Source organism: Chiroxiphia lanceolata, chromosome 2 (genome assembly GCF_009829145.1).
Source record: "Chiroxiphia lanceolata isolate bChiLan1 chromosome 2, bChiLan1.pri, whole genome shotgun sequence".
NCBI classification, from domain to species: Eukaryota; Metazoa; Chordata; class Aves; order Passeriformes; family Pipridae; genus Chiroxiphia; species Chiroxiphia lanceolata.
The window spans coordinates 15,325,319-15,469,497 of NC_045638.1; the positions used below are offsets into that span (position 1 = coordinate 15,325,319).

A 144,179-nucleotide genomic window follows, 5' to 3' on the forward strand; every position below is an offset into this window, starting at 1 on the left:
GCTTCTTCCTCCAGCTAAAAAGTCAAGCTGAACTACCTTTTCCTGAACTTGTGTTGGGTTTTGTATTTCTTTTGCTTTTGCTCTGACAAGTATAAAGCATGCAGACCAGCCGCTGCCCAGGTACTATTTTGTATATTGCTCATACAAGTGGTTAACCCATGAGAGAGAAGCAGTAGGACAAATCAGTAGATGTGTTAGGAACCAACGGATGAAACAAATACATAACTTATTTCAGGGCTTCATCTGAGACATTACCCTTAAAAAACATGGGCTTTACTCTGTTTTCTAAGGCAAAATTACACAATGCATAAGGCAAGAAGAACTTTCCTTCCATGAGTTCTTCACTCTTATTGTATTTCATATGCACAATCAGCTAATGCACACGATATCAAACACAGAAACAGCTCCAGTTCCTTTGTGTTCCTCCAGCCTTTAAGTGTAGACACTCAGTTAGTTTGAACACACCCATATGAAGACATGACATTCAACCCAGTTATTACAATTTTTAAAACATCACTAAACACAGAACAGTATTATGGTAGACAAAGTACTAATGCTTATGATTTTGAACACCTTAAAAACCACCTATCAATCAATAAGGCTGAGTTCCTAATTCTTGCAATGTTGTTTACTTATTGTTTCTATAATTTTTTATTTTCCAGAGATTGTTTCTTTAGCTGAGATCTCCTTCAGCTTGTTTGACAAGCTCAGTAACTGCCAGTAGTAACAGTGAAGAAAGACTTACTCAAGCTTTCTCTGGGCCAGACCCCGAGGTATCTATCTAAAGTTTATTTGGCTCTCTGTCAGACAAAATTTCCATGAGATTTTAATGGTCTTTGCCTTTCAAAAGCCATGAGTATAAGCCAATTTATAGGATGCAGAGCAGTTTATGTGAAGAGTTCACCAAACTATACACAAAATTAAAAAGCAAGACTAAGCATGAACTTTTTAGATGCCACTGTGGAATGTAAGATGAAGTCCTTCACAGTTTTGTTTATGACAGAGCCCCTGAAGCATGGAAATTTTGGTTCTCTAAGTTAAAGTTCTTCACCAGTCCATGAGCAAAAGGAACTATTCATTAATCTTCATTAATTATTACAGGCTGAAAAAGAAATACTTGGATGTTTTCACAGAAACTGAGTATATTAGTGTAGCACATTTAAACCAGAGATATAAGTACCTCAGCTAGTAGTGTACATTTTCCTCATCCTGCATACATACTATCCTGAATCTAGGATTCCTACAGCAGATTTAAATTAGACTACCATAGTCGGTAGCATTAGAGCCAGCATCTGATTCTGAGTATAGAGACAATATCTTTTAAATGTGTGGTATTATATTAGAAAGCTCTTTTGACAGTTCCTAAGAATGCTATGCAGCAGTCCTTTATGACTGGATGAACTGTGCCATTTTAAAATAAAAGTTTAAAAGCTAGGAGTTTGCTCCTGTAGGTACTTATTTGAATTATGCCTATGGTTTCAATGGGAAAATAATTCTATTCTTTGTTTTACTGTGCTAGTACATTGCAGAATCACAGTCACAGAATATTCAGAGTTGGAAGGGATTACCTTCCCATGTACCTCATATTTAAATTAAATGTTGCCATTAGTTTTCAGCTTGTTTATAAGAAAATAAATTCTAAAATTGAAATTAATCTCTGGAGCGAGAGTTATAAAAGAGTGGTTTCATGAATGGGAAAACATGCTTAACCAACCTGATATCCTTCCATGATGGCATGGCTGACCAGGTAGATGAGGGAAGAAGAGGGGGTGTTCTCTGCCTTGACTTCTACTGTGATGGTGACAAAGTACTGGAATGTCTCCTTCTCTGGAGATATTTGAAACCTGCCTGGGTGCAATCCTGTGGAGCCAGCTCTAGGCAAACCTGCTTTAGCAGAAGGGTTGGAACAAGTAACCCCACTGTGGTCCCTTCCAACCCCAACCATTCTGTGGTTCTGTGAGTATTGTTAATGTTGCTGTGACACCAATTTCGAGAATTCCTTGATTTTTTCCTACTGAAATACACACACATGATTAGAAGTGTGACAAATAAAAAAATGATTCATTGAGTCCATGAGAATTTAGAAATATGCCAGCATGTTTTTCTCCTGCATCCTAACAAAAGGGTGAAAAAACAGCAAGGAGTAGCTTCCAACCTACACTCTAGACAGAGGACCTAAAAGCAAACAAGCTAAAGGCAAAAAATGTGATTAGATCTGATATCAAATAACTTATAAGGCTTATAGAAAAATAAATTGAAACTAAGGCAATGCTAGTTAAACATCCTGAGGAAAACCACGCAACTGAAACAATCTGTATATTTTTGCTTATTCTTATTTCATGTCTATGCTCTTCCTTGCTTTGACTATTTAGAGCCATTCATTGCATTCCAATATATCTTATCTTTTGATTATGGACTCAAGTCCATTTTGCTTAGGCGAGTCAGTAGCAGCCAAAACTTTAAATCCCTGAAAGATGCAAAGTGGTCAAAAAAGCTAGAGCCCCTCTCATCTTCTGCCAGCAGAAGATCTGGCCCCTGGATACTTAAACACAGAAGGAAAGCCAAAAAAAAGTATGCTGTCAGGAAAAGCCTCCGTTTGCTGCTATTTTGCCATTCCAAACTAAACTGCAAGTTTTATTTTTTTCAAAGTGTACATAAAATACATCATGTAGACATCAAAAAAAATATTCTTTGTGGGCGAGAGCAATTCTTGCAGGTACATGGAAAACAAAAGATAATAAAATGGATACAAGAGGGTCCATCTGCACACTGATTTTCAACAAGACTTTTTCATTTCAGGTTGCAGAGACATTATGGGGCAGGACAGGAAGGAAAACCAAAAGCATCTGAACAGTGGATCTGCAGCCAAACCATCACTTGCTGACACCGCTACGTCAGCTGCTCAGGTTGAGGTGAAGGTAACAACTCAACCATCCCAGACAACCAACTAGGCCAACACTGTGGCCTAGTATAGAGGACAAAAACTATTCAGTAAGACAACCCTGCAAAAATCTTATATATTCCTTTAGACAACATCTCTATGATAACAAAGTGCAAAGTTATTTTAGACTCTACATTTCCTTTTTCCTTCAAGAATAGGAGTACCTGTACCTGCCACAAAGGAGATGGATATTTAAAGACTCGTGGCCAAAATAGATGAAATAAGCATAACTACTTACTTTAGACCTAACAAGTGAGTCAGCAGTCAGATTCTATTTCCCTTGCTGAAGTCAGAAAACAAATTAGGCTGACAGCATTCCTCTAATGGTGATGACATCACTGAGAGCAGAGTTATTTTCAGTCTCTACAGCACCAGTAAAGGAGAAGCATAAAAGAGAGAAAGGGAAGCTTAACTTTTTACTCACGCCTACTCGTAATATACTTCCTTTGCACCCACTACCTCAAATTAGGTATTTTTTGTTATTGTCATTCTCTGTTTAAAAGTATATATGCATTTTTCGGAGGCTTGTAACGGAATAAAACTTTTTCTTTCTTTCTTTCTTTCGTTAGAGAGCACCAATATATAATGTTTACAGCAATTTTAGCCTTGTATGAAGTAGGAACGAGTCCTCCAAATAGTTTAGAATTGCACCTAAATAAAACAGGGAAGACTTTAAACAATTTACCAAAATGCTCAAAAGCGACCTTATATGAAGTCTATCAGTCTTCAGATGCCCAACCTGTGAGTCCCACAAGACAGTATAGAATGTGGCTCCACATCTGCAAAAATACCTCTCTCTCTCAAGTAACTGCACCGCTTACTTTTAAAGGGGAGGCGGAAAAGCTTCTGCTTTTTGACAGTACAAACACTGTGCTTTGAAGAGTTTTCTAACTTGGGAAAAAAACTTCCTGGGACAGCAGCTGAGAGACACTGTTAAGGTGGATAGAAGAAGACTCGAGGGGATTTGTGGAAGAGCAGGGCTTTCTTCATGAGAAGCCTGAAGCACAGAGTGACATAAAAAATGCATGAGTCTGAGAAGCAGTAGAAAAGGAGATGCGTAAGTATACAGGCCAATGAACAAAGGAGGAAAGGAGAAAACTGAAATGAGCCAAGACAGAGTTCTGCCAAGCCACGAAGCTGAATCTGACTATGAAGCAGAAAGAAGTGTGGAAATGTCGAGAGAGATGGGAGCAGCCTGGCTTTGTTGGTGAGTGATGAGACAAGAGGTGATGAGACCTTTGCAGCCACGGGACTGCAACTCCTGGCAGTGGCAACAGACAGGAAGGAAATACTGAGTTGCAAATACACAGTTCCTGAAGGTACATGATTTAATGAGAAGCTGATCACTTGACAAGGAGGATTAGAGAGTTTGGTTTCTTGTACGGCAAGCGGGAATTTATTAAGAGAAAGGGTTTAGGTGTGAAAAGGGGAAGCAAAGTTTTGGATGCATGGCATAAAATATAGAGATAATTAAAAATAATGAAGAACAGGCAGGAAAGAGGAATTGGGGTGAGGAAATAGATGAACATGAGGTGGATGGACACCTCAGATCCACTCAATGTATTGCAGGGAGAGCAGGCAATCTTCTGCCAACTGTCAGCTTCAAGCTGCATGAGAAGGATAAATAATACCTTGAAAGAAACACAAGAATGAAGTTAAGAGAACCAGGTCTGTCTTAGAAGATAAAATGGAGAAGAAGAAATGTACAAAGAATTAAGAGGACCGAAAAAGGCAGTCAGAGCTGGCTAGAAGGAAATTAGTGACAGATTTCCTGCTTGTCTCTGAGGAAAAATAAACCCAGTGTGGAATGTAATCCTACAAACAAGAGCATTGATGTGTCACTAACGCAAAAGGTGTTTCTGTAGACTAAGGTGTACAAATTTTGTCATACAGATGAGTGGTGCTTTAAGGAGATAATAAAGCATCTCTTTGTCCTGAGAAACTATCAAACAAAAAAAATCTGTGGCAATGAAATTAATAATTAAGGCATCCTTGCAACAGACTGATTCAGCACTCTCTGGAGATGGCCATCTTATTGCCATTTACACTCTCCCTCAACCAATGTCATTAATAATGGTTCTAGAGAGCAAAAAGGAATGAGACACTGGAATACTGCAGGAACACCATCAACACTGATCAAAGCCCTCATCGCAGCTTTTGTTCAACTAGGGCAACTGGCTCATTTGTGTGCAGCAGAGGAGCATTCACTCTGGTGAAGCAGGCAAAATAGCGTCATTCCTTTCTGAAAATTGTGATTTTTAAAATAGCATCTTTGAAGTCAGACAAAGTTTCAGCTTTGCTGAAAGGGAATCAGTAGAGGAGGAATATAATACTGACAACTCGTTTAATCCTTTCTACTGTCTGTGGTGACGTAATACCTAAGACTCTATTAACTCATGAGCTGAAAATTTGCTTCTTACTGCAGTTAGCTGAAGCCATTGGAAATTTTATCTGGTTGTAATGGATTTCATGAGATAATGAATGATTGTTTGTTTCATTAATCTTGTAACAAGTGACTTTAAAAAAGAAAATACTGCCAGATTTCTATAAATGTTTAGAGTATCTCCATGGCTTATCACTGTTAACACCACAGCATTTACAATTCCTGTGATTCACTAAATATTGACACAAAAATTCTTATACAGGACTAACTGGCTATTCACTTCCAAGACACAACTGCTCCTTATATGCTCTTTAAAACTGTTCTGCTCTTTTTCCTCTTCCTTGTTTAAAGAGTCATCTATTCTCAGCATCCTCCTTCCGTTTCATCCTACATGTTACATTACCTTCCTTTGCACTTACTGGAGAAGGACCAACAAGCCAAAAATCTTCCACAATCTCTCCTCCTCCGCTTACAGCATCTTGCCCGATCTAGTAATAGGTCAAGTCCATATCCCTTCTTAGCTTAAGCACACCACAGCCCAGAACGTCTGACAGCTCAAATAGCACAGACTTTACAGTTTCTGACTCACCTGTTGCATACATACCATTTTGCAACACCAAAGTTCTAAATAAGGGACCACATCTTAACACAGCCTTCAGCTGCTCTGCAATACTGGATAAATGTTGCTGCTTCCTCATCCTGCTACTCCTTTTGGGAAGGTTGTGACTCTGGAGCAAGGCCGTGAGGATGTCTTTGCTCCACCAAATAGGACAAAGCGGGTCAACACAGCCAGGACAGAGAGAGGTACTCATGAGGGGACTGGGCTTGTTTCATCTAACATGTTTCTCTTCACTGCTTCCAGATAATGAGCTGTCTTCCATCAGGTTCGTGCTTCCCTTCAGTAAGCGCTGACTTTGGGTGATAGAAATGTGCACTCACTGTGGAACTGTGTCATCGCACGGTGCTGAAATGATTGCTGGGGATCTAAAACATCTGTATTTAGAGTAGGCACCTTTTCACCAGTAAATCACCCATGGGACACAAAGAAGGGTGCCATGCTTTGGAGTTTGCTAACCCCTAGCTAATATTGAGTGCTGAAGAAACACTTCAGAGTAAGTCAATCATCAGCGAAGTTCCTTTTTCACACATCAACAACACATAGGATTGTGAATCCATCACATAACTGAATTACAGAGGGGGCTAGAGCTCATGCCAGGAATTCCCCTGCTGCACTGGAACAGCAGACATCATATGGGAAGCTGGGGAAAACACTACCTACATACAGCCTGTTGCACAACGAGCATAATTACAATCCATACTGATTTACATTTGATAATGTAACAAGTTTTATTGATCACTGGAGAACATTTTTTGAACATAATCACAAACCTGGACCCCTCCCGAATGCCACTGCTTTGTTCTCTACAGGAAAAAAGGAAAGGCACAAATGTGGTGAACTGTCTTGAGATTTCAAGCTAATAGAGATAGCAAACTGTATTTTTAGGATAGTAGGTATTTTGGAAAATATCAGCAGATTGCTGGGAACAAGCATCAGCTCAGTTGTCAACCAGGATAAAGGACAGCTGTTAGCTCAGTCAGGAGAATCTCCTTCAGTATAATTAAGGATCAGTAAAGAGAAAGTGAAGCTTTCTAGATTTAAAAGGGATTCTTGGCTACAAGATGCTGGATAATCTATAAAAGGTAGGGAAGAGTAAGATTGTTAGAGTGGATGATTTGGTAGGTAATTTTCAATGAGATCAAGGGATGAGTGAGGACATTAAAACTATTTAATTGTGAGGGCATAAAATCAGGAAATTTAGGTACTAAGGTTAAATCCCAGAAAAAGTGAGATAAACTAGGCTTTGCTTGTCAGTAGGCTCTTTAAATTAGACCTAATTTGATAACAATAATAAAAAGGTATGTGACCCTAAACTCCTAGGTCTGGGGGAGGTAGGGTATTATATAAAGCTATGACCTCCTCTAGACCTGGTATGTTTTATAGCAGTGATTTGTGAAGCTGACAAGTTTTTTATTGCTATATTATCATGTATAATATAATATATTCTACCTCTATCACCTTTATATCTTTTTTCTCTCCCCCTTTTTTTTTTGTAAATAGCTATCTTTTGTCGTATTTAACCCAGGAGAACCCCAACCCTTGATGACTGACCCTTGCTCATATTCTACCATTTCCTTTCTGTCACAAAATACCACAATCTGAAATTCTAATCTGCCTCTCAATGTTCCACTGTAATGGGGTGACAACTTGTATTCAGTATTTGATAGCAGGTTTCCATGTAAGATTTCAAAGCTCAGCAAAAGGCTTCTCATATTCTGTGATGAACAGGGTAAGCTCTGTCATTCAGAAGATAAATCTGAGCTATCTGTATGTACAGAAACACTAAAATGAGAACATATGTTGGAGACAGGTATGCTGTAATGAGACCGTATTTTATTGAACTCCAGATTTCCACTCACGATGTAGAAACCACAGGCACAATTATTTCCTGCTAGTATACTGACCACAGATAAAACTCAGAGAAGTAGTACCATCAAACCTGATGCATTATGCTTTACCCTTTCAGTGCAATTTTATGTAAATACACATACATCCAGAAAATCCAGTTTTAAGTTGCGAGTCAGACACTGTATCTCTAATTTATATAGGATTTAGAAGGTTTTTTATTGTCATTATCACATCTTCTACCACACTTGCAGGATTAGAACTTCAAAGAAGAGCCTGCCAGAGGAAAATGCCGGAAATGTTTGCATTCCTGTACGATTCCATCATCCCGGGGCCTGTAATGGTGAAAGCACCCTCCAGCAGATGTTGTTTGAAAGGTCAGGTTAAGTCTTAACACACGCTAGACATTCATTTCAGTTCTTCCCTTTTTAATTATTGATTATAACTCTCTCTAACCCTGGTTCGTACAGCAAATCCTTCTGGTGTCTCTGCTATGACAACTCGCACCAGCTGGAAGCTTCTTGCAGCACTTTGACTCTCCTGCCCTGGTCTTTGCCAGCTTTCCAAACATCAATGAAACCATCCTTTCAATACCCTGATGAGGTTAAGGAGATGCTCTTTATACTTGCAACTAAAGCACAGAGCAACCAGTTCTAATTAGCACTTAGGCTTCCTTAGTTTATTTTGGCAGGATGTATTTACACTTCTCCAATCACAGCCTCTTCACACTATTGAAAACGTTGTGAAGAAAGACTAAGTCTCCGTAGTTGAATCTCATCTATAAAAAGTGACTGACTAAATTACACAATTGTCCTTTGTGATCTGCTAGGAATTGAATCCAGGTGTCTTGAGAGTAAGAGACTCTCTTTTTCGCTACACAAATAAATGGTATTGATTTTTTTAACTTCTTGGAGGTTTTCCCATGTAAATTTGGACAGTACTTCTGTTTATTTTCCTCTGCATTAAATTCAAATTATATACCTCAGTACTATGGTTGTAATACTTGAAACAGAATTTCACGTTTCTGCACTGCATTTACTATTTTGTATTCTATTCAGAAGATACTGCATTATAATTTCCACCTAATACACTACCAGACCTTCTAGATGAGCGTAAGACTCTGGGTTTTGTTGCCATAGTTTCCTTTGTTTTTTCCCCCCTTTTATGTGTATTTTAAAAATGCAAGTACAAGTTCCCAAACATTATTCTGATAGCAATATTAGCAAACTAATTCTGTTTTATATGTATTATTTTTTGGGCATGACTATGGTGATTTACCAAGTTTACTGAATTAATCTTCAATTAATTCTGCATTAATTGCAAAGAGTAAGTAGGTACTACTTCAAAGCCAGGCTCTGATACCACCAACCTTAAGCAAGCTTCCCTAATTTCTGCCACTCACATATCAAGATGCCCTCTGTGGGAAAGACAGGTTAGTCCTATTAAGCTGATGTCTGCCTTGCAATCGGGTGACATTTTAGTGAGATTTGTTAGAAGCAAGAAAAGAAAAATGATGCAGCAGGTGAAGCCCACCTAATTCATATGACAGATTAATGGGATTTTATACAGCACTGTCATTTCTCTGCCAGATGCTACCCTTTTCCTAACAAAGGTGATCAAATTTTCTCATGCAATACATGTAAAACATCTGTGTGGATGCCATAACGATTGCAACCACTTATGCAAAGGTGAAATCAACCCCCAAAAGCGAGTCTGGTGACAGATAATTCTTAGTGGTGACTACAGTCAAGCAGTGATGGCTGTGCCCAGAGGGAAAGTGGGTAAAAGAAAAGGTCTGCTGCCACAGGTGAAAGCATTACCTTGCTTTGGCCTGAGACAAAAGGAACGAAAAATAGGAGCTACTGTCTTGAGGCAAAATATCTTCAGCATCTTACCTCTTGCTGGGAGGATGATCCAACTCTGAGCTTAGCAGGATTTGAAAGTCAGAATCCCCCGCAACTCCTAGAGATTAACTGATATGTTTTTCTTCCCTGTGGAGGCAATTACCAGATGATTTTCTTGCCCTGAAGTGTGTTCTTGCATAGTAGCTCCTATTAAAATCCTGATGCAGCTTTCTCCTATATAAAACTTGTGTGGTGTGATAATAATCAAACCCCTGAACAGTGAAGTGACATACTTCTATCTACACTCAGTACTTCAGTACAGAGAAGAGGTCAGATTTCTGTTGTTTGAAGCTCTCTTATATGCTAATGCATAAGATCTTTGCCCTTGTTTTATCCTGGATTTGTAGGATGCATATAGGGAAGGACAAAAGACGACCAATGCAGAAAATGTAGAGACACTAACCAAAATATGAGACCCACTCTCCTTTTAAAAGAGTTTTTATTTCAAACAAGTAATTTAGAATATGTATCTATGGCAAGAAAGAACTAGACAACTATGAAAGTAAAAGAGATGGTAATGGAGTTTTTTATTTAGAGGAAGGAAGTCGTTTATAAAGCAGGACTTGTTGAACTTTGTGAAATGCAAGTTAGGTTTGGGGTAGTTTTCCTGTTGTGACTGTCATCTTTCAGCTGCTCAGGTTCTTCTACCTAATGGCACATCTCAGATGTAAATACCTGACTCTGTAGCTGATGCAGATACAAATGGATGAGCTCTGATAAAGTCAAGCGAATTATCTCTGTGAGGGAATAGAAACTCGCATTTCCAGAGGGATATTCTTTTAACATTAACAATTCTTTTAACATCATGGATTTTCACATGAACTCAAGGATTTTTTTAGAAGTCCTGATTTGTGTGTCAACCACATAATGTACAACTGCTGTAAAAATGAGTTTTCTGCTCAACGTTCCAGCAGCCAGCCTGAGACTGAAGTGACCTGGTGCTGATCAGAGTACAAAAACTTATTGCTTGCTATTAACATTATGAATAAAGGCTGCCAAGTTCTACTAAATTATCTGTTTTAAATTGCCTTGTTCTAAATTTCATACCAATAACTGGCCAAAGTTCCACAAATTGACTGTGTTTGAAGAAAGCAGTCCTGACCTCTCTTCAACCTTTAATAGGGTTGGTTGGTGGGCGGTTTAAGAGGACAACAGAAAGCAAAAATGGTAGGGTTAGTTTTGATGTAATCTATTCCCTGGTCTAACTCACCACATGGCAGCACAAGCAATCACACCACTTCAAAAGAGAGGCTGATGCAAGGTCCAGACTTAACTGCAGTGAACAAGGAGAGGGCACAGCTGCTTTCCCTGCCAGGGGTGATGGCTTCAAGTGATCATTCAACTATGACCTTTCACTCCAGATATGGAAGTCTCTTGTAGGACCAGCTGAAGTCTGAGTCATTATGAGCAACTGCCTATCCACTCTTCTGTACCTCTTTGTAGATAGGTATTTATGCTTACCTGAATATAAAGTAGGATATCAAAAATGCTACCAAGCAGAAACAGAAGTAGCCCGTGTTCATCACAGCGGTGTGTGCATGCACACACACACATTTTTAATTACTAGCACTCTTGCCATTCCTCCCACTCAAAAAAAAAAAAAAAGGACTTCCAAATATTTAAAGAATGTTAACTTTTTTCCAAGGATGGAACAAAGCACGTGGTCTGTCAAAATCCAGAAATGCTTTGGGACAGTGCGGGCTGTCGAAAACCAAGTGGCCTTCTCAAACAGTTCTGGAAAGTTTGGCTTCTACAGCAAGAAGCCTGACACCGGTGCCCACCCACCTTCAGCTACTGGTCTAATGTTTCAAGGATTCTTCAGCATCAGCCAAGCCAGCTGATGTTGTTAAAGGATGGGTGTTTATTACAGTGCTTAACATTTTAAGAGAACCATGTAGCGCTGCATACATTGTGCGTCTCAGTATGTTTGTCAGCTGTTTGTGTACTAGCTAACAGCTGAAGGTAAAAGGTAAAATAAGGGCTGTTTTCAGAACCCGTGGGGGGTTTTTTTGACGACTTTATCTTCACGTCTCCTGGCCTGTGGAAGTATGACTTTCCCGCTTCTAGGCAACTCCTACTCACGCAGTCAAACTACTACTTAAACGGTATCGCTACAAAAACAAATTCCTACACCCTAATTCCTTTCCCTCTTTTGCCTAATTCCCTATTCTGCACTACGCCGCGTCCCACACGCCTCCCAACTCCTCCATCCGCGCTGCTGTTCGTGCAAACAAACTCCGCGTGTCTCCCACTCTCCCCTGCCCGGGGGGGTTCCCGCAGCCCCCGGTGCCGCGGCGCTGGGTGCGAAGCCCTCACGGGCGCTGGGTGCCAAGAGCCGCCTGGGCAGCGCTGCCGGGGCGCACGCGCGGGCGGCCGGCCGCCATGTCGTGAGCGGAAGCCGGCGCGAGCCGGTGAGGGCGGGCGTAGTGCGGCCCCGCCCGGCGGCGGGGAGGGCGCGGGGGAGGGACGGGCGCACCGCGGCAGCAGCAGCAATCGCCGTAGGAGCCGCCGCCGGAGCCAGCCGGGCTGTCCCCAGCGCTCACCGCCTGCCTCGCCGCCCCCGCCGGGGAGCGGGAACGCGGAGCGCGGAGGCTGCGGGAGCCGGGCGGGGAAGATGCCCCTGGCGCAGCTGCCGGACCCGTGGCAGAAGATGGCTGTGGAGAGCACGGCCGAGAGCAGCACCGAGGTACGGGGGGGTGCTGTGGGGAAAGTTGTGAGGAGGAGACGGGACTGGCGCTCCCGCCGCCGCCGCCGCCGCTGCCGCTCAGGGCACGGGCAGAGTTTCCTCCCCGCGGGTTTCGGGGCCGGTGCTGGGGGGCAGCGGCCCGGCGGGAGCACCGGGCAGGCGGCGGGGGACGAGCGCCGGCTCCTGCGCGCCGCTTCCTCCGCGGGGCACTGACTCACGGCCGGCACCGGCCGGGGCTCGGGGCGTGTTTCCCGGGACCGGGCTGCTCCCGGCGCGCTCCCTCCCCTTCCGCCCCCTTTCCCGGGAGGGAGTTAACCTGCCTCCGCGGCGGCCGCCGGCCCGGGCGCTTTTGTTCCAGTGCGGTGTCTGATTACTGTCACGGCGAGTTTCCCTTCCCGGGGCGGCTCCGCCGGCGCGGCCCGGGATGGGCAGGAGGGCCGGGCCTGCCCCCCGCCGTGTGCCCGGTGCCCCCCGCCGTGTGCCCGGTGCCCCCCGCCGTGTGCCCGGTGCCCCCCGCCGTGTGCCCGGTGCCCCCCGCCGTGTGCCCGGTGCCCCCCGCCGTGTGCCCGGTGCCCCCCGCCGTGTCCCCGCTCTCCCTGCGGCGGCCAAGGGCCGTGCCCGCCCGGTGCCGCTGCCCCCTTATCTCGACAGGATGGGGTTTGCCGGCAATTTCGCAAGCGTTTGGGAAACCGCAGGGACATTTCACACGGGTGAAGCTTTGTGCTGGGCGGCGTTGCTGGGAACATCCCCGAGGTGCCGCGCTGTGTGGGTTTCCCGCTGTCTGTAGCGGGCCGTTCGCGTGGTGCGCCTGCCCTTGTTAGGCAGGACGCGTGTCAGTTTTCCTAGGCTGGGATAATGAGAGCGGCTGGAAATTAAAAGTCACCTGCGTCCGAGGCCATAGAAGGCTTCAGTTATGTTAATTTTTCCCCTACTACTGTGTTGGTGTGGATCTCTGTAAACACTACACCTACACAGTCAGTCGTGCTTGCTCCGTGAGTTCCTAGTAGCCCACAATGCGTCTGCTAGTTTGCGACCAGACTCCTGTCTGGAAAGAAAAAGCTTCTTCTGACAGTGCAGCTTCTACCTGAATCGGCTCCAGCTGATACGCAGCCAGACTGCTTCAAGTGATGCTGATCTTGAACGGTGTGGACTCAGGCCAGCTCACAATAATTAGTCGCAAGGTTAGGACTTGTTCCTTAGTGAGAAAGAGAGACCAATGCAGAGTTTCTGCAGTATCGGTATTTGTCCTTTTGATGTTTGTCTTGTCATCCTTCTGTTTAAAGGGACTTATCTCTGGGGATCAGAAGAACTTGCAGTTCAGATCTGACAGGCAGATATGTTTTTCAAATTCTTGCCAGTTACTCTAGTTACTTTTAAATTCTTGCTAGTTATTCACTGATTTCTGAAGTGGTAATCTTGGATGATTGTTTTTAAATGGGGAGTAACTGCAATAGTACTGTGATACTTGAGGGTGAGGCAGAAGGTATTATGAGAGATCACTTAAACTAATCACTTAAAGATCTTAACTGTTGCTTTAGTCTTCCATGCTCACTGCATGCAGTTTGTGTAACTTCAGGAACAGTATATGTGCTGGATAGGTAGCAAAATAGAGTACATTATGTGTCTACGTGCATGATTATACTTTGTTACTTACTTTAGTGTATTTGAGACATGATTTCTTTTTAGACTGCTTTTATAAACCTCTTGAAACAAGTGTATTTTACCTGTTCCTAAAAAAAATAGTTAAACACATTGACATGCATCTACAGTAGTGTATCACCAAAGAATTTCTAGGACTACTAACAAAACATGAAACAGCAATGAGCTGACAGGTTTGCACTCTAAGGCCCTAGTCTAGAATAAACACTCAGTTCTTGAAAAGACCAGACTGCACCTGTAAAAGCTTCTCAGATGACACTCAAGAGGAAAAAGTTAGACTTAGAAAGGTTGCTTATCTGAAATGAGTCTTCAGGAAAAGAAGTTTTAATAAAAATAGATAAGTTGAAGTCAAATATATAAACAAACTACCGAAATACATCACTTAGATTTTTGATTTGCATGAATTGTGTTTATATGTAGCATAGCCATATCCTAATTACAGACCCTATGCTGCAAGAATGTCCTTGAGCAAAAATATTTCTTACATTCACTTGGAAACTCATTGTGATTTCAGTTATAGTTTGGTACTAATAGCTGTAACACTGAGTAAAGAGTTTCTGCTAACGTCTCAGATTTGCTGACACAGTTCTTGTAAGACTGTGTTATCCACATAGAATTACAAATTATCGAGCTTTAAAACTCAACTCAGACACTTTCCTTGTCTTAACAACTCATGGAGTTTTTAATTGGATTAATTTTTTATTTATTTCCCAGGACAGTCCTGTATTTATAGTAGTACCACCAAGGAGGTGATCTTCTGTGACGTGTGAGCAAATTTAGGAGGAGGACTGGAATACCTTTAAATTGCTTTACTTTGGAAGTGTAGTTAACCACAAACAGCTGCTGTAATTTAGGTGTGCAGAACAGCAGATCCGTAGAACGTCGTCTTTCTTAAGAAATAATGCAAACAATTTTCTTTTAGGTAAAATATGGCTTTATAGTTTTCAGGGATCATTTGCAGGACATCTGTTTCTAAAGGTATAAATAAGTCAGTGATCCACATAGCATCTCTGACAGCTTTTTCAATGTGTAAAGTTGTTACACTGTTTTTAAAATATTTTGTCTATGTAATGTGTGGTTTCGGGTTTAAAACTTCCTGTTTTAAATCACAGCACCTTTAAAGCTGTGGAATGATGCTGTCTCTTATAGACTCAGGGTCTACTCAGGATTCATAACAAGCTTAGGGGTTTTCTTTCATGGTGAGAATATGCCTGTTAGTTCAAGTCATTTGCTTTTGAGCAAATTAAGTATTGATGATTTGAGTTTGCATTTAAATGCCTGATAAGTAGCCTGATCCTTTGATCTGTATGTACTCCCAGCTATGCATATTAATGTCAGCTGGAATAGAATGAATACACTTATGGCAGCCAAATTTTGGACACCAGTATGTAGAAAGAGCTGGCCATCATAAGGAGATGCCATTTGCTAGACTTTCTTGGAAGCATTTGTGACAGCTATCTTTAGGAGTTTTAATTTGGGTACTCTAAATTGGCTGTGGAGAAAGTTCATTTTTTTCCACTGCTCTTGACAGGATTTGTGGTCACCTGTTTAGGTGTCTAAATAGATGGTATGAATCTCCCTTCACAAATTTCCTGTTTTATATTCTGTATCCACAGTTATTTGAACTTTGTGTGAGATGAGGCAGCAGCATATAATAGTCATACTGATGCTTTAAAGAAATTGATATAATTTAAATTTTGCTTTGTAATTTCATTTTGATGTCAGTGTGACATTCTCTATGTCAATATATACCTCTGGCCTGGAATCTGAAATTCGTCTGATGTCTTGCCACCTGTAGCCATGAGCCTGCGGCTGCAATTGTCTCTTCACATTCTGTACTGGTCTGTGTAATCAGTGCTGTACTTGTGTTCCACAGGAACAAAGGCTATATTTACATTTGGTATAGCCAACACAGGTAAATAGTCCAAAGCCAAAGTGGAATCACCTAAATGGACTGGTCTCTGTGGATTTTGAAGACTATCAGTTGTCTCTCCATTATAGGCAGAATTATCTGCAGCACTTGGCTATCACCTCTCCTACATACCTGCTGTCAGTACAGTGTATTCTGAAGTCTGTTTCTCACTGATTTATGGGGTGACGTTTTCTAACACGGGGTTAAAAATGGGAATTGGAAATCTCATCTAAGTAATATACACTATTCTACGAACTGCTTTGATAGATAACAGATGTTATATATATGTTAATACTTCTGAGAAAAATATCATCTGCATGAAAAGTGTTTAGGGATGTGTGTGGGTTTTCTTCAGCTTTTTCATATCCTTATTGGTACCATTTTACCTGCTCTGTGTTTTGATTAACACAATCCTACTCCATGACATAGTACTGATGTCCTGTAGCCAGCTGGGTGGGGTAGGAGCAGGCAGATGCTTTGCTCTGTTGAGTTCAGTACCTTCATGCACTATTGTGTGCATTCTGCAGCTCTTGGTTTCCTCGTGGAGGTGTTGGGTTTTGACTTTTGCTTGTTCTCTTAGTTTTCTTATGACATCGGCAGTTCTTATCTTGTTATTGTTTTGTTTGTTGTAGCGCAGGCAATATTTCTTGCCCCGGCTGGGACATCCAACACAAAATAGATGTAAGCAGACTGAAGTTTAAAGGCTTGTCTGTTGTGTTTGAATTGATTGTGATCTGTCACATTAACTGGAGTTGTTTGTCATTTGAAATGCTTGACTTAGAGTCACAATGATACATAGACTGAGGTGGGCGTTTAATTATTTCTGCACATCAAAAATATTAGCTTTGTGTTGACTGATCTTGGCAGTTGGCAGATCTACCAGCTTTGAGAACTCATTCAAGAAACTGGTTTGGGGTTGTGTTTTTTCCGCGGTGTTTGGTTGGGGGTGGTGTTTTTGTTTTTGGTTTTGGTTTTCCCCAAATACAATAGCCATATTCCAATCAGGAAACTTCTAAGTAGTTTTTCAGGCAAGAATAAAATCTTGTAATTATTTTTTTCAGTCTTGTTGACTTTCAAACGGGGAATAATTTAATCAGCAAAACTGGGTAAGTTAGAATCTCTTCAGGAAATTTTTAAGTTTAGACAAACTACTACACTTGGTGTTCTATATGCTTGCATACGTGATACTGTGCTACTTATTCTTTCCTTATTCCCTGAAATAAGATTAAATGCCTCACCCAAATAGAGAGGAGAAAAAATCCTGTGTAACAGATGGGAAAATGAGGCTCAACAGCTTAGTGACCCCACCTAGCATCATTCATGGAGTATCTTCTAGAACTGGGAGATGAACTCTGATTTCCAAGACCTACTCCAGTGACTCGACCACAAAGTTACTGAGAGCTGATTCTTATCAGTAAGAGTTACCATATGTTGTCTTTGATGCAAGGAACCGCCTGTGGTATGCTTAGTGCTCCACTTAACTCTTTTCAGAGGAAATGTGTTGCCATTTTTTTTTAATTATTAATTAATACATTTATTGAGTGGAGCCATTCAATTGTATATAAATGAGTATGTCTCTTATAAATACATTATTATCGTCTAGGTCTTTTTCCTGACACAGTTTCTACAGTTCCATTAAATTAAAATAAATGTTAAAAGAAAATTCAAATCATTTAGTTTCAAGCAATTATATATTGAATCATGCTTAGGTATATCCAGAATATGTGAAGAAATGGTATTTTATTGTGATATTAAGTGTCAAACAATACATAGCTTTGAAAAATAAATACATTTTTTCCTGCAGACTCAAAAGTAGTGATTTCAGGATGTAAGAGACCATGATGAATATTGTTTGTATTATTTCTTACATAACATATTTGCCAAAATTAGTTACTGCTAGAACTTAGACTTATATGTGAAACAATGCTTTTAACTTAACAGGGAGTCTTTCTCCTCCGGTCTTCCTGCAGTTGACTTTTGTTATATAGAAAACTCGGAAGTCCGGAATTTTAGGAAATAGTGAAGTTGTTCCATAGCTTCTTCTCTCTTCTTAGCAGAATGTATTAAATTAATAAATGATAAAATAAGCCTGAAAGAGTAATGCTTTAGTTGACTTCGGTATTAAATTTCAACCTTTGTAATCTATTCTGCAAAGAGGTTCTGAGAAACCAACTCATGTCTGAAAACCTGCGTCTGCCACATGAGGAATTGCGGCACAGCCTGGCGGTGCCCGTTGGCTGCCCCAGCTTGCAGAGGGAGGGCCTGGCACATCCTCCCCTCTGTGTGCCCCCATCCCTTTGGCAGGAGCCCAGGGCTTTCAGTGGGCCTGGGACTGCAGGAGGCAGGGAAGGTGAGAGGTGCACCTGCCTTCTCGTGCAAACACAGCCTTGGTAATAGGTGTGTGTACACTCGGTGCTGGAGTCGCTCTTAAGATAATGCGTGTGAGCAGAGAAGGAATTCTTTTATTTTTATATATGCAGCAATAAGTGAGTGATTTCTACATGTATATTTCTTCCTCTTTGGAGCAGATGAACAGAGAATAGGTGATGTGGGTTTTTTTTGTTTTGTTTTATTAAGGTTGATGAATTGACGTGTTAAGTGTAATAATTTACCACCTATCCACTCACTTGTACGGGTAGGAAACTAAGTGAGACTTTCACTTCCTTGTCTTTTTTCTTTTTCCTCTTTTCCTGAACACATGTGATTTGGAGCTGGTTTTAGGTAAGGAAGTGGTTGGCTAGGACAAAGATTTTATGATAGTATATGTGCAGCATCTTGGGTAAGTCGTGGCACTTGTGTGACTTAAGGATGAGTTAATTCAGAGAGTTAAACTCACTGGGAGCTGCAAACTTTTTTAGGTTTCTTTTTCCGACTTGACTTGGCACAGTGCTGGACATATGCCAGTGCCAAGGAAAGCATTGCAGTGCAGGAAAGGGAACTGCTTTTCTGTATTGTTAAACTATACTCTTGAGTCATATTAGATGATAAGAAGGTGGTAAAGTAGATAGGATTTACGAAATCACATAGTTAAAGTTGCCCAAGTATCCTGACTTAAGGAAGTTTGTACCTAAATGATCTGCATGCTAATGGCTTTTATCTGAGGTTGATTGTCTGTGGAGAGGCAAGTTTTCAACATCCTGTTGTTTCTTTTAATACTCAGCAAAGGAAGAAGTCAGTCACCTTAGTCAATAAAGTTCAGAATAAATTATATGGACATCATAGAACCTGAAGTAACAAAGTTTTATGTAAAAGAAATACCTGCAGTAATTTGATGTTTCATAGCATCAAAGACTCATTTTTTTTAGGTTTTTGATTCTTAAAAAAAAATTGTGTTTTAATGTTTGCATGTACTATTTCTAACAGTATATGCAAAATGTATTGAATATATGCTGTGAGAGAACAGCTAAAGAAGTCTAAGATGATAGCTCACTTCTGCTATTTACATCTAGTCAATTTTAATCAGGTCAGGATTTAGGTAAGTGCTTTGGATCTGTGTGGCTTCACAGCTCAGGAGTTAGGGCACAAGTCATTAATTCAGATCCTATTAAAGCCTTATATTTTATTTAAGCACTGGAATAGATTGTGAAAACTCCTGAAGATTTAAGAAGGGCTTAGACATAAACATCTTGTGAGCAACATTATAGAAATAGCTGATCATGCCTTGGTGCATAGAGTGGATGACCTCTTAAGGCTTTCGCAGTCTATTTTCAACTATCTTTTTGCGGACCTACAAATTTTTTCTCAGGGTAGCTCATTGCTGCTGAGAATAGCAAGTTTGAGCGTGTACAGTTTGAAAGGTTTTTACAGAATGTAGTTCCACACAGTGTCTTGTGTTGTGAACAGCAAGTTTGTTAAGAATGTTTCAGTGGGAATACTGCAGCTTTGAAACAAGCCAGAAGCATTGTTATAGCTTTACTCTGTTCAAGGACCTCACGGCTCTTGAGCTTTGTGTTGAGAGTCCCTTGAAAACACCAGAGAGTAAGTGCTCAGATCTATATATGCCCAGTGTTTAATGACTAAGTAGTAAATAACACTGGAAGTTTGTGTATTTAAATCTTACAACCGTGCTTAGAAGTTGTTGGGTAAGTCTGGAAGTTTTGGTAGCTGAAAACTAGGAGTTACCTGAGAGTAACTTCATCGCCTGTGTTACTCATTGATTGGCACGTTGAAACTTCTGGTAACAATTTTTACATGGTCTGATTCGGACGTCTTGTGTGGTTTTTTTTTTTCTTATTTGCGCACTCAAAGCATTATCGTGCACTAATAGGCAGCTATAATTCTTGATGTATCCAATTGTTAAGCCTGAGAATATAACACTTTTAAAATTATGTCTTAATTTGGTTTTATGGCTCTGCTAAAGGGCACCCACTACAAGGAAAAGTAAATAGTTACATAGTATACTGAACTCTGTTACTAGTATAAGGACTGGTTACTAATTTATATGCTCAGGACCAATATGTGTAATTAGGTAATGTTGAGTTTAATAGCTGATGAATTATTCCAAAAGCCAAAACTGGTATCATTTTCATAAGGGGTTTTAAAATAACTGACAAATATAGTTGGGTGGAAAAGTTAAAATTCTTGGCAGAAAGAATACTTAAACATCCCATAATAGTCTAGCAATAGTCTAAATGCAAAGGAGAGGCATTTTTGGGGTGGAAAAAGATACTTGGTGGTGTCTAATATCAAAGAAAGTTTGGGGACAAACATGTCCTTCAAAAAGAAATTGCTTTTTGACTGTAGAAAAGAACATAAAGTTTAGCAAGGTAAGTCCAAATTAGTGGAACTTCGATTTGCGAACAGAATGTAAGAATGGAGATACTAAACTGAATCTGAAAACGTCAAGTGGATACTATCTATAATATTATTGATGAAAATAATGGTAAAATAGGAAAAGTTAGTACCATGGGAAGCATAATTATTTGCCCACTTAATATTTCAATTAATACGGTTTAGATACCTGTAAAAAAGCACTGTGTAATTGGAGTGATGGGTGCCCGATATTATTATTAAATAGAGATATCCTGTCCCAGATTGATAAGTTCAAACTATATTTGTGATTCTAGATGGTGCATTTTATATGCAAAATTACTCATGTGGGTCCAGTACTAATTCGAAGGATAGATGGGAAAAGCATTAGGTTTATTGTGCAGGTGCCCAAGATAGTATAGTTTTGCAGGACTTTTGAGATGAATTGCATCTCTTGCAGTAAATGTTGTAATTTATTTTTTTTTAATTATGTATCCAGGTGACATTATGACTTGCAGATCAATATATAGCTGTAGTGTGTAAAGTGCAGGATATTCACTGCTTCACAGGATGTGGTGAATTGATTGTGGGTGGGATGTGGGCTACATTTTTTGATGTACTTCTTTCTTAAGAAGGATTTGGTACAATTGTGTTTTCTGAGTACCAATACCTTAACATATGCCCCTACTTCCTACCTCATGGTCCCTGCAGTGCAGGTTTTTATGGGAGCACATTACCGGTCAAGAAGTGAAACAATATGAATCTCAAAAAGCTTTCTTTAAAATGTCTTTCTGCCAGGAAAATTGAGTACTTGATTATAGCCTAAGAGTTCTGTGGGTTTAAACCTGTAATTTTTGATTGCTAGAAATGCTGATGGTTGACTTTCACATCAGAGATTCTGTCGATTCCTATGGGGGACATTCATGTACCAGCTGCCTGATGCAGATTCCCTGATGTTTGTCTGCTTTCTGCCTGGTTAGGGAACCTGTAGGATCTGTTTGTGTTCCTGTCCACATGCATTCAAGAAAACTGTTGGAACCCAACTGTGTTCTAAGTATTGATTTCTACTAATTTAGTGAGATCTAGCAACAGGTTTAAAAGCTTTGGGGAGCCAAATTTGTAGCTAACTTAACATGAAAAATGTTTCTGGAAAACAGAATAGGAAGTGGAATTGGAGTGGATTGGAAGAGCATTTCATAGGTTGCCTTTCTAAGGGATGTGCACCCTCCTTTCATTGGCATGAATTCATTTTCTGTGGACCTTTTCTGTTATTTTTCTTATACTTGTGCTGTCATCTGAAATAGGTTTTACTTTTGGAACCAGAGTACTGGAAATAGCCAGATCTTTGATTCATTCTTGCTTAGTGTCCTGCTATTGGACGAGTGCAGCTGAAAAGTAATCAGGATCTAGAGTCTCTGTCTTTTGAATTAGACTAATCTGAGAATGTGAAAGATATATTCAACCCTCTCTTATTCTGGATTCATCAGACTGTTATATCTGCTTCCAATCTGTTATGTCATCGAGACATGCCCTTGGTTGTAGTTAAATACTAGAGGGAGTCTACGCCCAGCAAAACGAAATGTGTTTCATTTGCTCACCTCTTAAGCATGCTGCTGACCTCCTCACTGCACAGTGGTTTAAATATCTCTGATAGGAACCTTTTGGCTTTGCATTTTAACTCATAAGAAAGACAGTATGCTTTGTAGACTTTCTGAATACACAGCTGCTTTCCATTTAATGGTATCATATACTGGCAAACCATAAATCATATATACATATTCTTCTTTACATGGCTCTGACTGCTCTGAGAAAAACTGGTTCTACCATCCAGTGATTCCCTTAGCATAATCATTGCTTGGGTAGACCTATTTAAAAAGATCTTGCTAATCCAGTGATCTGGCTCAGACATGATTGCATGGCACACATGCTGATTTCTTGAGTTTGTTCCTAGTTCCAATGAGTATGTTTCGAATGCATTGCTTGAATTCAACTGAAAAGTTACTGAAAGCAGTGCAGGGTTAAACAGGAAATGAGATTGTGCAAACCCGTTCATTTTGCAGAAGTTTGCTGTGGTTTTTCTGGTTGACTGTTGAAAAAGTCAGTGAGGTTCAAAATTAGAGCCTTTTTAAAAAGAGAGGTTGATCTCACCTTTTTGTCTTTGAAGGGATTGTCTCAAGTTTCTGATATGAGTTTCACTTTCAGCTAGTTTCAGTTCTCTTAAAATAGTACATGTGAAAGCTTAAAGCTTACTGTGTGGTAAATTCTTACTTAACCTGTAGTTATTGTATGTTATTATTCAGCAGAATGATTGTTGTAGCAGGAATCACTATTTCTAAAAATTTGCCTGTGCAGTCAGTTTATAGCACGTGGTTTTGATACACAAATTGCCCTATTTTAGGCCCCAAAGTTTAGCCATCAGTAGTTGTTAGAACATTATGGACTCCTCCTTTCCAGCTGAAGTCAATTGTCTTATTTGTTCAACTGGCTTTCTTCTCAGTTTTTTTTTTCTGATTGACAAGATACTTGGGAAACTTTCTTGTAACATGAACAGACTGTAGAGATGTGTAGCTAAAATACAAATGATAATTTAAATATATGACATAGATTTGAGAAGAGGGAAAGTATGGGACTTGTGGCCTTGATGATAATGATAAATGTACAGACAATATGCTTCCCTGTTAAAAACATTATTTAAGCACTCATTTCTGTTAGTTAGCTAAACTGGTACTTTTCTGATCATCTATTTGATAATTTCAACTTTTTATGTATCTTAAGGAAAGATAGTACAATATTCACTGTCTGTACATTAGTAAAAGATGCTATAGCAAGGTGAATGTGGGCTTTTTGGAGCATCATCTTATGAAATAACCCTGAGCTGTACAACTAGAAGGTTGTACTGACTGCCCTTAACTGAGGCAGCTTTTAAAGCTTATATTCATCGCTATACTAACCTGTGAAACTGGTTTCTTGTCCTCTGTCATGGAAGGATGACTTCTAGAGTAGACTGGAGTCATGCTAGAAGTCTCTAGTATCTTCCCAAAGCCAGGAAAGATTAGAAAATAGCACTGCTACCATGTGTCAGATCTCTGCACTGGAAAGACAGTCAGAAGACCAATCATCTTCCTCTCCCCAGCCCCTAAACAAAACAAACAAAAAAACAACAGCAAAAAAAGCCGAAGAAACACCACGCTAAAGACCCTTCAATGCACCTGTGTCATATTTGAAAAATCCTTCATTCTTTTAATTTAGCTTTATCCAGCTGCATCTTCTAGCAAAAAAAAATGCTCAGGAGAAAACCTGTTAGAGAGCAGGTAATCCTCTTCTGGTACACCCAGTGTGCTTGCAATATCTGAAAATTAGAATTCATAAGTGGTTAGTATTTAATCTGTCACATATAAAAGACTCTCCTCCAGCCATATGTGAGCTAGAAGACTACGTTAATCAGAAGTCATTACAGAGGAATGCTAGGAAGATTCCAAACAAGAAGTCTGAAAAACTTAGCAGTGGGAAGGAAGGTGTAGAATGAAGCAAAGATCTCTGAATTTCCGAGCAGCTTTTATTAACTTTCTAATATCTAGAAAATATCTATCTATACGTGTATGTAACTCTTAAGTGAATTAAGTTTTGTAAAAATAGATTAATTAGACTTTGTGTTCTCTAATGCACAAATAAACTTAAATTCTGCCTCCAGTGGTAATGGAAAAGGTAACCATTTGTAACAGTTTTTCATTTCTTTCTAAAATCATACTGAATTGCTGTTAAACTTTTGGAGCAAACTAAGACTTAATGTCCCAGGTGATACCCCATACCATAACTTATGAAATAGTCCCTTTTGCTTACATCTTGCTAATACTCATGTTTGTTGTGTAAGCAAAGTCATTCATAGTCTTTCAGGGAAAAATACCTCTGAGAGATTCTCTGAGTATAATATCACTGTCAAGAAAAAGAAAGCACTTGTTGACTCACAAGGTATTTAAGACTTTTTAAAACTTTATGGCTAAATTTCAAATTCAAGAACCTATTTCTGTATGCCTTGTTAGAATGGTCCTTAGGAAAGTACAGAAAATAGTAAATGCTGGCTAATAAAACTAGCATTGCATTCATTATTTTTCTAAGGCTATACTATAGTTATAAATTTTCTTGAAGGTAAAGACTGACTTGCTAAGGTCTCGCTCTTAGAAAGAACCTGTTTATCTGTTTTTTTGTTGTGGCTTTTTACTGTTCAGTCTTCATCAGGTTTAACTGGTTTGCAGAAGTTGTAGTAATGGAAAGTAATGTCCAGCTATGTAGTAGCGAGGCTTCAAATGCTAGGTTGTTTTATATATTTCTTACTGTGACTTTATCCAGTTTGATTATTTGTAAGGATAAAGGCAAGAGTGGTATTGTATGCCAGCAATGTACAGTTTTTCATGTTTACTTTCAATTACCTGTTTTTAGACAATATTAAGAAGAAAGCACTTGATCCTGTACAGCAGCATGCTATGATAGCACATCTGCAATATATTTATTTCTGTACTTGTATTCAGCATTTCTTGTAACTTGCTGTGTCTTGTTTTTTACAGAATGGACAGCAAATTGTGGATGAACCTATGGGAGAAGATGATATCAACCCACAAACTGTGAGTAAAGCGTGCTTGTGGTAAAGATAGGTAGCACACTGTTGGGTCACACTGACATCACTTAATTTACAGGCAGTTTGCCAGTAATGTTTTGTTGTTTAGGTTTACTGGATATGGAGTGCAATCTAGGATCCTAATATTTTTGAGAGAGATTCTTTCTCTCTGACTCTTGTCTGATTTGGTATCCTACTGTTTGTTCTAAAAGCTCATACCTCATATTCCTTTCTGCCTTCAGCTTGCAATAGTCTTTCAGGGGAAGGTCAAGGGTGAGGAAGAACTGTGAAAGTGTAGTTTCCATTGCATTTGTTACTGAGAGGCATTAGTTGAAAGAATTCTTAACCTAGCCTTCTTGAAAATAGAGACTGCTACTAAAGAGAAGTTCAATGAACCTTCCTGACTGTGATAGTTTTTTTAAGTGCATTATCTCCTTGTCAAACTTGCAGTTTACAAAATTTCATAATGTGAAGATCCCACTGAGTTCAGTTTTCTTGTTGCGATGACTGTGACTTTTGTCAAACGTGAAGTTTGCCTGTAGTTCTGTGTTAGAGAGTACTAGCTGACTTAAATCTGGTGATAAATGGCCTCACCAATAAACACCGTTTTTGGAACTCCATATTTGGTTGGAGTTCAGGGTTTGTATGCTGGTATTGCATCTTGGTTCCTCCTCATAGCACCAAGGCACTGCTGTCTTTAACAAAAGGTGAAGAAACAAGGCAAGTGCTGACATGACTCTGAAGTAGTGCAGTGTTAAAGAGTAAGAAAGGAACAGTATTTGTGTGTTTAGAAGGCAACACTAGGAGAAGATCATTTGTTCTAATACAGTGTAGATTGCAGCCCTGGAAAAGACGATGGTGAGGCAGACTGTGCACCTGCAGCCCACTGGAGGATTACAGTGGAGAAGATATCCACCCTGCAGGCTGTGTAGGGGGAGCAGGGGGATGTGCCCTGAAGGAAGCTACAGCCTGTGCAGAGCCCACTCTGGAGGAGGCTACTGCCAGGAGCTGCAACCTGTGGAGAGGAGCAGGTTTTCTGGAAGTGCAGCCTGTGGGAGACTCATGCTGGAGCAGTCCATTCCTGAAGAGCTGGACTCCATGGAAAAGGACCCATGCTGGAGCAGTGCTTGAACAGCTGTAGCTCATCAGAAGGACCCATGCTGGAGCAGGAGAAAACTGCGGGAGAAGCAGCGCAGTGTTACAAACTGATAGCAATTCCCATTCCACCTGCTCTAGAGGCAGAAGGGTGGAGAATAAAGGAGCAAAGTTCAGCCTGAAAAGAAGGTGGAAAGGTGTTCTCAGGGTTTTTCTTTGTTTCTCACTATCCTACTCTAATTAGCAATGAATTAAATAAATTTTACCGAAGTTGGGACTGTTTTGCCCATGATAGTGATTGGTGAGTGATGTCCCTGTTCTTATCTCGATTCATGAGCTTTTCTTCACCTTATTTTTTCCACATGTCTTGTTGAGAAGGGGAAGTGAGAGAGTGGCTAGCTGGGTGTCTGGCAGCCAGCCAAGGTTAACCCCTCACAGCTATGAAACTTCTCTCTCAATATATGATAACTGCAGTATTACTTACAAGTGTTTTCCTGTATTGCCTTCAGACATTTCCAAACTGCTAATTCTTTTGGTGAGCAACTGATTTTAACACAGTATGACCAGCACAAAAACATTTCTCTAATACTCTTTCTGTCATGCTTGAGCAACATGGTTAAGATTGTTTTAGCTTTTTAATGCCTCAGACCAGTATTTTAAGAACATATTTTGTGTTTATTTCTAGGCTGTGCTGAGTAAAAGATTGCCAATAATGGTATAAAATAATCTAGCGTCTTTTAAACAAGAAATTACTCCAGCTGCTCAGTCACCTATAGCTGGAAGCTAACCTGTGCTGTCAGTCAGCTGATAAAATACTATTTCAGCTGGGCTGTGATATTCTGTGAGTGCTTTGTATCTGTTCTGGTGCAACATAAAAGCTTAATTTTAAAATACCACTGAAGCTCACTTAAGTTCTTCTGTTTAACTTTGCACTGAAATGAACTTAGAGTACTTACAAGGTTGCTGACAATTTATGAAATTTCTCAGCTGTAAATGAGGGCAGGCCTAGGGTGTATTAGCATATCAGGTAAGAGGACAAAATATTTTGGTGGGTGTGTAAAGGATGCAGGCTCAGAATAGAGAGTTGCCATAGTCCTGTGGAGATAGAAGAGGTGAAATCTGCATCCTGTTGCTGTGCAAACCAGATAAGAAATTTAAATAAGTATTAAAGCCTAACACAGTTCTAACTACATAAGTACACTCTCTAGTATTCTGTTTATCATAAGATAAATTTTGTTTCATTACAGCCCTGTTCTTTTGGTCAAAATTGGAGTTAATTGACATGAGAGCCTGAGTTGCATAGGTTTGATTCAAATTTGTGGTTTGTTTTAAGAAAACCAGGACCTGTAACAATATCTGTTTCTGAGGAATCCAAGATGCTGTATGATTCAAAGTCCTTCTCTTAGAAGGGGTATCATTCAGTAGTCTGGTTTTATTACAGCAAGTATACTGGTTATATCTGACTTTATAGCTTGTCAACATTTTTTATCTAATATATCTCATAAATGATCTGTGACCAGCAGGAAATAAGTGTAAGAACAGCTGGCTGAAGCTTGAGCTAATGTGAAAGCTTAAGTGAACATTACTGAAAGAGAGGAAGCTATTTAAAGCCTTCTATTTGCTACCTTTCTCACTCTTGTGCTGCCTGCCATTGCTTTCTGTATCTGTGTCCATAGAGATTGAGTAAATTAACTGAGCAAATCAATTGTTTTGAGCTGTTACAGTCATGCTACATGCTTTATTACTAGTTAAAGCTAACCAGAAACTGCAGCTAGTCCAGCAAGTAGCTTCTTATTTCGTTTGTATGTGAAGAGCATATCGTGTGTGTGCTGTTCTTTGTTATGTTCTTTATCTGAATTCAATTTAGCTGACAGGACACTTGGTACAACCTGTGTATTACCCTTGCACTCTCTTAGCTTAAGCATAATTATCAAGGACACAAAAAAATATTAGGTTCCAAGAATTTGTGAAAAGTTTTTTTTTCAACAAGGCTTTGTCAGTTGCAGAAAAGCTCAAGTGTATTTTGGTAACCTGCAGGGACTAAAGATTACTTTTTTACAGTACAGGCAGGAGTAGAACCTATTCAGGCTCAAACTTGCAATGAACCTCTCTTCAATGGAGGTAGTAGGGTAATATTATTACACTTAACTTGTTGTATGCTTTGGTAAAACTTTAAACAAAACCCCACTTTTAAATAAGCAGAATTATAGCATATGTAGAGTTAACTGGAACTAAATCATAATGCAACATATTAAAATATTCTGATCTGAGTGATTAAAAAACTAAGTCTCAGTAGCTGTCATCTTCTTACTAAAAATATATAACTAAGGTAACAGTGACTCTAATCAGTGGATAGTCAAAAGGTAGCATAAGAAAGGCTTGCAAAGAAAAGTCAGTAGTTAAAAAGGTCTTTTTCATTTATTGTTCTGTAGTAAAATTTAAATGAAACATCTATTTGCAGTCAGGAGAGATGAAAATTAAGACCTTTGTCTTGCCAATCAGTATTTTAATAGAAGAGTTTATAAGGTAAGTGTGATCTCAGAAAAGGCTTCAAGATACGTTGGAAGAATAATCTGAAGCATGTGACAATATAGTTTCTTTGCTGAAGTGCTGAATTTGATCAGTCAATTGTATGTAGTAATAATGTTGAGATTCTGTATTTCATGTGCACAAATACTGTACAATTTACTGTGAGTCTATAAAACACTGGTCAGTGTGGGGGGAGAGAAGGGATGTTGAAATAAGAGGAGGGAGATTGTTCACCAATTACAGCCATAGGCAAAACAGGCACCATCACTCAAGCAGTAATATCAAACCAGAGTAATCTGGGGTAATCTCATTTATTGTATCACCATCCATTAAAATAATGAGAGATAAAAATGTTATAATGAAGTAATTCAGAAAAAAAGCATAATCAAATTGACAAATTTTTAAACTTGAAAACATTTGACAGAGGCTTTAACTGATGTTTAGTTTCACCTCAGTTTTAAATACTACAGCATTGTACTAGTAAGAACTCTTAGTTTCAGAAACTTTGCTTGCATTTTGGCAAGTTGAAGCACTGCTTCAGGACTGCTCTAAACTTCTGTTGGATATTCCTGTTTGGATGCTCAGTAGCAATTTCCAGTTTCAAGAATAGTCATGTGTGTTAACAATTACTGTATTTCTGATGATTGTTTTTGATCATCATTACTCTTGCTGGTATAACCTTTACATTTCAATTTTCTGTGCATGTTTTGTCAATTTTTTGATGTAAATTCTTGGCTTCGTGGTAGAGGCTCTAAGACGTAGCTAGAATTTCTTAAACACTAGGGAAATGTTTGGATTCACAAATGTTCATAGCCCACTAGGTTCTGGATGTCTCATTTTTACAGATTGATACGTAACTTTAGCTGAAACAGCTGCTTGTGTAGCTCATCAGTAGTAAAACAGTGACAGCTTAATATTTTTGCAGTTTTACTGAAAGATGAGGTATACAGTCGAGTTATCCTTTCATGTTGCTTAACCATTCTTGAATGTTTAATTATTGCCTGTTTAATGGAAATCAGACCAAGGAAGCTTTTGCAATTGTTTGAAACAATAATATTACATAACTCAGTATAACATCATATTCCCTGTTATGAAGTAAATTGTAATTTCTGTTGAAGCCAGCTGATAACCTGGCCATCTAATGAGAGTGTCCACTGTGTAATGGAATGAAGGAAACAGTCTGGTTTACAAATACTAATCCTGGACTTCAAGGTGTTCCGTAATTCTTACATTCCTTTTAGTGTATTGTACTAAATATACTTAAATATATATGCATGACTATTTAATTCTATTTTACAATCAAATAACTTGATTCTTGAACAAATAAGTTTCCCCAGCAAACCATTTGTAAAACTTAAGTCCAGTTATTCCCTTCTCAATGCCCAGATTTTGCTTTGTAAAAGGCAGAATGCCTTTTTTTCTCTAATATAACGAAATTGGAAGTTCATTATCTTCCCAAGCACTGTAGTCTGCTGCAACTTGGATGAATTCTGTTAGCAGCTTAATGACATGCTTGTATCTTACCTCTAAGAATGGACTCAGAGGTCCTTGTGCAAGAAGTTACAGCATCTTTGTAAACAGTGCAGGGCATTAGGTCTGAGATGTTAACTCTTAGATATCAAACCCATATAAGGAAGGCAAGCCCTGGCATACTTTTTTCCCCCAAGATGTCATCAGGTGTTGAGGAATGGCTACAGCAAAACTTTCATTGATGTGTTCTTATGGATTTTGAGTGGCTTATTTTGCAGTCATTGTCTTAGGTGCAGGGTTCTTTCTGGAACTTGCTCAGAAAATTGAATAATTTGAGAGTAAGCAACATTCAAAGTCAAGCTGCTTAGTTGTTACGTGGAGAGAAAACAGATGGTAGCCCTGCAAAGCCTGTAAACTAACAGATGGAAGCTGCCACACCCCCTGATTAATAGAATATTGCTGCTTTGGCTATACAAACATTTATTATGAAGAAAAGTATATTATTCAGCTTCTGAAAACTCAAAAAATTAACTCTCTCTTCCTCCACTGTTGACCTTCACGAACCAAGGGCTTTTCATTCCTTATGTGTGCTCCTTCTTTGTTTTTTTCCAGATAATTGAAAGCAATCTGTCTAACAGCATAAAGACTTACTTTGCATTATTACACTTCTCAAACTGAGGGTGTAGGAAATTATCAGTCTGCCTAATGGACTCGACCTAGATTAAATGTTTCAACATTTTCTGGTTATGTGTAGAAGTGAGCATCACACCATTGTGTGCACATTTTATTCAATAAAACCCATATATTCCCACGTATTCTGTACTGCTTTGAGAGTTCCTCCGGCATGTTTCAGTTTTCTTGCTCTCTGTAGTGTCTGTGAGCCCCCATTCTCTCGAATGTCTAGATGGCAAGTCTGATGACATTTTGTCTTAATTTTTGTAAATTTAGAGCAAATTTAAATGAGGGGAAGATGAGAGATGAGCTCACTTTATATTTCTGTAGTGGAGGAGAAGGAAATGCATTGTGCTAGTGGAGTTCTACAATTCACAGAACTGTCACTGACAGGTGTAGCAAATTCCTTTTGTGTTGGAGACAGTTGTTTCGTGATAAACATATATCATACAAATCCTTATCACAGACTTCAAGGTAAAGGGAGCAACTTGCTGGAGCAATTTGTCCTTGTTATCACAGACTTCCCTGTTGGGGACTGCTGCCCTCTAACCTGTCTCCTTCTTACGCGAAGGAATATTTAAAAGGGCAAACTCTCTTCTGAGAGGTTCTCAAAATGAGTTGTGTGGCATATATCTTAATATCTTAATGTTTCTGGTTGGCTGGTAGTGCTCTTTGGGAACCGTGCAGGCTGTATTCTCCCAGAACACAAGAAATTTCTTCCACCTGCCGCAGCCCCATGTCAGTTATAGGAGAGCTATTGTTGTGAGGTAACCCCGCTGACCCCTGAGCACTGTGCTTTGTGCTGCACTGGGAGGTCACATAAAAGGTTTAGGAGGGCAGTGGTTCAGTAATTGTACAAATGTTGCGGTTGAAATGCCTGATTCCTGTCACCCTTTGCAGATATAGCGTGTCTGCAGCAGAGTACACTCATACCCTTACAGCAGAAAGATAAGAAAATGGTCATTTACCTACAGTATCTTTTCATCTTTAAGGAACATTGTAGTTAGAATAGCTCTTACCACTTACTCTCCATTTCTGCTTTTAGCCGTCCTTGCTACCAGAGTTTAATTTAGTGATTTGAAGATTCCTGTTCACTCTGCTTTTAGTGTATCTGTTCTTAGACAAGGTAGGGCAGAGAGTTTGAATGATCTTCCATTTATTTATGTAAATTTATTTTACATCTTCATAGTGTAAACAACTATATTGCTGTTAAACTGCAATTCTTGAGATATTTCAGTTTGGAATGAGGAAGTAGCTGGAAGTTTAAAACAACTGAAGAGAGGAAAGCTTCAGGTAATTTTCTGTACTATTTATGAAATAATTGAAATCCTTGCATTGCAGGAAGCTCCTTCTGCTCAAGAAGCTCTGTTTATCCCAATACAAATATTAAATAATTTTTCATTCTGTGTTAGTGCTGTCGTAGTAGAGACTGCTTCTTCCAAAAAGGCTGTAACACAGTGGACTGTGAAAAGTACATTGTCAGTGGGGACTTTTGAGCCCTCACTTGAGTCACAAAGTCCTCCTTTGTGCATTAGCAGTTCCTGAATGCCTGTGTAATCTATAATAATAATTGTGTATATTCAGTACACAACATTTAAAAGATTGTCCCTGCAGATGGAACATAAAAAAAGACCCAGAGGAGTACAAGAGAACATAAAAAGGGAACAATTTTGCTTGTGGGATCCTGATAAAGCCAGGGTCTCTATTTCATCGCTCCAGGTTTAAAGGAAAAGATAGAAACCAATAGTGTAGACAGCCAGATGTGGTATAGAGATAGAAGCAATGTGTTGTGTCAAATAAATTACTGGCTTTGTCTTCTGAAGAAGAATTGAAATATAACAAAAAATGCATTAATCCAGGTATTTGTTAGCACCCAATCAAGGGAAGCAGTTTGGAGTGTGGGTTTGTTTTAGTGTCTTGTGCAAGCAGGAGTACAGTATTTTACTGCATGTTTCCATTGATACAGTCACTACATGGAGTCACCTGGATCTGTTTATAGCTGTGTATGTGTATATGCCTTTGACTAAAGGTTGTTACTTGCCTTTGTTTATTACTTGAAAAAGTCTCCACTAATGGAGCATGTACTGTGCAATTCAGTGGTTTTAATAAATATCAAAAAAGATGAAGATATTGTCAATATTCAGAAAAATAACTTCCATACTAAATATATAGAAAGATCAAATTAAAAATTTCATCTCTAGCTGTTTGAAGTAGTTAGATTGAATTCTAGTTCTTAAAAGCATTTGAGATTTTTTTAAAAACATTGAAAGAAAGCCTAGGTACCTTTTATTACTCTGAGAAGTTTTTCACCCTCTACACAGCGCTATAATATTGGTACATAAGTCAGACATTTGAGATGGGCAATCCAGTTCAAATATTTTTGTAGTCTGCCTTGGCCTATAACATCTGTGTAGCATTTTCCATGTGCAGGATTTCAAAGGGCTAGGCACAAGGTCATTTTGGTCCTCTAACTAAACTCTAGTAAATAAAAACAGTCTTTAAGCATTCTCTGCGTTGAAGTCTAAAATGTAGTGATAGACATTAAAATATTTTGTAAAGTTAAAAATCATAAAAATACAATTATCACAGATAGGACTTAAAATACTTGTTCTGCTTAACTAGTGAAATGTTGCACAGTAGTGTGATTTCTGAAATAGATGTTGATCTCTTTTGGTTTTTTCTGGGAACCAGGAATCAGTAACATCTGCAACTGCATGTTGCTATCAGGCAATCTGCTTAACTTTCCTGTCCTGATCTCTGCAAGCATCAGGAACATGAGTACCACTGCTGCTCAGTTTTTCTTTACCACATGTGTGTGCATGTGGAAATCAACAGCTTTTCTTTTTTTTTTTCTTTTTTTTTGACCTTTTTTTCGCCCCTTCCCTCTCTTCCCAACCCCCCCTCCTCCCCCGACTGTGTCTGACTTGCCTGACAGGAAATTTTCTAATTGCCGGAACAGCTGGTCACAGCAAAAACACCAGGGTTGGTCTTCCCTGCTAGACTTGTGATCGCTCAGTCAGAAAATCTAAACATCATGGTTTCTTAGTCATGTTTAAGTTTCTGGCTCTACGTGGTCGTTCTATTCGGGTGAGCTGAGTTTCTTATTTAAGAGAATGAGGGGGAAAAAGGGAAAGTTTTACTTTAATTAAACTTCTAATTTGGGAGCAATTTTAGTCTTTCCCTACTTAGGGATCGGTGTTGTTTGCATACAAAGCCTTTTGTATTTTCTTTAAAACAAAAAAAAGGTCTGTGGTATGCTCATATTTTGTAGAAGTTTGTAAGGTACCTGCTGATAATTTAGCCTTATTGGGAAATTGTTACCTGTATGTAAATAATGTATAGGCTTATATTTCGGGGGCAGAGGGAAGTATGAATTTAGCTGTATATTTCCTCACTGAGAGTCAAATTTTATTAAAAATTTCTGTATTTTTAATAATTAGTGGTTATTTTAATAGTTGCATATTGTCATGCATTACTTTAAACTGTAAAATATGGCTATGTGGGGTAACAGTTAAAATAACTCAGGCTCATTAATATCTTAAATTTAGTTCTGAAATGGTATTAATAACAGTGACACTGTTGCTTGCATAACAGTTAGTGTTATGGTTATTTCAACTTTTAAGTGTTAATTTAGTCATAGCAAATGTTGAATTTGTATAATTTGTCTTGTTGGGCATATATTTAAACATCAAAAAGTTTGTTTTAAGTTGAGAAAAATTACTAGTGGAATACTGTATCATCCCAGGCACTGTTTCAGAACTATTTAACAATACATGTAAACATTCAACATGACAGAACATTTTATCGTTGAAAGTCAAATTACTTTTCGTGTTTCTCCTCCTGTAAGTCTGCAAATACTTTGCAATGAGATGGGGGGGAAAATACAATCCTCATGACCTGCTTGTGTAATGTCTTAACATCTTAAGAGAAGGTCTATTAACTTGTAAAAGGGATGATAATTTAACACCCATTAGTCTGTCTACTGATTTAAACTTTGCAATGTGTATTAGAAAATTAAATTGAATTTTCTTGCCATAACTGAAATGCTAGAACAAGACGTGTATGTAAAAAAAAAAAAAATAGGCTGCATTATAATCAAGTTTTTTTAATGTAAACCTTATAAATATTTATCAGCTCATAGTCCTGAATCATAGTTCTTTTCCACAGGCAACATGAAAAGTGTTCTTCAGAAATCTGATCAAAAAATAACATTGTTTTATCTACTTACAGCAGCTCAATTACATTGTCTTTAACATTGTATTGATTTTAAAAGGTTACATAGTGCAGACCAAACTAAAGGCTTTCAGCCCATATAAATTTCAGAATATATTTTGGATATTATTTCATTAAAACAGGATTTCATAGAATAGAGCTGAATATGCTCCTGAATTATTTTTCCTTTTAAATAATTTCTTTTTGTTTAACTTTGAACTAGTCTTTTAATTGCAATGATCTGAAATGTTAGTGCTTACAAAGTAGAAACAAAACTTTTATCAAGAGTTACTGGGAAATGGAAGTTCCACCCAATGAGTATTTTTTTCCAATGCTGACAAGCGCCCTTCAGTTCATGAGAAGTTTGTGGTGCTTGATCAAAAGAGAACTGCATTGCAGAGCTGCTTTTGGTGACCAACATGGAACTTCTAAAATGCTTACAGGAATTTCTCAGCTTACCTGCTAAACAACCTACTGCTCGTAGTTCCTTTGGGAAGGAAGGAGTAGTGTCCTACTTCTGTCCTGGCCTTTATATTTTCATTCTGAGGGAAGAAGGCATCTCCAGAATTACCTTCCCAGTCTGGTGAGCTGTGTTTATCCAGAGGGCCTCACCTGTCCTTGGGCTTGTTGCTCTGGAACAGGACTCATTCTGCAAACTCCTATCTTGCTTCATCCTCTAACACCAAAAGGATGGGAGGAGTTCTGTCTCGGTAACCAGGTCTGCAGTCTTCATTATGGGAGTGAGTTGGCTGTGTGGAACAAACACAGACACAGGCATCCTTCTGGATCTCAAAACTGTTGCAGTAGAAAGCTAGAAATCAAAAATAGTAGAAAGTTAGAGAGTAAGAAATAAATACATAAATGCAGCAGGTTTTTTCCCTGAAACTAAATATTTGCAAATTTAGTTTGCTTTTAGGAAATCCTGTTTTCTGTCAGGTAAAACAATAGTTGCTGTCTGCAGCAAGTGATTTGATGTCAGTCAAAATTGTAAGTTTTTCCATCTTTTAAAAAGATGCAAATACATAAATTGTGGAAGCCTATATTTGTAACTTCAAATGTCCATGTTACTTAGGAGTTCTGCTCTACTGTTGCTTTTCTTTGGTAGTAGTGTAAAACAGACAGCATACACAGAATATCCTTAAGTCAGCTTGACTTAATTTTGTGCATGATAGTACTTTGATTTTTGGTGTATTAGAATAATTGCTACTTCAAAAGCAGAATTTTTAATTTTTAGACCAATTGTTTGTGTATGAGCACACAAGTAATTGTTAGTTCTGTTAAGTGACTCAAATTGGATATTAGTCACAGATGTAAGGAATGGATTTTATTCTGTGAGTTAGCTCTCTAACATTGCTTACTGAAGTAATGAGAGATTGTGAAGTGCTTATTGGACAGTGAATTTTATTTTTAAGGTAGTTTTTAATTTATAGATAGGAGTATAAAAAGCATAGAATGTATAAATGTATAGAATGTGTCTGAGGTATTTAAAAATACCTAGACTAGTGCACTCCTCACATTTTTAGCTCTCATTTTTACCTTTATGAAGATTTCTGTAAGCCCTAATATAAGAGGTAAAAGTAATTGGTTTTCAGTTTGTTGGCTCTTTTTTACTTCAAAAAGCATAGCTCAAAAGGGTTTCATTTCTTCAGGTAATGCTGAAAATTCATCCTATGTTGATAACAAGTTGGGAAAGTAAAAATGCATCTAGGAGACTTCCTGACTCAAGGGAGGGGAGGAAAAGGAAATTATGTATATGAGCTGGGGAACTGTGCCAACATTGAGTCATCCTTTTAGAATCACTTGATATCCAATAAACTCACTGTCCTTACAGGACATAACTGCTTTATGTGACTTCAGCACCAAGGTTTTAATATCATAGTCAATATTTCAGGAAAGGTTTATTTGATTATATTGATCCACATTATTATGCCTGTGACAGCCAGAAAAATATTTTGCCAAATACAGCAATGTCCTGTAGAGCTCTTATCAGTACATAAAGGCTAACAAAGTAGTGAAAGGAAACCTGCAACTGTGATTGGAGCAGTGTTAAGTGAATTGCTGGGGATTCCATTTTTCTGTTTTCAGCCTTATCTTCACTTGTACTGGCTGTTCATGTGCCTCAAGAACGTGCATTTGTCTAAAGGAAGTAAAACATTTCTGAAAAAGATACTGAGAGGGGTGAAAACAAAGCTGCTACTTCCGTAACGAAAATGGAAAAATCTATGTAGCTACATAACCAATACTAACAAATGAAAAATGATACAAGTACTGTCTTTGCTGCTGTTCAACTTTCATGTGAAAAATAAGATTGCAATTAGCTCTTTATTCAATATTCTTTTTGAAAATTGTATGGTCAACAGCATAAATTGATTTTAGGGCTGTGATCTTATCTTGAGAGATGGGTAATGTCTGAGGGGGGGTATTCACCAATATGGGCAATATAGTTCTGACTTAGTTGTTGTGATTAAAACTATCAGAAACTTTTTTTTTTTGTTCTCTCATTGTGACTGTGTAGAAGTTGAAATTCCAGAACTGTGACCTTTTCTTATGGTAATTCTGGCTGTTTCTCATGTGTAAATTATTCCTATACAAAATAAATATTAAAAAAAATATTAATATGTAATTTTAAACAGAAACTTTTAATGAAAGAGTTCCCTGAAGAGTTTCTGATGGAATCCCACCAACAGTTTTTAATGTATTACTAGTATCCGTTTAGAAAGGAGTATTAAAACCACCAATATTGGCACAGTTAAGTGCTAAAGTGTGAATTAAAAAAAAAAAAAGAATCTTGCACAATCCGAGGGAGTGATTTGACTCAGGCAGTGACTCTGGAAGGAGCGACGCCACTGCCTCAGGGTTGGTCCCTGAACAGCTGCGAGTGCTGCAGGCAAGACAGGACTCTCCTGGCTGGGAGTGTGGGGCTACTGCTTTATGAGCAGCATCACTTAAGGGGCTGATGCAAGGGGCTTCCATAATAACATGAAAAATCAAGTAGTAAAAAATGAAAAATGATTCAGAGAAGACCTTACAAGACCAGGAGCTAGAAAATGAGCTTACAGTAAAAAATCTGAACAAACTCTTAGGGGGTAAATTTAAGTCATAACTGAGTCTGTAAGTAACTGTATGTCAAAGATGGTTCTGTTTTGAACCTTCTTAACTCTGTTAAGAGCAGTACAGAATTAACAGGTAAAGGTGAAACCTGGGTAATGCTGGAACCAGGATTATCAGTATTTAAGTTAATTTCTCCAGCATTTACTTAAACTGGCTGAGCTACTATAAAAGGTTTTAATTATTCATTGAGATTAAAATTTATTATTAATCTGCTTATCTAACAATTACCTCAAGTCAAAGTCTTAACTCATTTTTACAGTTTTTGGTCAGCATGTCAACAATGTTTGCTGTCCAGGAAGAACTGTTTTGAATATGGGACCCGTCCAAGGACTTGTTGCATGTATCAGATTTCCCCACCTGGTTTTGCCAAACTTGAGTATGTATAGCCACCTCTGTCCTGGTCTTCTGTGCCTCTTATTGGAAAATTGCAGTTTATTTAAAAGCCCTACTGAGAGTCAAGTTGCTTCTCAGTGCTATAAGCAAAGATATTATGTGTTTTTTCCTGTCCAGAAATTTTGTCGTAAAATTCAGAGGTTTTATTTAAAACGAGTGTGAGGGTTAATGTTTCACCCTTGTTCCTTTAATATATCCTTTATTTCATAACTTCCATCTCTATTAGATGTAACAGAGGTTGGTGTGTGGCCTTTTTCTTTCTTTAACTGTGAAACCTTCTGTTCTGATGTTACAGATTTGGTAACATCTAGTTTTGGTATTTCTTGCTATATTTCATAGAGCCAGCAAGTGTGCAGAGGGGAAGTTTTTGATCAGTACTTAGTCATCTGCCAGCTGAAGTTCACTGCACTTCTGAGGAGATTTTCACCTTCGTCTGGATTATGTACTTTTTGTGCAAGCAAAGCCTTGTTTTGCAGTCCCTTCTGTCCCTTTTAGCAATGGCACATGGGTGTTGTATGTTATCTTCAATATCCCTTTCCAGATGCAAAGGACTCAGGACAATAATTCCTCACATCTCACACAATGAGGACTTCTGGGATTTTCTCAATCCATATATGAACTTTTTTATAAAGAGAAATTTCTCAGGAATCTGTTTCTGAATTTATTATAAGCTTCCTGATGTAAAATTCAGATGTGGTGAAGGAGCCATTTATTTTGTTTAGCCTTTAGCTGCTTCAAAAAGCCTTAATCTGTAGGTGCTCATAGCATGTACTGCACATGGTTATCTTGGTCTTGATATTAGAAAAATTTACCTGCTGTATTTTGTTATTCTCTGCATAGTTAACCAAAAAGATATTTTTTTTAAACCCACACTGTTATAATCAAATAAAACCTTCCTGATCCTTTCAAACCCCAAATCTTGTTTTTCCTGCATATCTCTGTTAGAGATCTTACCCTGGGGTATCTTGCTTTTGGTTAACTTCCTGTTTCACCTATTTCAGTTTAATTTCACTGAAGCTGACAGCAGAGGCTCTGCAGTCAGTCTTTCTGTTCAGGATGGGTCCAGTTTACTTTTAGAGTCACATTCCATTTAACCAGAATGCTTTGGATGTCTTATGCAAATGTTTCCTTGTACTTTTTTTCTTATGTTTCCAGTTTTGTGTCACTTTGTCGTTACACCCGTTAAATGTCATCCCAAATGTATGTGGGACAATTTTAATGTACCATTCCATTATAATTATTATTACAATGAAACTACATTTTTTAGATGGCTGCTGTTTTTTCCCTTTGGAGTAATCTGTGCATATCATAATTTTAACTTATACTTTCAGTATATTGAAGAGTATACACTCAAATCTTTGTCACTCATCGTCATGAGCGATGAACTAACTATTCTTTTAATAACTGTTATCTAAAGTAGGCTATCATAAAGATTTAAGTGTTTTTTAAATATTGCTACTCATAGTCACATAATTTTGAATATCTAGAAAAGGAGAAATCTGTCTTCAGGGAATACCTTTCCCAAGTAAGCATTCCATGTGTGACATACCAGTTTATTCTTTGATGTCCTGTTTAAGTTAATTCACATCTAATTCTTACACATCTTTAAGGGTAAAGTCACTTTCTTGCTGAAAGTGACTCCCATTTCCCATTTCTATCCCAGTGAATTGGAATTTCTTTGTCAAGCACTTGTCATGGTGCGTGTTTGCACTTGACTTATATCTTGATTCAAGAAGCTGAGACTGAGAATTTTAGGTGGAGTGAGACTCCCGTGGTGTTTATATGTGCTAATATTCCTTATTCTGAATGGCCTTCCTCTTCCTGCTACATATAAGACACAGATCTGATCCTGTGCAGTCTGTTTAGATGATTCAGAGCTATTTCCTTGTTTATTATTTTGCCAATATGAGAGCATACATTTAAAGATTTTTTAAAATGATTTTGATCTTTAGTTGGTTGTTTCTCTATCCTTTCTATATAAAATTTGTAGACTAAAGATACTTTTTTTGAGGTGCTATTTAAATTCTAATGAGTGCTTATTGTGTTTTCTCAATTTATCAGATTTAGGTTGTGTCATAAGAGCATATCTCATATGGCACTCACAATACTTGTTTTTTTTAAGTGCCTGTCTGGCAACTCTCACAAAGTGTCTACAAATGGTTTAAGCTCAGACTCCAGAATTCTCTTACGGCCCCTACTGTCACGTTGTCTTCAGGATTTGGAAGTTAGGTATAAAAGGGTTGTGTAGTCTTTTTGCTGCTGTATTCATGCTTATTAAAAAAATCCATCTGGCATATCTAGGAATAATAAAAAGAAGTGGAAATTACAAGCCTGTGAGAACAATAGCAATGGTATTGTGGGTGATACTGGTAACTCTCCTAGTTATCAGTTCAGAGCCCAGTTTACTAATCCTAGACCAGCTTTTCAGTTGTCCCTGGAACACAGTGCTCAGAAAAAGGTCTGCAGATGACACACTGCTTGTTCTACACAGATGAGTTTATGCCACCCAGCTCTGCATGGGCCACTTCTTTACACAGAACAGTTTTAAGATTACTGAAAATCCAGAAATCTGAGGGGTGAATTGCGGAAGAGTTTATGTATAGATAAACCCACACTTTTCTCTTGCTTTTTCTAGGCTTTTTCATTACTACTGAGAAATACTTACCTAGTAAGGCTCTTCTGCTTCTACTTCCTTTAGGGATTGAAGTCCAATTTCCTTTTAGCATGTTATCTAATAGTTGTTCCTGTAATAAGATCACAGAAACAAATACAAGTATTTTATGTTGCAGCAGAGTTAGTTTAGCCTTGAATTTAAAAGTTAAGGTAAAAATAATTCACATATATTCAATTAATAGAAGCAAACTGAGTGTTTAATGTTCATTAAGTGCCTAAAATATTGATTTATTTTTTTTTTCCCCCAGCAACATGATTAGGCTATTATTTTTATAGCCTAATAATGGTTAAATATTTTTTTCACTGCTTGCCTTGAAGGTCTCTGTCCTTTCTTTTGCTGATAAGCATGTTTCCTATTCTAATTTGCTTGGTGCTGCGATATCTCTTTTTCTTTTTTTTAAGCTTTTCTCTTTCAGATTTTATTTGTCTGTGGAATATAGTCCATTCGGTGTACTTTCCTATGTGTGTATGCTTTCCTGTACATAGACATACATGGTGAGGTGCATTACTAAGAGCTTACTTATACTGAGATACTGCCCAGAACGGTTCTGACATGCAGACTACATCAGTACAGGAAATTATTTTGGAATGGTGGTGTTTTAAATTCACACTCAAACTTGTTTGTCACTCACTTCCCTTCAAGGCCAGTGTTGATTTAACACTATTACATTGTTGAGGAAACTGAGGGTAATGTTACCTTCTGTTTGTTTCCTTGCGTTCTATATTTAGTTTCACTATAATGGTAGCCAGTAGCAACCACTTTAAGTTGACTAACATGGGTTGTTGTTTTTCTTTAAACGGCTTTCTGTGACCCTTTTACTTTCTTGTGTGAAGAAGGCCTTGAGAGAGCTGTGTGTCTAGAAGAGGAAATTATGTCTTGAGACTTTCAATTAGACCTTGCGGCAGTATAATGTTTGATAAGAGGGAACTTTCCAACCTTATAAATAACAGAAATAAAATGTAGGCAGTAGGGTACAGTTGTAACTGGAAGGAAGATTCCACCATTGCAAAGGACAGATCACTGGTGAGTGAATGTCTGTACACATATGAAAGAAAGGGGAGGAGAACCCGAGTATTTCAGCACCTTATATGTCATCTCATTTATTTTGAATTCATCACATGGGACAAATGTTTTTACCATTTATCAGGGAATGATCAGAGATGGACCTTAAGCCAAATTCAGTACCAGACGGAATGGCTGCTTTCCCTTCCAGCTTCCTGTAAGATGCCATCTATCATCTGATGTAATTAGTGCAGTTGGTTGAGAAATAGAGATCTCTTTCTACAATGTGTAAGACTTGCATTCTAATTCAGGTAGATAGTGGGCACAGCGAGGGTTGATTACTTCTGCGTATAATTTGTGTTCTATAAAAGGCTTAGCTTTTGTGTTTTTAACTGCATTTGCAAAACACTGTTTAGGTTAAAATAACATACATTCAGCAGTTATGTCAGAAAAGGAAACTGCGAATTTGTGGGCAACTATTCATCATAAATCTTCCTCCCAAACATGTTTTATGGATGAGCTACTAAAGTAGGATATTGTTTGAGTTCCTTTTTGTTTAAAACAGAGTTGGTTTAGGTCTGCCTTTTATGGATGAGGAGTATCTGAACCCTGAGAAACTGCAAAGTCTGGGAATATTCTCTTAGTATCAGGAATGTGAAGTGGTGGTTTGGGGTTTGTTTTGTTTTTTAGAGGGTGCCCAAAATAACCACTGGAAAGTTGGTTGCATAATATTGCATCGTATTCAAAAATAATAATTTTGTTTGTGTATAGAGAGGAAGTTAATATATTTTCTTTTTCATTTCTTGTTCTTTTTGAGTTTTGTAATACTTTAAAGCAATATAAAATCATAGAATGGTTTGTGTTGGAAGGGACCTTAAAGATCATCTAGTGTCAATCTCCCTGCCATGGAGGACCAGGCACTTCCAGTAGATCAGGTTGCTCAAAGCCCCATCCAGCCTGGTCCTGAACACCTCCAGGGATGAAGCATCCACAACTTCCCTGGGCAATCTGTTCCAGTGCCTTACTACCCTCACAGCAAAGAATTTCTTCCTAATATCTGACCTAAATTTTCCCTCTTTCAATTCGTACCCATTACTCCTTGTCCTGTCACTACAGTTTCTGATGAAGAGCCCCTCTCTGGCTTCCCTGTAGGCCCCCTTCAGATACTGGAAGGTCGCTGTGAGGTCTCCACACAACCTTCTCTTCTCCAGGATGAACAGCCCCAACTTTCTTAGCCTGTCTTTGTAGGGGAGGTGCTCCAGTCCTCTTATCAACTTCATGGCCTTCCTCTGGACTTGTTCCCACAGTTCCGTGTTCTTGTGTCCACCTTGCTTTGCCTCCCTGAAGGAAGTAGATAACAGAAAGATTTGAGGAAGTTCTGTTTCACATGTTTTCTACTTTCCCAACATTCCCAGGGAGCAAATAGATAAAACAGTAAAGCAGAAGTGGATCAAAGTATCTGAAGTAATATGTACTTGGCAGTTTGTTTCGCTGTGCTATTCTATTCCTCCCTTGGGATTCTGTTAGATTGCAGTGGGTGGTTTCAGTAGTATGTAATCCAACTGATCACATACTAATTTAAAAGATAAAACTGCAAATGTTCACCAGCAAATTATTCCTTTGACAAGTAAAAGGAAACAATGTTTCTTTCAGATTCTGTAAAGATTCAGCCTTTAGTCAGTGATGGTAGCATTTTCTCCTGAAAGGAAAAAGAAGTTTAGGTTTATTAGATGGAATACTCAGCATGCCTGTGTGCACAAACATGCAAAATTTTGGTTGTCTTACAATGGAAACTGGCACCTAAACGTACTGGTCATCTTGGATTTGTCTTGTGTGCTAAAACTAAGCGCTTCACATTATAATATCTTTTTTCATTTCTTGATTTTAAAAGTTACCAGGATGTTCTGTGCCTGGATTTTTTATATATGTACACACTCCCACACATACATGCTCAGGGTTTCCTATGTGCTGCTTGTTTACAGCTTTGGCTGTAATCTTTTGAAAAAAAGAATCTTTTAAAAAAGAATTGTCAGTCTGGGAGAAGGATGTGTTGGAACATGCTGACATGGATGGACAGTTGCTCTGCATTTATACACAGTGCTGAAATGACCAGATGCAAAAGGATAGTTTTAGCATTAATTCATGCACATAAATTTTGCAGAATACTTGAAAAACTTATAAATCAGTGCTTCAAAAACACAGCTTTAGAATTCTGCCTCTACTAACCCATCACTGTGACTAATCAGTGCACATTTCGGTGCATACAGATGAAACAAAAGTCCGGAGTAAGGAAGATATACCCTTGGAAGCAAATCATAGAATATCCTGAGGTGGAAGGGACCCATCAGGATGATTTAAGTCCAGCTCATGGTCCTGCACAGGACAACCCCAAGATCCCACAATGTGCCTGAGAGCATTGTCCAAATACTTCCTGAACTCTGTCAGGCTTGGTGCCATGACCACTTCGCAGGGAACCCTGTTCCAGTGCCCTCTGAGTGAAGAACCCTCTGAGTGAAGTGGCCTCTTCCACCCTCTGAGTGAAGAACCTTTTCCTAATATCCAACCTAAACCTCCCCTGATACAGCTTCAGGCCGTTCCCTCGGGTCCTGTCACTAGCCAGGTTAGGGAATACTTTAACAAACTGGGTGGACACAAGTCTGTGGGCCCTGACAGGATTCACGAGTGCTGAGGGACCTGGCAGCTGCCACTGCATGGCCACTCTTGATTATTTTCTAATTATCATCATGACTGGAAGAGATGACTGAGGACTGAAGGAAAGCAAATGTCAACTCCTATCCTCAAAAAGGACAAGAAGGAGGATGCAGGGAACTACAGGTTGGTCAGTCACACCTTAATCCCCAGGAAGGTCATGGAAAAGCTTATCCTAGAAACCATTAGCCTGTACATGAAGGACAGAAAGGTAGCTGAGGTCATTCAACATGGATTCACAATGGTGAAATCATGTTCAATGAGCCTGAAGGGAGGGATTGAGGCAATGGGCAAAAACAGAAGCATGGGAGGTTCAGTCTGAACATCAGCAAACACTTTTTCACTCTGACTGAGCGCCAGCACAGACTGTCCAGGAAGGTTGTCACCATCCTTGGAGGTATTCAGAAGGTGCCTGACAACTGGTTCTCGGTGGCCCTGCTTGAGCAGGGGGGTTTAGATAAGGTGATCTCTAGAGGTCCCTTTTAATGCCAGCCAGTCTGCAATTCTGTGAAATAGGTCTAAGAGTTCCTCAGATTTATTCTATTTACTGTAACCTATAGAAGAAATAGAGAATGCACAAGAAGTTGACATTGTAGTCATAGTATATTGCTTTCTGTACGTCCACTTACAGTCCATTGCATTATGTGTGTTAATGCCTAGATAGATGTACAGATGACATTAACTTTACTTATTTTTGAACAGTTGCTGATAAATTCTGAAGTTCTTTTCTTGTGTGGCAAGGAGTGTCACTTTTCAGGGGATTTTCAAATTCAGTGCAGAAAACACCGAATTAAGTGCAGAGCACAAATTCACTGCTGCTTAGAGCTTTCTGGTGACCGGTTTCTCACAGAAGGGGAAACGCTGCAGACTGGACAGCTTTTACAAGATAGGATCTTCTTGCAAAGAAAGGCAGTTAGATTCTTTTCCACAATAGAATTTTCTCAGTGGAAGGTGGAGAATCTATTGCTGCTGGAATGGGAGTGGAGGGTGTGCTGCTTTACATGGAAATGTCTTGTCTTGCACTGTCTTATAAAGGTGCGTCACTGCAGCATAGTGGTCCTCGTTCAAGTGTTAAAAAGGAGGGCTTTCCAAAGATATCCAGTCCATTGATGCATTCTAGGTGTGCTTTAAGAGGTTTAAATTCTTAAGAAGATTGGTTTCCATTAATGGTTGTAAATCTGGAACAGAGATATGAAACAAATAATATGGACCTAACCAAAAAAGCATGAAAATTGCTGACTTGTTTTGTCTACTCTCTTATTGTTTGGAGACTGATACATCCCTGAAAGTTTAAGCCATGTTGTTACTGAACTAATGCTGCTTCTGTACTCTATTTATGCAAATAGCATTGCACAGTGGTTTTTGCCTACATTTGGAAGCGTCTAGTTCATTGAGTTCAGTGGTACTGGTATTTTTCAACATATTGTGAATTTATAAACCTAGGAAGATGCACCATTAATGTAAATTTATTCCTCTGTTCTCCTCTGTCAGGAAGAAGGAAGTATCAAAGAAATTGCAATAACTCACCATGTAAAAGAAGGACATGAAAAAGCAGACCCTTCACAGTTTGAACTTCTGAAAGTACTTGGACAAGGATCCTTTGGAAAGGTTGGTAACTGAACTGTTGTGGAGCCAGTTACTCAGGAATATGGCATTGAATTTTGGGAGTGAAATATTTAGAACAGCCACAGTCTTGCATTAAGGCAACATTGCAAGTTAAAACTGCTTTCCAAATTAGTGCTAATGAGGCACTGTAATTGTGGCAGATCTTTTTAAAGCAGTATTTTTTTTTTCTAGTTTGCATGATATGTAGATTTCAAAGTTTCGATAGAAAAATTGCCTTGATGTGGAATAATTGGGTATTCACTGTTAAAATGGAATGTCATTTTTCTGTAACTACTCTGCTGTGTTTGAGGGGGCGAGGGTTGAAAGGTTTTTTTGATAAGTATTCCTAGTTGCTAACTTGCTAATGGTAGGTCATCATTAGTACAGAAGCTATAGCAGAATTTATTTTTGTGGCAGATTGTAATTGCAAGGAACAGATTTTAGGCAGTAATGGCTGCTGAAGTAAACATGATACACCCTAGTCTTGTTCATGCTGGTGTTATCTGTCATAATTTAGTTAAGGTACAATATGCCTTCATGTTTATCTAAACATCTGTTAAAGACTCAATGTTTCTAGCATTTGGTAACTACTGTTCACACTGAGATCTCACTAGGCACACAAGGTTTATACTTTTAGTTGTCCAATCCCAACTTGAAAGCAAAACATTAACTTCATATGGACTGAATGGAATATGTAATGAAAGACAACAGAGCCTTTACATCGACTTTCAGCCCTAATTGCAATTCTGAATGTGATGTTAAGCTCTAGCATATAAAGCCAAATCCATCTTGGATATGGGACAAAATTAGAATAATATATCCAATTCTCTTTTGGTGGTAGGAAGTTACTGTTAATCACATTATTGTTCCAGTTAGGTTTGGAAATCTAGATGCTTAGAAACTATAAAATTTTGTACTCAAACTAGCAAGAATTGACTGAGAAACCTGATTCTAAAAGTTTAATTTAATCCAGAATCATAACAAAGTTTTCATTTGAAAATCTTCAGATCGGGAGAAGTAAATCATTCATGGACAAGGAAATGTAAGCTCATAAATGGTCATTTCAGCAATAATTTTTTATTGATGTTACTAAATTCAGTACTATAACAGGGGTGTGGGGAGACGAATGTGAGTTTTGAAAAAGCAAAAATAATGAACTGTCTAGATGACTCAGTTCTGCAAAAATGGCGATCTTGTCCTCAGTTGTCTTAGCCTTTATGCAAAAATTATTAATATTAAATTAATATTTAAAAATCCATAATTCCTTTGTTCTAATAATTTGTGAAGGTGTCACTGTGTCCCATTTAGTTTAAAAGGAGTAAGTCTGAGTGATTTTCAAGGTTTCTTGATGATGTTCTGGTAATCTCTGGATAGTGCAAAGGGTTGTTAACGTGAGAATTGGGTACAAAAACAGACATAAAACTGCTTTCATATAACATATTTAATTTTCTCATGTACCAAAACATGTATCTGTAATTTTTTCATAAATAACCAGATAACCTGTGGCGGGTACATTTTTTTCTTTTTCATTTCTAAATCTAAAATTTGGCTCTGCTGGAATTAATTTTGTGTTGAGGTTATTAAAGACAATCCCATTATACTGAAGAAGGAAATGAAACACACTTTAATTGTGGCTGGTTATCCTTTATTGGTAACATACAACACTCATCCAAAGCATGTAATAAAAAAATGTTTTTGTGACACAAGAGGTCAGTCTTATAATTTTATAAGTTATTTTTTAAAAGTTATTTATTATAAATTGATTCATGTAGGTTTCTGGATCAAATTTTGTTCACACGTTTATCATCATATCTGACAATTATTTTACTAGCACATTTGATGTGCCATCTTATGAATTTCAATAAGATAAAACTAGAGATTAACTTTAAAAAAGCTGAATGTTGTGTTTCAGATTTGTATGAGCTTCTGAGAGAATCCAAATTCATACTCTTTCTTTTTTTAACTCACTGAAATCAATTAAGTTAAAGCAAAATTAATTTGGCAAACTATCTTGAATGAAACTTTTAGATTACAAAATGAAGGAATAGTAGGAGAAAGTTAAAGGAATTTTTTGTTTGGATTTGCAGAATATAAAATTGTCAAATTGAGTTTCATTGAAATCATACTGACTACTTGAATTTCATAGCAAAATACATTAACCTGACTTGCTTTTATTTTCTTTTAAGAATTCTTTCTAATTTTTAATGCAGGTCTTCCTTGTCAAAAAAATCTCAGGATCAGATGCTAGACAGCTTTATGCAATGAAGGTATTGAAAAAGGCCACCTTGAAAGGTAAGCATTGTTTAGAGAGAGGGAAGGAAAAAAGAGAAGATAAATAGGGGACATTCTACCAAAACCTAATCTTAACACAGATGCTGTTCTGCAGATTGTCTTACAGCTTTCTTCTATCAAACAGCAAATAGCTGAATACACTGCTTTGTGTTGTAAACCTGGAAGGATTCAGTAACAGCAGGACTATGTTGGTGGTTTTAAGGGAAAGTAGATTCCTTTCCTTGCCCCACTGTGTTCCTCAGGTGATGGTGGTTTGATGGAGTAGTTGTGTTACATCTGCCACCTGACCTGCTCTGAGCTCTTACTTGAAACTTAATACCCTTCCATTTTTCATTTGCTGTGTTTCACCAAGGATACAGTTAATGCCTTTTGCTCTGTTTATAATTAGGTCATGATATTTAAAAGTGCATTGTATCAGCTGTTTAATTCTAAAAGTTCTAAACACGGGAGTTAAAGTCTTTTTTTTTAAACGGACATACACAGTACATTTGCCCAAAGGTTTTGGCACTTGTTCCGGATGTAGAATGTATTTTATAAAATCTTAAGTAAATCCTTTAAGCTAATTGACCAAAAATGTGTTGTAAATTGATCTGGTTTTTGGGTGGTTTTGGTCTTGAATAGTATCAGTAGCAAAATAAGTTTAAGCCTGAACAATCTCAATTCTGTCTCGGAGAATTCTATAAGAAAAAAGAAACAATGTATTTTTTTACAGTACATTAAAGTGAAAGTCATCTTTCACACTAATAACTTAACAAGAATGTTTGCTTGTTCTTTTATGCCATTATTTAGTACTTCTGTCTATTTGAAGTTCTGATTCATGACTGCACTAAAATTGCAATGATAATTTTGGGATGGTTCCAACAACTTGTAGTGCTTTTTTGCCTATGTTATTGATTATTATGTTGAATTTCAATTTTAACATACAGTTTATAGAACAGCGAAGGGAAGAAAAACTCTCATTGAATTGTGAACATCTGCTGAAATGTTGAACCTGATTTTTTTTTTTACTTAAGATCTTGTGCTGAATATCTCTCACAGATCTCATTATATATCACTTACACTTAAAAACTATTACAGAGAGTATGTTTTTGAACAGTTTCCTATATTTTGATTCCTTTGTGTTTTGTGGCACGTGTCATTCTCATTATTTACTTCCTATTTTTCTGAAATTGATTTCCACTCATTTAAGGTACATTAATATCCTCAAGAGCCTTTCATTCTCCAGCCTGTTAATAGCTCAGGACTGGTCAAAGGTCATTCAGCAGTTGCTTTTTTAAGATGTTTGAGGGCTTCTCTTCATCACCTTTTGATTGCGGTTTAACCTTATGTGTGAAAATTACAGTCCAAGCTGTGGATCTGGTTTTGCCTACAGATGGCAGAGACTGATAAATACTGAAATTGGCAGCTTGACTTTTAGTTGAAATAGGGGACTCTTTGAGGCACTAAGAATTCAAGGATGCCACAGTTCTCAACACTTTATATCTGAATTTTCAGATGCTTTTATGTGCTGTTTGGTTGTGATTCATGTTTTAGGAAGAGCAGAGTTGCAAGCAAATTAAGGTTACTATTGAAATTTTAATATGAAATTACCTGGAATTAATCCCATTTTCCATAATTGCAACATTTTTTTATATATAATACTATATTTTTAAATAATACAGTGTCTTACTTGATTTGTCTGTGGTTCTTTAGCTCTTTGAAGTCTATTTCATAAAGTTATTTTTGTATTCTAAAATTAAAGATAATGCCCTTTAAGACCACACTTAAAAGCAGTGTGCAGGATTCACAAGTCAAATTTAGAGAGAATATTTTCATGGGAATGCAACTCTATTAGCCAGAACACATAGATGTAACTGCACAGTCCAACTTTTTAATGTTCAGGGCAAATCTAAGCATAAACACAACTTTGTTTACTGCAGAGACTAGTTTATTAATACACTCTGATAGAAGGTGTCATCTTTCAGTGCCTCTTTATGATGGGGGAGAGAAACAAACAGGGCCCAATCATTGCTGGAGAGTCTGGCATCAGATGTATTAAGAAAAATCAGTACTTCCAATAGTATGCTAATGGAAACTATATTCAAACAAAGGTCAGATGTCAGGTCAAATAATGGCTGATACTAATATCTGAAAAGAGCTCAGTGCTTTACACTTTTTGTGCTTGAAATTTTTCAAGTCTGTACTTTTTCTAGCTTTCCAGAAATAAGGCTTGTTATCCATGTAACTGTTCCATAGCTTCAGACACTTGAAAGTCTTAAAACTTTTTTCTCAACTGAACCTTCCTAAAAAAAAAAAAAAAAGGATATTCTGAGTTTCAATTTTGTAATTCATATGAACCACTGAAACAGTGAAACTACCCAAATATCTTGTGACATTTTCATGACTTTAGATGTGAAGGTTAAAATCTAGATGTGGTTTACTCTGTGTTTGCTGAGCCCTTATTTCATGTCCTTCATTTTTAGGAATCTGTTTTGCAGGGAGATGGGAACTTGATAGCTTTATTAATTCATGAAAATGTATCTATATAACTTTTTCACAAGTACCTATATTATTGTTAATGCCTATTTCTGTGAAAAGATAGATAAACTTTCTAAAGACCCTTTTGCTTCTTGTCTTTTTTTTTTTTACTACCTTGTTATGTTTTAATATGTGAGAACTCTGGCTTGTTAACTGTACAGGGAGTGCTGTCAACTTAAACTTTGGACTGGACTTCATTGCTCTGGGGTGCTTCCCTCAGGAAGATGTAACATTTGTGAAAGGAGCAGTAACAAAATGTAGATTAAGGGAAAGAAAGAGAAATGCAGCATTTTAAACCACTGCAAGCAAACTTTGATAGCTCTCACCTGTCAAGAGCTCTGAATTGTGTCTCTGTCCTGGCTGATTTGAAGCTTCAGGTGTGAACGAAGCCCGGACTGGGGTGGCAGGGGAGTTGTGGAGGACACAGCTGAAGCAGGTGCTGTGCTCAGCTGACCATCCTCCCCGAGTCCGTGCGTTGCCAGCACTGTGATGTGGTGCATCTGCATGTGATGCCCTTTTGAGTTTCATCTGTTGTGGCATAGGAGCACTTCCATGTCCAGTTCTGAGCTACCATGGCGGGACAGCACAGCCAGCTCGAGCAGCAACTGCTTTGATGTCTGATATATTACTCCATGCATGTTTACTCCAAGTAAATGCTCTGAAAATCAAAAAGATTGTTGGAAGTATACACTACGTTGAATCAGCTGTACTTTTATTTTAAGTTCATAATAAAGAAAGGAAATGAAAAAAAAATTTCCCTTCCAAATTGTGTAGCTACTTAATATCCTAATAGGGCAAGTTATTTGAATGAGTTAAACCACTATAAACATCTTTATGGTAGTATAATTGTATTTATAAGTTTGTTTTGCTATAACTTTAATTTTCTGTGCTTTTCAGCATTAGAGAAAATGGCTGTGTTTTCTGTACATAGCTGTGGCAGTTTTGCTCTAATGTTTAAAAGGATAACTAAGTATGGAGCAGGCTGAAGGGTAGATATGTTTTCTCACATGCTTTTGTTAAATTTATTTGCCCAGCATCAAGTTTTGTCAGTAGCACAATTTGAGGAAGATTGAAATGCATGAAGATATTTATCAGAAAACTCTGAACTGTGGAATAAATTCTCTCTCAATTCCCTTCTGTGTAAGGTAGTACACAACTGCAGGCAGTTGTAATATTACAGGATACAATGTGAAGTATCTCAGGAAACATGGGAGAAGTACTGATTCATAGTGTAAATATTTTTTTTTGATGTTGCTCATGTTCTGTTGTAGTTCGAGATCGGGTTCGGACAAAAATGGAACGTGATATCCTAGTAGAAGTTAATCATCCTTTTATTGTCAAATTACATTATGGTGAGTTGCATGAAAATTCATTTTTATAGCATTAAAATGGGTGTTTGTCAAGATAGTACCTAATACTTACTTTGTGATTCTGAGAGTCATAGAACATTAGTGTGCTAAGTCCTGATTGTGCAAAGACTTGCTGTGTAGTAATTCTCATGCAAAGTAAACACATGGCAGACTTCATGTCGTGTTAAATCTTTATGGGACTGAGAGTCTGTAGCCCTTTGTGCTATTAAAAAGCAGTTATTAATAACTAGCAATTCTTTTCCAAAATTACCAATCTTTATTATGTCCTACTTTAAGTTATTTCTTTTAGTTGTTTTGCTTAGTCTATAGAAAACAGATGCAATGGCATTACTTCCAGTTGCATCAAAATTGATGGGAATGTGCCTTTTAATAGTATGGGCAATTGGAAAAAAATACTTATGTGGAAGATGGGAGGATATCACTACTCTTAACCTGTCATGCAGAAAGTAACGTGAAATAAATGATAGAGGAGTTTCTGGTGTGGTTTGGGTTTTCTTCAGTTCATTTTTCTTTTAGGATCCATTTTTTCCTATAGTTCAAACCTCATATCTCTCTCTCTGATCTGTCTTAAATAATGTACTTTTCACTATTTTATTCTTCTGCAAACTACACAATCTCTTAAGCTGAGTTTCTAGAGTTTTTAAAATAGGTGCATTAGTTACTAGTTTGCCCTTTTAAATCTGGCTTCTTATTTCAAAATCTGGAATTAAATGCTGACTAACCTAAGTAAAGTTTATTTTTTTAGACATTTCATTGGTGACTTGCTTTACTTTGACAAGACATAGGAGTTACTTGGTCCATGATAGAGGACCAGTTACTTAATTCATTTAAATACATTTTTTCATTAAATACATTTCTCCCCAAAGGATAAATAAGACTTCATTTTGGTAATGAAAATAAGGGTGAATTATTTGGTATGTTATTTTTCTGATTGTGGGTAAAATTAGATAATGTTTACTTTTTTAATTGATCTTTTCAGCCTTTCAAACAGAAGGGAAGCTATATCTTATTTTGGATTTTCTCAGGGGAGGAGACTTGTTTACACGTTTATCCAAAGAGGTAAAGTTTTTTAATTTGAAAAATTGTCTATTGATAAAATTTGATTATAAATTGTCTATAGACAATTAGGAGAGTTTACTTTTTTAAATTTGGTTTTCATTGAATAAAATTTTAATCTCTTTTTAACCACCTATGTTTTTTGTTTGATTGGGTTTTTTGCACAAAGCAGTTACTTTGTGAAAAGGTAATTTACATTATTTCTAAAAAAAAGGCTTAGACAAGCAGCCTTTCCGTGCTGCTTATATACCTGATAAAGTTTTCTTCTCGTATTGCTACCATGTTTAAATATAAAATTCAGAAAGAGCATGGTTTTATATAAAGTAACTGTATTCAAATTAACTGATTTATGTCTGGGTGTAATATCCAGAATTGAGTGTCAAATACGATCCTTTTCAATTTACATATGAATGCAAAATCACATTGTTTATAAATACTGAAAAAGCAAGAATTGTATCCCACTTATTTTAGTAATTTTCCAACAGTTAATGCTTTGCTTTTGTCGTGATGGTGATATCTCTGTGTAGATATGGGAAATAATAACCTTGAAGAGTTTCATTACCTCAAATTAATTTGATTATAATTCCTAAGAAATGTTAACATTTAATATATCATATTTTAAAAAGATTTTTTGGCCATCACTCATGCAAAAACTTGAAACAACATATGTGGATAGAGATATAAATATATCCAATATATATCTGATAACCTGGATTTGTAATTGTAGTTACCTTCCATTTTCCCTTGCTACGAGAGTATCTGGGACAATTGGGTGACCACTGCAAAGCTACATGTGTTGACCACATAAATTATTACATGTATTTTGGTGAAACCATCTGTTTCAAGTTGCTTCTTGCAGTTTGTTTTGCCACAGATAAGTAAAAAGTTAAAAAACTTGGATACTTTTCTCTTGAAATCCATAGTTCATTCTTGATTCCCAAGAAAGGGTGTATATTCGTTTCTTGCTGATGACTTTTTCATCTTGAGCCACTGAAATTTTATAAAACTTAATATGGTTAGATATGAAATATCACCATAGGTACCTGAATCTAAGAGAAATATTCATAAGTGATGAGTGAAACGGGTATGCTGGAGGCAATTAATGTTGTCCTCATATCAATTCATGTGATTTTAAAATAGATCAGATGAACTAAAAGTTGCTTTTTCCCTACTGACTACAAAGGGAAAAGTGATTAATTCGAAGCTAGAGGTCTACACTGCAGATGTTTGAGGTTAGGAGAGAAGAATTCTGTGCAATGCTTTTAAAGAACGTTGTGGGGGTGTATTATCCTCATGAGATCTTATTCTTTGAGCTTTTAAACGTTTCTTATAGAAATTTCCCTTCTTGAATGTGCCTGTACTAAATATTGGCTCTTTTATAGAAGTAATATCAGCAACAACCTTTTGTACCAGCTTTGGTATCGCTTTTTTCTTTATACTAAGGGGAAAATATATTATATTGTCCATTTTTAACTCTTGTTTAGAATAATTTTTATCTTTGCTCCCTATTGCCATTCTTTTTTGTAGGTCCATATGCTTTACCTAAAGATATTAGTCTAAAATTCTAACAACAAAACAAACAAAATAACTGAGTAGTAAATGAAATAGAATCAAATCATGCAGGATCTTTTTTTATTTTTATCTTTTTCTACAGTCCCAGAAAAGTTGAATTTTAATGTTTCCTCTCAGGGATCACAACAGTTGATGTAATTAGGACAACATGTTTGTTTCAATGAATGTAAACAGGGATTGGTTTATCTTCCTTACCAAAAAAGTGGGATTGCTACCTGTTACCTGTGCTCTTACATAGACTGTTTCCTTAGTTTGCCCTTTGACCTACCTTTTCTGCAGTTACATCTTAAAGTTGCATCTTGGGGCTTTTACCATCGCTGTAACTTCTTTCTAAAAGTACTTAGTATTTTCAAAACCAACATCCATAAGCTGTTCTTGTCTTTCTGACTTTGTAGACGAAATTCAGGTATTTGGACTTCTTTGTTGTCTAGAAGTGAAATGGTCAAATCCACCAAGGAGGTAGTCACGTTCTTTAAGGGCTTCCAAAATTTGTCAATCCTACTACAATTGTTCTCTGGAACAATCAGAAACAGCTAACCTCCTATTTTGCAGAAAGAATAATATATTGGCTTCAAAATTATTTTTCAAATATGTCCAAGTATTTCAAGTATGAAATATTATGGGTTATAAAATCCTAGATTTTGTGTCACCAATAAATTTGAATTTCTAGTGTCGTGTATAGAAATGAATTCAAGTATTATGAAGAGCAATTCTGAAAAACTACTGTTGTTGTTGTTTAGTGTTAGTGCTGGTGTAAGCTTTACAGATTCACATGTAAAACATATTGTGTTGCTTTTTCAGGTGATGTTCACAGAAGATGATGTTAAATTTTACTTGGCAGAATTAGCACTTGCTTTAGACCATCTACATAGTCTTGGAATAATATACCGGGACCTAAAACCAGAAAAGTAAGGCTCCTCTGTGAAAAATGCAGTGTATTGATTTCATTTCTATAGCACTTCTACCTATGCACTTTTTCTCAGCTGTTAAGCTTAAGTAATTTACTGTATAAATTGAACAGACGGAGGTGGGGGAGATTTGTGGGCTGTTTTCGCTTAAAAGGTTGGATTTCACCTGTCTCAAAGGGGAAAAAGGCTCCTTAGCTGAGGGCTCCTTGAGAGAGCTTTAAACTATGTTTGAAGGAGGATGGGAACAAAGCCAGAGATAAGCCTGGAGGTGGCACATCCCAGTTTGAAGGACAGTGTGCTACCAAGGTCCTTCCATCTGCCGTATCATTGGAGGTAGGGGATGGGGATCCATGCGGCAGCAAGGATGCAAGAATTATTGATATGTTAGAAATGTGTTATGAAAGTTAGGTTCTGATTGACCAGCTTGATATCCTTCTGTGACAAAGTGACCTGCTTAGTGGATGTGAGGGAAAGGCTGTGAATGTTGTCTACCTAAACTTCAGTAAAGCCTTGGACACCATTTCCCACAGCACTCTGCTGGAGAAACTGGCTTCCTGTGGTGTGAGTGGGTGCATTCTTCACTGGGTATAAAACTGGCTGGGTGGCTGGGCCCAGAGAGTGGTGGGGATTGGAGTTACATCCAGCTGGTGGCCGATCACAAGTGCTGTTCCCCAGGGCTCAGTGTTGGTTGGGGCCAGTCCTGTTTAACATCTTCCTTGATGACCTGGGCAAGGGGATTGAGAGCACCCTAAGCAAGTTGACAGACTTAGTTGGGTAGGAGTGTTGATCTGCTGGAGGGTAGGAAGGCTCTAACAGAGGGATCAGGACAGGCTGGCTGGATGGGCCAGGGCCAACTGTATGAGCTTCAATGAGGCCAAGTGCCAGGTCCTGCACTTGGGTCACAACAACCCTATGTGGTCACAACAACCCTATGTGATGCTCCAGGCTTGGGGAAGAGTGGCTAGAAAGCTGCCTGGTGGAAAAGCATCCTGGAAATGCTGTTTGACAGCTGGCTGAACGTGAGGTGACAGTGTTCCCAGGTGGCCAAGAAGGCCAATGGCATCCTGGCTTGTGTCAGAAATAGTGTGGCCAGCAGGACCAGGGCAGTGATTGTCCTCCTGTACTTGGCACTGGTGAGGCCACACCTCAAATCCTGTGTCTAGTTCTGGGCTCCTCACTACAAGAAAGACATTGAAGTGTTGGAGCATGTCCAGAGAAGGGCAGTGGAGCTGGTGAAGGATCTGGAGCACAAGTCTTACAAGGGGTGACTGAGGGAACTGGGGTTGTTTAGCCAGGAGAAAAAGGGGGTCTTTACAACTACCTGAAAGGAGATTGTACTGGGGGTTGGCCTCTTCTCCCAGATAAAAGGTGACTAGGGGAAATGTTGCACCAGAGGAGGTTTAGACTGGATATTAGGAAAAATTTCTTCATTGAAAGGGTTGTCAAGCACTGGGACAGGCTGCCCAGGGAAGTGGTTGAGTCACCATCCTTTGAAGTATTCAAGAAATGTGTGCATATGGTGCTTGAGGACATGATTTAATGTTGAATGTGGTGATGCTGAGTTGATGGTTGGACTTGATCTTAAAGGTCTTTTCCAACCTTAACTTTTCTGTGGTTCTAAGAGCATCTTGCTTCAGAGTGATATGCCAAGTGCTGTAGTCCATATAATTTTTTTTTTTGAGTTCTAGAAGATGTAAAGGAGAAAATTATGAAAAATGTTTAGCCCTGACTGACAAGAATGGAAAGATTCCTGCTCAAATCAGGAAATTACAGAGTTTTGGCATGGGATTGCACTTAAAAATGAACAGGGAATGAATTCTGTTTAAGCTATGGGAGTGTTCTGTTAAGTAATTCTGAAGTGAGGAAAAATAAGCTGAACATGTGGAAAATGATCTTCAGAAAGCAAAGTGAGAGAACTTCAGTTATTTTGCTAACATTAACTTCCAAGAGGAAAAGGATGAAATAGTAATTGACAGAAGACTAAATAGCTACTGCCTCAAACATGGGGGGGTTTTGTTTTTGTTTTGGTTTTTTTTAAATACTATTTGTCTATACCTAGCCTTGGGTTTAAATCTTGGGTGCATTCAATTAAAAAAAAAAAGCCAAATGTTGAAATTACTTGTAAATTATGGATAAGGGAGTAACAAGAGTAATTCTTACAGGCTGTGTCTATATTGTGGGGCTGTTTCCCACCAGGGAAACTGCAAAGAGGAAAAGGATGGAGAAGTGGACAAGTGCCTGGGTCATGTCTCATCCCCAGGATGAAGTGCAGCTTCTCACAGGAGAAGCTGGAGAAACTGTGTAGGGGATGTTACAAAATCCAATTCTTGAGCACTTTGCATGCTTGGAAATGTGATTCTATTCAGTGGTGGTTAAGGCTAGTTTGGCATCTTGAAATGTGGCCGTTCTTGTGATTTAAATGAAAACATGGAAGCACAAGGCCTGCTCCAAGTATAGGGCCTGTGGGTCCTGTCCTTTGGTACAACATGAAAATATTTATTACTTGATGTTATTTGAAATGCTCGACACCCTCTGAAATGGTAATAACAAATTGAGACCTGTTTTGTAGGCATACGAAAACATACCTTGTGTAAAAGAAACAGAACCACATCTCTAACAATTGTGATAAAGCTCCATGTGCAGCAGATGGCCAAAACTGAAAGTTCAAGATAAATGTTACTACGTATTGAATTTAACCAAATGGTTAAACAAAACTTTGATAAACTGATTCTTTCATTATCTTTGAAAAGAAAGAATTGAGAGAAAAGAAAAAGTGTAGTTTGAAAGTATCTTCTAATAACTCATTTTCATGCTTGTTCAATGCTGCTTGTCTTTGTGTGTGCTGTTCTGTTTATTCCTAAATGTCATCACTACATTGTCCAAAACAGTTAAAAGATATTTTAATTAATTTTTATATTATTTTTTGGTTTTTAGCATCCTGCTGGATGAGGAAGGACACATCAAATTGACAGGTGAATAAAGGGAAATTGCAATACCTGGATCTTTTCTGCTCATCATAAAATCTTTGCATTTTTCTTTTGGTAAACCAATATGGTGAAATAAGTAAAGTAAATAAAAAGTAAATAAGTCATTTTAACTGATAAGTAACTTAGCTGTGGAGAGAATAGTGTAATTGAAATAAATGAAATGCATAAATATTTCAATAAGATATCTGCTTAAGAAGTATATCTGATGTTATATGACCTATGATAATGTAGGGAGGAGAGGAGAATTCTGTAATTCCCATATTAGTATTTGGTTTTATATACAAATGATATAAGCATAACACTTCACATTATAGTAAAAGTATCAACCATGAGCGATTTTTTTTTTTTTTTTTTTTTAATGTATTTACAGTTGGAACTATTTTTTTCCCTTTCAGATTTTGGCTTAAGTAAGGAGTCAATTGATCATGAAAAAAAAGCCTACTCTTTTTGTGGAACAGTGGAATATATGGCACCAGAAGTTGTTAACAGACGAGGCCATACACAGAGTGCAGACTGGTGGTCTTTTGGTGTTTTAATGGTAGGTTTCTGGTAAATGTAAATAATAACAAGACTGTGCTTTGCAAGGTTTGGTGAAACAAATAAAACACTAACCTTTAAGGTGAGCTCTACATGAATTCTACAAAGGAAGTCTAAATTATATGAAATGAATAATACCACAGAGTTTGGATCGAGAACACAGACTAGGTTTCGTATCCACACCAACAATATGCCATATTTTTATCATCATTTAATTCAAATACTTTGCATTTATATATGTTTATATATTTGCATCTATAGTAGTTTGAATGTTATGGAGACCAAGAGGAATACTGAAGTATACAGAAAAAATACTGTCTATTCCAAAACAGGGAAGAAATTTAGATGCAAATTTTAAATTTGAATTTACTTTCAGGAGGAAAAAGAAGATCAGTACCTTTCTAATTAGAGCCTACAGTGTAATTAAAACTTAGTGGAATAATGACAACTGTTGTTTTCACACATCACAATAATCTAAATGACACTGAACTGACCTGGGATATAGTTGCTCAGTTGCTTATGGTGTTTCTACAAGGGTTAGTTACTATGAAGTTGCAGGGTTGGGGGAAATAATATGTATATGGAATATGAATTTGAAAAAGAATAATTAATAGATCATGTTTGGTATTTGAGGAATGCTGAAGGGCTTTTAATATTAAAATCTTTGTGTTTATTTTTGACGTAGAGATTAAATAATTGTATTTTTAAAGAAAATGGTTTTGTTTCTTACTGCTTCTGCTAAATGACTGCAACAGTGCAACTGTGTGTGCTTTATAGTACAAGAAAGACTCTTGTGTCTGAAAATAGGTCATCCTATCACTTTTTAATCATTTAGAATGCTGTTGTGATCTGAAAACTGACTATGTAAAAGTAGCACCTGAAAACTAAACTCTCTCCAGACACGCACACACACTCCTCACAACTGCACATATCAGTAAGAACACAGTCAATTAAAAGATAATTACAGTGTAGTTGCAGAATATCTGTTGTTGATAATACTAACGTAATTAAACTTCAGCTTTACTTTATAAAGCTGGAAAACATAATTTTGTGTTTATCAAGTGCATATGGCAAAATTAAAAATGGCTGAAAGATGTTAGATGTAGCTTTCACAGTCTAAGTGTGCTGCATGTTAAGCACTTTGGCTTCTACTTTGAATACAAAAATATGACCTTAAAAAAAAACAAACAAACAAAAAAAAAAAAAAAACAAAAACAAATTCTCTGAATTAGTATATGAAATACAGTGCAGTTTTCTCTAAGACATATTTTTGTTGCATTTCTAGTTTGTAATTTGCATAGACAATCTGTATGTATCCAGTTTTAAATCATTCTTAATTACTTTCTGTGTTGATCAAGACTTCAAGTGACAGTTGGTGTGGTGTAAGTACACAGTATCTAGATTGAGCAGAAATTATAGCATAGAAAGAGAGACTCTAAAGATATGTCAACAAACCATTTGGCCTCTTTTCTTGTGCTGCTAGAAACGAAGTAATATTTAAGCCATTGTTGAGAAATGTATTGCAATTTGTCCTTTAAAATGGTGACAGTTTTAAGGGATGCCATACATCTAAAAGCATTCATTTAAAGTTTTCAGAAGCATTGAGATACTGTCCTGCTGAAATAAAACATTATAACTAGGGAAGGTCAACACTGGCTTACTTTAAAGTACTATGGGCACATAATGTTGGAATATAGTATTTGAGAAGGGCAACAAAGAATACATATGCTGAGCTGTTAATACAAATGTTTATGCTTGTGACAAATTAGGAGCTTGCCAAAGAACTTTATATTTCAAAACATGCAGCACTACAAATTTACCTTTTAAAAAGTGGTTTTCTTTCAAGTGCAACTTGTGAAAGACCAGAAACAAACAAAAAAATTTTTTTCTTCCTTATACCTCGCACATCGTCCTGACAATTGTCTTAACTTTAAAGTATTAAAGTTAAAAGTAGTTTTCTTTCATGTTGGCATTATTACTAAATTTAAATTTTTTGAATATATCTTGGAAAACTATTGTTTAAGGGTATAAAATATATAGTAGTAGTGAAGAAATAGCAGTAAGAAGTTTAAAATTTATTTTAAAAAATACTTAAAGAATACTTTAAAGAATACTTTTAGTGCAACTTCATGCTCTTATTGCAGATCTGAGAATACTACAGTCACACATTATTCATTCAAGTTATCCATGTACATTTTTAATGTTTAAAAAGCTGAATGTCTGGGTCGTACCAGAAAAGAGGAATAGGATAGCTTGTGTTCAGTATGACTTAAGTTTGCATAAGCTGTTCAGAGGACTCCTTTATAATTATTTTAATTTTTATGTCTTTAACTGTATGACATGAAATTTCATTGAACTATGTTATTTTGCAGTTCTTAAAGCAAAAAAAATCATGATTTCTGCCTAGGAGTCTGGCTGCCATGACTGCTGCCAGACTGCTTTCACTAGACCTCACTTAGACCTGATATCCCTGCATTATACTGCAGCCCAACAGAAGTGCCTTTATATTTATCTATTTTTACTCAGTCACTTTCAGAACAAATCAGTATTTTAACAGTGTCTGTTGCTTATTACAAGGCACTGTAGAATGTGCATGTACATATTGTGTAGCTCTTGCGTGTTCCTTCAGGCTTTATTTCCACTGTATGCATACAGTAACCACTTTTCATCATGCATGTCTTTGTCAATCAACTAACCTTTCCCCCTTTTCAACAAAGGCTATGTACATGCCAATTTTAAAAATTTTGACCTTTTTAAAAATCTCTGCATGAGGAGAAATCATCACTAACTTTTGAAAGGGGAATCTTTTTCCCTACCCCCCACTTTGTTGAAAACTAAAAGTACAGCTGTGTAGATCAAGTCTTCCAAGAATAAACTTTTTAGGCAGAATTGAAACACAGAAAGTTATAGTCTAAATTGTTCAGGTAAAAGTATGTAAAGCAAGGTATCAATATAGGAAAATATTTTGCAGCTTTAAAAATGGCAAAGGCTGCTCAATGTTTGTAGCAATTTAAACTGTACAATGAAGTTGTTTTGCACAGACTTGATTGTTAACATGCATGAATTTTGGAAGGTTAAGATGCTAAGTAGTTTTGTCAAAAATTAGTTTTTGTCCAGGTAATGTAATTGATGAAAGTTTTACTCTATACAGTTTGAAATGCTCACTGGTACTCTACCTTTCCAAGGGAAAGACAGAAAAGAAACCATGACTATGATTCTCAAGTGAGTACACTCTTATTTATATATCTCATCAGGTATTCTACAGGGATGCCCTCCGGGCTGCAATATCTAATTTCTACTCTTCCCTCATTTTCAAAGGTACTGGTAAATCCTCACTCCCTATTCCATATTATTAATTCCCTTTGCCGCCTATCTAATTTGCTTTTCTATTCCTCCCCCATACCAGGTACAAAGAATTTCATAGCAGCTCTTTAATCTGTAATAATAACTTCAACCATATGATCTTTCCCATCTTATTTCCATAATATTTTTTAACTTTCTTATCCTTTTTGATAACCTGTGCGTTTTTTCCTTGGTGGTTTTTTTTCCTTTGTTTTAGGTTTTTGGGGCTTTTTGAGAAAGTATTTTTTCTCCTTCTTTGTCTTACCAGCTCCTCACCCTACTTCTTTATATTAATGGTGCTACCAACAGCTTGCTTCTCCAATACTTCCCCTATTTGCTAAAGTGCATCCTCCCTTCCGTGCTCTCCTATAGCTTGCCCAAGCTCCAGTTTTCCCCTTGGCTATTTTCAGTATAGATTTTGCATTAGCTGTATTGTGGAAATGGCTTTCCTTCATGCAGTTAATGTTCTTGTTTTTGCTAATGAAGGTCTGCTTTTTTTTCCCTGCTGATTCCCCACATATTCTCTAAACTAATACAACTTATGGCGTAACTGCCCTGTTTTTGGGACTGTAGCCAAACACTGTGCAAACAAGTCTGTTTCCTCATATCATAGGTTCACTTCTCTGTTTCCATCCATTTTTAACTAATACCATTTTTTTTCCATGAAAGCTTGTAAGACTATTTTAGTTTTCTTATTTGTTTTCTGCTTTATTGATTATCATTGTTCTTAGTCCTGTTACCACTTGTCTACCTGTATATCAAAGTCGACATTTCTTCTACACCAACAGCCTGTTTTGAAAAGTAAATATATGAAATTCTTTCATATTTTTTCTAAGGAATTAGTATGTGAAAACCGCTAGAAAACAAACTCATTCTTTTCCTTGCTTTTGCTTTCATAATGCATAAGTTATGTTTTTCTTTGCCCTTGCTTTTCTTCCTCATCTTATTTGCAAGTATATTTAGTGATGCTACTTTCTTCTGCTGGCTCAGCACCATGCCAGTTCAAAGCTTCATGTTGTGATTATTCAATGTTTTTAACTAAAAGGTTCTGTCTATTCACAGCAATTCTCACCACCTCCTATTTACAAGAAGCTAGTCTGAGATAATTCTACTGCACTCTCACTTGTTTCAGGAGCCATGCATTTTTTTCTATCCATGTCTCATGAGTCACATCTTTCTTTTCTTCCCTTTGCTTGCATGTGACTCCACTCTGTTCCTCAGCAGTCTTTTCACTGTTGCTATAAATATCTTCTGTATTCAGCTGCCATGTAGAATATTCTCGTTGCATCTCCCCAGTTAATTGATATTCATAGTCTTTGAGAGCACAGAGAGTGGTGGTGAATGGAATTACATTGGGCTGGTGACTGGTCACAGGTGGTGTTCCCCAGGACTGGGTTTTGGGGCCAGTCCTGTTAAACATCTTTATCAACAATCTGGACAAGGGAATCAAGGGCACCTCAGTTTGCAGGTGATCCCAAGTTGGGTGAGAGGGAATGTGGATCTGTTGGACGGTAGGAAGGCTCTACAGAGGGATCTGGACAGGCTGGATCAATGGGCCGAGGCCAATTGTGTGAGGTTCAATAAGGCCAAATGCCGGGTCCTGCACTTGGGTCACAACAACCCCATGCAACACTCTAGTCTTAGGGAAGAGTGGCTGGAAAGCTGTGCAGAGGTCAACAGCTGAACATGAGCCAGCCATGTGCCCAGGTGGCCAAGAAGGCCAATGGCATCCTGGCTTGTATTAGAAATCAGGTGGCCATCAGGACCAGGGCAGCAACTGTCCCCCTGTACTTGTCACTGGTGAGGTTTTGGGCTCCTCAGTACAATAAGGACAGTGAAGCAAGTGAATAAGAAGCAAGTCCAGAGGAGGGCAATGGAGCTGATGAAGGGTCTGGAGCACAAGCTGCAGATCCCTGCAGCTGAGGGAGCTGGGGTTGTTTAGCCTGGAGAAAAGGAGGCTCAGGGGAGACCTTATCCCTCTTTACAACTACCTAAAAGGAGTTTGTAGTGAGATGGGGGTCGGTCCCTTTTCCCAAATAAGAAATGGCAGGACGAGAGGAAATGACCTCAAGTTGTGCATGGGGAGGTTTAGACTGCATTAAAAGAAAAGTTTCTTCACAGAAGGGGTTGTCAAGCATTGAGACAGGCTGCCCAGGGAAGTGGTGCAGTCACCATCCCGTGGAGGTTTTTAAAAAGATGTGTAGGTGTGGCACTTAGGGACATGGTTTTGTGGTGGACTTGAGACTGCTGGGCTAATGCTTGGGCCTGATGGTATTAAAGGTCTTTTCCAACCTAAACCATTATAGGATGCTATGATTCTGTAATTACTTTCAGATTTCCTTTGAGCATGAATCTCTTCATTCCCTTGCCAACTTTATTTTTTCACCTTCTAGTCTTTGTAATTGTTATTAGTTTCAAATAGCTGCACAGAAAGTGTGCAGTGTGTTTTATGATGTAAAGGTATTTTACCCTCTTTTAATGTTTTCTACGCTTATGAATAGTACACACATAGAAGTATTTTGTTGTTGGTAGTATAAACAGCTGAAAAACAGAAGATATTTTAAAGTGTTTTCTGATAAGTTCACACTTGTTTTTTCTAGCTATATGTTCTCTTTTTATTTTCTGCATACTGGTATATTTTTCCTTAAATTTTTTGTAAAACTTTAAAATGGACAGGTGTGCATATGAACTGATATTTTCATAGTCTATCATTTAAGATATATTGCTTTTCTTACCTTCTGTTCCTAAAAATCCACAGAAAATGCATTCTTCTTACAATACATGGTTTTTTGGGTTCTTTATTTCTCTCAACATTATCAAGACAAGTTTTTGTTTTTTCTTGTGTGTTTTACCTAAAACTGAGAAACTCTGTAGTGTGAAGAAATCACAGGTTGCAGCAATAAAGTTCAATTTTTAAAACATATTTTCTCTTTACTGAAGAGGTATGCCTTCATAGAAAACTTTGTTGTTGTCCATCAGGAATGTCAGAAAAAAATTGCTGTCACTCATGTAGTTGCATGACATAGGAACTCTGAGGACCTGGTGATTGCCTTTTCTTCTGCTGTGTCAATGTCCAGTACAGGATTTTGTGAAAGGTGCTCCTTCACGATGGAAAAGGAGCAATGAGAGTCATAATCCCTGTAGTTTGCACAAGGGCCTCTAACTCACTCCTCTGTGGACTGCAGTACATACCAGTCCTTTGTTTCTGTTTATTGAGTCACTTCTCCAATAGATTGATTGCAATTGGTTTTGGCCTGGTTTTAGATTTTTCTAGGCAGTTGACCTTTCATGCTAAACCTCCAGGGCTGCATCCTCATGTTGGAGCTGTTTTGGATTATAACAGGACAAAGATTCCCACCCACCCCAGCACAGTCCTATCATACTTGTCTGTTCGCAGTCCTTCAGTAACATTGTAAATGTTACCATTGTGCTTTTGCAGACAGTGTGTTCCCTGCTTTCAGTGCAGCTCTGTGATGCTTGACTATGAGCAGAAATGACATCACATGAACATGCAATGGTATCACAAAATATAAAATGCATGAGTAAGAATTTAACTGCTAGTAGTGCATTCCAATCAGGAAGCATTGGATAGCCCACTACCCATTCCTCCACTCCACTGGTGGCCTTGATCTGCCTGTAGCTACTGAAGAGCCCAAAGAAGGCAAAGTTTTTCAGACTTTTCCCCTTCCCTGCCCCTGACTTTTTTAATGCTGAAAGGAATGGAAAATATTGCAAATTCTAGTTTTAAAGTAATGAAGAGTGAACCAGTGGCAACACATAGGCACTTGCTGAAGTGTCACGGAGATGGACATCTACAAATACCTCAAATACAAGGCAGATCATGTCTTCTGACTGAAACCTACACAAAGCTTGTGTCGTGGACTGTTACAGAAAAAAACAAGGTACAGGTTGAATTAGTGATGGAAAGGAGGCATTTATATCCCTCCTTACTATTATTATTGTTGTAAGAATAAGTGAGCCCTTGTAACAGTGAGAGAATGGAGACTCAGTGTTAAGGGGAGAGGAGAAAAATATGGCAAGAATTACAAAACGAAACTAAATGACAGAACTACAAAAACTTAAATCGAAAAATTGAAGACTGGCAAGCTGGAAAAATGATATTTGAAATAGACTGGGGAGGGGAGTAAAAAGAAAAAAGGAGTGATCTTTTTTAGGTTTTTTTACCTGCTGATCTTTTAAAATGTCCTACCTTAAATCAGTTGGTGCTATCTAGCTTAGGTTTCCTGTTGTTTTTCCTGTGTTCTCTTAGTATATGTCCTGTTGTGGTAATTTTCTTACTCCTTCTAAACTGTCTGTTATATGAACTATCAGAATGGTCATTTGGTAATAACTGGACCTATAAATGAATCAAAGCATATTACAAAAATTTATAAGTTTGTAAACTGTTATCCTGTAACTATTCTTCTCTATGTGTTTTGCTACCTCTTCCTCTGCTTAAGTTCCTGAGTCATTACTGAAAATATTATACTATTCAAAAAAAACAAAACCAAAACAAACCCCTGTTTACATGACATGTTTACATGACTGACAGCACTTTTGCTCTGTATCTGATGTCTGAAGGCAATTTCTCGGTAATGCTGCTTTGTTACAGATTTTTTGAATGACAAAGGAAGGGAGAATGCAGAGTTGATTCTCACCTAAATATATTTGTATACTATTAATTATTTTTACTCTATAGGGCCAAACTTGGAATGCCCCAGTTCTTGAGTCCTGAAGCACAGAGTCTTCTGCGAATGCTCTTCAAAAGAAACCCAGCAAACAGATTAGGTAAAATGTTTAGCAAAATATTTTAAATTTTATCATAATATTCATAACATCAATGATAAATTTGGGGGTTTATGTAAAATAGGCTTTAAAGTAAGAATGTAGTTTGCCTGTTTGCTCTTCTAGTGATCAGCAAGGTATTATCATTTCTGCTAGTCATACATCTAAAATTAATGCAAAAGAAATAAGAAACAATTTTGCTAGCCATTCCTTTGACCAAGGAGAAAATAGTTCACAGACATTTTTCTTCCTTATAAAAGGAGCAGGTCCAGATGGAGTAGAAGAAATTAAGAGGCATGCATTCTTTTCCAAAATAGATTGGAATGTGAGTATCTAATTAAAAATTAATTCAGTAAACTTCTTGGTTAAGTCTTTGGTGGTGTCGTATCTTTTCCATTCACTATGTGTTCCTTCTCTTCAGAAATTATACAGGAGAGAAATTCACCCCCCTTTTAAACCTGCAACTGGCAGACCTGAAGATACATTTTATTTTGACCCTGAGTTTACAGCAAAAACTCCAAAAGGTAAACAGATAAGAATGAAACTATTTACATATTCAAAATATAGAATTTGAATGGATCAGTTTTGCAGTGATCCATTCAAAATTTCATAGAAAGTTGTCTTTACAAATTTAAAGTGTTACCAAAATATCAGTATTCTCCCACAAAAACGTAATGTAGATATGCTGCTATATGTAAATATTTCAGTAAAGTACTGGTATTTGTATTAGAAAATTGTGTGATTATCAGTTGTGTTTCTAGACAGTATATGCAAAATAATTCATTAATTATTTGTATTTTCATCCTCAGAAACACTTTCTGAAAATTCCAGTCTCTGTGTAGAATAAAGCTGTAGTTTGCTCCTCAGCGTAGACATAATCTCATATCTATATTTTAAAAACTCTGCTTGTAAGTAGACAATATGTTTTTCAGATTCACCTGGTATCCCACCCAGTGCTAACGCACATCAGCTTTTTCGGGGATTTAGTTTTGTAGCTATTGCATCAGATGATGAAAGCCAAGCAATGCAGACAGTTGGAGTGCATTCAATCGTCCAGGTGAGTACATCTGCTTAAAAAAAAATTGGTAGATCAGTCAATTTAAAAAAAAATCAATGCTGTGTCTTGGTGGAGGGATTGTTTCCTTCCTCACAGAATGAAGTACCATGACAAAGTCATTATCAGCTTTTATACAAGAAAAGTAAAGATCATATTGTTTTATCCAAACAAAATCTCTGAAGGTGCAGGACCTTTTAATTACTGAGCAGCTACAGGTGTAAATAGGTTGCAACCCTTAGATGAAAACATTCTACCATCTCTACTGAATTAACTCTTTAATATCAAGCCATGATTATAAGATGGAGGGGAATAACAGATGTCTTGACTTTTTTTCCCCATTCATGAAAATGTCAGTTGACTCCTGCAATGCAGTAGTAGAAGGCACTGAAATACAATTGTGGATTATATCTGCATGTTCTGGACTGCTGTGCATCTTGGAATCCGTGACCCAGGACATGGAATCCATGTCCCTCCCAAGCCACTTTAAGTTAATTTGCTAATCTGTGCTATTTTGTGACTGATTTCAGTGTATCAGACAAGTCATTGTTACAGTACATATTCAAGCTTTCGCTTCCTTGAAGTATTAGAATGACTCCAGTACAGTCTCCCATATAATTGTGAGGTTGTCACTTCTAATAGCCTAATGCAGTTGCTATTCTTAAATATTCTGCTATTGCCAGTGCTGCTTATTTTTGCACAACAGACCTTTGGGAAGGTGCAGTTTTCTGTGAGACAAGAAAGGTGAGCCTTTTGCTAGAATGGGGAAGAGGATTGCCTTGCCTGCTTATGAGGCTGAGGTCGTTCCAAAATACATTGGAGAGCTTACAACTAGCAGGGACAAAAGCAGATGCACGTACAGGAGAGAAAACTGGAAGACCTCTGCAAAAATTGTTTTTCTACTTCGTCTTTCTGCTTTAAATAATTCTAATTACTGAGTCATGAAAAACAACTGGTAATCTAAATTGTATTGAAAACTTCCTAATGTGGGTAGGAAATAAAAAGGTGTGCTGTATGATTGGGTATTATTTGTATTATTTGTATTTTGCACTGCACAGGTATTTTGAAAATGTCTGAGAAATTAAAAAAAAAAACACAATTTATTCAGAACATGCATAGCTCTTATATTTCCTTAACATTCTCATTATGTCTAGAATAGTCTCAACATGCTTTTTTCTACATGTTACTATTTCATGTGTAATAAAAATTTTGAAAATACATGTTTATACCCTCTTTTATTCTCAAGAAGCTGTCTGATTTGATATATGCATAGAATTATTTCTGGTCCTGGTATCTTGCTAGAAGTGTCTGCAAGCTTTTCTGTGCTGCTTCTTTCCCCCATAGTTTTGTGGATGAAATTATTTCTCTTTGTGTATGGTTTCCTTCTCTTGTAAAGGTCTGTTTCTCTGATGCCTTTCCTCTGTGCCCCTCAACCGCTTCCTCACTCTATTTCCTCTTTTCTATGCTGCAGGATACCCAGATGGTTTCCTGCAAATGCTTTGCATCCTTTGCACAAACTCCTTACACTAGAACACCATTTCCTTCCCTTACAAGAGTGAACACTTGTCCTTCTTTCAGCTTTTTATTTCTGTGAAAGGATTTTTTGACTGCCACTCCATGCAATTCCATTTAATTATATTCTATTCAGTATGTCTGAATTCTCCAGCTGGCATTCATCTATCTGTTCAGATAACAGAAACAGTGATACTTCTTTACCATTGTTGTATCACTATTTTATCTCGAAGTTTTCTGGTTTTCTTTGGTTTGGAGATTCTATCTTTAACAAGTCAGTAATCAGAAAAATAACTCTGTCAGTTTCTAAAATACAGTGAGTATTATTTACGATATATCTAATTTATAATTTACCCCACACTAATTTTGAACAGAAGGTAGTGGCTCTTTAGACCACTTTGACATTGTGTAGTCAGTTATCAGTTGAAAGTTTGAAGCAAATCAATAGAAATTTTAAAAAGCTTATTTTAATAAAAAGATCAGTTACATATTAAGAATATTTATCAATTGATAATGTTATTTTGGTAGCAGTTGCACAGAAACAGCATTCAGTTTACTGATGGATATGAAGTAAAGGAAGATATCGGAGTTGGGTCTTACTCTATCTGCAAGAGATGTATTCATAAAGCTTCAAACATGGAGTATGCTGTAAAGGTAATGACTTTAATTTATTTGCCATAGAGAACATAGAGATTAAGATAATTTTTTAATATAAAAATATATTATATGCAACTGTGAACTATACTAGTCAACCAAATAGAATATATACTGGGAGATATTTATATAGAATTTCTATGGTTTTTGTTATCTATATGCTGTTTTGGGTAGGGAAAAGCAATTTTCAGTCCTTGAATCACCTATATCATTATGGCAACTGATAGGAGCTGCAGGACTGCTTCTAGGAGGAAAGGTACTGCAAAAAGCTTTCATGACCTTTTATCATTTTTTTATAAATGTAATTTAATTGATTACTTTTATTCAAACATAGTTATATATGGGTTTTTTGCTTCCAAAGTAAATTCATAAATTCTCAGGTGGGTAAGGCATTCGTAACAGTGTTAAGTCTGGTACAACTTCCAGAATAAACTTCAGCTCTTTGTTTTTGCTTCCTAGTTTTCAATAAGATTTTTAATGTTGTTATTATTATGTTATTCTATCGGGCTTTCTTAACACTTCTTTGAAGGCATTAAATTCTTAGTTGAAATCAGAAGATTTCCCAGAACTGCAATTACAAGGTTTTTTGTCTTTCTGTATAACATTGTGGGACTGAATGGTTACTATGAAAGCAGAAGTATGGATAAGCAGATTTTCTAAGTGGAAAAATAAAAGCAGTCTTTAAATCCTGTACTGTGAGACAGTTCTCTTTTTTAATTGCTGAAGAACTTACTACTTAATTATATAAAATGTGAAGCTGAATTATGTTTTGCTGTATCCTTATATGTAGATTGCCTCCTGGAGACCTTCCAGTTTCAATCTGGTAGTTAAATACTTATCTTTATTCTTGTTCTGGCCAGGAACAGATTTGATTTCTGTGCTTTCAATTTGAAGTAATTTTTTGAAATTAGAAGAAAGTACTGGTGTAACTGTTAATTCCCTCAGCTACAACACTTATTGTGAAGACTGCCTCACTTTTTCTGTTGCCTCTGTTAAGGCATTTTTTTCCTCAAGGAATCATGACAAAAGCAATAAGGTGATCAGTGTCTGATGTGTTAGGATGGGGCTGTAGCAGTAAGGGCATAAGATGAAGGGGTAGGACAGAGATGGAGAAGACGTTATAAGAAATTCTACAGTTCAGGAGAAGAAAAAAATGAAGAATACGTTCTAAGTAGGGCAAAACAATATTTTTCTTGTTTACACAGGGAGAACTTCAGAGCTGTAGTGGTTTGGATATAGCAAATCTCCAGAGATTCAAATGGACTTTCATAATGAATGCTTGTTTGAATTAACTTTGAGAAATTTTTACTTTTTCTAATCTTTTTATTCTCTTACTCTCCTGCTTTATCTTTTGCTGCACCAAATATTTGAGATTAGCATTGTGAAAATCAGTTCATTAACATAATCAAACCAATATATCATGTTAAATTAGGAACTTCCTATTTTATTAAATAATAGGTGACTGAAGACTTATCTACTCAAAAGCTTTGCATTATTTATCACAGCCAAAGGGATCAGATCACTTATTTTCCGAAATGCTTCTCAACAGAGATTTTTTTCACTTTTTCCAACATTTTTTGCTTTGCCTTGCTTTCCAATTTAACAAACTGGATTTGGGTTATAATCCATCCCCTGTACAACAATAAATATTGTTTAACTGTTTATGCCAGTAAGCACCCCAAGGTGTTACACTGTATAATATTCACAAAAAGAATTATGCTTATGTATCTATTTGCTCTTACAGATCATTGACAAGAGTAAAAGAGATCCAACAGAGGAGATTGAAATCCTACTGCGCTATGGACAGCATCCAAATATTATTACCCTAAAAGATGTACGTAGTGTTTTAGAGATGTCCTTTAGTGTATTATAATCGTGTATTGCTTTCTAATATGAGAGATGACAAACGACGTTTTAGATTTGTGTTCATGTTTTTCAGTATTTTAAAAATAAAACAATGTCCCAATGCAATTTATTCAACAGTATCCAGTTTTTTACAGACATGTTTTCTTTTAAAGATGCTCATATTTTGGTACAGCATGATCCTAAAGAGTCAAATAATTCATCCTTCATAAATGCTAGCACAAAAATAAGTCATTTGCCATTGGCTGTATTTTTAAAGGGACAAGCAAGGCTTTTTTATTGCTTAGTTAACTTTGAATCTGCTTTTGTCTACATTAATCAAAAGCAATTTTAATGTACATTATTATATAACTAAGGATTCACTGTTAGCACAGTACCCGAGGTAATTTTCATGGAGAGTAGCAAGTATTACTCAGTAGTAGACAAAATCTTTCCATATCCATGGTTGTCAGTCTTTTTTACCTAGTATCTTTGTCTGGTCTTTGTATGGAACACTATCTAGCTATTTTTTCTTTGCTATTTGCTCTGACCATAGAAATGCTTTGACCATAAAAAGCAAGGAATAGCATAAGTCAGGAGGTAGAGGTTTTTCATAGTGAACAGTAGATTCTGATGATCTAACAGAAAAGGAAAATTGTCTTTCTCTGCTTGATTATTCATTGAAGAGGATTAAAAATTAAAAAGGCATATGCTTAATGACTTTGTTAGACTGCAGGAAAATATTCTGGTTCCCCAACCAAAACCTCAAGCAAAACAGCAAACCGTTTCCTGGAAGCTGAGCTCAGCTGAAGGGCGATTGTCGGACATTTTGAAGTCATTAAAACAATAGCTCATAAATACTGGGGAGATGAGCACTAGAGAACTCTGCATGAAGTTCTTCTACTACAATCTGTCTTCACCTTATCAATATCATATAGTTTGGCCCTCTCTTGGATGAACAAAATAAGGCAGATATACAAGGGAGCCCACCACGGAACTTATCTTACTGCAGGCTGGATACCACAATTACAATCCCACTTTCTGTTCTGCTTCATGCCGTTGGACAATAAAGCAACTGTGCTAAACAGAACCTGCATCAGCAATCATGTTGCTTTTAGTGCTGCATGTTGGCTCGTGTGTTACTTTAAGTCATAATTGAGGTTATGTTATTTAAGTGGGAAGGCAAACATAAGAATGTGGGCACTTTCCTGAACTTTAGCTTTATGAATATTTTACATTGAGAACAGAGAAATCCAGGCAGCCTTGAACAGTTGCCATATATGCCGAATTATTTTACTTTGTAATTAATTTTTTATCATCATCAGTCATCTTTCAGCAGGAACTGTCTTTCATGCACAGCAACAGCAATACACAAATAGGAGACTACAAAAAAAAAAAAAAAGCCTTAAGCCCACAGAGAAAGAAAGACAGCAGACTGTAATTCTCACTCACTTCAGCTTCAGATCAGTTCCCCAAGCAGACATCATGGATGTCCAGTGTAAGGAAAGAGGTATAGGATTCATATATAATAGAAACTTGTATAATATCCAATATTGTAAGAATTTAACATTAACTTTTCATTGTCCTAAATCTGTAGGTCCATGGGGCAGATTGCTTGCATATCCCACAATACAGTGCTATTGCAACTTTCAGAGGGGACAATAAGGAGTGTTTTTCCTTCAGGTCTCAAACTCGAGCACCATGTCCTATTATAAAAATAAAACTCACTGTTGATTTGCTCAATTTTTCATTCAGTTCTGCATCAAAACTTAAATGCTTCTAATCTGAAATATCAAAATAAAACATTTCAGCGTTTAAGTGCCTGTCTGTGGAAATAATTATCCTGCAAGAAATAGTTTCTTTCTTTTCTTCTATTTCAAGAAGAAATACAGTAATACTTGAATTTAGCTTAGGATGGAAATTTTAATTCTTGTTCAGCCTTTTTATGTTATTTAATTCTGAAGGTGTTTGAATTGAAACAATGGATATTCAAAAGACCAAATTATTTCTGCAGTGCACAGTCCTCTGGGGGTTTTCCTTCTGATTGTTATCAGTGGTCTTTTTCAGTTACACAGTATATAAACAAAAGAAGAAGCTATATTGTGCTAACTCAGATGTCCTTCTTATCCAATATCCTGCCTCTGACAGAGGCCATTAGTGGATGCCTAGGAAACAGTGTAAGAACAGAGGAAGCACACAGCTTCCAACAAAACATTACCTAGAAACTTCCTGTGCCAGACCATTATATGTATGTATTTTAATGTATTAGTTACTGTGCTGTAGCAGAACTTTTGTACTGGTTTGAGTTATTTAAAGCATTGCTTGAAGAATCTTTTCCAAAGCATTTTAGAAACTTGAAACAACATATCCAGTCTCCCTGTCCAAGTGCTTATTTATGAGTTAAAAAAAACCCTCACTATATGTATGTAAAATCTTACTTCACTTTGCAAGAACCTTGTTTTCTTTCTCCATTAAATTTTATGTGCCTACATTTGTTTCTTACTATAGTTTCTTCCACCTTGCCTGGTAGAGAAGACATACCAGCTGATCTTTGGCTTGTGCCCAGAGTTAATTTAAAAAGTAGGGTCACATTTATGATCTTAGCATAATACTGTGCATCTGACAATGAAGAAAACTTCAACAGTATTTATTCAGTGCAAACAACTAAGTTGATAATACTGTTAGAGGCATGGGGGCAAGGGGAATGGTTTGTTTGGGGTGAGTTATTTGTGGGCTTTTTTTGGCAGGCAAACAGGACTAGCAGATAAAATAGTAACCAAATGCAAATTTTGCTTGAATGCCTTCTGCAGTACTGTCTGTCAAATGAAATAAGGTTATTTCCTTATGTTTTACTAGGATTACAGAAAGCATGCCTATTAAAAAAATATCCAGTTTAGTATCTAGAATTAGATAATTCTGCTTTTCAATACTGTGTAATGTTTAAAGTCTTACTACAAACACATTCAGATGATCAGTCATTTATATTCCATGGGGGAAAATTTCTGTTAAATGATAACACAGAAACTCATCGTGTCTTCTTCTCCTTAAGATCATAAGCTTGTAAAAACCTGCAGAATAATTTCTTTAACGTTCTTCCGGTGAGAAGATAAATCCTTTTAGTATAGTTAAGAGCACAAAAATTTTGAAGCTTAGAACTTTAGTAGCATATATTTCCCAGGTTGGGATGAAAACTTTTTTCCTATTTTCTGTTATTTAGCTGATGTCTATTCCCAAATTTATTTTACTACAACTTGGATAATTGTTTCTACTTAAATTGGTTCTAATTTGAAATGTTTTACTGAAGAAAATAATTGCAGCATCACCATAAAAAGATAGGTTGAAATGATAATGGGAAACGGAGCCTGTAAAAGTTTTCACCAAAGCAGGAACCACTTCTGGATGGGTGGTTTGAGCTGAGCCAAGGCCAGGTTGGATGAGGCTTTGAGCAACCTGGTGTAGTGAAAGGTATCCCTGCCCATGGCAGGGGGGTTGGAACAAAAGGATCTTTAAGGTCCACCGTTCTATGGAAGTGCAAGTGAAATGAAATGCTCAAGTATATTCCTTAAAACGTGGTTTGGTATCGCTCGGTCTGTAGCGCCCCCTGGTGATAATATAAATAATTCCCAACCACTGCTTTCCTGGAAGGTAAAAGCCATGCAAAAATTAAGCCATTTTCCAGAACTAGAAGTAAGGGCTAAAATATGCATATTTTATAAATTTTAGACTTCGATATAGGTTTTATGTGCTTTGTATGGATTCACTTCAGTGTTCATGGAGGCTATTTGAGGTAAACTTCCATTTATTTTTTCTATTTTTTTTCTGGCTCACTGTTCAGTTGGAATGATCTCTGTTCATATTTGTAATTTGGTGCAATAATTGCTGCTAGAATTAGCTCTGGTTTTGCCTTAATTAGACTAGCTTCCATTTTCTACTACTTAATTTCTCTCATGTTTAGTTTAATTTTGTTTCCGTAAAACTATTGGGGGAAAACTATATGTTAATCATCCTTTTTTGTCTTTAAGCACTTAGATGCCAGTATTTTTATGTTATTTCATTACTGTACTGCCTTTTTGTAGGAGGCTTTGTGTTCATTTCTGAAGATGAACCGTGTTTGGATAGTGTGTGGGTTGAGAAATATGGGGCAAATAATCGAAGAAAACAGCTTGTGGACACACCTGCACTATCTCTGAGTGTTTCACAGGAAGACAGCAGAGAATAAACATTTTGAAGTTTACATGTTTATGTACTTTTTGCAGGTGTATGATGATGGAAAATATGTATATGTAGTAACAGAACTGATGAAAGGAGGAGAACTGCTGGATAAAATTCTCAGGCAGAAATTTTTCTCCGAACGAGAAGCCAGTGCTGTTCTGTTCACAATAACAAAAACGGTGGAATATCTCCATGCACAAGGGGTAAGTTTTCATCTCGGACAAAATGTTTATAGTTGTTAATATTCTTCTCTTTCAGAAGCATAAAGTCATATCTTGGTTCATTCTTCTGTGTAGTAATTAAGTAATTCTTTGTAAACAATTACATTGCAGCAGGAATTCATGTTGAAATCAAAACATTCTTTATCACCTGTGTATGTGTTCAGATAACTGAGATGATGCAACTGTTTCTGTTGTTCTTCATGTAGTCTGTCAACAGTGCTGTGGAATATGCAGATAATGGCTAACAGAGAGGATATGAGAGGAAGAAAGTCCAGGAAGAAGTGCTAGGACCAGTGCTTTTGCTTACCCATAGGACCTCATATAATTTCAATCTCATCCTGTGATAGACCCTGAAAATTTATTTTCCACCTATCGCACTTGTAATTTCTTTGACTTCTTGGTTTTGAAGAACACTGTTTATGACTTGTAACTCCTGTGCCATAGGGTCAGGAAGTTGTAGTAGACTGTTAGGAGACAGAAAATTGACACTTTGGGGAAATTAGTCTGGAAACAGAGGAAGTAGTTCAAATATAGAGAAGGCCAGTGTGACAACTGCATAGCAAGAATGATAAGTTGTGTTGCATTTTTAAGCAAAGAAGAAAAAGGGAATAGAGAAAAAGCAGAAAGTACAGGTGCAAGGAAAAGTCAGGTTGCTCATACATGATGTTATTACCCAAGGAAAGATGCTTTGGAACACGTAGTACTCAAATTATTTGAAGTAACAAATAACAATTCAGCACACACTGACATTTCTGGAAGCTGTTATTCCAGAAAAGTTACGGTCAAAGTTATCTTATTCTGTGATTCATCACTTTCTGAATCACTTGTTCATGTGTGTGGTTTCATTTGAGTCTGTGTGCCCAGGACTAGAATCCTTGGCCAGCAGCATCCCTGGGAATTATGAACAAACCTTGATATATTCTGTATGGAAATACAGATAACAGAATAACAAATCATAACTTGGTTCGTTCTTGCCAAATGGGGCCAAAAGAGGCCCAGTGTCCTTGCATCAAGTAAGGGATTTTAGGAGCCTTTGTTTCTTTACTGTAGACCTCTGTAAATATTGGCATTTTAACTTCTATTAGACCACCTGCACTTTGGAATTTTGGCTTTTGGAAGTTTTCAGGTCTTAAGTACATCTCCACGTGAAAGAAGGCCACATATGTAAACAGTGAGCACTTCAGTAGTCTAATTTTTGTCTGGAAGAGTCCTTCCTGTCTTCAGTGGATTTTCCTGTTGTAACTCCTTTGGACACCAGAGGAGCTCATTTGAATATGGTATTATGTAATATCTGGTTTGACAGACTCTGAATCTGTGTGCAGTCTCCACAACCCTTCCCAGAAGGAGTTTCCTCATGGACATTCATAGTACTTTTGAACTGGAAAACTAGCTAAGTAAGGAATGAAATCCTCCTCTTCATCTCTCACCCAAAGCATTCTAAAAGCATACAGCAATTAAAGATTGGCACAATAGACATCATCATAAGGATAAACAAGAAGTACCATGTCATCTTGGAGCAGCAAAATTCTGCATGCTGGTAGATAATTGAGACTTCTAGTCAAAACAATGATGCTAAGAAATAAAGAACTGAAAGGTCTTGCACATTGTTTTGCTCTCTTCTGTTGCTCTAAATAAAATTTTATTTCTGTACAAAATATCAAAATAACCTAAACAATCTGACATATTTTTTTAAATTATATTTCTAAATATTTTCAAAATTTAACTTTGAGAAAACAGCTTAATACAGGAAGGTATTTTATTTATTATTTGACATAAACATTTTTATTGCTTGGGAATTAGCATTTGTATTTGAACTAGGCTGTTACTCTTCCCCCTACTTGAGAATTACTTCCCCTTCTTCCAAAAAAAGCATAAAACTCAAGCAGACTGATTCTAGAAACTGCCAGATCCCCAGATCTGTGCTGCTTCTATTGCCCACTTTTTCCTTTCTACCCCTTTTAGAATCTATTTTTAAAAAAAACCCTGAAGCATCAATGAGAATAAAACTGTGATTTTTATTTTTTTTCTTCTGCCTCTTGGAGCAGTAAAGGATGTTTCACTCATTAGTTAGAGAAAAAGGCTTCTCATCTATTTGAGCACCAAAAAACAAGGGCTATCAAGACCTGGTTCTCTCATACACTGACATCTAAAGCCAGGATGTTCCCCTTAACATCTACTGTTCCAAGTCAAATTCTTTAATATCATTTGTATATTTTAGCTTACAAAGTGCTTATTTCCATAATTTTAAGCATTTGTTTTGTTAAATCTGAGAATTGCAAAGTATTTGCAGGCTGAAAAAGTCTCTACTAAACAGACTGTGTGTTAAATGGCTTTGCAACGTGCAAGACCCTCTGCGCTCTTTTACTTGTTAGCCTTATATTATTTACTTTCCTGAAACGCTGCTCGCCTTGGAGGAGTGTGTAGAACTTCTGCTTTCTGCACATCCCTTACTTGCAGGAATTTGGGAGTATCTTCTCATTCCAACGTGATTACCTTCTTTAAATATTTCACCCCAGTCTCTTCTGTTCAGATTTAACCATGAAAAGCTGTGTTTATTATTAATAAAACACACAGGACAATCAGGAAGATAAAGGCCTTCATGTTCTATTTAAATATTTAAAGGAGGGCATTTAGATCCCCCCTACTGTTTTAGAGCTGTGTATACCCTTTCCTTTACAGAGAGCAGACTCTGGAGGCTTTAGGCTAATTTGTCTTGTGAAGAAAATATAACCGGTCATTACAGACGCCCATAACTCCGAAAGACATTACCAGGCAAAGGGTCTGATTTAAAGAGCCTTGTAGGTAGCAGGTTTAAAAGGAATTTTGCAATTCAACCGTTAGAACAAGACATCTGGAACTCTCTCTGCAAATAAATTAGGGGGGTGGGATGTTTGGAGGGTGTTTTATAGTTAAGAGTTTCCAAGTTAGAATTGTAGCGTTCCAGACACCACTAAGCATCAGAACCCTGCAGGTGATGGCAGAAGGTGGAACTCTGGAAACCGATCACTGATGGGAGACTTGAAATTAAGTAGCAGAATTGCTAATTATAATAGAAAGGTTTTCATGTGTTTAGCTTATTGTATTTAGCAGTTTGTTTTATTTTTTCAGGTTGTTCACAGGGACCTGAAGCCTAGCAATATTCTTTATGTTGATGAATCCGGTAATCCAGAATCAATTCGAATTTGTGATTTTGGCTTTGCAAAACAACTGCGAGCGGAAAATGGTCTTCTGATGACACCATGTTACACAGCAAATTTTGTTGCACCAGAGGTAAATACCAGGATAGCTTATGTGCCTTGATTTATCTTAATGGAATTTTTGCTAGTTAGATATTTTTTTTTTTTCGTTCTTGCATAACAAGTAGAATCACTTTGTAAACACTAAAAATTTGAAATCTTACTATTTTTATGTCATAATCAAAGCATTTCTGAGCAGGTTTTTTAAAAAAAAAATATTTGTCTCCTTCAGGTTTTAAAGAGGCAAGGTTATGATGCTGCATGTGACATATGGAGCCTTGGTGTTCTGCTTTATACCATGCTCACTGGGTAAGGGTAGTTTTAGTTTGCCTTGCTGTAGAATAGCAAACCAATATTAAAAAAAGAATGATAATTGTAGGTTCACTGTTGCAGAGGTTTCTATCAGAGCACTGATTAATCTCCACTTTGGGGTTGAGAATATGCTTTGCCTTTAGTAGAATCCAGATTTGGAGGGACTGATGTGAAAAATTCTTTGCTTCTAACATCTCATCCATTTTAGGTGTTTAATTTCTGCTTAAAGGTGATTTAGGACCAAGATCCTATTGTCTCATGAAAATTAGAAGATTAAGCAGCATATATGTTGAAGAAAATATATGTTGCAAATAAAATTGAAATGCATTAAAGCCTGATTGTGTGCAAAATTGAGCCACTGAATAGTTTGAAGTGATGCAGTTAGGATATAATGTGTGATAGAAAAGCATTTTATATGCAATGGAAATGAATTGTAGAAAAGATGATGAATAATAAATTAAAATATAGTACCACAAGTTCAAAAGATATTTGGCAGATGCAATAGCAACTAGATTTATCTTTTTATGCTGGGTTATTAAGGTTGCCACTTCAGTGGAAAAATCTGCTTTTCAGACCCAATAGAGAATACATGCAGTAAGAACAGATCTGTAGTCAGTGCCATGTATTTTAACGTGTTAAGAATAATTTCTTTTTACAACTGTTTGACTGTCTGTTGCCTGTAATTATGCTGAGCTCACTGAATCTTACAATCAGATTTATAATACCTATTGAGGTCCGGGTTATGGAAGTTTATTAACATTGAAATTGTTTGGTTAAATAGCTACACTCCTTTTGCAAATGGTCCTGATGACACTCCAGAGGAGATTTTGGCCCGAATAGGTAGTGGAAAGTTCTCTCTCAGTGGTGGTTATTGGAATACTGTTTCAGACACAGCTAAGGCAAGTATATTTCCTTTGTCCTTTGGGGGATCAGGAATGGATAGCAATGTAACACGTTGCTCATAATGTATATTTTATACGTGATTAGGTTTCACCCATTTGTTATTTTAAAATACTGATCTCATCCCTTATGTGGCTGGAATTTTGTCTCCTATTTTTGATCCTTTCATGTTTCAACCGTCATTTGCATGTAGGAGGAAAAACAGCTGTGCCTTACGCTGTAATAGTTAACAGCTGACCTTAGAAATACGGTGTATTTTATCAGTATTCACACCCATGCACAGTTATCCGTGGTGAGAAATGCACTATTAAAGCTTCATGTGGAAGCATGACATTAAAAAAGCATACAGGCAGTCTAAATCATGATAATGAAAACCACTGAAGTATTATACTTTCTTTTTACTGCATTTGTACAAACTAAAACTATTGGACAACTTTTTTGAGAAGTACATCAAATACACCAAATAGACTCTAAATGAACTTCAGTGTGCAATATCCTTTATGTCCCTTCTATGTAGATACTTAAAGTGCTAAAGTTTTCCTTATTTAATTGGATACCTTCATTTTGCGTTACCAAGTTTCCATTAAGTCACATAATTAAAATATATACTGTTAGCGTTGCAGGGTGATTTTTCATTTGTTTTAAACTGACATTATGAGCATATTTTTATACCTCTGAAATCTTCAGTTTGGAACTCTAATCTGTTTTAAAGCTGAAGTTTTACTGTTATTTGCATTGACCCTTTATATATTATTTTGAATGTGTATTTTGAAACAGGACCTTGTTTCAAAAATGCTTCATGTTGACCCTCATCAAAGATTGACTGCAGCCCAAGTTCTTAGTCATCCCTGGATAGTTCACTGTGACCAGTTGCCTCAATACCAGCTGAACAGGCAGGATGCTCCCCATTTAGTGAAGGTACATAGATATTTTCAGCTTGTTTGTTTAGCCAAAAATAGTGTAAACAAAACAGGGTTGTTTTGATTTTAAAGTTAGGGGTAGCATGTGTTTCCTCTAAATACTCTGAGAAGTTGTTATGGCTGATTGTTGCACTAAGCCCTAAAATGAACTTGTAATATGTAATAGGATTTAATGAGAAACCACTTACAGGGGGTAAATCTAAAATATTTTAAAAATACTTTAATTTTCATGTGTTTGAAATCTATTTTTACAGTTTCAGAGGAGTGTTAATTGTCAGTAACTAAAATAAAACAATATACTTTGTGTTCACAGTAAAAGCTAAAGAGAAGTCAAAAGGGCAGTGTTAATTACAGTGGTATCACACTATTCTGCAATCTGTCTGAAACAAGATCTGGTTTTGACCCTGAAATTTTTTTTCACTTTGAACAAGCAGAGGAAAATCAGAAATAATTGAATTCTACTTCTCTGTATTCCACCCTGTTTGCAGTCCTACGTTCAAGAATCTCCTGTGCAACATAAAAGGGATCTGAAGAATATAATTAACACTGTCTCTGAGTCAGCTATTAGAAATTTCTAGCATCCAAAACCACAAGTGGAACGTGGGGGTTGTTCTGATCCCATGGCTCGCAACTTTCTAACTTTTTTTTAAATAAATCTTCATGTTCTGAATAATGTGGTGATTTTATATATTTTGTTGGAAACTGAAATGGTTATATAAGTGATAAGCAGAGACAGCCTATTAATGGGATTTCATTTCCCAAATATCTCACACAGCAGAGAAAGAGAACTTAATTTAGCAATCTAGCTTATACCTTCTGGTTTTGACATTATAAGCAATGTAAAATCATTCATTACCCTAAAAAACACTCACTCCTAACACTGCTGGTATTGGAGTAAGGCAGCAGTATGTTTCTGTTTTGTAGATGAAAATAGACTGGAAGTTAAAACTTGTTCAGAGTCTCTGGCATTTAGCACTGTGTGTCTATGGTGTGTGCATCAGTCACAACATACTCTTACAGTTTTTTCCCCTCTACCCAACAGGGTGCAATGGCAGCAACTTACTCTGCTTTGAATCGTAATCAGTCACCAGTTTTGGAGCCAGTTGGCCGTTCTACTCTTGCTCAGAGGAGAGGTATAAAAAAAATTACCTCAACAGCCCTGTGAAATGACCTCAACCAGACACTTGGTACCATGGCATAAGATGATAGCACAAATCATGGCGACAGGTAGCACATATCTGACAGATACCTGCAAGCACACTCTGACCCAGCTGGTACCTATAATGCTGCTGCTCCTGCTGCTGCTACTGCTTTCATCTACTCTCGCTTTAAACTGTTGATGGCAAGTTACTGATCTCACTGGAGCCGCAAACGGAGTGACAAGTGGAAACAATGAGAATGATCATGTTCGCGACTGAATAAACCAGAAGAATTACAAATGCCACCTCTGTCAAAAATACACTGAATAAAGCACTCTGCACCACATAGCATTATTTTTATAAGGAATATTTTTTTTGTCCCCTAAAATATTCTTTGTTACAGGTAGAAATGGACAGTTTATGTTAAGCACTTAGCTTAAACAATCTGTTTATATTAGCACTATATACTTTGTGCCATCCAACATTTTGTATGTTTTTGTAAACAGTTCACAAGCAGTACATTTCTGTGCTGTTTTCTTTAATGTATACATGCCTTGTTTTACTTAGATAGATATTATTAATCATTTTGACAATTAAGTCTGATTAAACAGTTCACCTGGATTAATCAGTATTGTTGGAAAGCTCTAAAAGAAGCCTGACTGTTAAACAGCTATTGAATGTAATACTATGAATAAGTAGTTCTCCTCACGTATGTCTTTTCTGCATTTTTGTGTTTTTGACACCACGTCATGTTATGAATATCAGGATACTGTTTATAGTACTCAAAATTCAGACAGTGGATTTCTCACCATACTATATATATACAATAGGTAATATAACCCAGAGAAAAGATAACTTGCTCTGTCTTTTGTTCCCCTTCCCCTCCCTTTTAGTCTCTCCTGTCTAATCTCTGGACTCAGGAATCACTGCTAAATACTTTCTGATAGAGGACATTTCTATATCGTTTATTCTTATAATCCATTGTTAATATTTTATCTCCTATGACTTTTGTTTAAGCTGCAAAGGATTTGTTCAGTGATTGAATGTTGGCATTACAGAAGAAAGACAACAGTGAAGATAAAGCAAAACATTGTCCGCTAATAAGCAGAAGCCTGTAAAAAGTAGTTTTAAACTGCATTCATTGCAGTTGCAAAACTGATGGATCTAATGTTCTGTCAGTTACTTTCTGCTGATTTTAATTGACATTAAAAGCAAAATGAGAGGCGAGTCATACAGATCTGTTTGGTTAGAAAAGGGTAATTCTAATTTAGCATGAAAATAGTATTGTTCCAGTCAGGTAAGATAAAGCTGTTCAGAGTGAACATTCTCACTTGTTTGCAGATGGAAGCAAGTTTGTAATGAGGATGAAAGACTCACTTTAAATACCAATATAAACTTGTAATACCCTTGGCCTCTTGGTGTCTAAAGTAATTAAAGGCGCATCTCGATGGCTGGTCTTGAAAGATCAAATTGCCCACATGAGAAGGAGCACTGGAATGTGTTTGAATTCACTGAGTGTTCCACTCCACCAAAATTACATGCTGCATTAACTCCTTTCAGATATGAAAACAGCTTTTGGGAATTCAGCTTTAATAAAATATGGATCTGGGTGAACATCTTACATGAACAATGCAATTTAAAAACTAAAAGGTGCAATTTTGTGTTTTGCATAAGAAGGTATTTTCTTGGTTTAGTTGTATTAAATTTCTTTTATGATGATTAATTGGCTTGTTTCCCTGAAATCAAAATCATCAGAGGTTTGTTGAAAGGGAGAATAATCTTTATGACACCACAGATTTGCTCTAAATGAATGGGAGTGTTTCTTCTGCCAGAATTTCTGAGCTCCTAGGGGAACCTTGCTTTGTTAAACTTGAAAAAGATCCCATTATTGCCCTTAAAAATCTGCTAAATATTTAATCCATGATGTAATTTGGAAGGAACTGGTTTTATAAACAAGGACTCTTAAATTAGCATAGATCTCAGAAATTTGAATACACGGCTCTTCCAAGCAATTAGAATTTTTCCCTTACTTGGTGCTCTAGCATTGACATTTGCTTTGTACAGGTGCATCTACCCTTTCTTCAAGAGACATATCTAACTAGAGGCAGAAAAAGACCATTTTAATTTTTTTTGACAGTGTCAGCAGTTCCAGAGGAATTTAGTAAAACCTTACCTTTCAGAAAATGTATTTTCAGCTCTGTGAGCAATTTTAAGTTGGGCTTCTCAAAGCCTGGAAACTGTACTTTCTGGTGGCTTTTAAAGGTGTTAATCAGAAGATTAACATATCTAGTCAACAAACAGGATTTAAAACTGATACTGTTGAAATAAAGGGATGTCAAGACGTGCCAGTGTGTCAATAAGAATAGTTCAGGAGGGAGTTTCTCCTCTGTTCAGTGTGTATCTATAGATACCTGGCAAACAACAGACCAAAAAGAGGAAGTGTTAAGCTGCCTCACTATTGGCAATATCCATAAAATAATTTAAAAGTACTTTCAGTAGTTTTATTGTAGCCGTATTTTGTTGTCCTCAAGCTCACTGATGATTAGCCAAACAGTGAAGCAAAGTTAACTCCTACATTTTATGTATCTGCTTTCTCAAGTGAGCTGTTAATTTAGTCTAGACTTGGCAGATGTTGCTATTATGTCATGTATAGAGCAGCAGAGAATGAACATTTTAAATTGTAGCAAAACAACTGGGGTTTAGCACGCCCTAATTTGACTGTATTCAAGTCTAGATATTTTTAAGTTGCTTTCTAAACCAAGGTGTAAAGGGTCTGCCTATTTTACAGGCTAGACATTGTTTTAAGTACCTTACGTCCTGGTTCCATGTTCACAACTTTCACATTGATTTTTATGGTTTTTTAGCTGCAGCTGTTAGAACCTATAGAGAAATCCAGATAACGGTTCTTTGAGTCCCAGCACCTTTCTGTTAGAGTGTGAGTGTATGATACACTGTGTACATTCATTGCTGGGCTGATGCTTGGTCTGCAAGGCGTAGCAAGTGACTCAAGGGTGCAGAGTCATAGAGGATAAAAAAAGGAGAACTGCAGATACAGGTGAATTTCTGTATGTCAGCCATGGGGTTTTTTAATTTATTTTAAGTGTGAAATTATAATTTACTGTGCTTGAGAGCACGAGCAAATGGAGGGAAGAGTACAGTTGCAATACACGTTAAATGCCATCTATATCCAGTAAGGGCAGTGTTCTGTATTCATAATCACTATAACATTGAATGAAGCTTATAAGGAGTTTTTCAAGGAAGTATTTAAAACTTTTTTCTAAAGAGACAAGGCCATAAGAAAATACATTTACGTGTCTGGGATTTTTTTTTGTGTGTCTTTTGCTTTTGTAAATGTGGTGTACCAACTAAAGCTGTGCTTTTCTATTATTGGAAGGAAAGGATTCAAAGTGTGCTGGCCTTTAGTAAGCAGCAATGGTTAATAGATGAATTTTCACTTATGAAAATGATGTAAATGATTAGCTTTATCTGATACTCTTGACCTAATCAAAGGGAAGGTGTACTTATGAGGGATGTAATTATTTTGCAACCTAGTTTGGGGGGGAGTCTACTTAAACCGTTTTTAAAAAATTACAAAATCACAGATAAAATATTTTTCTACGATTCTATACAATCATACTTTATACTAGTTTTCTCAGCATGGCATGTAAGTGAGTCTAAGGTACTGTTCCAGGAAATCAGTGGTATTGTACCTTATTCTAGACCATTACAATAGCATCTGTTAGATGCTTGGCACTGCTGTCATAGAACTGAAATGCTAGTTTTAAAAAATAAAAAAAAAAATGTACTGAATACTTTAAATGATTGTTTTATTCAGAGTCTGATATAGAAAATGTTCCAATCATGTTATTAATGTGTAATTAAAACTGTTCCAGATGTAACTAGAAACAGTTCTGGAAAGTTATCATTGCTTGTTCTCCTGTCTAATGGCAGGTTTTGTAGTCTTCAAAAGAAATTGAAATTTCTACTATGAATAAACTTTCAAACATCTTAAAATGCTGTTTTGTTTAATCATTTGTCCTGCCTAGTTATAAAAGTCGTCATTTGTTCATCACTAACACTGAACTCTACTCTTACAGCACACACAGTGTGCGTTGCCAACCGGAAAGGCTTTTTAATAAAAGTGTTTGTGAGTTATAATGTTGCAGTGTCACCGCATGTTGAGTCAGGTAAATAAAGAGCCAAAGGAAAAATACACATATTCAGCAGATGCTTATAGACCTGATATATGATACAACAAGACCGAAGTGCAAGGATATTGTATTTTAATACCTTGTAAAGATCCCAGCCCCCTCTAAAGTAGCACTTAAAGGGAGGCTGGTAAATAATACCTGCAATGCCTGCATTGCTCTGGTCACTGAAAATAAAGGCATATTTGATAGTTAACAAACCTTTTAAATATTTGAAAAGTGAAATTATATGCAGAAGCACTCCATAAACAACAGGCCCGTATTTTAGCAGTTCACACAACTTGGAAGCTTACTTACAGCTGTAATTTGTTTTAGCCTTGCAACCTGGAGAACATGGAAGATTCTGAGAAGTTCGCATGGTTTACATAAAATTACAGTACTTTTGACAGAGAGTTTACGAGGAATGTAACCAGAGGCCTTCTTCAGTATGTACCAAAAGGAAGGTGTCAGAGGATATGGAGAGGGGTTTGGTGACTGGTACAACAGAACGCGAGGAGAGAGGTGAAATTCACACATGGGATCCAAGGTGTGCATCGCTGCTGCCCTTCGCGCATACAAGGCTTTGACCCACCTGTCTAAAAGAATCTTTAAATTAATTTACAAGTAAACTGGATGATCTGTCAGCCTCCAGAAGCTCTGCAAAGGAAGAAAGGGGGGCTGATACAACACTGATATCCTGCTGTTATTATCTCTCCTTACTTTAGCCTTCCTTACCTTCATACCTGCTCACTTACAGAATGGTTTGGGTTGGAAGGGACCTTAAAGATCATCCAGTTCCAATCTCCCTGCCATGGGCAGGGACACCTTCCCCTAGACCAGGTTGCTCAGAGCCCCATCCAGCCTGGCCTTGAACACCTCCAGGGATGGGGCATCCACAACTTCTCTGGGCAACCTGTTCCAGTGTCTCGCCATCCTCACAGCAAAGAATTGTTTCCTGCTATCTAATCTAAATCTACTCTCTTTCAATTTTAACCCATTCCCGCTTCTCAGGTCACTACGTTCTCCCGTAAACAGTCTTGCCCCATCTCTCCCGTGCGTTCCCCTCAGGTACTGGGAGGAGTTATCCCCGGCAGCGCTCCGGACCAGCGGTGCGCGCTGCCGGCTGCTCCTCCTTTCCCTTGGGCTCCCCCACACGACCGATCCGCCGTTCCTCCTTTCCCCTGGGCTGCCCCACACGACCGATCCGCCGCTCCTCCTTTCCCTTGGGCTCCCCCACACGACCGATCCGCCGCTCCCGGCCCTCCCCGGCCGTGTCCGCACACGGGGCCGGGGCGCGGCGGCGCCGGGCGGTGCCGGGACCCCTCCGGGCCGCGGGGGGGCGCTGTGGGGCCGGGGGCGCCGCGGCCGGAGCGCTGCGCACGAGCCCGCGCAGCGCCGGAGCCGCCACCGCCGGTCCCGCCCGGAGCCGCCGCCGAGCCCGAACCGCCGCCCCCGCCCGCTCCCCGCCCGCAGCCCCCGCCCGCAGCCCCTCCGCGGCGGAGCGCCCGGCGCCATGCCCAAGAATAAAGGTGAGGCGCCTTTCCGTCTGTCGGGCTCGCAGCGGCGAGGCCCGGTCCGGGCGCGGCCGCGCAGGGCAGGCCCGGGGGGGCCCCTCACGTGGGCGCCGCCGGGGCCCGGAGCCCTCTGGCAGGGCCGGACGGGCCCTCCCGCTGTCCCCGAGGGTCCCCCGGCCGGTTCCCCCTGCCGGAGGGCGCCGGGGCCCGGCCTGGAGAGGGAGGCCCTGCCCGGGGCTGGGTTGTCAAAGGCGGCCCTGCCGAGGAGGCGGCCGGGCCCCGCTGGGCCCTCACTGGGCAGCGCCGGCGCCGCTCTTGGTGCTGCTGCTCCCCTTCTCCCCCACGCGGAAAGGAAAAGCAGAAACAGCGAGGGGAAGGGAACGACAGGTTTTTAGCGGGGGAAGGGAAGCATGAGCTGCTCTTGTACGTCCTCGTGAAGAGCATCTAATGCTATCGCCACGTGTGTGCCTTTTACTAACAGCTGCTACACCTGGAGCATTAGCTTCCCCTTGAGTGTTTCAGGGATTTTAGCACCACGGTAACTCAGGTTATTCATCCGCTCCGTGATGGTTACGTGCGTCGGGTTAACCCACCATTGTTTAGGAGGTATGTGGTGGCAGGGATCGCAGAAGCTGGAAATGGCCATCTTGTGGAATCCTTATTGAAGGCTGCTGTCACTCCAGAGCAGTCAGGACATCTCGTACAGTGGAAACTCTAATATTTTAATTACTATGTAACTACTTAGCTAAAAATTTAGACCGACAAATGTTAAAAGTAGGCAAAAAAAATCTAGATCTGGATAGGACACTTGAAATAGCCATATAGAGAACAAGCACAGAAAAATCTCCGTAAGTCTGAATATTACATTCACTGTACTCAGAGACAGTAACACATGCTTTTTCCTTCTCCCTCTTTTAATTTAGGCAAAGGAGGTAAAAACAGGCGACGAGGTAAGAATGAGAATGAATCAGAAAAAAGAGAACTGGTGTTCAAAGAAGATGGGCAAGGTGAGTTTTTAACTGTAGTATGGCAGTGTTATTGTTTTCAGTCGCATACTATAAATGACATATAATGGAAGTTGATACACAAAACATCTGGATGACTGAGAAAGATGAAGTTACTGTTATTGAATGAAGAGAGATGTTCTTATTGGGGCTGTATTTGAATTCTAAATGACATATTGAGTGTAGGAGAAAGTAGGAAAAGGGAAATTTTAAATAGCTCCACAACTTAAGGATGAAGCTTGCCTCTCCTTGACCTCACTGCGATGCTCTGTGTAAAACAGCACATAAGCATTCCCTAGAAACCCCTTGAGTAGCTTTTGCTGAGGGGCTGTGAGCAGCTGGTTTAGCAGATGTGGCCAATAATTGTTTCTGGGGTGCACAGTCTGTTTTATACTGTGATGTCTCTCGAATCCTTCAATGAGCTCCCGAAGTCTGACCTGGCAGAACCATTCAGCTCACTGTTCTGTCCCCTCATGGTTTGGCTCATTTCAGTTGGCTCCTGGGCTGGGAAGTCTAGCAACTATTAAAACAGGAGCAATAGGTAGGTCCTTGCTAGGCTGTTGTCAGGTGAAGGAAGCTATGGGAGTGGAGGGTGATGATTACATTTCCCCCTGGCCTGCCTTTTGGTGACAGTGAGCTCACCTCCCTTTTGACTTGCCCTGTCTCATGTGTCACACTCTTGCGGTTGCTCACATAATCCAAGTACTTTCCTAGTGACCAATTAATTAGTTGGTTTGTCAGAAACATGGGAAAAGTCCTGACTGATATCACTGTAAAAGAAGTGACAGTGAACGAATTTCTGATATTCTATGATGGCTGTAAGCAAAAAAGGAGTTGATTTTGATGCACGTACAGAACTTAAAATCCTTTTCAACTCCCAAGCAAAATCTACTCAAATTATTCTCAGTTATGAATAGTCTCATGTGTTTTGTTGGACTGTCTGACTTGTGCTAAGGAAAGGTTTTAGAATTTTGAGATACAGCTCTGGCTAATAGAGAGGGGTTTTTTCCTGGCAATTTTGGGTGGTCAGTTAATGTTAACTTTGTAACTTACAAACATCATTATCATAATATAATAATAATAATATTATAAGTTTTATTCCTTATAGTTAAATGGTAATACATTATGCTGCAAACTTTAATAATGTGTGTGAAGGTCTCCAGTTGTAATTTCTAGAACTTGGTGAGGGAGGAGATGAAATACATGTTGAGAGATTGAGGGTAGGTACTGGAGATATGCTTCATAGATTTCAGCTGAAGTCTAGCAGTTGTCAGCAGTGAGATTTTTGTGAGGACAGGTGCTGTGATGCTGTCATAAACTTTCAAACTCTGAGTGTGACTCAGTAGCTATGAAAATTATCTGTAAGTAAGCATTTCAGAGGGAACAAAAGCATGGATGCAACCAGAATGAGTAGTATTTGAAAATATTGATATTAACAGTAATACAAAAACTGTGATACATTCAGCAGCCTGTGTGGCTGCTCAAAGCTGCCCTCAGCTGTTCACGTTTTGACAAAAATTTTGGTTACAGTGGCAAAAGCTATTGGATGCATCATGAAGCTGGAGTTGCTTAGAAGTTTTGCTCTGTGGCACTTTGGGATGGGGTTTAGTGGTAGACTCAGCAGTGCTGGGTTAAGGGTTGGACTTGCTGATCTTACAAGTCCTTTTCTGACCTAAACAATTCTATGTTTTTTATCTTACCATCTCTTTTAGAATATGCCCAGGTGATCAAGATGTTAGGCAATGGAAGACTGGAGGCATTATGTTTTGATGGTGTGAAGAGGTTATGTCATATTAGAGGGAAGCTAAGAAAAAAGGTAATTCTGAAGCATTGCAATAGAAAACAGTGACTTTATGCATGTTATGTAATTGTTAAAGCTTAACATACATAGCTCATTACAAAAGTTAATATTTCTAATGCACTTAATACCTTAAATATATTTTTTTGATAGTAAACTAGTTTCTGTTTCTCTTGCCAGCACAAGAGTAAGCAGTGTTTGGCTTTTGGGTGAAGCTTGTAGTTGAAGGGCTGCCTTTGGATGTGTGTATGTCAGGGGAGGGGGCTTTGGCTGCTTATGAAATACTAGTTTTCGTATTCTAGAAATTTATATGTATATAAAATAATAAAAAACTCCCTAATTGTAGATGGAGAACTTGATGACTATTTAGAAACCCATGTTCTGTCTCATACTAGATCAGCACTTTGCTTAGCAGCAGAACTTCTATAACATGAAGATTGACACCCAACATAAAAAAATACAGGTGTAAGAGACTTGTCCCAAGCCACCTTTTTTGTGTGCTATTTCCCAAGACCAGAAAGAATCAGGATTTGAGACTCCACTTAGTTTGATCTGTGGAGGAACTGAATAATTACAATCTTCATACAGGATGATCTGTGAGTAGTTCAATAAGGGCAGTTCAGGAATGTTTCTTTATAGTTTCCCACAGGCACCTCAGATGCCATCATTTCATTGTCCACTTCAACAGCTCCCAAAATACTTCTGTGCAAAGCTGACCAGCAAAGATTTGTACCTTTGGGGCAGTCAGGTGTATGTGTTTGCATTCTTAGCTTTGCCATCTAGGGATGGTGTCCCCTCTGGCCCTTGTCAGATGTTACAGCTTCCTGTCCTCTGCTGGTGTGTGGTACAGAGAAGGTCCCCTCAGACAGTCTGTTCCCAGTGAAAACAGACATTCACTGTCTTCATTCTGGATTGTTCCACCTGTCTGGTTTTTGGAGACCATTGAATGCACATATCTTGGTATCAGTGTGAGCAGTGCTACCGCTGCCTGCAATAAACTGTTGAAGGTGGAGAATGTGCATAAATAAACACTAAGTGCTGCAGAATTAATTTCTTGCTACAGAAAGCATAATTTATCTATTCCTCATGTCTAAAAGAAAGGAAATCTCGACTGAAAATGTGTTTGATCTCCAAAAAAAATCAGCTCCAAAAGCTGATGTGGGATAGAACCATCTTGTGCATTTAAATTAGCATGTCCTATTTTGCAGACTTTTGATTAACACAGTTTCTAGAAACAGTTGTGTTCATTTGCTTCTGCTCTTCACTGTGCTTGTCCATCACCCCCTTCATCAGGTTTTGCTTTAAGTTTTCCCCTTGTGGAGCTCCATTCACAGAGTGGTGGCTTGATGCATTAATTCTGCTTTCTCAGAAGTTAAGGCTTAGTAACCACCCTGTTGGCCAGAAGCTCTTCAAAGAAGTTTGATTTATCTTATAATAGCTCCATAACATGTAAAATAATGTAACGATGAGTATTTTATGACCTCAGTTTTGCTGTTAGAATATGAAATTGGATATTTCCAGCTTACTGGTTAAGAAAGTGAGGGTGGTGGCTGTAGTGATGTTTTGTGTGTCTCAGCAAACATAAATGTACTGCTTGCTTCTTGTGTTACACAACAGAAGTTGAATTTCTGTAACATGATGTATGTTTTCTCATTCAGGTTTGGATAAATACATCTGATATTATATTGATTGGCTTAAGAGACTACCAGGTAAAAATTCAGTATAATTTGCCAATACAGAGTGTCTTATAAGCAGCTTTATTTAATGTTAAACTGCAGTAGGTGCTGTGAGGAAATTCCTGTCTAACTTTGGATTTGTATTTAGTTATGCTAAATCATGACTTTTAGTTTCCTTGTATTACAGAAAGATTGTAGTGGGTAGACAAATTCTGGTTCAACTTGTTCTTCTAAATTGCACCCTGAGACTTTGTGAGTGGAGGTGCTTATTGTCATCAGGCTTGACCTTATTTTTTTTAGATGTAGCTGTTTGATGCTTGGATCCTGTGATATAAAGGGAGATTGGGTCAAACATTAAACATTTTATTGTGATAATTATAATTTTTGGTAATCAGAATTTTGGAACCTTGATGTTTAGGCTTTTACCTTAAGAGGTAAATTGGACAGTGATTAGTTTGTACTTAAATTTCCAAATATGGAGTAGCATAATTTTACCTAATATAAATGGTAATAGAAAACAGTTGTCAGATTTTCATTAGGTAAATGCCCTTCATGAATGTTAGTGTTGTGTCTTCAGCTGAAATAAATCCTGCTTCTGAAATGTACATTAGAGTTGTAAAACACTATAAGGTACTGTCATTTACTGTATGTATTAAAGTACTTAAAGCTAGGAATTTTTCAGTTTGGCGCTTTGTGATTGACCTCTGAAGAAAGGTTGATTTCAAAGGCATGAATCTGAACTTCTCAAATTGTCAAATTCTCAGAAGTTCTCAATTGTCTCAAATTCTCTTCTTGTTGACCAGAGAAGTTGTGGAGCACCACCCCTGGCAGTGTTCAAGGCCAGGTTGGATGGGACATTGAGCAACCTGGTCTAGTGGAAGGTGTGCCTGCCCATGTCAGGGGTGTTGGAACTAGGTGATCTTTAAGGTCCCTTCCAACCCAAACCATTCTATGAGTTTATAAATTACTTTTAATAGGAGAAAATTAAGTTACTGCCCAGAAGAAATGAAAATATTCCACAAATGAGGATTTTCTGCTTAACATTTAAAGAAAACTGGAGGAGAAGGAGGAACAAGATATTCTTCTATAAATAATATAGGTGTTACTCCTCTGTAAATAATAGAGTTGTTGTAAGTAACATAGTCTGCTGAGGTTAATAGATTTATTTTTGCTTCATAGATGACTAATGAATTCTAATAAATTCTTTTATAGGATAACAAGGCTGATGTTATTCTAAAGTACAATGCAGATGAAGCCAGAAGTCTGAAAGCATATGGGGAGCTTCCAGAACATGGTAAGAACCTTTTCACTTCAAATTGGAAGTTCATATTGGACAAGAGTATTCAGTCTATCTAGTGTCAGTGCACTCCTGAGCTTCTCTAAATTCCTTTTTAGCCAAAATCAATGAAACAGACACATTTGGTCCTGGAGATGATGATGAAATCCAGTTTGATGATATTGGGGATGATGATGAAGATATTGATGATGTAAGTAGTAAATGTGTATTTTGTATCATATGCTTGAAACTGTCATCTTTGACAATAAGCTGTTGTTCCTTGGTTTATAGCCATTGGTGTTTAGAATAGGGACAGCTTCAGGAAGTGGTGAGGTGAATTGCAGCTTTCTGTTCTCTCTCCTCTCCTACAATCATTGCTTAGTTGACCTCTAAGCACATAGTATACTTGGTGACATGCTGTCAAAACATTACCCTGAAGATGCCTAAAGGAAAATCAAAGTTGTTTGACCCCCGAATTCCTCTGTAGGTTTAACAACCTTACTCTCTAATAAGAACTGCAGAAATAATCGAGGCATTTGTGGTTTTTAAAAAACAAAGGCTTTAGTTCTCTGTTTTTGTTTACATAAAAATTATAAAAAGCTGCATTTTAATAGTTTCTAAAGTTAACCATAATCCTGAGTTTACAGATTGTCACAATCACTTGTGTTACTGCTTATCACTTCATAGTAACTGGCCATGCACACTCTGAAATTATAGTAGTAAAATTGCTATAATTCAGATTTTATAGTAAATTGCAGAAGTAGGGTCTGCTGTGCAGTGTTTTCTAAGATGATGCACTTTATTTACATTTGAGAGATGAATGTGTGCAAGGTCAGCTGGCTGAGAGGATAAGTAGTAACTTACTGAGCCACTGAGTTAATTGGATAGACTGTTCTAAGTATATTATTATGTTTTAATTCTTCATCTTTTTAGTCCTCTCTCTCTGAGTTGATAATATGGCTAATTCTTTTAAAATACTTACATTATTTTGACTTTTTTGAGGTTCTCAGTCTATGATGCATTAGAACAAATATTTTAAAACTATCAAAATCATCAGACGTTTGACCTGCCAGTGACTGAGCTTACTGAAGATTTAGCTCACTGAAGCAAGAAAAACTTTCTAGTATTGCATGCTTTTAATAATGAAACTATTGTAAGGCATCAAAGTGATAGGTCTATAGGACAGATTTGCAAACTAATGGATGTGTGTGTGGAATAACATATTTAAGTGAGCGGCTATAATTGGTTTTAAGCTTTTGTCAGCTATGCAAATAATATTAATATCATGCTTTAAGAAAGGAAAAGATGTAAAGACAAAATGTGTCAGCCTGGTATTCCTGGGATGAAGTGCAGATTCCAAGGTCATAGTTCAGGTGAAAAACTCTGTGGAATCTTTTCTTTGTTTTTTATGTCATAAGAATGATTAGAAGGTCAGTTCAGGGAATTGACCCTCAAACTTGGTTTTATTTTTGTTTTTGAGAATCACAGGCTAATTTGTGACTGTACTATTGATGCATAACTCTATTGCAGATACTGTGGTTGTGCAGAATGGCTCACCTGCACGACCAGAGTATTGTCACAGGGCTGTGGGGACATAAGTGTGGAGAGTGATTGTTCACATGTTAAGAAAACAGGATATGAGCTGAGGTAAAACCACAGTGTACTAAGTTCAGGAAGACTCCTGTTGAACTGTAAAGGTAACTTAAAGAAAGAGTTGCTTGATGAAAAATGCACTTGCATTAAATACATGGTGTGGTGTTTTTGCTTTTCAGATCTAATTTGGAACAGAGGTTTACATTCCGACTTTTTTCCTCCAAGGATTGTTCTACATTGATACTTCAATTATTTTTTGGGTGAAGTCCCTTACTTTTAAGAAGACTGAAAATTCTCAGTAAAGAGTGTAGTTTGTTACATCAAAAGGATTTATTTTCAATGTTTGTTTTAAAGTATTTATATTTCTTTAGAAATGGATAATGCTGGATTATCACAAAGGTTCAGTGACACACCACAAATATTTTGTCTCTTCACCAATTAGAGCTTTTACCTCTGGATGTAAGTGACATACAGTGACATGGGCTGTAAAAGACTGCATTTTCCCCTCTTCTGCTTTCATCACTACAATTCCAGTTAAACTTGTATTTTGAAATAAAAAATGTTTACCCTGTAATTATCATTAAAGACAAATACCCAGTTCAGATTAGTATCAAATCATACTATGCAGTGTCTGTCCTTATACCCCTTGCCTTGATGTTACCTTTAAAAAAGATTTTGATAATATAAAAGGAAGGCAGAAATCTGCATTTAAACTCACAATGCTTGATCAATCTGCTTTTCATGTCTAGTAGCATGCTGCTATTTTTATACTGATTTTGATAATTAAAAACACTCATTATTTCAAAGGTGTAAATTTTCCACGGTGGAGGGAGGGGTAGGGGAGGAGGAAAGATAAAAAGTGAGCAGCATCTCAAAATTCGCAGTTTTTGGGAACTGCGGTTCGTGCCGAGGCCGAGCTGTAGTTGCAGACGATGAACACTGGGTGGCACCCGACTGACGAGCGAGACACGAATGCGAAACGTTCGCAGTCGAGTTTGTACTGAAAAATACGTAAAACAGGTTTTCCCCAAAGTGAATGCCTAACATTCTTGATATGGTAAACATGTAGAATATTTTTACATTATATAAAAGGTTATGTTAAGAGTAGAGTTTTATTTTAATCTGAAATTCCATACATTGTAAGGTGCAACATAAAAGCTTATGTGAATGTTGAGTAACAATATAAATGAGAAAATAAATCTGTGTCAAAAGTAGGAAGAGAATCTTTTCATCCAGAATAAATCACTGAAGCAAACTACTGGAAAGATTCTTCTCCACCTTCAGACTGGAGGAATCAGTTGAGAAACTGAATAAAGACTAACATCATCATGCAAATATTATTTTGTGGTAGCCTTAGTTTCTTTGTCTTCGATTATGTATTTAACAACTTTGAAAGCAGGCTAATGGAAAACTTCCTTTTGTGCCATAAAGATCTGATTCTTGACACTTGTATTCCTTATACAGTCTTTTTGGTATGATGTAAAGTGACTACCCCAATAGATAAAAACAAAATGGCTTTAAATACGGAGTGGCCTCATTGCTTTACATGATTTTTAAAGAGATGTAAACATGCAGAGCTTTTGCGAAAATGTCTTCCCTTTTACTTTTTTCTTTCATTATAGTGTCTATTTTCCTAACATGGATCTGGTATCTTACACTAGGAATAACATTTTCTTAGTAATAAGTAATTTTGCCAAATGTTTCATGGATTTTAAATATTTGTTGTAAAATCTTGCTAAATACGGAGGAAAAGATAGTACCAGTACAGGATTCTTACTCCACTGATCTTTAAGTATCAATTTATTGTCTTTATATGCCTATCAGGTTCACTTGTGAAGGAACACAAATGCTGTAATGTTCCAAGATGAGGCTTATAAACCATTCCCACACTCATTGGTTTCCTTAACGTATTAAGCAGGCTTTTAACTTCTGAAAATGGTTAAAAGCTCTCAAAACTGATGTTGAGATCGAAGTGCAGAAGGTATCTGTTGTTCCAGTTGTACTAGTGGAAAGGTTAATGATTGAATTGCAGTGAATGTGTACTGAAGATGCAGATGTTGTGGAAATTATACTTGCCAAAACCAATCCTGTGTGTGTGGGAAGAATGCAAAGTGCATGGTCAGTGCTAAGGAGCCACACACAGGTATGTGCTGCTGCTGTAGGGAATTATCACTCGTGTTAGCAATAGTTCGGTACCAGAGTCCTCCGGTGTGACAGAGACTTCAGCTGTGGGTCAGAGATGAAACTCTGTTCCTGTAGAATTGGTTATGGTTTGTCCTGAGGTTCCTCCCAATCTTTATTGCTCCCAGGCTCATGTCTGGCTCAACCTAAACTTTGCAGGTTTTAAGGAAATTTCCTGTTTAACTGGTGATTTCTTATCAGTGCTCTGGCTCAACACCATTTTGTTTCTGCTTACGTGCTGGGCTTTGTTGTCTCCTTGAGTTTCTTTTTCTCCATCTTGTTTCTTCATCCACTGCTAAAGCTCCCTTCATAGTCCAGTCTAGGCAACCTTTTATTGTCCCTCTTACCTCTCTTTTTTCGGGGTGGAAAAACAGTTTGTACAAGTAGCTGTCTTTCCCACATCTCCATGCAGACAACAGTGGTAGAACAGCAGCTGCAAGGTTTGCAAGGGATTGCAAAACTGGTGACTCTAAAGCCATGAAAGGTGCTCCGTCTGTAAGAGTATTTCCTAGATACATTTTCAGTAATTCTTGTTTAACTTTGGGAACTGCTGCTGGCTTTTCAAGTATAGTGCAAAATTGAAAGTAGAGATTCAAAAATTATTCTCTTGCAGCCAAAGTATAAACTTTGTGTTGGCTGTTTCCCACTTTGAGGTTTTCTCTGTGGTTAACATTTTGAAAAATTATTTTAATTCATTGTTCTAAATCTTCTTTGTCTCTTTACCTTGTGGTAGGGGCAGCCGTGCATTGTCTTGGACAGCCCTAATGTTTTTCCATGCTAATCCTTACCAGATACAGTCCAGATACAGTAACTGAAAAAAATAAATGATTAAACAAAAGAAACAACCTCTCTGCTTCTGCAAGAGGAGGAGCTAGTAGCCCATGATTGTTGAGCTCTGTGCCATTTACTTGTTACTGCTGATACTTGTGTCATATGACCGTGCCCTGTATGTGCCACCGAGCACATCCATGGTTCTGTGTGCTGCTGCCATCCTGATGCATGACACAGCCGTTCATGTTAATGTGCCATATTATACGTACACACACCTAAATTAGTGTACAGATGCAACCTGGTCAAGGTGAGGCTGGCACAGGGATCGCTCTGCACTCTGAGCGATGTCCATGGATGGAAATGGGCCAATGGCAGAGGGTGCCATGTTGCTCCATGTGCTATCCAGCTGTACTCCCGACCAGGTTCTTCACAATATGCAGGCAGGACTGGTGGCACATCTGCATGTGAAATAATGCTGGGACTGCTGCTTCCTGAGGCCCTCTGCCTGTAAGTCCTGTCTTCAGGTGAGTTGGGGTGTCAGCTGTTCCTGCTGTTGAGCAGGCTCCAGTCTAATCCATAATTGTTTGCTGTTCCTGAATTTGAATGTCAAGGGACTTGAATTATCCTACGGTTTCCTGAAGGACTCAAAACTAGCTTTTCATCTATGGATACTATAGGTAGTTTGACCACTTTATAGAATAAGGCTTAAATAAGTGTAGCCTTCTGGAAGATGCGTGGGAAGAGGGACATATTATTTGAAATAACCTTGTAGTATTGAGTGCAGTTTATTTGTCTCTTTAAACTTGAGGCCCATTGCTGGCTTTTCTGAAGGTAGCTGTTGGCAATGCTTTCTCATTTTGATACAAAAATGAATCTTTAAAATTTATTTCTCAGGCTGTGATTGCCCTTCCCTTTGGAGAAGGAGGGAGAAGATGTAAATAGGGAGGATGCCTTTGTTTCGTTATATTTTGAATCACAGCAAGCAGGAGTCAGAGTTCCCATTGATTAATTCAGGTTATAGTTTGTGCTCTGTCTTGCCCATCAGATTTCATGCCAGAGATCAACGTTGTGATTATAAATGCAGTCTCAACCAAATAAAGGAGCAAACTGAAAATCGTGAGTACCTTCATGGAGTAATTCCAACTAGGAAGTAGGTACTAGCAGTAGGGAGCCACTAGAAACATCTAAAGCCTTGTTTCTCACTTTTAGGTGGGTGGTTGCTCCTGTGCCACACTTGGGATCCAGATGTTTTAATTCCACCAATTACATTTTCAGGATTTCTGTTAGATGCTAGTGGGACAAAAAATACACAGATGAGACCGTGTTGTCTGACCTGTGAGTTAGCTTTTCTTCATGTTTTTTCCAACATGTTTGTAGACAGAGACACTTGCACAGCAGTTTTATTTATATCCAGGCTGCTGACTCAAGGAAGGAAAGCTTCAGCAGAAGCTGACAGAGACTTCGTAACAGATAAAGGGCCTATTACAGCATCGCTTGTTCAGTAAATTCTCCTTTGAAGCACTCTCACTGTTTTGTAGGCACCCATTCTTCCCTCTTGCAAAAGTGGGTGGCTTGTATTTGTGTGTCTGAGCTGTGGTGGTGTAGGAGTCTCTTCTGTGGCCAGCAGCATCTATATTCCTTAATCAACCCTACTCTTCTTTATGGTTAATGAATTTTATTCCCAGCTGAGGAAGATGATCAGCTAAATGCCTTTGTGTGCTTGGCCTCTGGAGGGAGCAGACAAGCCAAAAACCAAGACCTTGACAGATGAGAGCAAGCAAATTGCCTCGCCTGTGGGTAGAAAGAGTTTCTTGTACTGGATGTCAGGAGGTGCCTGGTATCTGCAATAAGTATTGCCAGCAATGGAAATACTTGAAGGGGGTTTTTTTAAGGTTTTCCAAGTAGGTTACCTTCTTCCTAAAAAGGCAGCTGATTGAAGCATGTAAGAATGGGCTGAGGTGCAAGCCTGGCAGTGGCAGCAACATATGATGATGATACTGCTGTTCTCAGCCGTAGTAAATGTAGCAAGGAGCAGCAGATACACTGGAGGAACCCTGTGGGACACCCAGAACTGTATAGGTTATATACGTTCCACTATCTGCAGTGCCAGCTGTCAGGGAGGATTCAGCTTTGTGACAATCCTCAAGACAGTGACAGGACACTCTGCAGTTACTGTGTTTAGCCCCTATGCTTCGGGAAGAAAGCCAAGAGCTGCACAGGGCTTGAGGAAACAACTTCTGACTCACAAGACTTTGAAACTAACTGTAGTAGACAGTGGTGGAGGGTGGGGAAAGATGCAGTTATGAGGTTGCTGAGAGGAATTTTACTCTTTTGCTGCCTGACTCAAGAAAAGATGTTCCCTGCTCACTGCTGAAACTGGAGATTTATAGAGAAGCTACAGTGCTAAAAGCTGTGGAATGCCTTGCCCCCTTCCTGTCCAGTGGACAGCAACTGTGCCAACTTGCCTTGCCAAGTTGCTCTGGAATATGTCTGGGATGTTAATAATGAACTGTTGCAGCAGGTGACTGACCAGGGGGAGTCACAGCAGCTCAGTCACAGGGACCCTTGTGCAAATAACAATATGCAGCCAGATCCTAAGCTTTGCTGAACATGGCATAAGTAGCCAGTGCTAAGTAACTGTGTGGGTTGTGAGGGAATATACAGAGATAGATCTTCAGATCTGGTTCTGCCAGCCCTGTTAGCTGAAAACATCTTAAAAGATGTCCTAAGACCCACTGGTGCATTGTCCAGCGTTACTGTATTTCCCTTGGGTGACTGGGTCAGAAGCAATGGGCACCTCTATCTCACTGTGGTTGTCAGCTCTATCCCCTTAATAGCAGCTTATACCACTTCCAACCTAGTAATGTGTCTTTGAATCACTGCTGTTAACCAGAGTATGGGTGAGTGAGCAGAAACCTCTTCCCAAAATAGGGCAGCAATTTCAAAGGTGTTGGAAATGTGCAACAGCTTAGGGACTGTTTCATTAAAAATGTGAGTGGAACAAATAATTATACTGGCACTGACTGATGAAACACTTGTTGAAAAGAGGGTAAAGCCAGTATTAGCTAGTGGTTCTCTGTATTAAATTATGCTGTAATCCTCAACAACTCCTTTCTCTCCCCCTCCTCTCCCCAGTTTGAATTGATGTATCATGTTGCTGGGTGTATGCTTTGTCCACAAATGTAGACTGATCTCGGGCTTCATGAAATGTTTTAAACTACACTGCTGTAAAGTTAGTGTTTAAGGCTACTAAAGTCAAGCTTAACTGCAGTATTTAGTATAGGATAATACAGAAAATAATGTATGGTTACAAAGAAAGAGAAAATAATGTAGATAGTAGCTGATTATATGGTTTTATAGACAACTTAGGTTAACCTAGAAATAGTTATGTAGGCTAGAGATGTTAGAGAATCACAAAACATTGAGGATGTGTGTCTGATCTAGGGCATGGGAAGATGTTTAGAAGAAACAGCTTGAGTGCCAAGTAGCCAATATGTTTATATTGAGAAGACAGCATGACTGTCTCTGATTGCTTGTGTAGATTGACATCTAAATCAATTAAAATAATAACAGGGGAAGGAAGGAGAGTATGACACGTAATAGTTTCCTTCTTTAATACGCAAGCCTTCCTTAAAACAGGTGATTTCCTTATTAATGGTTTTCAAAATAATATTTACTCTTAACATGGTACGTGAGGAGAAAATGAGATCCAGTGGAGATCAGAACTATACACCTATAATCTACCAATCAGATTCAGATTAGGGACTCCTGCCTGTTTACATATTTTTTTAGTATTTTTCACTGTAACAATAATGAATGCACCTACTTTGTACAGCTGAAGTACTACATCCATATGATTTCTTTGGCAGATATTATATTGTACTATTTATTACACTGTAAGAAGAAATCACGAGCTGCAGAAACCTTGCTGTCTCTTGGGCTGAGCTGAATTATTTGAAGCCTGTAAGTCTTTGCAACTAAAGTTTCCCCACTGAAGTTCTTCTGTGAAACAAGTTCCTTAAGGTAATGAGGTTAGTTTTATGTTCATTATGATGGAGTTGAGTATTGACCACTTTAGGAAGTTGGTATTTATATGTATATATAGGGTGTTACTCTATTTCTGTATGGTTGTGTTGGCAGGACAATGCTGCATTGGTATAATTGGCAGAGAAAAGGATTGGAAACCAACATTTATTAAAACAGGAGAGTTTCTGAAATAGTAAAAATCTTAACACTTATCATTGGCAAGACAATATATTTGGATAAATGATCTTTAGGTACTTCCATGGTACTTCCATTCTGAACCTCTCTACCACAGTGTGTACAACTCAACAGTTTGCAGGGGGATTTTTTGCAAACCTCTTTTTAATCTGGGTCATTTCACTGTTCCATTTGCATTAATGCCAGCCAACCTGAAGGAGAAGTGCACTGGGGGGTGAGAAGAGCAGGAGAGGTATGTTGCAAGCTGGTGTAGCCTCTAAAGGCTTTGAGGAGACCCTGGCCTCAAGGAGTTGTCAGACTCACAGAATTGCACAGGCTGGAAGGGACCCCTGGGTCTTGCCAGTCCAACATGCTGTGCAAAGCAGGTCCAGTTAGAGCAGGCTGCTCCTGGCTTTGTCCTGTTGCATTTTTAATGTTTTCAAGAATAGAGATTCCACAGCCTCTCTGGGAAAACTGTTCGGGTTTGAGCACCCTCATGGTTAAAAGAAATAACTTCCTTGTGTCTCATTGGAATGTTCTGTGCCCTGAGTTGTATCTTTTGCCTTCTGTTCACCCACAGTGTGCAACCAAGAGGAGTTTGGCTCTCTCCTCTTTCCCTGCACCTCAATTATGCAGTTGCAGACAGGAGTAAGATTTCCCCTAATCGTTCTTTTCTCCAGGCTGAGCAGATCAAGATGTATGAGTCTCTCCCCAGATTCATATGCTCCAGTCCCTTCAGGAGTCTTATTAATCTGCTGGATTTGTTCATTTTTCTTATGTTGGGGAGCTCCAAAATGAACACAGTCCTTCAGATGCAATCTCAGCATGACAGTGTTCTTCACTGCAGTCTGAAACAAGCATCTGGTGTATGATTTTTTGTCCACTGCTGAGCTGTTGGAGCATTTGATCTGAATCACAAGATTTGAACTTGACTCCAAGGATCTGAGAACTGACTCTCTTCCCTCTTAGAGAAGGTAACTGAGCGATTCTATCTGAGCAGAGGATTGGTATGAAATGGAAAAATACAACTGGGAGGTATTGCATAAAAAATTCAGAGGCTCCCTCTTTTTTTTTTCTTTTTAAATAGCTTTTCTCTTCAGTGCAATTAGAAGTGCCTCTATCTCTAGTGAAAACTGCACAACAGATTTTGGTATTGGTTACTGTCATAAGCACAGATATATAGATCTGAAAACCTTTGGGGAAACTTAGAGCTAAGATTCAAAGGTGTGATTAATATCTCTGAATCCCAGCTGAGAAAAGTAAATGCTGGTATAGAGGGCAGGACATAGTTCTCATACCAGAAGGAACCTTCAGATGTATACTTGTTTGAGCTATGAGGTTCTGGAGATATTTTTAAGTTCACATTTGGACAAAGTATTTTTCTTAAGTCTATAATCAGTCTGAGTGTTCATTCAGTGGGATCATTTGTTCATCTTTTTTATTTAATTAGCTGGCAGCCTTTCTTCTGAGGAGGTGCTTTCTGAGGAAATAAGTGCAACTGCGTAACGTATAACTGCAGTAACTTAATTGTTGTTATTGCTGAGAGCAATTTTAAACTCCCTTCCTGTATCTATCTGGATTAGGTGGATGAACTGTTTGGTGGATGAAGAATTGGTTGGATAGTCACATCCAGAGGTGGTCAGTGGCTCAGTACACAGATGAAGAACAGTGTCAAATGGCCCTTGGGGGTCCTAGTACTGCTTAATGTCTACGTCAGTGACACAGTGGGATCAAATGCACCCTCAGCAAGTCTGCAAATGACACCAAGCTGAGTGGTGTGGTTGACACACCTGATGGACAGGATGCCATCCAGAAGGACCTGGACAAGCTTGAGGAGTGGGACCATGGGAATCTCATGAGGTTTAATAAGACCAAGTGCAAGGTGCTTCACCTGGGTCAAGGCAACCCCCAGTATCAGTCCAGGCTGGGAAATGAACAGATCAAGAATAGCCTTGCTGAGAAGGATTTGGGAATCCTGGTGAAGGGAAAGCTGGATATGAACTGGCAATGTGCACTCACAGCCCAGAAAACCAACTGTGTCCTTGGCTCCATCCAAAGCAGCGTGTCCAGCAGGTCAAGGGAGGCAATTCTGCCTCTCTACTCTGCTCTTGTGAGACCCAACCAGGAGTGCTTCATCCAGCTCTGGGGGCCCCAGGACAGGAAAGACATGGATCTGTTGGAGTGGGTCCACAGGAGAGCCACAAAGATGATCTCAGGGCTGGAGCACCTCTCCTATGAATAAAGGCTGAGAGAGTTGGGGCTGTTCAGCCTGGAGAAGAGAAGGCTCTGGGGAGACCTTCTTGCAGCCTTCCAGTACCTAAAGGGGGCTTAAAAGCAAGATGGGGATGAACTTTTTAGGATGGCCTGTTGCAATAGGAGAAGGGATAATGTTTTAAAACTAAAAGAGTTTAGATTTAACCTAGATAAAAGAGAGAAGTTTTTTACAATAAGGCTGGTGAAACACTGGGACAGGTTGCCCATAGAAGTGGTGGATTCCTCATCCCTGGAAACATTCAAGGTCAGGTTGGACAGGGCTCTGAGAAACCTGATCTAGTTGAAGATGTCCCTTCCAAAGAGGGGTTGGACTAGATTGTCCTAAAGGTCCCTTCTAATCCAAACTATCCTATGATCTAATCAAAGGCCCTATTTATTTGTCACTGCCTTGATGTCAGCAACACCTTAAGTCAGTCAGACTACTGCAGTCTATCTGCAATATTTAAGGCAAAAGAGTCTCCAGCTCAGTCTTCTAAGTGTCAGAAGCTGAAGGCCCCTTCCATGGCCAAGTAGCAACTGTCACAGACAGAATGGGAACAGCCACTGGTGGCTCAAACAGCACCAGCTTTTACTCTACTACTGGATCAGGTACTGGATCTGCATGAGACAAGGGCAGAAGGCAGGTGAAAGGAGACTTCTACTGCTTGGACCTCAACAAAAGAAAAAAGGAGGTCAAACATAGTGTTTCAGTATATCCTGTGGTATTTCACTTTTTCCTCCCACAGACAGGACTTGGCATTTTCCTTTCTTGAACTTTATAAGGATTCTGTTGACTCATTTCTCCAGACTGACAAGGTCCCTTTGCATGGCAGCATACCTATCTGATGGATCACCTACTCCTCCCAGTGCTGAGTAATTTGCAAAGTTGCTGAGGGTGCAGTCTCATCACTCAGGCTGCTAATGAAGATGTTATGTAGTATTAACTCCTGAGTTACACCACTAGTGACTGGCCAGCTGGCCTCCAGCTTGACCTCATGCCCCTGATCACAACCCTCTGAGTCTGACAGTTCAGGTAGTTTTCAATCCACCCCACTGTCCATTTATTTAGTCTTTATTTCATCAGTTTCTCTGTAATGATGTTATGAGGGACAGTGTTGAAAGCCAACATAAATAAGATCCGCTGCTCTCCCTTCCTCCAACAAGTCACATGTACGATCTCATCATAGGGGAGGCACGATCTCCACTTTGTAAATCAATGCTGACTACTCCCAACACCTTCTTCTCCTTAATATGTTTGGGAATCATTCACAACATCCCTTTCCCAGGGTCTGAGGTGAGACTGCCTGCCCTGTAGATTCTTGGATCCTCCTTTTTGCCCCTCTTGAAGAAAGCAGTGACATTTGGGTTTTTTCCAGTCCCCAGGAACCTTCTCTGATCACCGTCACCTTTCAGAGATTAGTGAGAGTGGCCTCACAATGACATCAGCTCCATGGTGTCATAGCTTACATAACTCAAATCTAGAGGAAGCAACACATTCCATGAATTGCAGGATTGGCAGGGAGGAAGAAAACCAATCCTTAATTGTACATGACTGTGAACTTTAACCTTTGCAATTAAGGTAAGTTAATGTTTGATTAATATCATATATTTACTCGAGTATTGACATGCATGACAAACATCTAAATACATCTCTGTGAAACTCCACAGAATTATAGAATCACAGAATATGCTGAGTTGGAAGGGACTCAGAAGGATCATCAAAGTCCAATTCCTGGCCCTGTACAGGACACCCCAAGAGTCACACCATGTGCCTGAGAGTGCTGTCCAACTCTGTCAGGCTTGATGCTGTGACCACTTCCCTGGGGAGCCTGTTCCAGTGCCCAACCACCCTCTGGGTGAAGAACCCTTTCCTAATATCCACTTAAACCTCCCCCAGCTCAGCTCCATGCCATATCCTCCAGTCCTGCCACTGGTCACAAGAATGAAGAGATCAGTACTTTCCCCTCTGCTTTCCCTCGTGAGGTTATTTTATCTTTTTAACATACATTTTAGATTTCTTTCTTGAAAGTTTATACATTATAAACCAAAACATCTGATTTTTTAGTACTCGTAGGTACATTAGGTGTATCTCATCAGATATCTTCTAGTTTTAGTTTCTCCAAGTATGGCTGCTCTGCTCCTCTCCTTTAAATACATCATGTCGTACGTTTTCTCCACTGAAACCGAGAATACTGGACCCAAGATCAAATCCACAATACAAGAAAGAATTCAGACATATGGAATATATGGTTATATACTACCCTCTGGGAGTAGGGGAAAAATCCGCAGTTCTAAATAGGAGACAAGCAGGTTACTGTTCCCCCAAATATGGTAAAGCAAGTTTTATTGGTGGTGTGATCAGCGTGGGAATCTTCTGGCTGAGATGTCAGAATGACTATTTATATCAAAGCATTTCCTACAGACCAAAGAAGTTGGATGCTGCCTCAATAACAGAAGGCCAGAGAAAGGCTAATTACTAATTTAGGTCCTCTTCATTTCAGACATGCCGGAAGGAGCAGCTGAGTCTAGATTCAGGTTTTAATGTGGTAAAGCTCTAAGTCAACTAAATTGGAGAGGTAAATGAGTGCCAGGCCAAAGGAAAGAGGGATGTGGAGCAGAAGTGTGACTTGACTGCCTTGCCTTAGCTGAAGTCTCTTGCTACATTTCTAACTCCATAAAGTAGGTTGGTGAGAGGTGTTGTCTCAGTTAGGTAACTCATCAAGGTGTTTCCCATCTGTCGAATCTTCTCCCTCCAAACAGGCTAGGTGACAATCTTTCACCACCACTCCTAAAACCAAACAACTTAATAAATAGATTATTTTAATAATAGAGCTTTATTAATACTATGTGAAGACCTGAAACCTACTGCAAGATCATAAAAATGTTGGTTGAAGCTTGCTTTTTAGTTGGACCATGTCAGCCCTGGATTATGTCACTCTTAGCTTTGTCTGAGTCTTGAAAATCCCCAGTGACAGAGATTGCTGCACTCTTCTGGACAACCTGTTCTAGTGCCCAGCCACTCTCTTGCTGGTTTCACTTCTTCATGCCCAGTCTGAACCTCCCAAGTTGTACATTGTGGCAATTGCTCTGTTAGAGCAGCTGGCAGTAGCAGTAGTAAGAAGAATTTGGCTCTGTCACTTTTGCAATGATCCTTCAAACAGTTGTAGGCTGATGTTATGTTACTTCTTAGTTTCCTTTTGAATAGCCTAATTAAGTCCAGCTCCTTCAGCCTCTCCTCAGTAGCTTTCTTATTAACCCTCCATTGAACACTCTCCAATCTTGCCCTGTCTCTCTTGACCAGAGGTATCCAGAGGCATATTTCAGGCATGGCTTCACCAGTACCAAGCAGAGATTATCAGCAAATTCCCTTTGATGTGCTGGCCATGTTTCTAACATGAGCCAGTACGTACCTTCTTTCAGAAGAGCATGCTGCGTGTTCACATTCAACCTAATGTGCACTGTAACCCACAGGATTGTGACCTAGCCAGCTACTTCCCAGTCTGTACCTGCACATGGGGTTATACTTCTTATAAGGATCATGAGGTCTCTGTTCAATCCTTAAGTTTTTCAGGGCCCTTCTGGGTTAAACCAGCAGCTGGTTCCCGGAACTTGGTGTTGTCTGCAGGTCTGCTCAGAACAAGCTCTGCACTGCAGCCAGGTTGTTGTTGATGGCATTGGATACGGGTGCCAGAATTGAGCCCAGGGTGCTTTGCTGATTACCAACCAAAGACTGAGTTATTGACTGCTACCCTTACACTCAGCTTTCAATCCCTCCAAACAGGCTGTTTGTCCAGTCCATCCTTCTGCTGTTTCCATAGGGGAAGGGTGAGGAAGGTGGGGTCAAAAGCCATATTCAAATCAAGCCATATTCAAATACCCACTGCTCTGCCCTTGCCCACAGGGCCAGACATTTCTTCATAGCAAGCAATCAGGCAGGTCAAACATGGTTTGCCTTCCTGGACTGACTACTGCTGATTATGTGCTCCCTGATCTTTCCATCAGCTGAGACGTGGCTGACATAGTTGCACCAAGAGGGCAACCCTCCAGTCCTCAACCACTTCCAACCCAAACCATACAATGATTCTATCATTCTCAAGTCCTCCTCCTCCTTGCCTTTTTTTAAAGATGAGGATTGATAGTGGCCTCACACTCAGGCCCACCAGGTCTCCCAGTAGCTTGGGGTGATTCCCATCCAATCAGATCCAATAGATCTGAACACACATACCAGTTTCCCTAATCTCTTGCTCCTCCGTTGCTGGCTGCAATCCCTACCCCAGTTGTGCCCATACAGGCAGGAGTCTGGGAGCTGGCTTTGGCTGTGAAGACAGAGGCAGAAAAGAGGCACTGAGTTCATCAGCTTTTTTGTTGACACAAGGGGCCTCTATCTGCAGAAGCCTATCCTTGAACTTGCTTTTCCAATGAGCAATCTCCAGAATCTGCTTTGTTCTCACTGGTTCTCCTTAGCAGTCTTGGCTCCAGCTGGGCTTTGGCCTTCCTGGTTTTGACACTAAGTACCTAACACTGTGGGTGGTTTTTGTCCCTGTGGAGTGGAAGTTGTTTACTTAAGACATTAGAATACTTGTGTTTAGTTTGTCTATCTAAACCACATAGGAAATGGTCTTTCTGACTCTTGCACACTTTTGCTCCTGTAGGTCAAGACTCACTAATGAACATGGAAAAATTACTCCAGTTACAGAAGCAATTGTCTGATAGTAGGAAGACAAGGAAAAGAAGCCTGAAATCACAACCCAGTTAAATGTGATAAATAAAAATATCAATAAAAATTGAATGGAATTATTTAAAGATTTAGAGGGAAGATGCAACTAGACAGTGAAGACCAACATATGACCCTATAGGAAGGTTTAGGGTTGGTCTGCCACTGGGAAACATTCTTGGAAGAGGATCATACTCAGAGTAGTTTGAGTTCTGGACTGGGACCAAGGTTAATTTGATTGGTAAAGCTTAAATTTTAAAGTAGGGAGCAAAGCTGTGAAAGGTTTATTTAATCTGCATGATGTTAATGTAGTGAGAAAGGAATATCACAGGGTCAGAGGAATGAAAGTGCCAATACTAATATACAGACTTGGAAACTGCTGGCTAAAAATCAGCCTCTTGTGGTGGCAGGGTGAAGCTATTGTATTGGCACAAAGAAACAGAGGATCCAAAACAACTGAGTCAGAATGTGAAACTAGCTAGCACAGAGACCTGTGGAAGATCAGCAGTTTTACCCAGAATAAGAGGATGGAATTATATGCATAATTTTGGAAAGATGGAAGAGAAAAATAAAGATGGTGAAACAGCATTATGCAATAATGACTTCAGAGAAAGAAAAGGGATGATAAGTATAACATGGATCATGTTTGAGTTAAAATCATTTAGAAAAAGGTAGGAAAAATACTGTACTGTACTGAAGTGTTGAAGAGTCTGCAGTATCTAAGAGAGCCTGGGAGTTAGATTTGGACAGGGGTGTAGATGTCTGTCATGTCATTTGGAAAAGAGAATAAGTACCCTTAGTATCTCTATAAATATGGAGATACAAGGTTGTAAGGCCTATTGCTAGATGTATCAACAGATCACTACACTGCAGTAAGGAGATATGCAAGAGTGGTATGAAAACTTTGTCATATGGCCAGGAAGGAATTTGCAGAATCCTTAAACATTTTTAAGTGCAAGTAATTAATTTACATTACTTCTACTGGAAATAAAAAGAAATTCTGAGATGTCAGAATTCTCATCAAATAGAACACTGGTTTTAACCATCATAATTTTTCCCTATTAGTTGTGTTAGTTGCATCAGGTTGTATCTTCAAATTGAGCTTGAAGACAGAATAAATAAATTCTCTCATAAATATCATTAATTAATTTAAAAACAAACTTTTAACACTCTGATATGCAGTAGAAATAAAAAAAGGGAAATTACAAGATGTGTACTAAATACAATTCTGATTTTCAATAGAGGGAGAGGGAAGACTCAATTTTCAGAGAACTAGAATACAGAAAATACACTAACTGGCTAAAAAACCAGCATAATGCATTTGGGACCATCCTTAACATTATTTCATGATTCCAGCAAGCCTATTTTTATTAACTCACTAGCAATTAGCAAAAGTTTCTATTTTAGTCTCTCTTATGTTGGCTTCAGAGGTTTGTAAATGTTTACAAAATGCATTCACTATATTTGCTGAATTATAAGTCCTATAAAATTAAAATTTAGAGGAAGCAGAATGTTCCATGAATTGCTGAATTGGCAGGGAGGCAGAAAATGGATCCTTAATTGTTCGTGGGACTGATCTTTAACCTGTGAAATTAAGGTAAGATCATGTTTGATTAATATCTGATGTTTACTCAAGTTTTGAAACACATGACAACAATCTATATGCATCTCCATTAGACTTCTTAAAGTTGTTATTTTATCTTTTTAGCATACATAGTTAGGAGTCCTATGTTGAATGTTTATATATTATAAACTGAAGTAAATGATTTTTCTCTTCAGACGCAGATTGAGTAGTTTGTCGTAGCTGTGTTGAAGTCAGTGGAGCTCAGCCTGAGGACCCATTTCATTCCTGATGAACAAGTTTTGTCAATTGACCCTCCCCTTTTGTGTTAAAATGTTCAGTTTTATACTCATTGATTTCAGACTCAGCTCAACCATTTCTCAAACACTGCTTGCTTCAAAATTATTGATCTTATTTTAATAACTAGGAGACCTTTAGACTGCAAGCATCTACAGGTATAGCCTGATTTATCATGCTTTGAAGCAACCATCACTGTGATGAGTGTTGCTTTGTCTGTGTTTGAGTTTACCAAGTCACAAACATGGCACACTCCATGTCTCTGGAAGTTAAGGAAGTATGAAAAATTGATTATAAGAGTAAATCCTCGTCTTCTACTGTCTCAAACCATGACATCTACAAAGTTCTTTCTTTCAGTAAAAGCAATCAGAATTTGACTTCTACTTCCCTATGCTGGACATGCACCAAGTATATTAAGTTACATCTGGGTCTGTCATAAATTCCAAAGAGGTAAAAATTAATGAATGAATGTTCATGATTTAAAAACTCGTTAAAACTTATTTATGAAAGCAGACCTAAAGTGCACTGACTTCTCCCCTTGAATTATCATCTCTCCTAGACTTATCTTATGAATAGTGCTCAGAGAGAATAAGGCACTGGACTTACCAGGCATTTAGCATGCAGTGAGCACAGAGCATGCAAATGGTCTCGTTGAAAGTGTGAGGCAGAGTCTTGCTGTGCAGATGCAGTACTACTCATAAGGTTATGTAGTCACAAGATCACATGGCTTCTTGGACCTACCTAGTCGAAATATTGTAGAGGTTCTGCATCCCCAGGGTAGGCATGATTTCCCTTCTCTTCCAGGTGACTGAATTTATTATACTCAGGATGGGAGTTTAACCAAAAGTAAAAAACCTAATTCTCTACTGACTGACTGCCATCTGATGCAGTATAATTATTATTCAACGATAACTAAACTTAATTAGTTTAATGCTATTTTAGGCATTCAATCAGAACAGAAATATCCTCGGATTTGATATTCCATAAACTTAAGAACAGCTCATTATCAATCTGAGGTAGGTACATTCCTGTTCATGCTTCTATCATATATAACATAATCCTTTCCTATATGGTTAAAGGATGTGCTGCTGGGGGAAGAATGTTCCACTTCCTGGCAAGGTATGCTGGTGTAGTTAAACAAAAATACTACAAATAACTGCAAATCCTTCAGGCACATATCAATCACTTCAGCAGGTGGTGAAGAAGAAAGGAGAAATGTTTCTCTGACTGCAGGGCAGACATTCTTTCCTTCCTGAGCAAGACTTATCTTCTCCTGCCTCTCCCAGCAAATGCTAAGACTGTGTCACATCCTGTTAAAGCATGAAAAGCTAACAAAGCTTTTGCCTTTCCTTTGCCTAATACTGCGGTAAATAACCTTTAGTTTAATCCCAGAATCAAAAGCAATCCAAAACCCATCAAAATCTAACTGGTTCATATTCCCCCATGATACCTGCTCGCTAATCTGCAAAGTAACTAGTGACAGAACTTTTCGGATTCATGGCTCACAAGGTTTTGAATCTGGAGGAGAAAAGCAGGTATTTGGTGGCAAATAAGGAAGGCCTTATTTTACAGGAGAACAGGAGAAATAATATATATCAGTCTTTCAATGAAATATTGATGAAAAACTATTCCGTTTAAATCAGGTATGAAATAGATTTGTGCTGCATTCCACTACTGTCTATCCCATTACTATGCTCAGTAAAGCAGGGTGTGTATACCAGGGCTATGTTTGTACATGATTTAAAATGCCTGTGCCGTCAATAAATAACAAAGGACGAGGTGATGAGATAGTTCCTCCCTTGCTCTATTTTCACTTATTTTTGTGAAGATCAACCCCATTAGTGTCAACCTTTTCCAAATCGAACAGCTATGGCTGAACTTCAAAAGATAAAAGTGTGAGGCAAGTGAAAATATGCCTCTATTCAAGGCATTCGAGGAGTATAAAAATCATATGTGGCATAGGATAATGGGGTAGAAGATGTGATTTAACAATATACAGGTTTTTCTTAACATATATTTTCACATGGGGGAGAACTAATACAGTTTTCACACATCAAATAACAAATACAAAAGCAATTCATTATGATTAATCCTAAAAATTATTTTAACATTTGGCTGATATTACTCACTGAATGACACTTCTTAGGTATGTAAATAAACAAAAATAAAGCAGATGGATGTAGTTCAAGCTTTACCAGACTGAGCTGCACATTTTTCCTGCTCTACAATCAAGGGAATTTAAAAAGACAAGTTTAATGTTTGTGAATATCTGTGGCTTCTTAGACAGTGAGAGAGAAACTGAAGCCATTTCACCAGGGCAAATACAACTATTTTTTATACAAGCATTCATGACTAAAAGGTAGAAGTCCTTCAGAAATACAACCATGAGTTCCAATTTCAAAACTGTGGTTTTGAAATAGCACACCATTTTGCTGTTGATATCTCCCTTCAAGACTGACATCACCAGCACATTTTATAGAAAGATTTCAAGTGACTGGAAAAAAAGATTTTCCTCAGTTTATTGACTCATGATTTTTTTTGTGTAAGATTGATCCCTCCTGAGGAAGATTTCTTATCAGTCAATTAGTCCATCAGCATTTCTGTCATTTCATAGAATCATAGAATAGTTTGAGTTTGAAAGGACCTTTCAAAGCTCTTCTAGTCTGACTCCTCTGTGATGAGCAGGGACACCTTTCATCCGTCAAAACCACTCAAGGTTCCATCCAACTTGGACTTGAACATTTCCAGGGATGGGCATTCACAGCTTCTGTAGGCAACATATTCTGGTACCTCACCATCCTCACAGTAAAGAATTCCTTCCTGATACCTAATCTAAACCTGCTCTTTTTTCAGCTTAAAGCCATTCCCTGTTGTCATATCCTTCATGCCCTTTTAATATGTTTTAGGGGAATGCTTAAGATGCTGAGTTAATATTTCAACAATCAGGAATAACTATAATTAGTTATACCCACCACCTTTCTTAGGTTTCTCATACATGTTAAAACACTCTTTTTAACTTTTGAGTTATGTTCTGTCTTTCTCGGAGGGCACAAACTTACCTGATGAAGAGGAGTACTTCTCTTCAGATGAGCTTGGATTGCTTGTAAAAATACCTTGGTGCAAGCATTTAATTTCATCCAGAAGTTATGAGGCAGGGTACTTCCAGGAGTTTCAGAAAAGGAAAGATTATTTGGAAGTTAAAGCAGATAAACACTGCCTAGGAGAAGTGAATTTACCATCTCTGACGTGCAGCGTTTGTGTGACACTGGGCCAATCACTCCAACTGAAATACCATAGCCAGCCATTCTGCTTGCCTTACTTTTTGGGGGTTCTCAACTTGTCTGTTATTGATTCAAAATAGCAAAGTAGAGCAAAAAGTGTGGACCAGCACAGATTTTTAACATTGTAAATTTTGCCAGTTTGCTCAGGACTCGCTAATCTGCTTTCCCTCAGAAGCATTCCTGGGGAGAGATGGCTTTGGTTACATAGATACAACCATCTAAAAACACTGAGAAAAGAAGGCAAGATTTTCAAAATTAGTATATACTTTTGACAATTTTTATTTGAGTATCTGTTAAGTTGGCAAAATTAGCAGTCTCTCCATCTTCTTCCTGTCTGCATCCTGAGCTGACTTTAAGACTTTACTTCTCTGCAAATTTACCTCTGAGATTTTCAGAGATGTAGTTCGACCAACACCTGCTGTAGCACATGTATGAATATTTGCACAGACCTCTTTAAATACAGCACCACCTACTAAAAATGTATGGTAAGAGGGGAAAAATATTTTCCACAAAAGAAACCCAAAGTGGTATTGATTTTAACAGTGCACAACACGCCATAAAAGAAAGAAACATGCTTTAAAACACAACAGTCTGGAACAAATATTACCAAAGGACACAGAAGGACAAACTGGGCATCAGATGAAGAAAGCAGAATAACCAAAGTGTCTGCAATAAACACTTTCCCAATCCAAGTGCTCAATAGGATGTGCCTTAAAGAGATTAAGTTGTGCTTGGGAAAATTCCTGCACTGCTTTATAATTCATGTAAGAGAGCTGTGATAAGAGGCTGGCCAATGCCCAGCAAACACACAGCTTCTCTCTGCTGTCTCCTTGCCCTCACAGGCAGTGCTGTGATAATTTATGCTCCTGGCTCTGGAGGAGAGGAGAAACTTTCTGAAGCCATTCCTCAGCTCCTAACGGCTGTAGGACTGTCAGGTTGTGTAATCCTTCCCCTATCACTCAAAAGTGGACCCTCACATTGCTCCTGGTGATGTGCCACCTCTAGGATGGTTTCCTTCCATTAATAGGAATGGATAATGAAGAAAGGTGGAGTGTGGAGAGTTAGGGAGGAGCATGTGACATCTCCAATTCTGAGCATGCAGACACTGGTTACAGTCCCACCACAGCTGAAAAAGCCCCTTTAGCTGCTCTAGTCAGGAAAATAATCTTGTTCTGTGAAGTATGGGCAAAATTAAACTGTTTATAACTTCCTTTTTAGAGGTTGAATATAAAAAAATTTCCTGGAGTTCCTCTATCTGTCATAAAGCAGAATACACAGATATTTCTGGAACTAGTTCCTGACTCCCAGGTGTAAGTGCATACCAAAGATCTGTAGACTGTATATAGCACACTACCTCCAGTGCTTAAATATCCATACAGTATTTAAAATCAAACCTGAGCACAAATGATTATGGTCTTGTTTCATAGGTGCTGGTGGATGCACAATGTATTAAATCCACTACTCCCTGCTTGAAAACAACCTGCCAGCCTCCACAACATAAAAGAGTTAACAAACAACTACAGACAACTCCACACACATTACCTGCCGTTAGTTCTTCCCTGTATGTGAAATATGATAATCGCACTACTTCAACTTAGAAGGCTGTTACAAAGTTAAATTTACTAACATTTGACGGAGTTATGAGAGTACCACAGGAATGTCATCATGGAAATTAATTAATCTGCCTTCAAGGCAGGGTTTGAAGAATGTACAGTGAATATGACATGAAAGATTTCACTTTACATGATGAAAATGAAGAGAAGCATTGAAGAACTATACATTAATTAAACACATCCTTTGCACTGAATGAGGCAGGAGTCTTGTGGAAAAAATCATTCTGCAAAGGTAATTTAAAAACTAACTCATATCACGTACTACATAAAATACTATAGAGGAGGGTTTTGTCTTTGTAGATTTAATGTTTTCTGTATAGTTTCCTTAAGTTTTCTTTAAAATCTCTTCTTTTTTTCACTGCATGTCTCCCAGTCTGAATGCTGTGAACCAGCTATCAGAGGAAATTACATCTGTAGGAGAATACTTATTTCTCCATGTGACATGCTATGCTTATGGGCTCCATGACCACTTCAGAGCCAGCGCTGGTTCAGCAGGGCAGATTCTCCAGCAATTCCATCCATCCCCCTCCACCCAGCCACTGGCTGCTACCTGAGCACCCTCCCTGCAGATGCCCTCATACGCCTTTCTCCAGCTTCTGGCTATACTCCCATCTTTTCCTGCCCCTTCATATCCCTCACATCCATTCCCTGCTTTCCTAATTCCCAGTCTTGGAAATTCATCCTCTCTGTTTCCTTCCTCTCATCACTAAGCCCATGTAACTTGCACTGAGACCAGCTGTTCTTTCCTGTGTCTTTGTCAGACAGCAATAGGCTAAAGATTAATTAGGATTACAGGAGAGTCTTTCTTCTTTTGGTCTTGTTTCCAAAGGTGGACCTGGAAATCAGGAGGCACAGCTACGGTAAGACAGGTAGAGTTTTTCTTCTGTAACATGAGCAAAACTGTACAATTTAATCTTTAGACAGGTAGAATAATTTCAAATAGAGCTCCTTGATGGAAGGTTAGCCTAAGAAAGAGCTGGCATGAAAACATCAATTTGACAGAGGTATAAACAATCAAAATTAATTATTTCATTGATAAGGCAACATTAGGAATACCTGTTACTATACACACCAGAAAATCTAAATCTATGTAATCAAACTTTTATTGAGGTGTATGAACTCAAACACAAGGATATCACTTGAATGTATAGATGGAAGATGAAATGTTGCTCAGTGCCCCAATAGAGTAATCTACAGTTAATAAGAAACAGTGATTTACTGGGAGACACGAGGAACACCAAAGCAAATGCTTTCCAAAAAAACCAGTCACAAATAGTTTCCTCGTCCATCCCCTTATATTGACTGTGGTCTGTATTTTCAGGTAAAGAATATAATCGCTTGGCAAAAAGAAGAGAACAAAAGGAATAGAGACGGAAAGTGGGAGGATTAAATGTGTCTTTCAGTAAATTTTGGTAAACTGGCAATGAAGATGAGTCAAAAAGGTGTTTGGCTTCTACCACCACTCCTATTGTTTTCGTGGCAACGAGGCGGGAGCTGCCCCAAGGTCACACGCCCCGGGGCCGTGAGTGTTCCTGTCTCTCTGCTGAGTCCCAGCATGGTCCAGAAGCAGCAAGAACAGCAAGGTGGGAGCAAAATAAATATGTAAGGTGTGTGTTAAAGGGCAGTTCGACCACTATCAGAATGTAAGTGATGAGGAGAAACAAAGATGATGTTTCTTTATTTCTCCTCTTCTAATACGGAGTACAAAGCGGTCCTGCCGCTGCAGGGCCAGCCCGGCCCGCAGGGCCGTCCGTGGGGCGCAGCTGGATGAGAAGGACACGGTGCCACCGATTCCTCCGAGGCCGCATGTGGCTGCAAACAGCGGACGAAACCACCTGGATGGAAAAATCCGGGAAAACGGCGGGACCCCCTCGGGAAGCCGGAGGGCACGCGCTGCTTGGCTCTCGGGAATAATCCGATGGAACGTCCCCGGTCACCACGTCCCGGGCTCGGCCGCGCTGCCGGAGCAGCACCAGCGCCTCCGTGGGGCGGGGCGGCAGCAGCAGCACCTGGCGGCCCCGGAGCCGCCCCCGGCCGCGCAGGCGGCCCCGGCCCCGCTCCTCCCCGCCGTGTCAGGTGCCGGGGGCGGGCACTGCGCCTGTGCGGCGGCCGCGGGGCGCCGCGGAGCCGAGCGGAGCCCCGGCGGGACACGGCGGCGGCACCGGCGGGAAGATGGCGGAGCCGGGGGCTGCGCGCAGCCACCCGAGGGCCACAGGTAAGGGATGGGTCCGCGGCACCGCGAGCTGCTGGAGGACGGCGGCTCGCTCGCCCGCCCGCCCGCCCACCCGCATCCCGCGGCTTCCCCCGGCGCCGTCCCGTCCTTTCCCGTCCCGGCGCTGCCGGAGCCCCGCGGGCGGCGGGCGGGGGTCGCTGCCCGGCGCGCCCGGCAGGTGCCGAGGGTCCGGCCGCCATCTCGCGGGGATGGGGCGGGCTGTGCCCGGCGGGAGCCGCGGGGCTGTCGGGCGGCTGCTCCGGAGGAGACACCGAGCAGGGCTCGCCCGGGGCTCCCGGCGAACCTTTTCCTTCCCCTTTGCGGTGCGGGAGGTGTTTGCCGTGAGGTGGCTTTTGTGCCGCCGCGGTTTCCCCGACTGCCGGCGGTGCTGCCGGGGAGGGCGGGCGGCAGCTCGGCTGTGCCCCGAAGTGCAGAGCAGGGAGGCAGCGATTTATGAACCTCTTTTCTAGCGGTGCCTGGGCCTGCCCGTGCTGGTGCTGCCCAGCCCGGGCAGCAAACTGGTTGAGCTGGTATCGAGCGTGAACGCCTCACTCGGAGCCCTTGTACAGGCACGGCTCCCAGTTAAGGTCCCTCCTCGTTGCTCGGCGAACGTAACTTTTAATTTCCGAGGGCAAAAAGGGTGTGTGAGATGTGGTGGAGGCTGCTGCTGCGTATGGAGTAGGTAACACCTGGCACGGGATCAAGTCCCTCGGCACCGGGAGATGTTACGGCCGGGGCTGGTGGTCGTGACCTTGGCTCTTGGCTCCACGTGTAGGTGTTGGGGTGGGTCCGGCTGCTGTTTTTTCAGGTGACCTCTCCTGGGCATGAGGTATGAGATGAGTGGTGACTAGGTTTTACGTAGCTGCTCGTTATATTTTTACCTTAAATATCTGATACGGAGCCTCTGCTTTGTGGATGGTAAGCCATCTAAACCTGGGGCATCAGAGGGAATTAATTTCCCTCTCGTCTTAAGCCATTGTAGTGACTACAAATAGCTTTACAATTCTTTGGGAGATAAGGAAGTTTTATTATATTATTATCCCAAAGTTATGGAGTGGGAAGATGAATCTGAGACTTTGACTTCTCTGAGGTAACACAATGCAAGGAGCCAAGAAGGGAGATGGGAACACCTGTGTTTGCTGTTCTTCGCCCTTTTCCTTGTACTCAGCACTCACTGCTTCTGCTGTGGCAGTTGAGCACTCAATCTCTTCTAGCTCTTGAGTCTCCATTTTTTCATGTTTCACATGGAAGAGAAGGGAGAAAAACAATATTCGAAATTCATATTTGTGACTTTTTCTTTTCCACCTCTTCTCTATAGCATAAGGAATTCTACCCAATATTGACTTGCACTCTTCCTAGACATTTTTCTTTTTGTGTTTTTCTAGTTTATTCTTTCTAATTTCAGAGGCAAATATTGCAAAGAACATTCACTTATATAGACCAGTACATCATCTGTTTTTCACCCTATATGAGGTTTGGAATCCATAGAAAAGGCAGCATGTGATATAATTAAATATGATATCGAATGGGTCATGTTGTAGACCACGGACAGGCACAAGCACATCTAATCACTTGTGGTCAAGCATTGGCCTTTGAGCACTAATGCCCAAACAAGGCAGTGTAGAGTGGTCTTAGCCAAATTTTTTATTTTATTTGAATTGTCTGCTAGGAGGTCATATATGATGTGGTGTGTTTTACAGACAGCAGTATGGATGGGATTTGGATTTGTGCAGCAGAATGAGACTTTTTTTTAACTTACTAATTTTGTAGCAAGCACAACAGCTACTAGCATGAATCATTAATATGGAAGTGGAAATGATGCTCTTTTAATTCATGTGTTTGTATGTCCTGGAGTCCTCACCTTGTTCACAGGAGTAGGAAGAATCTTCCTGCTGCCCCCCAAAATAAAGTGCTGCCCCCCAAAATAAAGTGCTGCCCCCCAAAATAAAGTGCTGCCCCCCAAAATAAAGTGCTGCCCCCCAAAATAAAGTGCTGCCCCCCAAAATAAAGTGCTGCCCCCCAAAATAAAGTGCTGCCCCCCAAAAGGGTGCTGCCCCAGCAACCATCAGTGACTGCAGCCACTGTTCCCCTTCCTAAACTTGTAATTCTCTGAGTTTTGATGTGGAGGATTCTCCAATGCTGAGGGAATTGCTAGGATGGCAGTGAAAAGAGAGGAAGGACATTTGGTGTGTCCAGCACTTCAGACTGTGTGCCCAGACAAGCTGTAATGAGCAAGCCTGCAATAAGGGAAGGTATTTGCATCTCTAGTCTACTAAGGAAGATAATATTGTTCAATTGTTTATAATTCTACAAACAAAGAGCAAAATTCTGTGGCACACGCGAATAATATTTGCAGAGCTCAAGTATATCCCATTGCCAAAAATTAAAGGCTTGAGGCAAGCAATAGAGAGGCTGCAACCTGAGAAGACACTGTAGGAATCTTTTAATCAGGAAGAGTGTTAGGTGACTTAAACATAGGCATTACTGCTGTCTGTAGTAAAGGTAATGACTAAACAGCATTTGAAGGACAAACTGCTCGGTATTGAATCTCCCATCTTTCTTTCTGCTGCCCAGTGAGACTTGCTTAATGTATGTGCTGAAAGACAAGAAATACTGGATATTTTGATCTTCAGAGCAAAAATGTTTTGGTTTTTTTTCCTTACAGAAAACATGGTTACCCCTAATGGAATTTTTAGAAAAAATGACGTGTTGTGCCTGTGTATCACAAAAACAGTTTGTGTGAAAGGAATTAATGTGTGTATTACTTTAAAACTACTGTGTGGGTTTCTCTTCTTGATCTCAATGCTTTTCCAAGTGATTTCTTATAGGTCAAAATGATTTAAACAATCTGCACTTATACTCTTCTTTTTGTACTATACTATTTTCTCTCAAATGGGCATTCAAAGTTGTTTATTCCCTACCTTAATTCATGTGCTGCTTTTCATGTGATGTTATCATTTGGAAGCATTGCCTTTAGTTCAGGGCAGTTTAATATGCTACATCCTCTCAAGGTTACTGTTCTGGTATTTAAAATATTGTAACATTGTCAGACTTCGTCTCTGTCCTTAAAAAGCAAAAGTCAAATCCCTTTCGAACAAAGTTCATTTAATTGCAGTGAAGAAAGACATCTTGCTTTTGAATTGCAGGATTGCAGAAATAAAAGGTATATCAGTTGAAATGCACATGTGAAAGGAAAGTGAAGGATCTGAAGACTTTGGTGTTTATGAGACACTATTGTATAGTGTCACATACCTCCATTTGCTTTGGTGATTGGCGTATCAGTAGCAGTGAAAGGGCATCAGGAATGCTTTTTTTTAATACTAGGTAATTATTTCTAGACATGCTAATTGAAGAAGCATATACATATTTAATGTAAATGAAACTTTATATCCTGCATGATGATACTGTATGAAGATTTATGTAGTAAAGCTTTTTTTAATCTCATGAATAAATAAAGTACAATTATAACTTTCTTGATTATCAGTCTTTTAATGTATGTGGAGCAAAACTGACAGGGGAAATGCTTTTAAAATCTTATTCATATCTGTCATTCGCTTACAAGGGCATTTTAAGGCTACAGAATTTTCAAAGCAAGGCTTTTAATTCTGTTTTAATTCTGGACCATTTAGGTGGTTAGAAAAAAAAAAAATCTTATTTCGTTTTTTGTGTGTTTCACCTCTGCCAGAAGGTCCCAGTGTCAGTAATGTTGAGTAGCTTGTTTGGCTCTTCTCTGTTTTGGTTGTCTTGACCTCTCCTCATGAAATTTGGTTTTTGCGCCTACTCTGATAGAGTGCTGGAGTTTTCAGCCTTTCATTTGTGACTGCTTCAAGCTGTCAAGCAGATCCTATTTTCAGTTAAAGTTCTATATCCATTTACATAGTGCTGTTTTGGTTTTTTAAAGTAGTGTTTTATGGAATTTTTATAGATAACTGGACTGTACAGGTTGGAGGGAGATAAAGCTGATCAGGAAGCTAATGCAAATTTTGGGAATGCTAGCTGCACTGAGTTACAACCAAGTCCAGTTGTCGCCTCCCAGTTTCCATCTTCCTTCTTTAGCTGGCTGTCAGTGTTATTCTCAGCCTGGTAACTTCAGGCTTTGTGAGGTCTGTGTGTCTTCTGGGTCCTGTTTGATGCAGTTGCATTTCAGGTGGTGTGTGTGTGACAGGTTATGCTCAGCTCTCAGTGTACTGTGGTACACTGATTTGGGTCAGTAAGTATGTTAAATGCACTTGTATTACACACTCAGATTTAACTTTTTTGTGGATATCTCCTACTGACAGAGCGGGAAAATCCGGATAATATGCTTAAACAGTGGAAGGAGTAGTAATACTGTTATTATATAACCAGCCAAGGTTATTGGAGTAATCAAAAGCAAACTTCTTTCAGTACTGCAATGGAGCTTTTTTTAATCCGCATGGCTTATGACATCTTAGATAACTTCTGAGTTATTTTTCTCCAATTGACTTTTGTTTGGTATTTCCATTACAACTTGATAAATTACCTGTGTTGTTTTCTATGGCTGGAATTAGTGCATGTAGAAACATGGTATGTGTTAGTTTTCCCAATATACTTGTGTTCAAGCAGCTTACCCCATGAAAAAAGTGACCTTAAATCTTGGGTAGTCAGAGTTACTTTACAGCATAGCATTACCCTGGACTGACTTTAGATAGGATATTTAGAAATACCTTTCACTGTGTTTTATCTCCACAATGATTAATGATGATTGTGTTGCTGTGTAAAGATAAGAGGTAAGTGGGTTTCACAAAGTGGAAATCTATCTAACTGTTAAAATGGGAAAAAATTTAAAATCTCAAGATTATTGTTATGCTATTTAAAGGACTGTAACACATCTGACAGACTTTGTGTCTGTCATTCAAATAATACAGTTTTGGGTTTTTTCTTAATTTGTATCATAAAGCTGTCAAGGTCCTAAACCCCTAGTACCCAGCTCAGGAGGTCTGACTATTGTAAGAATTTTAGTAAAGTACTTATTGTTGCAGTTAAATAGTAATCAAAGTGTTTCACATGGAATTTCTTCTGGTTTTGAGTTGTCTTCTGTGCTCTGTGTATGTACATACAGAAGACTTTTACATTTCAGACTTTCTGCAGTTGTAATGAACAAATACATTAAAGTGCTTGTTGGTCCCATCTTAGTTTTTTTTTATTTTCTTCCTGTTACTCTTAAATGCATTATCCACAGTAGTTATGCTTTTCCTTAACTATTTATTGTCTATATCCTCTGTGATCTGAAGTCTTGTGAAGTATTTATTGTGCTTCTTTTCATTTAATGTATTATTTGTGCATACCGTCTTTGCTTGCCAAATACCAGATCAAACTGCATGGAAATGTTTTGCCGTAAATTCTGGGACATCAGTTTCTCTTTTGCACTCAAATATCTGAAGGTTTTTGCTACTGCTTTCATGTGTTTGTGTCTCTTTCCCTTTGATCAAAAGGAAGCTGATTATTCTTGTGGTATTGAGGTGCTGCAGACAAACATCTATTTTACGGAGATTGATAAAGCATTTCCATGATCTTTGCATAAACTTCAGCCATGTAGCAAGTAGACTCCTGTTTGCTTTTTTAGCAGCTTTGCAGTGAGAATGTCCAAAGTAGTGATGAATAGTAGAGCTGTTCCTGATGTTGTGCAGTATTCCTGGTTTGCGCAGTTGCGTTGTAGCTGTTTGCTTAGAAGTAATTTTGCTTTAAACTGTTTTTCTCACCGTGCTGAAGTTTGTTTTTTGCTGTGTTTTCATGTTATTTTTCTTGGCATAAAGATGCCAGTAGCAAACTTCTCTTATTAATGTTTCACTTTTGTTAAATTCATTCCTTTACAATATGGAAAATGCAGCTTTTTGTGTTGTAGTGTTACATAAATGTGCTTTTTGATTGGACCAATTGGAAAAACATAGTGTTGAACTGAATGTCTTGTAACAGTTTAGCAGAAGAGATTGTTTCCTGTGCATTACATAGTATTTAACTTTCCGAACTTTCTGCTTTTCATTACAAGAGTAAATACATGTTTGGCACAGTCTTGGACATTCAAATCCTTTTTTTTTTTTCCTTTTGTGAAAAATCTGGAAACTCTCATTTTTCTGTATTTTGAATACAGAAATAGGTGAAACTGTCAAAGTGTTTGAAGTCAATCCCTTCAGTAATAAGTTGTCAATTTATTGTTTTGTGAAGTCATTCCTGTGTGCTTGCATTTGCCTTCCAAGAGGATCAGTCCACTGAATATGTATTAACTTGGTTTGATAAGATGAGCATTGTAGTCTGGGGCGCCTTCTGAGTTGGTACTTCATGCCAGAGCTGGCTGCCTCTTGGCCTCATGTCCATGTTAATACATCTGCTGGCACAAAAAGAAAAATGGATTTTATGCCCCATAAAACCAACCTTACGCACCATCATTGGTGTATTGTGCCTCCAAGCATTTTAGAAGAAGAAAGTATATGAAGCCTCTTAAGTCTACTTAAGTCTACTCAACTATTCTTTGTTGAATAGTTTCTCTTAGATACTCCTTTTTCCTAGTAGTGATTTTAATAAATTAAATGAGGCTGTAGAATTTATCAGTTCTAGCAGAGGTTTTGATGGGATGGAAAAAGCTGTGTTGGGTAAAAATACATGACATTGTGTATCAATTTGTGGATGCCACTATAAAAGCATCTCAAAAAATCTCGGGAAACAGCACTGACACTAGTAAATCTGATTGTTTTGTCTGTTTTGATGCCAGATGCTGGAGGACTGTTGTGGTTTTGTTTCACTTAGGTAAGATCTGGAAGTACGCCGTGCTTGGTTCAATCCATATGAATTACCAAATTACTTGTCTCGTGCCAAGCAGAAGCTAGCAGGGCTCTTCTTTATTTCAGCAAAATGTTCATTCAAATAGTTATAGTTTGCAGTTAATTGTGCTTGTGGGTGTGGTGGAATACTGAAGTTCTTCATGTGGCTTCGATCAAAAGAGAAAGATACAAATTTTCCTAAGGTGTTGTGGCATGCCTGGGTTTTTAAGTCCAGCAGGAGTGCTGAAGGGATCCTCCCCTGCTCTACCACGGAGAGCTCTGCTGCCTTTTCACCTAAGCAACAGATCAGGTGATAGCTGGAAAAACACTCCAGTCTGAATAAACTAGCTGTGATTGTTGAGGTGGGATAAACTGCCAATATACAATTATTTTGTGAGTAAAATAAACTTCATTTTGAAAAAAATCCAGTCACGTGAAACAAAAATAGTTTTTCATGCCGTTAAGTTCACTGCATGGCAAATCACACAAGGAGGGCCTTTCCTTTTGTCCCGAAGGGGAAAATAGGACGATATTGCAATGTTTGCAATCTTTACATATTTTAAGTAAAGGGATTTAGTTTTTCTTCCCGTGGGAGGGTGGTATCAACTAGTGGGAAGTGCTTTCCTTCTCCTGTGGCTGGTGACTTGCCTGCCTCCTGCCAGGTATTTTCATTGCCTTGTTTGTGTTGAATGTGACATCTGTGTGTGTGTGCAGACCAGCTCTGTGTCAGGGGAACTGGAATGTGCTGTTGGGTATCTTAAAATGTTGATAAACAGTGAGCCAATTATGGCTTCCAAAATAAATGATGGATGAGCTAGTTCTTTCCCTCTCCCGAAGGGAAGAGAGAGTAGGGCTTTACTTTTATGCTTAGTTTCTTGGCTTTTAGTACCACGTGTCAGCCACAGGGCATCTTTTTCCCGTATGCTTAATGGCCTATTAATAGATGTAAGTATTTCCATTATATTTCCTGGGTTTAGTAGCACTAAGTGCTGTGGTTATAAGTAAACATGGCAGTTTTCAGTAGTCAGAGGAAGTGGTTTAATGGTGCAGTGAAATGAATGGGTGACCTTCCTTTGGCATAAATGAGTTTTTGATGAGGTTCTGGATGTGAATGTTGGATTGCAGGGTTATGGGCCAGGATGTGTTTCATGGCTCATTGGGGCCAGGTTATGGCACCGAATGAAAACCTTTGAGTGATGCACGGGGAGAAATTGTTTAGAGAAAGTATTATGAAGAAAGGTTGCATTTCTATGGTGTTATCAAGTTACAGAAAGAAAATTTGAAACAGAAATAACTGCACAGACTGAGGCATTTACAGATAATGGAAAGAGTTTGGTTTTCATAATAATTTTTGTAATCTAAGTGCAATTTTGCATCTCCCTTGCAGTATGTTTTCCCTGTTTTGGGTTGGACTGTTTTTTTGTGCCTCTGAGGTTTTTGTAATCTCAGTTCTTATAGTCACTGCCTGTATCTAGCCTTCCTTTAATTCTCATGCTGCCAGAAGATGTCATAAAAAGAATAAGTGGCCTATCTTTGAATTATAATATATTTAATATGTGATGAAGTTGTCCAAGTTATGTGAATGGAACTGAAAGTCATGTTACACAGTACAAGCACATCCACTTTCAGATCCAGTTTTTGTCATGACTGGTCTGTTTGAAATGCTGAATATGAACTGAATACTGTAAGGGAAGTCTTCATGCAACTGAGGTTCCTTGTAATGAATGCTCCCTAAAGCACAGTGACAAGCTTACAGGCCATGTAGCAACTGAAAAAGTGTTTAAAATAGCACAGTGATGCTCCTGGAAGACCACTGACTTCTCTGTTGCTGAAAACCCCTGCACTGCATAGATCTTCTGGTGCCTGCTTGCTGATAGTGGTGCATCTGTGCTATTGATGAACTGACATCCTACTAGGTTAACTCTTGAGATTTTATAAGTTGGCTTTTTATTTTTCTCTCTAATGGCGTTTTCCTCATTCCCTGTTCTCATGTACTCACCCCTGCCTACAAAGGAATAAGGATGGACACCTAAGTGAGAGAGAAACAGTATCTCTTTCACTGCTGTCTTCCCTGGTGGCCAGAAGAAAAGCATAAGGGTTGGGTGTCAGATCACAGCAAGCATACAACATGCTTCCTAGAGTCCCACAGATTACAGTTACAGGAGTTAGAGATGTATCCAGAAGACTTGGATACGTCTTCCTTATATACATATTCCCATGCTCTAGCCTGGTCCTTGCTCCAGCTTCATAATTACACTCAATGCAGTAATTAATTCTTGCATTTGGTGTTCCAGCAGAGCTCACCCCTCTCCATTTAGCCTTGGGAGTGGAGGGAGAGAAAAACATGATGCTAAGGAGGAGACTGGGCCCATCAGATGGGATCCAGCAGGAATCGACCTCTCACCAGCCCACCTGCCTCCTGCAGTAGGAGCCCAGAGGGCTAAAGGAGCTCCAAAATTTTTCTTGTGGCAGCTGCAGGGGAGGCAAGGAGACCCTGGAGAGGAAGAAGGTGGAAAGGAAAAGAAAATGCATTGCATGTTATTTAACCTCTGCTTCAGGCATTACAGTTCAGTAATAGAGAATCACCATATCAAAGAGCTCTTTGAAAATCAAAGGTAACAAAAAACAAATAGGCTGAGGAATGTTTTTCTAGTCTTCACAGCAGCTATTGGTGTTGCAGTGGGATGTACTTTTTTAAGTTGTAGACCTAGGAAAGTAGAGGGAGAGAAGTCTTCAAGGTGGTTTTCTAATGCCTGTTTTGCACTGAAATGAATCCAGATATCTCCTGGTGATGTGCACATTCTGAGAAATTCTGGTCAAAACTTTCATGTTACAAGGTAGCACTTGGAAGGTGTAATTTTCCTATTCTGACTTTCAGTCCCAATGGCTGAGAACTGGTGGATCTCATTTTGAGGAGCAGTGTTTCAGGCTGATTATATTATACAGTCCTTCATAAAACTCTACAACTGAAAAGTCCCAAGAAGGAAAACTCTTGAATATGGAAAAACTGTTCAGCAGCTAAACACTTCTATTGCAACTAGATTTGAATGCATTCAGCCAGCCCTATCTGTTTCTAGCTCTGTAATCTAGTCCATTACTTCATGCCTTGCCAGAACAAACAAATTTGTTCCTCTTGTCTGTCATTTGGTAAAAAAGGTAGTTTCAGCATTGTCTGGCAGATGCTAAGTGCTGTTATTAGGGAACAGTGCAATAAATAAATAGCTAGAGCTTGAGTGACAGTCATTGAGTATACAGTCTAGGGTTTTGGGAATTCTTGTGATGCAGTTTACCTGTAAGGACTGATGGTGTTGGGTTTGTAGAGGAAAAGCCTTTCAGTTTACATGAACTAGCACTCCTTTGATAAGGTGATAGAGGATTTGGCTCCTGGTTCCAATCATGTTACACTGAAGTAATCTGCCCCTGAGTCTTCAAATGTTTCATCAGGCACAAGAATCTCTTCATCTTCTGGTGATAGCTGACTTTCTCCTTTTGGTTCAGAAATGTTCACTGCATCAATAAAAAGGTACTAAAAGCAAAAACAGAAGTATTTCTTTCTTATGGTCAGATGATCCTCTTGCCTATGCACAGAAGCAGTACCAAAATGTTTGCTTGCTTGTTTGGGAGAACTTAATTTCAAATCCCATTCATGTTCTCAGGTAAGAAGTTTAGATGCTGATCTACTGAAAAAAAAAATAAAATTGTTTTTCTTTTTTTTCATAGCATTAACCCTTCTCACTGAGGTAGAGAAGGTGAGTATAGTTGGCTGTTTGTGATAATATATCTGTAGTTTTCTTTGTCCCATTGCCTGCTACCCCGTATGAATCCATTCCTCCTTCTCCTCGCAACTCAAGCTTAGAGTAAGGCCAAGCCCTCTTGTGTGTGTGTGTAGACCTGCTCTTACTTCTGCCAGACTTACTTCTTACATGCACAGAGTGGGATGTGGCTTTTGCTGCACCTCTGATTCCTCTTCCAGAATACTGACTGGCATCTGCTACTTAAGCCAACTTAATGTACTCATTTCTCTCCTCTTTTCTCTTGCTGCGAGTAGGCAGTTTTTTCAAGCCCTGACTCTGTATCTTTTGATTTGTATGTACATGTGAAACAAAATTCTGGAAGAGTGTAGGATTCCTCTGTGAGTGCAGACTTTTAGCCTGGTGCACAGTGACACGGGGCTCTGTGTTCAGCAGAACTACTTTGTTGCCACTATCAAACAAAAGCCTTTCCTTGTACAGGTGTGTCCTGAACTTTGCTCTGACCACAGTTAGTCTATGTCTAATCAGTCCTGGCAAGGAGCTCCACAGTCAGCTGCCTTCTGCGAAGAATGCTACATCTGATGAATGTATCTTACCACTGAGGCAAGGTTTGTGGACAGATAAGCTCTTTTTATTAGGCCAGCCAATTACAGTCCAAACAAGCAAGGTTCCCTGCCCATCGATCTGAAGAAGGAGCGACTTGGTTCATGACATGTGGGAGTGGAGAGGTGAAAGCAACAGGAGAAGTGGATGTATAAGCCTTGAGGCTCTTGAGGCAGCCACTGGTTCTTGCTCTTACAGACATACTGGATGTTGTGAGCCACCCTTTTATACTGGGACACAGCACCTGTGGTCTTTTACTCTGTTACAGGTGTGCTGAAGTGTGGCAGCCACTGCTCAGGGTGGTTCTGTTCAATTTGGTGTGGGTTCTAGACAAGCACTAGTCAAGAGGGAGGGAATAAAAGTTCAGATGTCTAATTTACTTAGAAAAGTATTCTAGTATGGCTCCTGGATTTGCAGGGTGGATATTGCTATTACATTTCATGAGCTGACAAGGTGAAGTTGAGAGAAATCTCTTGGGATTTAAATCAAAGTGTGGAACCCATTGATGAGTTTCAGGTTTTCTGGGCTCATATCCAAAACTAGTGCAGTTGTTGTTCACTTTCCTCTAATGAAGCAACTCTGATGAGTCAGTTTACTAACTAAAGTTGTAATGGTGGAATTCCAGATTAGCAAAGGAAATAAAAACTGATGTCAAAAAGGAAAGAAATAGTAAAACCCAACCCAAACAAAGCCTCTCTGATGTATCTTTCATGTCTATATGTTTTGGTCCAGGATGCATACTTCCGTGATTTTAAGAAGTAACTAAACCAAGAGAGATTTGCTGATGTGTATCATCATGGTATGAAGTTTTCAGATTTCTTGTAAATGCTGCAGCTAGCGAAGTTTTGAATGCATTCTCTTGCAATAATTACTAAATATTTCTCAATTTCTAAATCTAGTAAATGCATTTAAGTAGGCAGGCAAGGCTCTTGTTTCATGTGCTGCTGTTAATTTGTCCTCCAGGTTTTTCACTTGCTTGCACAGTATAGTGAAGATAAATGGCAGTATGGGTTAGCTTCCATGACAAATGGGATGCAGTCTACTCTTTCCTTGTTAGACACCTTCCTTTGTTAAGGAAAAATGTCAGATGGAAACTTGCTGGCTTTCTGGAAGAAGTGAAAATGTAATCTACAACACAGCAAGCATGGATTTTTTGTTCTCAGTGTGGTGGGATTTATGGCACCAGACTGCAGGCACATCTGGAGCTAAACTGCAGCAGGCAAGCATGTTACTCTGACTCCTTTTGCATGGACTCTGCATCTGCTGTTGTAAGCTTCTAATATTTCTTCAGTAGAAAGAAGTTTAACAGTGTGAAGTGTATTGTATCACTAAAGCAGCAGCAGCTTTGCTGTTTTTCTGTAAGATTTTTAGGGAGGATTCCAGGGTTAGGAGAGAGTAAAAGAGATCCTGCTGCCACCTACAGCATCAGTAAATATCAGATCTGTTCTGAGCACATGCATGCTGTCCTTCAGTGTTTCAGGAATAAGTTACTAAGACAGTTAGGGATATGCAGCAGTTATATGAAAAAAAACACCTTTTCTCTTACTTAGTTGAGCTGTGTTTCTCATTGGGAGCCATAACTGGAACCCACTGTCAGAGTCTTGCATGCCCAAGGGCAGATTTTTTTTCAGCAAATTTGAAGGGAAGGGAATTTATGAAGCCAACTACAACTGCTTAGTTTCAGATTTAAGAGCTTTCAAAATCATTATAGAACTGTTCTTGATGTTTAGCCTTGTTTTATTCAGCTTGACAAAAAGTTCAGTGCAGTGTAAATAAGATGGGGGGGGAGAATAAGGTCCTGTTTTGAGTGTTATGTAAAATAACCTTAATTTTTTTGCCTTTGAAAATAGTATATATTTTTATCTCCTGCACAGATTGCCTGCCAAGTGTAGAGAAATAGCAGCACTTTTAACATTTTGCTTGTAGCATGAGGGTGTGTGCTTTTTAAAATGGCTGGCAGAGCAAATTGCAGACAGGAGGAGTGAGGGGGTTTTTTTGTGTACAGCACAGATGTGTAGGAGATGGAAAGTTAAACTTTGGAACAGTAAACTATTGAGAAAGGCAGAGATTTCCCTTACTACTTTCATGTCTCATCTTTTAAAGTATAACCAGATGAAAGATATAGTTTCATTTGACTGACAGAATGAGAATAGTAGTAAATGTGTGTCAGGAGAGGAGGTTTTTGAACTGTATCCTCACGTGTGTGCAGGCAGAGGATAGACTACAGAGAGGTGTATGTTGGCAGGGGTAGTGTGAACAGTCCACTTTATTTTAGAAAGAGTTGGAAGGAATAGTTATGAAACTGTACATTTTATTTGAGAAGCTGTAGAGGGAACCTAAACCTGAAGGTGATCCTGAATGCTTAGGAAAGGTGATGAGGGCAAAAACTGTAACCAGAACAAAGGGAAATCTTGAGCTTGATTTCAGGGAGGTGAGGAGGTGTGGGGTATCTACGGTTGAAAGCTGTTCACTGGGCATCCACATACCTTGAGAGTGAGCCTTGTATTAGTGAGACAGTACAAGCAGCTGTGAGGCAGCATGGGTTTATCCTCAACTTGTTACAGTCATGGAAAGCTTTCAATTTCAAAACCCTGTGTATTTGAAATACATAATGAAAAATATTAGGAATCTGCTTTTTATGCCTGTTGTTAACACTGCTGTAGCCTAAGTCTTAAACGATGACTGATGTGAACCACAGTTGAGGGAGCATGCACAGCATTGACAGCCTTGGTGTCATTGGTAAGGAAGGAATCCATTAGTTCTTCATTTTTTTGTAGAAGCTTCTAGGTTCTTCTGAAAACGAAGTCTCTGCTTCAGATATACATGGTGAGTTCTGGCAAACTATTCAGTGATTTTTCTGTGCCTGTTCTCTGAAGAGAAGTGTCAATGAGGGGAAAATGGTAGGAAGCTCACACTGATATCTTGTTGTGGGGGAACTACAGAAAAGGGTTTGCTTATTTACATGAAACATTCTTTTGTCAGTTGATGCTACCAAGACATGACTGTAGTTATGTATATGTTACCAATAATGAGCAATTGGTATTGTTTTCCTTAAGCCTTCTCATGATGCATTGATTTTTTTTTTTTCTCCCAGCTTGAGTACTCCACTGTAAAAAATCTTTATTGGTTGAAGTCACTAACTCAGGATATTTGTTCTGATGTTTCCCTTTTTGCTTAGTTTACTTAGTGAGGTTTGAGTTTTGCAAGGAAGATACATTTGCTGATTGATGATGTGACTTGATCTCCTAGGAGGGTATAGATATAGAGCTCTTAGGTCACTTGAACTAAAAAAAAAAAAAAAAGGGGGGATGGGAGGAGGGGAACAAGACATTGCAAAGCAGGTGGGTGTATTGTTTTGTTTTTAGAGACCTAAAAGCAAGAACGAAGCTCATCATTTTAGTGTCAAAGCTCGGGAAAAATATGGAGGAATAAATAAGCCTTAAATCTGTTAACATTTTTTAGTGCGTTATCTAATGTGCTTCTTGCAACAGGATTAATAATATAGGTGTGTGTAATTACTTTAAGATACTGTGGTACCATGGATGAAGCATGGAACCATACCCTGAATTTCTAAAATGTTAATCACACCTCTGCGTCATTTCTGCCTCTGTTCTCACTCATTTCCTCAACTGTTGCAAAACCAACCTTTGCTGTTGGTATTAATATTTTTTATGGTGCTTGTATAATGTACTGAGTTGTACATTTGGAGAGATTTTGCATGGGAAAAGTCTTGAGGAAGCTATTTTTGAGCAGTACCTCCTAATTTGCTTATGGCAAGTGTAAAATGAGAAGATGGTGAGGTGAGGGCTGTTTGCTGTTTTTAACATCTGAAAGTGACAGAAGCCCTGGTGTGTAAGATCCACTCTCAACTATAGTTTTTGCAATTTCTTTTGTTTTTAATAGATCTTACCTCCTGTTGTTTAGTTAATATGAAGACAGTGTGCAGGTGTCTATGTAGAGTGGAGAAAATCATCCTGGAAGTACCTGGACATGGACAAACTTACGTCCGAATAGTGCAGAGAGTGGGAATTCTCTTCCTCTGATGAAATTGGGTTTTTTTCCAGCTGTTTCTGCCATTCTTAATGAATTACTCATCAAATGTTAATATTTCTTTTACAGAGGGGTTTTTTCTGTTCTAGACACTTAGGCTAAAATTGAGCAAACCCATGATTAATAACGGATTACACACATTAATTAAGCAATAAACAGGGTCCATATACATTCTCTGAAGAAATGTCATTATATTAGAGAGCAACTCATCAATTTTCATCGTGGTCCTGTTATATATTTATTTATAAATATGGAAACATAAGGAGTTTGCATATTGACTTCTTTTCTTTACTCAAATCTCTGCTTTTATAAAAGAATCTTTTAAAAAGAGCATCCTGCTCCTGTTAGATGATCCTGGAAAAGAAAATCAATGGATGAGGATGTATACCGGAACATCTACTAGATGCATTGACTTAAAAATCTTTAATCCTGCATGTAAACGGAAAGAAAAATGCAGTTCAGGAAGATTATTTCTATTGTTCTTACAGTTGATTTTTCATCCTCTGGTAACAGATTTATCTTTTGCAGTTTTTGTGCATACATATACACACATAAAAGAATTCTTCTGAAGTGTCCTGTATTTATTTGCACTTTCCATAGAATCCTGCATACAGTCATGGGAAGAAAATGTCATACATCCCTTTGTTTCAGTGGGATTTATTGTCATGATGGGAAAAAGAATAATGGGATTAAGATTAAATAAAGGTTGAGCATTTTATGTTAGCATTACTGCACTGCTGTTGTTTCCTTGTGACCTTTTGCAAGCATCGCTCTTGCTGTGCTTTCATTAAACTAGGAAAACTCTGAACTCTCCGTGGGTTTCTTTCTTATCTCTGAGGTTAACAGGGCATGAGCACCATCCATTTCATGCTGCTCTGAGCATTCACTTGAGCGAGTGCTGAACCTGGAAGTGTGTATTGGAAAGCTGGTGCTATTACTGTATTCATTTGTTTGAAATAGACTCTGCTAAACAGTAGCTGCTAATGAGCATTTACACGGGTTTGTCACAGGCAAAGAAGATAATATTGTCAAGTGCAGATTTATAAGTGTAACATCAACAACTGGTTTCTCTTCATCTATTTTAGGCATTCTGCTTTTTAAATGGTTCAGTTTTGATAGAATAGGTTTTGAGGCTACATTTCATCTCTTTAGCAGACCAAGGAGATAATTATGAAGTTAAGTACCTAATATTTCAGTTCCTTTACTAAGATGCTTTAGCTGGTGTGTGTTCAGTTCTTCTCAGTCTTGCTGTTCTGTCCTTTCTTTCCCTCAAGGCCTGTTCCTCTGCCTTCATTCAGGAACCCCAAGGCTGATGATGCAGGATATAATAGTATAGATTGGAATTTAAAAATATGAGCTTTAGATGGTTTAATCTGTTAGAAACCCTTATCTTAGTGTATTCTTTTAGAAGCCTTTGATCCTTAGCTGAAAATTCATCATTCCCTTCCCTGAAGGAATCACGATTCTGCTGCCTCATGTTCTTCCTTTGTCATCAATAAAAATGTAGAGTTTTGAGATTCCCCTGCCTCCCAAAAAAAGTTTAAGTAAAAACTGCCTCCTTTGCTATTACATGTGCAGTGTCATTTTTCAGCTTTTAATAAGAAGCCAAATGAAGACAGGTGGTAATTTGAAAATACCTGTAGAAAATCCTCCCATTCCCTGCACGTGCCCTAATGCCTCACTGGCAGGAGAGTGCACAAATTACATTACTGTGCACAGTTAGGTTCTCTGCAGGGATTCGTCTGACATCTGTCTACCCTGGTTGTCTTGGGCTCCCTTTGAGTGCAGTGGAATAGGCACTTCTAAATTCTCCCCTCAGGAGGAGGTGACAGGTCTGAGAAGTACCCGCTGCTCTCCATAAAGTGAGTGAGAGGGAAGCCGAGAGCTGTTTGTTCTCAGAGGAGGTGTGTGTCTGTTAACTCAAGCAGCTGAAGTTAGGATGAATCTCACCCTCCCTGCTGCACTGGAGGTGCTGTAGCTGTTCTAATGTAGTGCTCTGTAACTGAGAAGACAATTTGTGAGCCGCCATCCACTCTTGATGATACACTGACAGCTGTGAGCAGTTACTTCACTGCTCACTGGTCAGGCTTTCAGGGATGCTTGAGAGGTGCAGGAGGGCTGGTTATGGCCCCTCCCGTGTTCTGTTGAACCTGCTGCCAGCGTGCCCGTGGGCAGGGAGCTGAGTGCTGTGTACACACTGGGTTTATCATTCATGTTGCAAAGGTTAAGTGCTAGTCTGCTCTGACATTTTCTCCTCTGTTAGGAGTGTGTTGCTGTGGGCTAGCAGTTCATGGAGCCACTGCTCAGCCTTGGCCTTTATCAGAAACCTTGCACTGACTTACAAAGATGTATTCAATGGGACTTTTCCAGCGGCAGCAGTTTGTTTCAGGCTGCTGTCTTCCTCAGTACACTGATGGCCTTCCTGGTGTGTGACTTTAAATACTCCATCTAGGCAAGGGAAAGCTGTTTGTGATCTGTGTGACTTGTATGATGGGCAGCAGATGGCCAGGAGGCTGTTGGTTTGGTACCACTGAGTTGATTGCTGGTAATCACTGCATTTAAATCTCTTCCTCATTTAAGAAGGCAGGCAGACTTCATAGGATATTCTGTTTCAATTTTAGATATGTTGATGTGTCATGAAAATATTTATGGCATGCTGTTGCTTCTCTGGCTCTGAAAGCTTCTTACAGTCATAGTTACTGTTCCATATATACTATATGTCACTATAACCTTTGACCACTTTGTTACAACACATGCCACTTAAGCAAATACTGTCTGTGGTGCTTCAGCTTTTTGCAATACAGTAATTGGAAATCTGGGATAGATGTTATGAGAACTGCCTGTCCCTGTTTTAGAAAGGTCTGTGTAAGATAAAGCCATATATATGGATTCCTGTGAGGTCTGTCATTCATCAAAGCATTTGGGACTAGGTTTGAAAATATTAAAAAACAATACTAAAAGTCATCAAGCTTCAGGCTCTTGAGTTGTTTTGTCTTGATTATACAAATTGCTGATCCATGTAGAGTATTTTTATTGCTGAATTGAGGGTAGCCATGAAGATTAAGACTTAACATACTGTTTTAATTCTGTTTGTTGGACCTTGATATTGGGTACATGTTTTCATTGCTTATTATGTCCTTACTGGTGAATGAAAGCTTACTTTCCAGATATAAGTAGAAGGCCACAGATTGAGCAGGCTGTGTAACCCCCTGCTTTAGAGATGAAGCCATTACTGATACTCCAAAACTCTGGAAAACAAAACCTCTTTTCTACATCGTTTGTTAAATACAGGTAGTATTTAATCTTTGACCAGTTTTTCTGCCAGAGCTGCCTTATGTCATTTTTACTGTTATAACTATAATCACCGTGGGACAGGGACTGCCTTTTTTCCTGTGCTTCTGATGCACAGTGTAAATCTGAGCCAAATATTACAGACTTTTTGCATTTTTTTTCTACAATGGAAAAGAAATTTTTTTCTCTCTCATAGGAAAAAAATTGTATCAAAATAGTACTTTCTTTGAAGCCTTAAAATATGGTTAAACAGCAAAGTAAAGGAGGATATCAGAAATAAAGGGACAAGAGGGAAATATATCCAAATGAGAACATGGAAGAGAGCATAATCTCTGGGAAGTTAAATATTAAAATTATAAGACAAATATTTTTGAGGAGCAAACTGGCAAAGGCATAAAAAGAACAGTGAACATGTCACCCTTCACACAGACCCTGCCAGACTTTGTGGTAGGTTGCTAAATGGTCCATGTGTGAAAGGAACAGTCAAGAAACATAAGGCTGTATCATTGAAGCTTAGTTACTTGCTTTAGTATTCTGTGTGGAGGAGCTTAAGGGTGTCTCTTGTCCAAATCTTTCTTAAAATGGAATATACCTGATCTATTGCTCAAATTATATTTGATACCAGAGAAAATTAGCCTTAATACAAAGACTTAAAAGCTCTAGAGAACTGAAGAGTGACAAATCAAAGTTTTCAAACATCAAACTGAGTAGGCAAAATATGATATACTGGGAAGAGCCTCTGTGCTTTCTGTAAGGGAATGTATTTTGTAAACCAGTTGGACTTCTCACAAGAGGTCAGCAAATAGGCAAGGTGGAGTGATCGAGAAAGAGCATGCTTGGTTTTTGTAAGAGATGTTTGTAGGAACCTTCATCAAAGACACTAAACATCTTGAAAGCTCTTTATGATCGGGCAAATTCATGATTGATGTGAAAAATGTGTGAATACTGTGACGGGTTTTTTGGTGATAAGGTTTTAAAAATAGTCATATAAAGAATAATCACTTACTAAAGTTTGTTAGAGAAATTAGTACCAAGTGATTGACTGAGCAGTAAATGGCAGATAAAATTCAGTGCCCGTTAGTACAGATGTGTGTTAGGAAGTATTGCTTTTGGGAGACAAGTATCAACAATGAGGTGTTTTGAATTACCCTATAACACAGAGGAGGGTGCTGTTGTAGGAGAGCCAGTTTGTGGACAGTGGACCTGCACAGTATATCAAATGTGGGGGTGACAGGCTTCCCTGCTGGAAGTCCCAAAGCTTGTGAGGGTGGATTTGGCTGGGATCCCTGCACGTGCCCTCACAGAGTTCCCGCTGCGGCCCATAGCTGTGAACAGTCTGAGTGGTATTAATGATCATGCTGAGGTTGGTTCTCTGTGGAGGTTTGCTACGCAATATGTGTGAATGAAACCCTTTTTAAAGCCAATATTCAAGGATTTGTAATAGAACTATTTTCTAAATATGATGTATAATTTATTTTTAGAGAGAAACTCTATCGGTTGTGTTAGAATTATTTATGATAATTTAAAATAATTTAAAAAACTTGATCTCTATCCAGAATTTGGCACATGTGAAGACTGCCCATTATAAATACCTTTAGCCAGTATTTGCACCATGAAGTCCCAAATCTATTTGAAAGGTAACTTTCTGCAGAACATAGACAACAAGCAAAGCTTTGTCAAGCCTACTGTCTCTTCTAAAATCTACAAGTCTACTCTGTATTTTGTGCTTTGTTTTCTTGTACAGGTTAAGCGTCCAATTTAATAAATGCGTAACCACAGTGTAGACTTGCAGAGTTTTTCAATTATCTGTTAAAACTTGGAGTAATTTTGAGAATTAAAATTTAATTATATAGACACTATTCTCTTTTTTCTTATGCAATATTTTCTGTTTTAATCAGATATAAATGTAATCCTCCATAGCAAAATAATTTGTTTCTTATTGGTTTATGTTCAAAGGATATTCTTAAGTTGTCCTTTAAAATCCTAGGGTGGTTTTAATGGAGATAAGAATATGAACAACTTTCTTTTTTCCAGAAGCTAGAAAAATTTTTGATTTTTGAAGATGATGATGATGTTCTTGTTAGTAGTCTATCTCCAAACATCTGCAGTCAGAGTTCTTGGCACCTGTTTTTGCTTTAGAAGGCTGTTTATTCTTGCTGTTTATTCCTTGTTAAATCAAATAAGGCAAATGGTGTTTCTGATGCATTTCAAATATCATGGTTATTACTGTAAACTGTTTACAGTTCTTAATCAAGTTCCAAGGTAAGTGGAGTTACTGTATTGAAGACTTAACACCAAATATTTTCATTTTCCATTCCTGATTTCCCCGCCTCCCATCTGTTTCCTGCACGTAAATTTACATGCATGGCCTAATATGCTTTTTTTGCCTCTTCCTCTTAGTTATTATGTTCAGGAATGTATTATGTATACAATACAAAGTATTGTATTTGCTTGTTTTTCATTGTCATCAAAATGTCTATATCTTTATCTCCTCTCCGTGCTGTTGTAGTATTGTCCTAGTTGTCCAGAACTGGTCTCTGCAAAGGAAAGCAATCCGTGCATGTCACTTCCATGCTTGGCTCTGTTGTTTTGAAGTTCAAATCAAGAGCATTACTCTGCTGTGCTGCAATTCTACTTGCTGTCTTTAAATTTTGAACTGTTAGATGAAGCAATATCATGGTGAGATCTCATTTTTACATGTGTTTTAGATGGACAAATTTCCCTGTAGGGTACAGAAGTTAGCTTCTAATTCTTACATCAGTCGGACAACAGTGTAAAATGCTGACATCCCTGACAGCATTTTTGCTTGTTTTGTGAATGCCTGTTCAGGCAAGGCAGGGAGAAAGAGGGATCCCTTCCCTGCTTTCCCACATTCCAGGCAATAGCACTTTGCACCCTCCTGGTGTTGTATCCCATTTGACTTCTGCCTAGCCCTGGTTCCTTGAGCTTGGCTATTATGCCTGTTTTGACTAACCTTAGCCTAGAGCTGTACAGTCTGCTCTAAGTCTGGCTTATTTCGTGATGATGTAGACTATTTCTCAAGCTTTTCTTTTTTGATCTATCAAAGAATTGCTGTTAACAACACACAAAAGTACAGCAATACCAAACAGCTGAAGTTTTGACCCTTGAGAAGGGTCACAATGCTCTGAATCCCTCTAGGCCTCTGGGATGTGCACATTAAGGGAATTTTCACTGAATTACTCTAAAAGATTGACTTGCTTTGTAAAGTATTCAGAACTAGGGCTTGAGTGACTTCAGAGAATAAAAACTAGCATTTTAAGAGTATGTCATTAAATCCTCGTAATACCTTAACTTTGTCTTCCCACATACACTATTTGCTTCTCTTTTTCTTTTTAAAAGCTTTTTTTGCCTCTGGAGACTTTCAAAGTGATGCTTGTTCTTCTCTAGGTTCCATATGCCAAAATATTTAGCTTGGTCTGGTTTTTTTTGTGTGCAGATGATGGAGGATGCTGCTGCATGCCTTATTATCATGATACTCAGTGTTCTCAAACAACACTAGCATTATCATTACAAATAAGATAAACAAGTAAAATGAAATGGATCTCTTGCCTCAAATAGAAGCTCTTCCTCCCTGCCTAGTAGAGCCCTCTGCGCCCTTAAATTTGATTTACTCAATGGTGTTCTTAAGCAAAGACTGGGGAAGTGACTGTCCCCCTGTACTCAGCACTGGTGAGGCTGCACCTCAAGTATGGTCCAGTTCTCTGCCCCTCACTTTAAGCAAGACATTGAGGTGCTGGAGCATGTGCAGAGAAGGGTAATGAAGCTGGTGAAGGGTCTAGAGAGCAAGTCATAAAAGGAGAGGCTGAGGGAACTGTGGTTGTTTAGCGTGGAGAAAAGGAAGCTCAGGAGTGACCTTATCGCTCTCTACAACTACCTGAAAGGAGGGTGTAGCCAGGGGCTAAGTGGGGGGGTGTCAACTCTTCTTCCAAGCAACTAGTGACAGGACAAGAGGAAATTGCTTCAGTCTGCATTAGGAGAGGTTCAGGTTGGACATCAGGAAGAATTTCTTCACTGAAAGGATTGTCAAGCATTTAAATGGGCTGCCCAGGGAAGTGGTGGAGTCACCATCCCGGAAAGTGTTGAAGAAATGACTGGACGTGGCACTTACTGCTATGGTTTAGTTGACATGGTGATGTTCAGTCAAAGGTCATATTCGATGGTCTTGAAGGTCTTTTCCAACCTAAGTGATTCTATGATTCATACATTTGGATGGATAGTTTGAAAGGAGCTAGTTGTCATACTCGGGCATAGTATTGTATTTAAATAATTAATTAATTTACTAAATTCAAACATTAAACAAAATTCTAAATCAGGTGTGTCGGGTTGTGTGGCTTAGGTGTGAAATTCTGTAATTTAGGCATGTCAACACCTGCCTCAGCTTTAAAGAGCTATGATGTCACTCTGCTCACGTGTCAGACAGCTGCCTGCTGCAGCTGTAACCTGCCAAACTCCTCTATTGGATTTGCTGGTCATGGCATGGGAGAGGCAGTGGTGCAGAAGTGCTGTGGGGCTGGGTGTGCTGCTGGGGTGTTCTGCCTTCAAAGCATTCCTGCACTTTCCTTCCACTACAGCTGCACAGGGTGGCCCTCCCACACCTGCCTGCCTTGCCAAGTCAGTTCACAGTCATCTTCCCAGGGCAGGCAGAGAAGGTGAGTGATCTGCTGTGCCTGTGTGCAAACATAAAATAGAAATCCCCAAATAGGATCTGCTGCTTGTAGGTTTGAGCTATTTTGGTGAGGCATACTCTGGAGTTCCTGGGTTGCGTGTACCTACACACAATTTAGTAATTCTTTTCCTGGGGCCAAATATTTCTACTTCAAGCTATTTTGGTACAGTGAGTAGGATGAACATTTTCTTGCTAAGCCTTCAAAAGTAATTAGAAAAAAAAATAGTATTTTCAAATACCACACTTGAGTGTGTGACAGACTTGCTGGGTGACTAATCTCTGTGGGTTATCTATAGAATACTCATCATCTTGGTGTTGAAATACGAAATCATACAGGGGTTAGATTCATAAAGGCTATAGGCACTATGATGTCTTGTTCTGTTCCTTGCTTCTTGGGTACCAAGCAGTCTTGCAGCACAGCACACTGGAGAGGTCTTTCTAGCTGTCACAGGCAGCCAGCCAGTCTTCTTTGCAACGTTCCTTGCATGTGGCCACTAATGGATTTCTGCACCTACACAGAGCCTTCCTGACTGGTTGGGGGGATCTGACTGTATGGATCCATTGCAGGATAAAGGCATAGATGTTATAGACAACCCTCACTCCCAAAGCAAATCTGTTACATGGTCTACAATATAATGATTAATAGGTCTTTTTTGCTATAGAAGTTTAAAAGCCCAGCTGTGACACTTCAGGTTGCAACTAATTACAAAATCCTGTAATTATGTCTTAGTATGGTAAT

At 38.6% G+C, this 144,179-nt stretch overlaps 2 protein-coding genes and 1 long non-coding RNA gene across 5 annotated transcripts; all 3 read left to right on the plus strand.

The window, feature by feature from the left end:
* The first annotated feature begins 12,156 nt into the window (after window positions 1-12,156).
* RPS6KA3 (ribosomal protein S6 kinase A3) lies at window positions 12,157-88,164 on the plus strand. 2 transcript variants are annotated; one of them, XM_032678702.1, is made up of 22 exons: window positions 12,157-12,378; window positions 25,261-25,317; window positions 46,669-46,785; window positions 48,993-49,074; window positions 52,863-52,943; window positions 53,941-54,020; window positions 56,391-56,497; window positions 59,432-59,469; window positions 59,880-60,022; window positions 63,173-63,243; window positions 68,063-68,151; window positions 68,409-68,473; window positions 68,570-68,672; window positions 69,081-69,205; window positions 71,243-71,368; window positions 73,113-73,202; window positions 77,467-77,625; window positions 80,752-80,913; window positions 81,112-81,188; window positions 81,973-82,090; window positions 82,869-83,009; window positions 84,054-88,164. In XM_032678702.1, the coding sequence occupies exons 1-22, from the start codon at window positions 12,307-12,309 to the stop codon at window positions 84,174-84,176; spliced, it is 2,226 nt and encodes a 741-aa protein (XP_032534593.1). In that variant the 5' UTR covers window positions 12,157-12,306; the 3' UTR covers window positions 84,177-88,164. The 2 variants fall into 2 exon arrangements, with proteins under 2 accessions (XP_032534593.1, XP_032534595.1); XM_032678704.1 differs by lacking the exons at window positions 12,157-12,378; window positions 25,261-25,317 and adding an exon at window positions 34,065-34,163.
* A 1,635-nt stretch (window positions 88,165-89,799) lies between these two features.
* EIF1AX (eukaryotic translation initiation factor 1A X-linked) lies at window positions 89,800-98,720 on the plus strand. Of its 2 annotated transcripts, none has more exons than XM_032680347.1 (7): window positions 89,800-89,866; window positions 90,775-90,858; window positions 92,568-92,671; window positions 94,312-94,362; window positions 95,542-95,623; window positions 95,725-95,816; window positions 97,378-98,720. In XM_032680347.1, exons 1-7 carry the CDS (start codon window positions 89,851-89,853, stop codon window positions 97,381-97,383), a joined length of 435 nt encoding a protein of 144 aa, XP_032536238.1. In that variant the 5' UTR covers window positions 89,800-89,850; the 3' UTR covers window positions 97,384-98,720. The 2 variants fall into 2 exon arrangements, with proteins under 2 accessions (XP_032536238.1, XP_032536237.1); XM_032680346.1 differs by lacking the exon at window positions 89,800-89,866 and adding an exon at window positions 90,346-90,457.
* A 21,474-nt stretch (window positions 98,721-120,194) lies between these two features.
* Window positions 120,195-132,566, plus strand: LOC116781942. Its single transcript, XR_004355037.1, has 3 exons — window positions 120,195-120,284; window positions 121,255-121,259; window positions 132,556-132,566. It is a non-coding gene; the product is annotated as an uncharacterized LOC116781942 (long non-coding RNA).
* Window positions 132,567-144,179: the final 11,613 nt, after the last annotated feature.

What these genes read in the sequence shown, in the direction of transcription:
- RPS6KA3 (XM_032678702.1), top strand. Translation starts at nt 12,307, where the DNA reads ATGCCCCTGGCGCAGCTGCCGGACCCGTGGCAGAAGATGGCTGTGGAG. An exon ending in GGTCTTTTGGTGTTTTAATG is followed by an intron (nt 60,023 to 63,172) that starts GTAGGTTTCTGG and finishes TACTCTATACAG; the next exon opens with TTTGAAATGCTCACTGGTAC. An exon ending in CAAATTTTGTTGCACCAGAG is followed by an intron (nt 80,914 to 81,111) that starts GTAAATACCAGG and finishes TGTCTCCTTCAG; the next exon opens with GTTTTAAAGAGGCAAGGTTA.
- EIF1AX (XM_032680346.1), top strand. Translation starts at nt 90,418, where the DNA reads ATGGTTACGTGCGTCGGGTTAACCCACCATTGTTTAGGAG. An exon ending in AACCCACCATTGTTTAGGAG is followed by an intron (nt 90,458 to 90,774) that starts GTATGTGGTGGC and finishes CTTTTAATTTAG; the next exon opens with GCAAAGGAGGTAAAAACAGG. An exon ending in TGGGGAGCTTCCAGAACATG is followed by an intron (nt 95,624 to 95,724) that starts GTAAGAACCTTT and finishes ATTCCTTTTTAG; the next exon opens with CCAAAATCAATGAAACAGAC.